At 54.3% G+C, this 121896-nt stretch overlaps 1 protein-coding gene across 5 annotated transcripts; it reads left to right on the plus strand.

Annotated features, from left to right (window-relative positions):
* The first annotated feature begins 15150 nt into the window (after nucleotides 1-15150).
* On the plus strand, nucleotides 15151-121131 carry PTPRS (protein tyrosine phosphatase receptor type S). 5 transcript variants are annotated; one of them, XM_047777407.1, is made up of 34 exons: nucleotides 15151-15281; nucleotides 55873-56058; nucleotides 63415-63560; nucleotides 64061-64202; nucleotides 70180-70368; nucleotides 77284-77394; nucleotides 88241-88510; nucleotides 90241-90822; nucleotides 91849-91982; nucleotides 92182-92326; nucleotides 97677-97982; nucleotides 99263-99456; nucleotides 101848-101965; nucleotides 104140-104748; nucleotides 105185-105282; nucleotides 105643-105896; nucleotides 106782-106875; nucleotides 106981-107196; nucleotides 107964-108121; nucleotides 108623-108634; nucleotides 108812-108924; nucleotides 110706-110753; nucleotides 111945-112042; nucleotides 112122-112245; nucleotides 112797-112972; nucleotides 113052-113171; nucleotides 114722-114876; nucleotides 114957-115242; nucleotides 115447-115625; nucleotides 116332-116458; nucleotides 116538-116663; nucleotides 118859-119013; nucleotides 119128-119263; nucleotides 119848-121131. In XM_047777407.1, exons 2-34 carry the CDS (start codon nucleotides 55968-55970, stop codon nucleotides 119914-119916), a joined length of 5781 nt encoding a protein of 1926 aa, XP_047633363.1. In that variant the 5' UTR covers nucleotides 15151-15281; nucleotides 55873-55967; the 3' UTR covers nucleotides 119917-121131. The 5 variants fall into 5 exon arrangements, with proteins under 5 accessions (XP_047633363.1, XP_047633362.1, XP_047633364.1 ...); XM_047777406.1 differs by lacking the exon at nucleotides 15151-15281 and adding an exon at nucleotides 48545-48673; XM_047777408.1 differs by lacking the exons at nucleotides 15151-15281; nucleotides 110706-110753 and adding an exon at nucleotides 48545-48673.
* Nucleotides 121132-121896: the final 765 nt, after the last annotated feature.

Consider the following 121896-nt stretch of genomic DNA (forward strand, 5'->3'; position numbering starts at 1 on the left):
GCTGAGAGAGTGGACAGAGCAGAGGGATTTGGGCTGGGTCCTGGTGAGACAGTGAGTGGTACTCTGGGGAACCCTAGGGTGCTCTTAAGAAAGGTCAGATTTGGAGCCTATGAGCTATAATCAGGGGACCAATAGAGAGGCAAAACATTCAATTGAGAAACATTTATTGAGCATCCACTGTGTGCCAGACCCTGAGCTGGGTGATCATGATGGAGGATACTGCCGTCTTCTCCTCTTCCTCCCCTCCTCCCCCTCCTCCTTCTCCCCTCCCCTCCTCCTCCCTCCCCCTCTTCCTCCTCTTCCTCCTCCTTCTTCTTCTTTTGGTCTTTTTAGGGCTGCACCCATGGCATATGGAGGTTCCTAGGCTAGGGGTTGAATCAGAGCTGTAGTCACTGGCCATGGCCACGCCAGATCTGAGCCACATCCTCAACCTACACCACAGCTCATGGCAACCCCAGATCCTTAACCCATTAAGCGAGGCCAGGGAAGAAACTGTGCCCTCATGGATGCTAGACAGGTTTGTTTCTGCTGAGCCTCAGCAGGAACTCCTCCTCCTTCTCTTCCTCCTCCTCCTTCTTCTCCTCCTCCTCTGCCCCTCCTTCCCCCTCTTCCTCCTCCTCTTTTTTTTTTCCTTCTCTTTTTTGAGCCATGCCAGGGATCAGATCTGAGCCACAGTTGTAACCTACGTCACAGGTACAGCAACGGCAGATCCTTTAACCCACTGTGCCAGGCTGGGGATTGAACATGCATCCTGGTGCTGCAGAGATGCCCCCATCCTGTTGTGTCACAGCAGGAACTCCTTGCCTTCTTTTTTACAAATGAGAAAAGGGAGGCTCCAAGAGATGACTTGACTCGCCCAGGACCACAGAACTAGCCGAGAGGCAGATGTGTCGAACTCTAACCCCCTGGGATTTGTCTGTTCTCCAACTATGCCTGTTAGAGTGAAAGCTGAAGGGCTGCCTGGAGGGGGAGGAGATGAAGTGGGGAAAGGGAGGGCAGAGGAGGTGGGGGTGAAGGGCACATTTTCTGAGAAGCCTCCAGAGAGCAGGACTGGGACCAAAGGAAGGAGGTTAAAGGAAGAGGATGGATACCAGCTGGATTAAAGGGAAAAACTGCCTGTCAGCATTGCCCCAAACCAAGGCAGCTCTCCCATAAGGGAGTGGTGGTCCCATCACTGGAAGCAGGCAAGACTGGCCTGTGTCAGGGAGGGGGTCCAGCTCTGGGAAATCCACTGACCTTCCAGGGCCCTCACCTCTCCAAGAGCCTTCGATGCAAGTGCCGGGGAGACCCCTCCCCCGAGACCCCAGGGTAGCCTTGGCTTGGCTTGACTCAGTGGAGCCTGGGCTGTCCTCAGCCTCTCTATGCCTCCCCTGTAAAGTCAAGGCAGTGTCAGTGCCCACCTCCCAGGGCTGCGGAGGGTCACCAGAAAGCACCAGCAACAGAGTCTGGAACAGAGAGTGTGCTCCGGAAATGCCATTTGTTTGTTTGTTTCTTTCTTTCTTTCTTTCTTTCTTTCTTCTTTCTTCTTTCTTTCTTTCTTTCTTTCCTTCCTTCCTTCCTTCCTTCCTTCCTTCCTTCCTTCCTTCCTTCCTTCTTCTTTCTTCTTTCTTTCTTTCTTTCTTTCTTTCTTTCTTTCTTTCTTTCTTTCAGGGCTGCATGTGCAGAAGTTCTCAGGTTAGGGGTTGAATCAGAACTGCAGATGCTGGCCTACGCCACAGCCATGGCAACTTGAGATCCAAGCTGTATCCGTGACCTACACCACAGCTCATGGCTCATGGCAATGCCAGATCCTTAACTCACTAAGTGAGGCCAGGGACCAAACCTGCATCCTCAAGGATACTAGTTGGGTTCATTACTTCTGAGCCACAACAGGAACTCCCAGGAAATGCCATTTCTGGTGATGCTTCCAGCCCTGGTCACTGGGAGGGATGTGGTCATCACTGCAGCCTTGGCAGGGTCTGGCATCACTGGGCGTGGTTGGCAGCAGACAGAGTCATTGGTGATGTCATTGGTGTCTCCAACTCAGTCCTCTGGGGATTCCTGCTCAGGGTGGAGTGGGTGCCTGTTTACCGTGGCTTGGGGGTACAGGCTGCCCTGCTTGGGCTTGTGGGTCTCCTCCCCCTCAACCTTGTCACACAACACCTGGGGCAGCAGCTGTAGGAGCCAGGACTCAGGGCTGCGGGCACCACCCCTGACAGGTGTAGGCAGCCACAGCCTTGCTAGGCCTCCATTATCTGGGTTCATGATGTGAATGTGCCCTCATGCGGTCCCTGCAGCTGTCCAGGTCCAAGAAAGACTGAAAGAGAGGTGTGGCCGAGGGTTACTCTAACTCCCAAGTCTGTCCCCTGTCTGGCCACTTCCCTCCTTAAGCTGCCTGCACTCTGGTCTGGCCTGCCACCATGAGTCACTTCCCTAAGGTCCCCCAGCTCCCTCCCACCTCCTCCACAGTCTGTTCTCCCTGCAACAGCCAGAGGGCACCAGTGAGCCCCCGAGTCAGGTCCTGCCTCTCCTCTGCCCACAGCCCTGCAGGGCTCCCACATCCCTCTGGTAAAAACCCAGGTCCTTCCCTGTGGCCCACAAGGCCCTGCACAACCAGCTCCTGTCCCCTCCCTGCCCCAACCCCCTCCCTCTCCCCACTTTGCTCACTCTGCTCCAGATACATGGGCCTCCTTACTGTTCCTCCAACACACCAGGCATGGTCCTGCCCCAGGGCCTTTGCACAAGCTGTGCCTGCTGCCTGGGGTGTGCTTTGTCCAATGCCCTTAGATCTTTGTTCATCATGCCATGGCCTTCCCTTACTACCCACTTTAAATTGGCACCCCCAACCCTTCCTCGCTCCTGCTTCCTTTTTTCCCCTAGCACTTCCCACCATAGATTTATTTATCTGGTTTCATATCCATCTCTTCTGTTAAAAAGTCAGCCCCGGACTGTTGCCTATTTTGTCCCCTGCTGTGTCCCCCAGTGCCTGGCACATAGTAGGGGCCCAGTAGGTATCTCTCAGATGCATGAGTTGAGTCAAGCCTGGGGCCCTAAACCCAGCCCTGCCTGTCCCAAGGTAAATGAATGTCGGTATATCCCTTTTCTCTTTGAGCCTCAATTTGCTCCGCTGTGAAATGGGCGGAGATGATTCATGCCGCTCAGCGACATGGGAAGCTTTCAGTCCAGAGCCCAGCACATAGCAGGCACTCAGCAGATGGATTGTGTTATCCTGTGTCCGTGACCCTCCCCTTTCCCTGGGCATGTAGCCTGCTCCCAGCTCAGAAATGGCCCAATACTTTGGTTTCTTTCAGTTAAGAAAATTCACAACAATACTGGGGGGCAAGGGCAGTGGACACAGCCTGGGGGACCCATGGGCAGTGTCTGAAATGCCGCAGCCACCCTGAGTCTCATGGGCATGGGAAAAGCATCCCCCTCCAGGGCCCCAGAGTGCCAGGCACCAGGAGAGGAGCTCCACGGGTAACTGGGACGCCAGGCGAACAGATTTATTTAGCACTTCCCGTTTTATCCTGCGCCACATCTCCGCTGCCAGGACCATCCCACTCGTGGTCGGGTGGGAGCCAGCAAGGGTGGCAGGGAGAGGGCTAAGCTCCACCCTGCTGGGACATCCATACCTGCTGTGTGTCCTGCCCACTGGGTGTCCTGGCTAAGCCTCATCCTCTCTCCAAAGCCTGGCTGCCTTTTGAGGTGTGGGGGAAAACAACAACAACAACAACACTGTGATATCTATTAAGTGCCTACTATGCATGTGACTCAAGTCAAAGCACAGTGGTTAACCCAGCCTGGACTGAATTGCTCCACTGCTTACATCTTTGGAGCAATGTAGTGTATGTCCAAACTGCAGGTAGGCAGACTGGGGACAGCTCCTGGGAGGGTCAACCCACCTCTGAATGCCTGCACCTCTGACTGGTTCACTGCAGAGAAGGGATATCACTCTGACTGACCCCACCCCAGCAGTTAGGGTCATCTGTGCCTCACTCCTGCCCATACCTCCAGCTCAGATGCTTCTAGCTCTGCCCAGAAGAATCTCTATCCCTTTAATCCACCTTTATCAGTGCTCCAGGACCACTCCTCTAAGCCCATGCAGCAGTGCCGCAGTCTATTCCCAAAATGCATCAGGGTATGGTAAGCAAATAAAGTGAGTTAACCCTTTCCACACACAGGGAAGGTCCCACACTCTCTGCAGGTATTCGGCAAGCCCCAGGGTGGGCTTCGCTCTGTGAGATGGGTTGATGACACCTGGGCTCCCAGGTCACCTTTCAGAGTGACTTGAGACCAAGCGTTGGAGGCTGGAAAAGTCAGGAGGGCCTCTTGCAGGTGGTGGGCAAGAGTTGGCAAAATGTGCAGTGGCAAAAAAAAAAAAGAAGAAGAAAGAAAAAAAAAAGAAAAGGTGGGAACAGCCTGGGAAACATCCGGAGGGAGGACTGTTGGGGAAGGAAAGAGTATAGCTTCTGTAGTCAGGTTGGATTTTTGTTCCACACTTGACTCTGATTGATATCACCTTCTGGAGCCTCAGTTTCCTCATCTGTATAATGGGTCTCATGGAGACCCACACTGCTCAGCCATCACCAAGTTTCACTGAGATGATAAAACCTGCCCTTAACTTCAGTCCTCCTCAGACATCGGGGGCCTGGTCAAGCCTGATCATTTGTTATTTAATATTTTCTTTGTGTTCACTTATTTGTTTCTAGGTAATGAAAAACAGAAACTTCAGGAGTCCCTGCTATGGTGCAGTGGGTTAAGAATCTGACTGCAGCTGCCCAATCGCATTGCAGCTTCTCGGGTCCCTGGCCTGGTGCAGTGGGTTAAAGGATCCAGCATTGCCGTGGCGTAGGTCGCAGCTGCAGCTCAGATTCTCTCCATATGCTTTGGGTGTGGCCATTAAAAAAAAAAAAGGGAAAAAGAAACTTTAGGTCACACCTCTCTAGGGTAAATGGAATGAAAACACAAAGGCAAGTAAAAGTAACAAGTCCAATGAATAAGTAAAGCCAAAGTTTACAGAGAAAATAATGAAGACCCAGTCACGAAATAAACCAAATTAAGGGCAATTATCCAATCTCAGCTATGACCACTGTTCTTGGGCACAGACTCCAAGCCAGGCCAGCTTTCTCCTTCTTGGCAAAAGTGTTGAGGGAATGTGAGCAGGCAGGCGTTCATGACTCAGCTAGCACCACCCAAGTCTTTCTCCTGGAAAGAAAATCGAGAAGTGAATAGCTTTGGCCCACAGCGATGCCATGGTGTTTCATGCTCTGGATATAGAACTTAAAAATCACTCTGGTGCCTCTGAGGTATCCAGGTGCTACACTTGGGGGCCTGAGGTGATGGTGGTAGGAGGCCTCTGTGTTGGTGAGGCTGTGGCTAGGGGTCTGGATGGCAACACCAGGCATATCTCTTGGACCTTGGATTCAAAACCCAGCAAACCCCCATCTGGTAGAATATCCAGGTCTCTCTCCCTGAAAATGGGTTTGACAAGGGGCTCCATTAATACCAGAGAGGAAATAATGGAGGCCAGCTTTGAAGATTGGCATTGGGTCCCAAGGCAAGTGGTGTGATAAAGCCCCTTGACCTTCCCATGGGCTGGGCAGACCCTGGAGCTGACCTGAGCCATGACATTCCCAGCCTCCCCAAAGCCTACATCTTATTGCCATCGGCAAATGGTGCTCCTGATGTACAGGCCAGGGTCTAATGTCTCTAGTCGTATGTCTTGGATATGCCAAGCCCCTCAATTACCCAGGAGCTGCTGAAGACCTAAATGGATTTCAGCTGAGTCACCTCCTGGGCGAGGCTATTCTGGATGGAATTCTGTCCCCCTAAAAGAGATGTTGGACTCCTAACCATTAAGACCTTCAAAAGGGAATTTATATGGAGATAGGGCCTTCCCAGAGGTGATCAAGTTAAAATGTGATCATCAACTTTGGTCCTAATCCTTACATAAGGGGGAAATGACTGGTGTCATCACAAAAAAGGGGACATGTGGACACAGAGACAGACATACACAGACAGAAGGTGATCTGAAGCAATATGGAGGAAGATAGGCATCTATAAGCCAAGGAGAAAGGTCTGGAACAGAGGCTTCCCCTTACCACTCTCAGAAGGAACCAGTCCTGCCAACACCTTGATTTGGGACTTCCAACCTCCAGAATTGGGAGACAATAGAATCCCTTTGTTTAAACCACTGAGTTTGTGATGCTTTGTTACAGCAGCCCTAGAAAACTAATATAGGTTCAAAGGGCCAGGGAAGTAGAGCGGTCCAGACATAGATGCCTGGGCTCCACCCCATATAGGCCCCTGTTCTCTTTGGGAAGCCACATCTGCGGCATGCGGAAGTTCCTGGGTCAGAGATCAAACCCAAGCCACAGTGGTGACATCATTGGATCCTTAATCCAAGGAGTCGCTGGGGAACTCTAATGCCCCCTAGTCTTCATGCTCCAAAGATTTAGGGCTGCCTGCATTTCTTCTTCCTGTCTATGAGAAATTTTTTTGTTATAATTGATTTACAACATTCTGTCAGTTTCTGCTGCACAGCAAAGGGACCCAGTTGTACATATATTTACATTCTTTTTCTCACATTATCCTCCATCATGTCCCATCTACAAGTGACTAGATATAGTTCTCTGTGCTGTACAGTAGACCTCATTGTTTATCCACTCCAAATGCTATAGTTTGCATCTACTAACCCCAAACTCCCAGCCCATCCCATTCCCTCCCCATCTCCCTTGGCAACCACAAGTCTGTTCTCCATGTCCATAAGTTTGTTTCTTTTCTTTAGATAGGTTCATCTGTGCCATATATTAGATTCCAGATATACATGATATCATATAGTATTTGTCTTTCTCTTTCTGACTTCACTTAGTATGAGACTCTCCGATTCCATCCATGTTGCTGCAAATGGCATTATTTTGTTCTTTTTTTATGGCTGAGTAGTATTCCATTGTGTATCCGTACCATGTCTTCTTAATCCATTCACCTGCTGATAGGCATTTAGGTGGTTTCCATGTCTTGGTTATTGTGAATAGTGCTTCAATGAACATACTGGTGCATGTATCTTTTTTAAGGAAAGTTTTGTCCAGATAGATGCCCAGGAGTGGGATTGCTGGATCATATGCTGGCTCTATTTTTAGTTTTCTGAGGAACCTCCATATTGTTTTCCATAGTGCTTGTACAAATTTACATTCTCACCAACAGCGCAGGAGGGTTCTCTTTTCTCTACACCCTCTCCAGCATTTGCTATTTGTAGTCTTTTTGATGATGGCCATTCTGACTGATGTGAAGTGGTACCTCATTGCAGTTTTGATTTTCATTTATCTAATAGTTAGTGATGTTAAGCATTTTTTCATGTGCCTGTTGGCCATCTGTATGTCTTCTTTGGAGAAATGTCTATTCAGGTCTTCTGCCCATTTTTCAATTGGGTCGTTTGGGTTTTTTGTTGTTGATGAGTTGTTTGAGTTGTTTGTATATTCTGGAGATTAAGCCCTTGTCGATTGTATCATTTGCAACTATTTTCTCTCATTCCATAGTTTGTCCTTTTTTTTATGGTTTCCTTTGCTATGCAGAAGCTTGTAAGTTTGATTGGGTCCTGTTGGTTTATTTTTGTTTTTATTTCTATTGCTTTGGAAGACTGACCTAAGAAAAACTTTGTATGGTTGATGTCAGAGAATGTTTTGGCTGCGTTCTCTTCTAGGAGTTTGATGTTGTCTTGTCTTATGTTTAAGTCTTTAAGCCATTTTGAGTTTATTTTGGTGCATGGTGTGAGGGTGTGTTCTAGTTTCAGTGATTTACATGCAGCTGTCTAGTTTTCCCAGCATCACTTGCTGAAGAGACTTTTCCACATTTTATATGCTTGAAGGATATAAAAGGTATTGTTTTTATTTGTTTGTTTGTTTGTTTAGGGCTGTACCCAAAGCAGATGGAGGTTCCCAGGCTAGGGGTAGAATAGGAGCTATAGCTGCTGGCCTATGCCACAGCTACAGCAATGCGGGATCTGAGCCTCATCTGTGACCTACACCACAGCTCACAGCAATACTGGATCCTTAACCCACTGAGCTGGGCCAGGGTTTGAACCCTTATCCTCAAGGATACTAGTCAGGTTCGTTAACCACTTAGCCACAATGGGAAATCCAGATATTGTATTTTTACATTCCTTTTCTCATATTTCTTTGTTAGTATACAGAAATGCAAGTTCTGAATGTTAATCTTGTACCATGCTACTTTGCTGAATTCATTGATCAGTTCTAGTAGTTTTGTGCAGAGTCCTTAGGGTTTTCTATATACAGTATAAATCATCAGAAAGAGTGACAATTTTACCTCTTATCAAGGGGGAGGAAGAAGGAAGGAAGGAGGGAGGGATGGAGAGAGAGAGGGAGGAGGGAGGAAGGAAGGAGAAGGGAGGGAGGGAGGGAGAAGAGAGAGGGAAAGAGAGGAAGGAGGGAGGAGGCGACAGAGGGAGGGGGAGGGGCAGGGGAGGCGGGAGGGACGGGAGGGAGGGAGGGAGGGAGGGAGGAGGTGCGGGAGGGAGGGAGGGAGGAGGGAGGGAGTGAGGGAGGGAGGGAGGGAGGGGAGTGGGGGAGTGCGGGAGGAGGGAGGGGGGAGAGGAGGGAAAGAGAGGAACCTGCCGGGAGGTAATGAATGAGTGATGGTCGTTCGGAGCGAGGTCCTCTGAGGGATAGCACGAGAGTGAAGGAGTACGGAATGTACGTCAAGACGTTAGAGGAGTTCGTGCTTTCTTTCTTTCTTGCTTTCTTACTTCTTTCGTTATCTCTATCTCGTTATCGCTATCTCTCTTCTGTCTTTACACATTCCTTCCTTCCTTCCTTCCCTCCCTCCTTCCTTTTCTTTCTGTCTGTCTGTCTTTTTAGGGCTGCACCTGAGGTATATGGAGGTTCCCAGGCTAGAGGTCCAATCAGAGCTATAGCAGCCGGCCTACACCACAGCCACAGCAATGCACCATCCACACTGTGTCTGCAACCTACACCACAGCTCACAGCAACGTGGGATCCTTAACCCAATGAGTGAGGCCAGGGATCGAACCTGTGTCATCATGGATACTGATCAGACTCATTTCTGCTGAGCCACAACACGAACTCCTAGATACCTTTTATTTCTTTTGTTTGTCTGATTGCTGTGGCTAGAACTTCCGATACTATGTTGGATAAAAGTGAGAGTGGGCATCCTTGTCTTGTTCCAGATTTTAGTGGGAAGACTTTCATCTTTTCTCCATTGAGGATTTTATTGGCTGTGGGTTTGTCATAAATGACTTTTATTATGTTAAGTTATGTTCCCTCTATACCCAGTTTGGTAAGAGTTTTTATCGTGAATGGATGTTGGATTTTGTCAAATGCTTTTTCTGCATCTATTGAGACGATCTCCATAAGACATTAAATGGGGAAGGGATGGGTTTGATGGAGAGTTAGGGAAAGCAGCTTGCGTGGATGGGTGAGAATCCAAATGTTTTGCATAGTGCTGTCCATGGGCACCCTAAATGGTAAGCAACACCCACACCCAGCCTAGCCATAGGGAGCAGACAGAACACACATATCACAAAGTGCTTCTCCACCTCCCAATATGCTCCATGAAAAGCACTTTATTTTGAAATGGTTATAGATTTACATGGAGATAGGTCTGTGTACACTTCACCCAGCTTCCCCAGTGGTCACAGCTTCTATGATCATAGAACATTGTCAAAATCAGAAAACTGACATTCTATGATCCACTGATCTCTTCCAGACTTTTCAGGTTTACATGCATTCCTGTATATGTGTCTGTATGTGTGTGTCGTATGCATGTAGTTCTTTACCGTTTTATCACAGGTTCAGGTTTGTGTAACCACAACCACAATCAAGATTCAGAACTACTCTGTCACCATACAGAGAAAGATGTCATTTTAAGAGAATTATTTGAATGGGCCATCCACCCCACCCCTTGTTTAATTGGGATGGTAGTGGTGACCTGGGTTTATATATATGCAAATATATGCATTTGCACATATTAAAATAAGGAAGGATAAGCCGTAAACTTAGATAGCAGGTGCATGATGATTAAGACTCTCCACTTGCATTTTGTCACAAACTAACAAATTATCCTGGAGAGTCTTCCTTAAGGGCCCATGCTACTAATCCTTTTTCATAGTCGTATACTATTCCCCAGTGGGGCTATACCTGGTTAATTTGTGCTTGTTCCCTTCTCTTGGATACTTGGATTCAAGCATTTCTTTACATTTCCCAAAATAAATGGCTCATTTGACCCTCACAAAAAGCCTGAGTGGCGTAGGTCTAATTATACCTGATTTCTGAGCAAAGAAAATGAGAACAACAGGAGACACAATGGCTTGCTCAGTCATATAATACAGAAATGGCATAGAAAAAAATTTTTTAATGTCAAATTTATTGAGATATAATCCACACTCCATAAATTTCACCCATTTTAAGTGCATATTTCAATAGTTTTTAGTGTATTTACAAACCACCATAATCATCACCAATCACATTCAACCTTATTTTAGAATATTTTCAATACCCCCAAATAATCCATTGTCAAAAATCATGAAGATTTGTGCCCAAGCATTTTTACAGTCGTAAAATTTTTACAGTCGTAAAATCCTAGACCTCTCATAATTAGGTCTAGGATCCATTTTGAGTTCATTTTTACATATGGTGTGAGGTAGGAGTCCAAATTCATTCTTTTGCATGCAGATACACTATTTTACAAGTGTCACTTGTTAAAAAGCTCATTCTTTCCCCCACTGAATGAACAACCTTGTGAAAATCAACCAATCAGAGATGGGCTGGTATATTTTGGACTCTCAATTCTACTCCATTGATCATCTATTCTTATGCCAGGATCACACTGTCTTGATGGCCGCAGCTTTGCAATAAGTTTTGAAATTGGGACGTGTGAGCCCCTCAACTTTGTTCTCCTCCAAGATTGTTTTGACTATTCTGTTTCCCTTTAATTCCCATATGAATTTTAGAATCAGCTTATCAATTTCTGCAAAGAAGCCAATTGGGATTTTGATAAGGATTGGGTTGAACTTGCAGATCAATTTGGGGCACATTGCCTTCTTAACAATATTATCTTCCAATCCATGAACATAGGATGTCTTTCCATTAATTTAGGTCTTTAATTTCTTTCAGCAATGTCTTATTGGTTTCATAGTATAAGTTTTGCTTTTCTCAGAAAATGTATCCTTAAGTATTTTATTCTTTTCGATCATTTGCAAGGGGAATTGCTTTCTTAACGTCATTTTATTTGTTTATTGCCACTGCTTAGGAAATACAATGGATTTTTATGTATTGTTCTTGTATCCTGCAGCCTTGCTGGAATTGTTTACTAGTTTTAATAGGGTTTTTTTTTTTCAGTTGATTCCTTATGATTTTCTGTCTATATACAAATAGAGATAGTTTACTTCTTCATTTGCAGTCTGGATGCCTTTTATTTCATTTTCTTGCCTAATTTCCTAGCTATAACCTCCAGCACAACGTTGAATAGGTCATGTCTTGTCCTTGATCTTAGAGGGACAATATCTCATCTTTCACCATTAAGTATGATGTTAGCTGTATATGCCCTTTATCAGGTTGAGGAAGTACCCTCTATGTTTTCTGAGTGTTTTATCATGAAGGGCTGTTGAACTTTGTTAAGTCTCACAGCCAGGATATGAAACCATGTCTTTCTGACTCTAGAACACCAGTGCTTACCTGATAAACTAAATCAGGGGACCCCAAAGGAGCCCAACATTGAATCCAGTAAAGAGCAGACGGTCAGCAAATGGGTATTTCCATCTGCCTTTTCTCTTTGGCATTTGAAATTAACTTAGGGAGAGAGAAAGAGAGAGAGAGGGAAATGTTTAATTTGAAGGAATATACAAAGATAGCAGATTCTCTGGCATAGGGCAAAGTTTTTGACTTAGCTTGCAAGAATTTAAGGCTGGGTTCTGTGTAGAAAATCCTGAACTTGGCATGAGGAGTCCTGTTTATACACCATGATGGGCAGTTCCTCTGGTGCTGTCTAAACAGAAACACAATGAAGCTAATTACTGGGTTCTGGGTGATGCTGGGGTGGAGGTTGGACTGGCAGGGAGGGAGGAGGAGTGTGGAGGGCAGAGAAAGCCCACCCTTCTCCTGCAAAAGGTAGAAATGTTCATTGACTGAACTTTTCACCCAACAAACAATGAGTCACGTCCACAGCTTGCCAGTCCCTGTGGTTGGCAGACACAAAAAGAGACCCAGAGCCCACCACGCCCTGCCTCCCAACTCTATTATTTTCCACTGTGTGGATCTTTGAGGCTTAAGCCATGCCCCCAGGGAGAACATTCCCTCCTCTTTTCTCTTCAAGTTTCAGCTTGCAGGAAGTCTTGGTTTGGTGTTACAGAATCCCTAATGCCTTTCTGACACTTGTCAACTCTTTGGGGTTGGCCAGAGGCGGCAACAATAGGAGACTAGAATGTTCTGTTCTCCTTGTATTGATTTTTTATGATCATCTGGCTAGCCATCCTGGTTTCCCCAATGACAGTGGTCACATTTATCAAGCAGTCTCTTCTAGAGTCCACCACACCCCTCGATGATGCAACTCATTTCACCCTCCCAACAACTCTAGGAGATGGAGACTTTACTACCCACCCCGCCTGGCAGCTGGGAAAACAGAGGCACAGATAAAGTGGGGAGGCAGGCAGAAAATGAGTAAACTGTTCCCAATATAAACCACTCCAAATTGTAATAAGTAATCTGGAACTGAGATGAAGATGAACTCTGGCAGGATGGAGGTGGTGGTGGTCAGTGGGGGTGCGGGGGCAGTCTCATAGATTTGAAGGATGAGGAAAATCTGGCCTTGGGAAGAGCAGGAGGAATAGCACCTGAGGCAGAGGGGATAGCCAGTGCAAAGACCCCAAGGCTGGGCTATGCTTGAGGTTTGCAAGCAATAGTGAAGAGACTGGTATGGGTGGAGTGGAGTGAGTAAGGGGGACAGGTGGAGGAGGTAAGGGCCAGGAGGTGATGGTGGCAGGCGGTGCCACACCTTGTAGGCTGAAAGGACTTGGATTTTCACCCTGAGTGAGATACTGTCTATTTCCTCCACTGGACTCAATTCTCAGCGGACAGGAATTTTTTGTTTATTTCTGTGTCCCAGCCCTTAAAACAGCCTGTCACAGACTGATGGCCTGAATGATGGGTTTCCTGAGCACACACTGCACACACTGCACTGTATTTTACATTTGTTTTCCTTTACCACCCACAAGAACTCCCTGAGGTAGATGTGGTTGTACCCTCTCCACAGATGGTAACAGCGAGACTCAGAGTGACTTGTTTCAGGTCCCTCTCCTAATAGGTGGCAGGGCTGAGTGTGGCTTATGCCACAGCCAGCCCCTCCAGAGCCAGCAGTTTCATTTCACTCTGCCTCAATCAAGCATGCAAGGCTTGAACACCTCCTGTGAACCTCAAATCACCTAAGCCTCCGATTTGACCCTTCGAGATGAGGTTGTGTCCCCATTGCCTGGGTCACATTGTCAATGGCTAGGTTAGGGTCACACAGGCAGGAAGGAGGACAGAACAAGCTCTGCAAACCTGGCCGCTGCACTGGCCACTGGGAAACTCCGAGCTTAATTTAGGTTTCTTGTTTAATTATTCATCCTTTCCTCTCTCTTCTCCTATTTATGACTTCCGCCTTCTCATTTTGTTCCCTGGGTTAATGCCTTTTGTTTATATCTGCATCTTTGGCCGGGAATGAATGAATCAAAGATTTTGGAGGAAAAAACCCCAAATGTTAAACAAGTCCTTCTGTGCATGTGAGGCCCTCTCCAAACATATACCTTGAAGAAATAAAACACTTCCAATACGTTCAGAACATACCCATTTGATGAGCAATCTTGTTTGGTGTCTTTGAGCCTTTCCATCCTCCGTGGTAATCCTTCCCTTTTATTTTTCTATCTCTTTTTTTCTCATTATCCCCCTCACCCCCCTTTTTTTTAATGGCTGAACCCATGGCATATGGAAATTCCCAGGGTAAGGACTGAATCCGGGCCACAGCTGAGATCTATGCAGCAGCTGTGGCAACGCCAGACCCTTTAACCCAGTACACTGGGAAGGGATTGAACCAGTGCTGCCACAGAGACAAGCTAGATCATTAACCCACTGTGTCACAGCGGAAACTCCTCATCCCATCTTCAAGCACCAACTACAGGCCATGCAGGCACAGTATCACACTTTGTTCTTACACTGTCTTGTGAGCAGCGGCCACCTTGCCCCATTTCACAGATGAGAAACTGAGAACCAGAGAGGCAAATCCATTTTGTAAGTGGGAAGGCTGAGGCAGAGCCCCATACAGCAAATCAGTGTCTGAGTAGGGATTCCTGCTGTGGTTTGTCCTGACTCAAGGGTAGCAGGTGATGGCAATTAGGCAAGATGTTTGTAAAGTGCTTACTCTTCAGGAAATGCTCCTCGCCTATTCCCTCATCATGGCAACCAATACACAGGGATCTCAGGCTCTACAGGGTCACATCTTAACACGACCAGAATAAAATCAGGATGATGAGAGAATGGCGTGTGGTGGTCAAGGAAAGCTTCTCCCGGGAGCTGCTGGTTGAGCTGAGACGGGAAAGATCTTGGGGAAGACTATTCCAAGTGAAGGAACAGTGGGGGCAAGGGCCCTGGGTCAGGAGTGAGCAGACTGTTAGGACTGTAAGAAGCCAGCTTAGCTGGAGTATGGACACCTGGAGGCAGAGTGGTGGGTGCGAAAGCAGAAGGGTGGACCTCACAGAGGAGTCTGGATTTTCTACGAAGGGCACTAGGGAGCCACGGCAGAGTTTAGAGCAGGGCATGGCAGGAACCGTGGCCTTAGTGCCAAGCGCCCTGGGGCTAGCGGGTGGCTAGAGGCCAGATGGCCCCCAGCGCTGACGCCGCTACCCACGTGTCCCGCGAAGCTCCACGCCCCACGTGCTCCCGCAGCCCTTTAAACTCTCCGGGCCACGTGACCCCCGCCTAGCAGCTTCATTGGCGGGGGGCGTGGCAACTGCGCGGCTGCGCAGTGACGCGCGCGGGCCAGCCCCGCCCCGGCCCCGCCCCCAGCCGGCGGCGCCGGCGGCGCTGGCGGAAGGGATGACGTCACCGGCTGGGGGGGCGCGCGAGCCGGCGCGAGGGGAGCGCGAGCCGCAGTGAGTGTCCTCGCGCCGCCCGCCCGGCAGCCCGGCCGGCGCGCGCACGCCGCGAGCCGCTGGCGCTCGGGCTCTGCTCGGATCCCATGTAACAGTCAGGATGTGAAGCGGAGCAGAGCCGGGGGAGCCCAGCCCAGCCAGCCTCCAGGTAAAGGGAGAGGGGGAAATTATGAATTCGATTTAAAAAAATGCAGGCGCTCCAGTGGGGGTCTCGGAGGCAGTGGAGTGGGCAGCGCGCCCGCTTTGTGCCGGGGAAGCCTGCACGGCCATTGTGCTCGGAGGATGCTCCGCTGCAGCCGGCTGCACGCCCAGCCACTGCGCCCGGCTAGCGGCTTCCGAACAATGCCCCGAGGGGCTGGGCCGGGGCGGGCTGGGGCCGCCGGGAGGGCTTGGAGGGCGGGGTTGGGGGCTTCACCGCGGCGGGGGAGGGGGCTGGGCTGGACTCGCCCGGAGCGCGGCGTTGGAAGCTGCCCAGCGCCGCCGGCTGCACCACCCCGGGCTGCGGGCGGGGCAAAGGCGCTGAGGGAGGACGCGCTTGTGTGTGTGGAGGGGGAGCTGGCCCCGGCGGCGCCTGGCCAGGCTCCCCGGGCAGGTCCTGGAGGCAGGGGGCGCTGTGCTGGGGGTGGGGGGCGCGCAGGCGCCCCGGAGTGGAAACCAGCCTGGGACAGGTGGCTCCAGGTGGGAGCGAGGGGGGACTGACTGGATGGTGCGCCCAGGGCAGCTGTTGAGCCTGCCGCCTTTGCTTTCCAGTCCCCCTCCCCAGAGACCCCCTATTCAATGCCATCTCCCCCTAGTGCCCGTCCAGCTTCGTCTGTCCTTTGGGGGAACCCTCTGCTACCTTGGCCTTGCCCCACCCTTCTGCGGCCCCAGCGCCCCTTCCCAGCCCCCCAGGTGGGGCAAGGCTCAGCCCTCAGCCCCAGGGGACTGGCGGACGGGCGGGTGCACGTTCCCGGCGCCTGACCTCCCTTCGGCGCTGGGGGCCCCTTGGGGATCCCGGGAGAGGGGAAGCCGCCCCTGGAGCTGCCGGCCTCATGGGTTCCGCACGCCCCGGGAGCCCCCTCGGGGGCTGGGGCGGGGGGAGGTGCAGTGACGTCATCCCGGGGGCGGAGCCGTTGGAACCGGGTTGAAGGGGGCGCCGTGCCCTGAGGGGAGCCCCCCGAGTTGGAGCGCCGGTACTCTCAGCGCTAGGGTTTCGGCCAGGCTGCAGCCAAGTTCACTGCTCCTTATGGAAACCTCTCCCAAATTTAGGATCCTCCCTACAAAATCCTGGACACTAACCCCATGAAATTACCCCTAAATCAGAGAACTCCCCTTAGGCTGCTTTCTCTCCAAAATTCTCAAATCAGAGAACCTCTCCCCCCTGTCTGGAATCTTATTTTCAGCCACCCCCTCCCAAATCTGGTACCTTAGTGATCCTTTCCCCCGGATTTCAAAATGTCTAGTGGACACCTAAACATGCAGTTTTTGAGAGTACCCTTTCCTCGGCAACCCTTCCTCAAATTTAGCCACTCCCAGGTGTCCTAATGCTCCAAATTAACAAACCTCTCCAGCGCCTCCATCAGAGGGGTGGCGGGCTCAACTGGGATTCCCCTGTCCCCCCATCTCCATCTGAGAGAGTCCTCGTTCTGAGCGCGGGGCCCTTCTGCCTCTGGCTAAACCCCTGAAAAACCAGCCTGGCCATCAACTGGTGAAGGGGGGTGTCTGAGGCATCCAGGCTGGGCATTAGGACTCTGAGTAGTGGGGACAAAGCCGCAGGGTCCCCAGGGGTCCCAAGGACAGGGACCCACCCACTCTGGGCCCGTGTAGTTTCCCCCCATCCCAGCCTTTGGCTGCTGAGGGTCTGGGCTTCCCTTGATGTTCCCCATTGTTGCTGTTCCTGAGGTGCCAGGGGCCAGGGTCCCTTTTGTTTGGGGGACCCTGCTTCCTCTTCTGAGCCGCCTTCCACCAGTGCGAAGAGAGAGCCAGCCCGCGCCTCTACTCCTGTGATACCAGCTGCTGCTGGAGCTTTTATTAATGGCCAAGGGACTCAGACGATTCTGCCATTTGCATAGCTTCCCTCCCCCTCCCAGGGTCTCCTTCCTTTGTGCCCCCCTCCCCCTGCCAATCTCGCCTGCCTTCTGTCCCTCAGTTTTCTTCTTCCTCTGCCAGCTGATACTTTGGCTGTCGAAGGCAGGCAGCTGGGGCTGGGGGCGGCTGCTTCCCACCCCCAGATCCCAGAGCCCACCCACTTGGGCCTGGGTCTCTGCCTGGCTCCCCCTCCCCACCCGCCCCCCGTGGTGCCCACGGAGGGAGCATCTCTTGATGCCTGCTCTCGGCTCTCCGACCTTCCCCTCCAGAAAGCTGCACCTTGCCCTGTGCCTGGGCCCGGGGGGGGGGCACCTTCACCATGACGGTGCACTTCTGCATGGGGCCTGGGCCCCCCCAGCCCCCTGGGAGCAGCCACCCGCCATACGGCGATTGCCCTGAGAGTTGGTATAATTGGGCTCAGGGAAACAAAACGTCGCGGGAGACCCGGTCCTGCCTGGTGAGCTCATGTGCTTTTCTATTCCTGCCACCCAGCCGATGACATCGGGCCCCCCAGGGGGTGATGGGGGGGCTGGTACTGTCATGTCAGTGACTGTCCTGAGAGGAGAGGCCATGCCTGGCCCACTCCCCGCCCTCTGTAGGAGACTGGGGGTGGGGCGGGGGGGGGGTCACTCTGGTGTGGCCGGGTGTGGCATTGGAGGGCGCTGCTGGGGTGCAGGCTGGGCTCCTTGGGAGAACCGTCCTCCCCCAGGGTCCCTTGCGGTGTGGTGGGCACAGAGAAGGGGCCCCTGCAAGGCAGGTGCCTGCCTGCTGCCCACACAGGATCCGTCGCCTACTGACCATGCTTCTGTTTGTATCCCTTTGGAGCATTACAAGCGCTCTGCTTTTCTCCTGCTTCCCCGGGGACCCCTGGGCATCTTCATATGTCTGAGCCCCACTCAGAGACAGGAGGTATTTTTCTGCCAGTACCAGGGCTGTTGGCCCTGGGCTGATGTGTCAGAAGCAGGTGGAAGAGCAGAAGCTCCCTGTGTGTTGGGGATTTAATGGTGGCATCTGGGGGCACAATTCTGGAGCCGTCCTTCTCCACCCATTTTCTTCTTCGTTGGGCCACAAGGAGCATGGGGCTCTAGCTGGCTTTCCTTAAACCCAGGACCTGTTGGGGAGGCAGGGCCTTCCCTTCAGCAAACGGCTTTCCTGGGCTGACTCGGTTTCCCCTCCTGCCACCTAGGTGATCACTGAACAGCATGTGACAGGTGTTGGAGCACAGCGCACCTCCAACTGCTGCTTCCCGGAGCCAGGCGCCGGGAAACCTGTGGCTTTGCTGATGACTCCAGCCTGAATGATGGTCAGCGAGGTGGCTGGGGACGGATGGGCAGGGACAACGTGGCTCCGAGGCGCTCTGAGTTCACCTGCTTCCCATGACTTTAGTGCAACCGCTGCCTGTGGGGAGGGTTGGGGGGAGCACAGAGTTCAGGACAGGGAAGAAAATGCTAAAAATAAAGATGGATATTTATAAACCCCGCAGGTTTGGGGGATAATTGACAAAGCTTAACATTTTCAGCTGAAAGTGATCCCTTCCCCCATCCCCCACTGCATTAGACTCCATTTGTAGACTCATCCGGAGCCAGCGGAAGGTTCTTTGGAAGTGCAGCGGGCTTGGCCGGCACGTTGCGGACCATGGCTCCCTTTGAGGGGTGGCTTGTGCGTCTGGAGGGAGGCAGGGTCACTGAGACACCACCCAGCTTTCCTCTGCATTCAGGACAGCCTCCTGGCACACCCTCTGTGGGTGGGCGTCCTGTTTCCCAGAATTTGCAAGGAGGAGGTGCCCCTCTTGGCAAAGCTGGTACACGTTGCCCTTGCGCTGTCCTTCCCCACCGGGAAAGGTGCCTGGCCAGGGATATGTGGGGAGACCCCAGCTGCCCATCAGGCAGGGTGGCTCAGCCTCCAGTGGGGACAGGAAAGGGCCCTATTCAGGCGTAACCACCAGGCCCATACAGGATTGAGGTGCCAAGCCGACAAAACCCTGCATGGGTCTGTGGCCAGAGTCCCATCGCTGCGCTGGAGAGAACGAGGGCTTTTCAGTTGGTTTTTAAATTTGGTCTTACTCTCATCTGAATTCAGCCTGGAATCAGAAGGCTCCTGGCTTGTACCGGAGAGGATGGGGAGCTGAAAGGGACTGAATTTCAAATGCATGTGACCCTGTCACCAGGAGGACGGACAGCCCTTGAAATGCACAGGAAGTGGTGACACCTGGGTCTCCCCACCCTAGGGTCCAATTTATTACCCCCTCTGGCCTTTTAAAAGCTCCTGGGTTTTGAGTGTAGTATGAAGGTTTTTTTTTTTTTTTTTGCCCTTCTCTCGTTTTTCTTTAAGGAAAGAAAAGACACTCAAAAAAAAAAAAAAAAAAAGAATCCCGACAAACCATTTCTGTCTTGTCTCTGGCTGATATTTCAGAAGCGTCGGGGGGGGGGGGGGGGGTTGGGGTTGTGCGTGGGGAACATGAAAAATCAATTGGCTTACACTTCTGCAAAGGCGAAAATTAACGAGCGGGTGGGAGTGACTCACGGACAGGCCCCGACTTTCTTGTCGCTTTATTTTTGTCTCTCTTCTCCCTCCCCTCCTCCATTGAGCTGCTGGTCCCCCTCGCCCCTCCCCCGGGCCTGGCCAAGCTGGACCTGGGGGTTGGTGCTATTCTGGGCTGGCTGTGGAATCCCTCTTGTGTTCCGTGGAATAGAGGCATCCCTCCCAGTCCAAAAGGATTCCAGTACCTGAAAATACACCCAGGTTTTTGTCCGAGATCCCTGTTCTCATTCCCATGGATTCCACCCTGGTGGGGGGCTTGGAACTTGAGTGTCTGGGTCATGGTGACCCCACTCTCATAAATGTCCCTTTTTGAAGGGGCAGGTTTTGTCCAGATCTCCCTGGGTGGTCCCTGCGGCTTTGGAGTTTTTTTGTTCTTTTTGAAGTCTTTGTTGTTTTGTGTCTCCTCCTAGGAAAACCGAAGATCTCAATTCTGCCCCTACCCCCCTTCTCTCCTTCCTCTCTCCCTCTCTGTGTGCCGTCGCTCTGCCCCTTAACCTCTCTGTGTGGTAGCTTCCTTGCTTGCAGAATGAGATTACTCCTCTGGCTTAGGGGGTCCTAACTTCCAGTACCTACCCTACCGGAGCTGTGCACATTTGAGCTGGTTGGTCCACCTCTCTGTGCTCCTTCATCTCTAAAATCAGAGCCATCACACAGCCTGCTTCATGGCGAGCCAGGCCAGGAGATGCCGCAGGTTAAGCGCCTCCCTCAGCTCTCTGTCGCCTACTGCATCTGTCCTGTACGCCTGGCCCCCCTGAAAGTGTGTAGCCACCGAAGCCCCAGAGGCCTGGGACCCTCGGATGGAGGTGGATAGAGGCGGGGCTGCTGGAGAGGGGCCGGGGAAATGCTCTCTTGCCGTGCTGTCGGGTGGGTAATTGAGTGTTGGTGGAAATTCAGGGGTTCTGGGGAAGGGAGGTTGACGTGTCTGTGTGTGTATAATTTAATGCTGCTTATAATTAACCCCGTGATCAGCAAATGAGGGGATGTCGGGGGATAATAATAGCTGCTTCGACTTATTTGGAGTCGGTGCCCATGCCAGTAAGCTGAGTAAGCACCTTGGGAGCATCCTTCTCGCCTTTTAACCTTCATCCCTCCTGTTAGCGCAGTTTCTTGGAAGCCCATTCGGCAGACAGGGAAACTGAGGCACAGAGAGAGGTCTTCACTGGCCCGAGATCACACAGCCCACAAGTGACAGAACTGGAAATCTTACCCAGGACCAGCGGCTGCCAGAACCTCAAAGGTCTTAGCCTCTGAGAAGGAGTGAGGGCTCTGCCCACTTGTTACAGAAGTGGCTTTGATGACCACTCACCTGCTGGGACACTTGAGAGTCACTGTGGAAACTCTAGGGCTCCCAGATGTCTTCCTCAGAAGGTAAGAGTGGGGATGCTAGTCCGAGGTTGCTTGGGTTCAAATACTGGCTCTGCCACTCACTGGCTGTGTGACCTGGGGCAAGTTGCTCAACCTCTCTGTGCAATTCATTTTCACATCTGTAAAATGGAGAGTGATGCTGTCTACCTTGTAGTGTTGTTGAGAGGATAAATGAGTGAATGCATGTAAAGTGATGCCTTAAGTAGCCAGACCTGCCCTGTGGGGGCTCCCCAGTACCCCCTTCCCCCAATGCCCACAACCCTCAACCCTTCACGGGGTCCAGCATGGGAAAAATGTCAGGATGACTCAGCCACTGCAAACTGGGGCGTTCCCCGTCACTGGCTGCCTAATCAAGGCCGCCCCACTTCTGCGGCAGGACCGGGCCCAGGCGCCTGGCAGGATCTGAACCACGGGAGGCCAGGCCAGGGAGGCCAGGCCAGGCGGGCGGAAGGGCAAGTGGCTGCCTAGGGAGGCTCCAGGCGGGAGGCTCCAGGAGCTCCTGAGACCCTCAGTGGTGCCCCCTCCCCCTCCTTCCAGAGTCTGTGGTGGATCTGAGTGAACCCCTGGTGAGGAGGTCGGTGAGCATACAGGGCTGTGCGGTCTCAGCTTTGTGCTCAGGAAAAGCGGTCAGTTTATAAGCTTGGTGTGTGAGCGCTCACTCACTCATTTGCCAATTCATTCATTCAGTCAATTGGTATTTGTTTAATACCGGCTGCCAGAGAACTCGAGAGCCAGACTCTGGATTCAAAACCCAGCTCTGCTACGCACAGGCTGCTGGCCCTTGGACTAGTTATGCAGTTCAGCCATGGAGCCTTGGACTAGTTACCTGTCTGCCCTGTGCCTCAGTTTCCTCATCTTTAAAACGGGTGCTTTGACTTTGCTTCCTTCATTATAGAGGTATTATGAAGGATATATGCCAGGTAGACAGAAAGCGTGGGGGTTTTGGGGTTTTTTTCCCCCTTTTCTTTTTATTTATTTAGCCATGCCTGTGCTGTGTAAAAGTTCCTGGGTCAGGGGTCTAACCCAAGCCACAGTAAATAGTTTTGGTTTGTTTTTAGTGAAAGCAAATGAAAATGGAATTCTAGGGAGACAGCAGTAAACAAGGCAGCCTCCTTCCTCCATCCCTTGGACCCTGCAGCCTATTGGGGGAGGAGGTGAGTACATAAATAAGAAAGAAAAATACCAACTGCAGTAGGGGTTTGCAGGAGACTAGGAATCCAGTGGCCCCCCAGCAGGTCACCAGGCCACTATTTTGTCTAGGAGGGATGGAGAGGCAGAGGGGGCTTTCTGAGTTGAACTTGGGAACAGTAAGTGCAAAGCTGAGAGGGGGCACCTGCAGCTCTGGCAGGAGGTGAGGGAAGCAGAAGTCAGAGGCAGGTGACCATGTGGGGTGGGGTGCCGACCCCGAAAATTGCATCTCCCACACTTGCTGCTAGAGTTTGCTGAAAGCCCCCAGAGCTTAGGTGCAAAAATTGTTGCTAGCAGAGTCCTGGGAGCTTGGGAAACACCTCTGGGAATGGCTGTCAGGCTGAAGCCCAGAGAGGGAGAGGAACTTGGTCAAAGCCACCCAGCCAGGCCTGCCTGCCTGCCTCTGCCTGCGTGCTGGGCCAGGCTTCTCACTGCAAGGTGGGCTGGATCCCGGCACATCATTCCAGAAGGAAAACCGAGGCGGGGAGACGTGGCAGGAAAACCAGCCATAAATCCCAGTGCCCATCAGGGCTGGGCACGTAATACCTCGGGGTGGTGGGCCCCGGCCAGGCTCCTCCAGCCTCCTGGGCAGCAGCCCTCAAGTGGCCCCACTGCCAGATCTGCCTGTTTTTCCAAGAAAAATCAGAAATCTAGATTTTTCCGCAAAATGGCCCTGTTTTCCATCCTTGGATTGTCCTTTTCCATAAAACGCCTCTGGGAGTTCCCGTCGTGGCGCAGTGGTTAACGAATCCGACTAGGAACCATGAGGTTGCAGGTTCGGTCCCTGCCCTTGCTCAGTGGGTTAACGATCTGGCGTTGCCGTGAGCTGTGGTGTAGGTCACAAACGCGGCTCAGATCCTGCGTTGCTGTGGCTCTGGCATAGGCTGGCAGCTATAGCTCCGATTCGACCCCTAGCCTGGGAACCTCCATATGCTGTGAGAGCAGCCCACGAAATAGCAAAAAAAAAAAAAAAAACCCAAAAAAAACCAAAAAACAAAAAAAACGCCTCTGTTTGTCTATTGAATCACTTGGGCACCTCATCTGCTGTCACCAAGCCTCAGTTTCCTGGGCTGTAAAATGGGTTTACGAATCACAGCCACCTCGAGGGGGTTCGTTGGAGGCAGTGGTGCGATAACTCACGGGGAGGGCTGAGAACAGGGCCTGGGCCAGTGGCCGCGCTCGATAAACGTTGGCTCTGATTATATTAATATTGGTCATAATGATAAACTTGACTTAAATTAAATGCTGTGCAGAAGGAAGCCGCTCGTCCCGCGGGGCAGGGCAGTGAATTATCTTCTGGCTGCAGGACCCGTTCCTCGCCTCTTGGATTTTCTGGAACGTACCTGTTTGCTCGCGTGGCTAGGGCACCCGGTCACCTGCATTATCTGTAGAGTTTATTGCAGCGGTTCTCAACTGGGGGCGATTTTGCTCCCTGGGGAACACGGGGCGATGTCTGGGGACATTTGTGGCCCACATGATGGCGGTGGGGGGGAACCTCTTGGCATCGAACGAGTAGCTGGGGATGCAGCTCAACATCCTACCGTGCCCAGGATGGCCTCCCCCACAGAGAAATGTAATGCTGAGCTTTCGAAAACCCTATGCATGCCCCAGACCCCAGGCAGCGAGAGAAATCAGGCGGAAGGTCCACCTCCCTCGCTCTACACTGTCCTGCTGGACTCAAATGCTGACATTCCTAACTGGTTCCTGCTGCACCGTTGTCCTGGCCCCACTGCCCAGTTGATTATCAGAAGTGGGTAACTCCCCCTGACGCATGGATTCTGGAAACATGAAGGGCTGGGGTTTCTGGTGACAAGGCTGGATCTGGGACATGGAAGAGCTGCCACATCTGGGTCCTTCCCCTTTTTTCCCACCTGGCTTTTGGAGGCCTGAGCACTAAGTTTGAATCCTAACTTAAGTTCTCCTCGGCTATAGGAGGCAACCCCTCCGTCTCTCCCCTGAGCCTCGCTCTTCATGTCTGTAAAATGGGAACATATCTTGCCTGCTGCGTCACTCAGAGTTAAATGCGGTCACATTGATACTGGGCCAGGCACTCAGGGGCAACAAGCAGGGGCTAAATGACTATGTGTTCCCCTTCACCCCCAGTCCTCATGAGTAATTTAGGGGGGACAACGATGGGGCCCAACCCCCACAATTTCCCAAACGACTGCAACGGAGGGGCAATAACCCAGCAAGGCCTTGAGTCCCTTGTTGTGGAGCCTACACTGTGTGTCTGGCCCTGGGCTCCAGCTTCACTTGAATTTTTATCCTTAGAACAGCACTGACAAGTGGCAACTGTCACTCCATCTGGCAGATGGGGAAACCGAGGCACAGAATGAGGGTGAGAAACTGTTACACTGCAGCCTTTTCCCATGGCCACCTGTGCGCCCACAGCTGAACTGAGGTGGCATTTCTGTGCTAGTGGACGTCCAGAGGTCTGCCCTTGGTTGAGTGATCTGCTAGTGCTTTCTTGAAATACTTCATAATTTTTGCACAGAGAGGCTCAGCAGTTGCTCTTTTTTGTGCGCATGTGCTTTTCAGGGCCGTGCCCGCCCTAAAATGGAAGTTCCCAGGCTAGGGGTCAGATCGGAGCTATAGCTGCCAGCCTCCACCACAGCCACAGCAACATCGGATTCTGCGACCTACACCACAGCTCATGGCAACACCCAGTCCTTAACCCACTGAGCAAGGCCAGGGATCGAACCTGCAGCCTCATGGATCCTAGTCAGATTTGTTTCCACTGCGCCACAACGGGAACTCCCTCAGCGGTTGCATTTTGCAGATCTGGATGATGTAGCAGTTATGTAGCCAGCAAAGGGGGGTCACAGAGAGGGACATTGTTGGCTGGTCTGGGTTCGAGATCTGTTTTTGCCTCTTAGGAGCTGTGTGACTTTAGGGAAGTGTCTTTGCCTCTCTGGGTGGCACACCCAAATCTTTCTGGCCAGCCAAGCCCCTACCGGCTTCTCCACCCACTCCCTCCTCACTGGTTCTGCACCAGTCACACTGACCTTCCTTCTGCTGCCACCGCTAGGCCTTTGTCCTTGCTGTTTCCTCTGCCAGGAGCTCCGTTTCTGGCCACGCCAACCCCATCCGGCCAGTGTTCCCCGGCACTCTTTTGATTGTGCTTCCTCAGTTGCTGTTTTACAATCCGCCCCCCTCCTCCCTTCCCAGGACAGCAGCTCCATCAGGCTCCCTTTCCATAGACCAGCCTGCCTGGCTTTTGAGAGCCGCCGCCCTCCCGCGCTGGAAGCATGTCTAATTGTCCAGATCAGGCAGGTCATGGCCGGGAAAGCCGCACATCGGCAGCTCAAAGGCCCTGGCTCAGCTCCCTCTGCCCTGGGCAGGGAGGCCAGGAGACCAAGTCCCCAGTAGAGGTGCTGTGTGACCTCAGTCACTCACTTGCCCTCTCTGAGTCTCTGCCTGTCTGAGTTGTCTGGTGCAGCAAGCTCTATGACAAATGGCTTTTGAGAACCACGGGCCCTGAGGATGGTGTCATGGGGTCAGTCCATGGGGTCAGTCCATGGCCTCTTGAGCAGCATGACCCTGGACCAGAAGAATCTCCTGCCTGGGCCTCAGTCTCCCAGTCTGTACAATGGGAGCGAGACTGTCTCTGGGATGATGAGAGGGGCCTGTACCGAGCTGGCGTGGCAAAGATGTATGTAGTGGCTGAACATCACACAAGATAGTGTGATGATCACACTATCCCCAGTCTCCTGGGGAGCAGAGGAGAAGCCCAAAGGAGCAGGGCACCTCCAGAGGGCATCGTGGCTGGGCCGGGGGATTTTAAGACTCAACTAGTCCCAATGTTCATGTGACACCCCGTGTCTCTGGCCAGATAAGTGGAGAAGCCACCGAGGAGCCCCTAGGAACGGGCTAGGCTTTCTTTGGGGGCTAACACTTGGCATTTGAAGAACCTGCGTTTGAATCTTGGCCTCTTGAGCAGCATGACCCTGGACCAGAAGAATCTCCTGCCTGGGCCTCAGTCTCCCAGTCTGTACAATGGGAGCGAGACTGTCTCTGGGATGATGAGAGGGGCCTGTACCGAGCTGGCGTGGCAAAGATGTATGTAGTGGCTGAACATCACACAAGATAGTGTGATGATCAGCGCCCTCTGGAGGCAAATTAACAGGCCTGTATACAGTGTTTGGGGGGACAAAGGGTTTGGGGATCCTGGGAGCAAGTTGGACCCAAGGCTGGCTTCTCTCAGGGGTGTTGTCTCCCAGCCCCAGGCAGACAAAACCACAGGCCATACCAGCGCCGTGATCCACTCTGGCAAGAGGCCTGCCCCAAGGGCCATCTGGGCCACAGGGGGGAAACTGAGTCATGCCTGAGTGGCCAGAGCCCTTGGCTGGTGTGTGGCGGGGTCAGTCCTGACCTTCTGCTTCTGTGCCAAGGTCGCCCTGCAGGCCTCATCCCTGTCCAGTGCTTGGCCTGACACCGCCCACATTACAGTCACGTGGTATGACCTGTGACTTTCGCCCTACCTTCCTGGTCCTCCTCATGACTTGGTCATTTTCTTTTTTGGGTGGGGGTGCCCACACCCACAGCATATGGAGGTTCCCAGGCTAGGGGTCCAATCAGAGCTGCTGCTGCTGGCCTACACCACAGCCACAGCCACACCAGATCCGAGATCATAGCAGTGCCAGATCCTTAGCCCACTGAGCAGAGCCAGGAATCGAACCCGTGTCCTCCTGGATACTAATTGGGTTTGTTACCGCTGGGCCACACCGGGAACTCCAGACTTGGTAGTTTTCTTGAAACCCATTTTCTTCGACAACTTTAAGGAGAAAATTTTGTCTTCTTCCCATGAAGGGGCAGTCTGGTACGTCCTTGACCTCTGCAGGCAGAACCTTTAAAATCAATGTCATGAGAGCACAAAAAGAGGGAAGAAATGACATTAAATCATCCTGCTGCCACCACAGGCTTAGCGCAGAAGCAAAGGGCTACTGAGGCGTTAAAGCCGAGTTAACACCCACCAGAGACTTCCAATCTACAAAGGCTGGAAAAAGTCGGAAAGGGGTTGGGCCCCCTTGCTGGTCGGGACTGCGTGGCTGAACGAAACCAAGACTGTGCGGGGGTCTCTACCTTCAGACTGGGTGCTCGGACTTCCTCGTGTGTGTCTGAGTTTTCCTTCTCAGCAGCCTGGGGAGAAGGTTATTTCTCCCTGAATTCAATTAATGAGCCTATTAAAAACTATTTATTTTCCCTGACAGTTGTTTACTGAGGAGAAGGAGATGAATGGGCCTGGCATCCTCACCAGGCAGGCACGAGGTGGCGAGGGGCGTGCCTTGGGCCCCGGGGGGCTTATCAGGTGCAGATCACCCGCTTCCTGCCTTCAGCCCCCACCCTCCCACCATGCACAGCCTGAACCTAGGCCATGGGCTGGCCACCGTTTCTGACCTTGGGGTCTTTGGTGGAGGCAGAGCCTGGGATGAGTGAAAAGCATCCAGTGCCCAGAGGCCGGGGACTGGCCCCGATGGCATCCGTCCCCTCTGCCCAGGTCAAAGTCTCCGATACACGGGTTTGAAACCAAGACCCAACCCCAGTGGACTAGGTGGTTGTGGTGGAGTCTCCCAATATCCCTGCTTTCTCCTCCTCAGCTGTTGAACCCTTTGACTTATCTGGGCACATGGCTCTCTGCCGAAAAAAGCCCCTAAACACTCCCCCGTGTACCTTGCAGCTGCCTGTGTCACAGTTCTGACCAGTGGGATACATGAACAGAATGTCCTGGAAATGCTTTCAAAGGCAAGTAGTGCGTGCTTCCTTCTACCCGCCCCCCCAGTTGGAATACGGAGGTGATGGTTCACACCCAGGCAGCCACTTTGGACCATGAAGCAGGTGTCATGGTTAAGAATAAGGGATCAAAGAGATGGAAGGTGCCTGGACCCTGTTGATGATGGAGTGGGCAAAATAGCCCTGATAGGCCAACCTGGGGCTTCTTTTACGTGAAGAGAGAAATTACGCTCCTCTTGTGCCCTTTTTGGCATCCGCAGCCCAACTTGATCCTAATTGAGGCAGTAGGTCAGCCTCAGGACACAGTTGCTGTACTTCCCTCCTCAAGGCTCTGCTCATTTTAAAGTGAGGCTTCCCCTGATCTCCCTTTTCAGATCCACAACATCGTTATTTGCAAAATGATTTGTAAAACTGTTATTTGCAAAACCAGCCTCTCCACCTGGCTCCCCTTCTTCCCCATTCCTGCTCTGCTGTTCCTGGAAGCCCTTGTCACCACCTCCCCGTCGTCCGCATCTTATCCTCTGCCTCCTTTTTGCCGCCTCTGCCGTGTCCACAGCAGCATCCGTACACAGTTGGGCTCCATGCATGTTTTGCACACACAAAGATCTCCACTCACAGGGCAAGAAATGAGGCTCAGACGCCCGAGGTCTCCCAGCTGGCTGCTGGCCGTGCCCGCATGTGCACTAAGCAGGTGGCTCCTGAGTTCTTCCTTTTCACTGCCCCTCCCCGCAGCCGGCCAGTTCGGGCCGCCGAGTCAGTCCCAGCGGCTGCTCCTGCTCCTTCCTCTCGCCCCCGTGTTCTCACCTCAGCCTCCAGAAATAGCCCCTTTAAAATAGCCGCATCCCTGCGTTTTGGGGCCTCTGCCCGCCCACGGATGTGACGCTGTGCTGACGGGCCGGCCTCCTTATTGATGTGGGATTTTTTAAAAATACAGTTGGTGTTAGGTGTCCTGTTCCCCACCCCACCCACCGCCCGCCCCGCCCAGCCACCCACAAGGCTGCTTCCATCCCGACATTTGTCATTTGGGGTTTCATGCTGTGGGTCCCCACGGATATTCCATCATGTCTTGGCCGTCTGGTTTGCAGCACTGAGAGCTTCTGCTGCAGGCTCATGCAGCTGTGCTGTCACTCACAGTTCTGATTCTGGTTGGAGAGCCCTGGGTTCGAGTCCCAGTGCTGCCTCTTGCTGGCTGCATGGCTTTGGGCATGTGGGGGGACCTTGCTGAGCCTTGGTTCACCAGGCTGTGAAATGGGGACATTGCGGGACTTGGGCAAATGGCTGAAGTTTTCTGAACCTGTTTACCCACCTGGAACTGAGACCCCGTGAGAGTTTTCCACTCAGGGCCCAGCCCAGCCGGTGTCCTCGAGCTGGGAGCTGACTTCGTTGCAGCCCTCAGCCCCCTCTGAAATGGCCACCATCCCCCATCCTGGGGAAGGATGGAGTGAATTTGGTGCCAACTCTGGCCACTGCTGCTTCTGGGAACCTTTAGGAAATCATTTCCTCCTTCAGGGACTCAGTTTTCCTCATCCTTAGAATGGGCCCACGTCACCAGATCGTTGGCAGGTGGCCAGATGAGGCACATCTGCTGTTTTCTGCTCCACCCAGCCTGAGGACACAGCAAATGCTCCTTAGATGTGGAGACGTTTTCCTGTTGTTTTTTATGCTTGTGTTCACTGAGGCCACATAGATTAGTGGTTAAGAACCAGACCCTGGGACCAGAAAGCCTGGGTTCGAGTCCCAGCTCCGTTTCCTCATCTGTTGTGATATCATTTGGCCTCTATGTCCCTATCTGTTAAATAGGGAAAATGATGACCCCGCCCTCCGGGTCCCATGAGTTAGTAAGGGTAAAGCCTTACTGCTGGACTCAGAGTGGGTGACCTGGTGCCCGTAAATAATACGTCTATTCATGGAGTCCCTTCTGGCACAGTGGGTTAAGGATCTGATGTTGTCACTGCAGCAGCTGGGTTTGCTACTATGGTGTGGGTTCGATCCCTGGCCTGGGAACTTCCACGTGCCCCAGGTGTGGCCAAAATAAATAATAACAACAACAACAACAGTAATACTTCTGCTCACTAAAGAGTCATCAGGCACTTTCCAGAGTGCCGACTCTTCGTGGGAGGGGTATCAGGGAGACAGAGTTGATCTGTTTGTTTGGCTGGGAGGTCCTGGCTCAGCCTCTGGCCCCTCCCTCCCACTGAGGCTGGGATTAAACTGCCCGGAGGAACGTGGAGGAACGTGCCCAGCCCCGGCCACAGGCCCCCGGAGGCTGCCCCTGCTTCCTGCCTTGGCTCAGCAGGTGTTGGCTAGAGGCTCAGGAAAGGGGGCAGAGGGCAGAGGGCAGAATCCAGGGATGGCGCTGCAATGGGGACAGGAAAGGCCCCCTGGAGGAGGCGTGGATGCTTCCGCTGCCAGTCCATGGCTAGTTTAGCTGCGGCCACTGCCGCCGCCCCCACATCTGTGCCTTCTGTCATCTGGGCACCTACTGTGTGCTGAGCTCTCTACTGGGACCCAGCGGGGGAGGGAGTGTGTGCCTTTGTGGGGCTCACATTCTGATCAGAAAGAGATGACAAGCAACATATGTGTGATGTTAGGTGGTGATAAGAGAACACAGTGAAGGAGAAAAAGGATACGTGAGTGGAGAGATGAGGGCTGTATTTTATTTTATTTTATTTTTTGCTTTTTAGGGCTGCACCCGCAGCATATGGAGGTTCCCAGGTTAAGGGTCCAATCAGCTGCGGCTGCTGGCCTACGCCAAAGCCACCGCAAAGTGGGATCTGAGCCCCATCTGTGACCTACACCACAACTCACAGCAATGCTGTATCCTTAACCCACTGAGCAAGGCCAGGGATCAAAGCCACATCCTCATGGATACGAGTTGGGTACTTAACCTGCTGAGCCACCAGAGGGAATTCTATTTTCTTTTATTTATTTTTTAGTGCTGTCATTTTATTTTTTATTTCTTTGCTCTTGAGGGCCACACCAGCGGCATATGGAGGTTCCCTGACCTGGGGTCTAATCGGAGCTGCTGCTGCCGGCCTACACCACAGCCACAGCAACGCCAGATCCGAGCCGCATCTGCGACCTACACCACAGCTCACGGCAACATCGGATCCTGAACCCACTGAGTGAGGCCAGGGATCGGACCTGCAACCTCATGTTTCCTAGTCGGATCCATTTCTGCTGTGCCATGACCGGAACTTCAGTGCTGTTATTTTAGTGGCTTTTTATTGAGGAGTTGACAATTTGAGTAAAGCCAAGATGGATGTGAGGGAGGGAGCCGAGTGGATATGTGGGGAAAGAATGTTCTGGGCAGTGACCACAGCATGTGTAAAGGCCCTGGGGCAGGACCGTGCCTGGGATGTTGGAAGAACAGTGAGGAGGCTCATGTGGCAGGAGTGAGTGAGGGGGAGAGAGGGAGGAGGGGGACAGGGGTGGAGGCAAGTTGTATAGGACCTTGTGGGCCCGGGAGGACCGGGCTTTTGATGGGTCCCTCAGATGCTCACAGGAGCCCTCTGGCCACTGCAGGGAGGACAGACTGGGAGTGGCGGTGGGGAGCAGGCAGAGGAGACTGGACTGGTCCGGGCAGGATGATGGGGTGACCAGATGGAGACAGAAGACCAGGGAGAAGTGGGCAGATTTGGGATAGAGTTTGGAGGCAGAGTTTTCATAGGCTTAATCTTCATGGGAGCTCCATGAGGTTGGGACTCATACCCATTTGGCAGGTGGGGAAACTGAGGCCCAGAGAGGTTGAGTCATCTGCCCAGCCACACAGTGGCAGAGTGGCCGGCCGGGCTGACCCGCTGCTGGACCTGGCTGGTGTGCAGCTTGCTCCCTAAGCATTTAACAGCCATCACTTCTTCCTAATTTATATAGAGATTGACTACATGCATTTAAAGGCTTGTGTGAGCTTGAGTTCTCTTCATCAGGAGGTTGGCTTGGATCCCTGCTCTGCCCCATTTTAGGAAAATATGTTATAAATGCTGGAGGCAGGTAGACCAGGGCAAAGCTGCGGATCCTGGATTTGAACTTGCGCCCACCTCTTACGTAGCTGTATGACTTTATGGCTTTTGTCCAACTTCTCTGAACTCTCGTTTCCTGTGAAATCAGGCTCAGCTATTTGCTTGTCATCCCAGTAATATTTTCTGAGCTCCAGTTATGCACCAGGCAGTTTTAGGCAGATTGGCTGTTCCCGTCCTGACCAATGTGACCCCCAAAATGTCAGTTGACAAAGCACAGTGCTCGGGCCACGTGAGAGTGGATGGGAGCCTTCCGTGGATTGTCACTACTTTCCGTGGGTTCCGTAGTGTATTAGAGGCTTGGGGGGAAATCCTGGGGCAGCTGCCGGTGGGAAATGCTAGGTGCCTGGGGCCTGGCAGCACAGCAACCAGTGTCATGTGCGAAACCCCAAATCAACAGCTCTGGGGCCAAAAGCAATTCAGAAGAGCTGGGTTTGGATCACAGAAGAGTTTTAGGAAAACTTCAACTGTATATTTCACTTCCACTTTCCATTTCTGTGCAGGAGAGAAAGGTGATCAAAATCTATGTCCAAAGAAGTTGTGAAAAGCTCTTTCAGTAGTGGTCGTAGTAGATAATTCTGTGTGATGAGGAAGTCGTGTCCAATTTAACTGGCAGCTCTTTTTCTTTTGTTACTGACACATAAAATAGTGATGCATCCTGAACTCAATGAAATACAGGAATCATCAGATGTGGAGCTGGGACGGGGAGAGGAGGAGGGCTCCAAGCGCGAATGATGGGAGGGGAGGTCAGGGAAGGCTTCCTGGAGGGGCTGGCACCTGATCTAAGATGGGACAGTGGAGTAAGAGCTATCTGGGCAGAGAGGAGGGAATGGGGTTCCAGGCAGAGGGAATAGCATGGGCAAAGACATCCGACACAGAGTCACTGTGAGCTGTCCAGGTGCAGTAATGAAGTCTTGTGTCTTGCACAAGGCCCAGCACATAGTAGGTGCTCACTGAATGGATCATGTGAGATCGTAGACAATGGGTCCATAATAGACAGCCAGTGAATGGGTATGAGGCAGGTGCTCAGTAAATGGGCACTGCCCTCAGTCCCAGACCCAGATGCCACGAGGGTGTTGCTTTCCACCATCTGCATTCTGAAAGACCTGAGACCCAGAGGTTCGGGTCTGTTTCAAGTCCCTCCGCAGGTTGGCTGTTGAGCAGAGATAGCCTTGAAGGTTATCCTCGGCTCCCTGCCCTGCTACTAAGAAGGGTCCATCCTCAGGCGAAGAGTGGGCATGCAGGTTGAAAGGAGGAGAAACCCCAATCAAACTGACTTTATTTTTTTCTTTGTATTTATTTATTTTTTAAAAGATAAAGTGATTGAGTCTTTTAACTGAGAAGGCTGATGTTGGGACAGATTTAGCTTCAGGCATGACTTGATCCAGGAGCTTAGACAAGGAGCCTTTAACTCCTTGTTAAAGATAAAGAGACATCGACCCAGATCACTTACACTGCTTGCCCAAGGCCACTCAGCTAGAAGGAGGTTAAGCCACAATGCAAACTGGGGTTGTTCCGAATCTAAAGCCCGTGGCTTGGGAATGTCGTCCCGAGCTGGGGCTGATGATTTCACTTCACAGATGGGGAAACCGAGGTTATATAGAAGGGAAAGGACTCCTTAAGGTCACAGGGTAAGCAATGAGTAGAGCTTGGGATCAAACACACGTCAAACCCGTGGTCTTGGACCTCATACCATATAGTTCTCTGTCAATACAAGTTGAATGGTGAGTTAGTCCCACTGAGGCAAAGTGGAGGAAAGGTTTGCCAGAAGCCACCGTGACCTTGGGCCAGGCTCTCCCCTCCATTCATACCTCCTCCTGCCACCCACCATGGATGGTTATGACGTTGCCCTTGCTCTTGATGAACACATCAGGGATGACAGGTGGGGAGGTCCCCGCTGGCCCTGGCTTTGTGCCAGGCATGGGTCCCGGCCAGGCCTGCCCATCTCTGTCACAGGAGGAAGTGAGATTGGCAGCCAATTGTTCTTTTCCGAGCCAGCCGCCTCGCTCCCCAATGCCGAGTTTCCAACATGTTTGCATTGATTGCTCAAGCCCTCATCCCTTCTCCCCAGCAGACGTTGGACCCACTGCTCAGGAACTCCTGCCCTTTCTACCCGAGCATAGTCCTGCCTCTGCTCACTTTGCCTTGGGACATCTCTGCAGCATTTGGGGGGCACTTACTGTGTACCAGGTATTGAGATTGAGGCTGCCAGTGAGCTTTGTCACCTCATCCCAGGTCAGGCTCTGGGACTGGGTGACCTATACTCTTATTTCCGACCTGCCATCTCCAAGCTGTGTGACTTCGGGCAAGTGGCCTGACCTCTCTGAGGCTCAGTTTTGTCTTGCGTAAAATGGAGAGAATTGTGTGAAATAAGGGTCTAGCATGTAATCCATGGTCTTAAAATATTAGCATGTATTGTTGTTATTGCTGTTATTATTTCAGCATTAGCAAATATAGGTCTCTTGGTCCCTTCCCCCTTTATCCATACATCCGACACCCACTGTTGCATGCCTTGCTCTTCCACAAACAGACTCAGTATGTACAGAGCCTTCATCGCCTTTTGGGGGGCTGCATACTGTGCCATTGACATGCCCAGCCTCCTCCTGATGGTCATGTCCATCCATCTCTCTGTCTCAGGTTCCCATGAGATGAGCTGCAGTGTTTGTTCACACACAGGTGTCTTTGTGGAATGCATGTTTTAGCATGTGCTGGATCTCACCTGGTCACCCTGCAGAGTGTCTGTAATTTCTGCTTCATCCATCTGAGTGCAGGCTTCCCCTTGACAGTTTAGGGGGATAGGATTGTTTTTTTTCTTTGACTGCTCCCACTGGGCCAGTTGCAAGAGTCTACCTTGCCCACCTTGGTTTCAGATCTAAAATTTTCTTTCAAACACTAAGAGTGTTGAGATAGCAATTAAAGTGCTTCTTCGGGGCCTGGGACCCTGCTGGGGGTTTTAGAGATTCATCCGTAGATATTTACTGAGCCTCCGCTGTATGCTAGGCCCTGACCCGGGTGCTGGGAATAGAGTGGTGAAGAAGACAGAGGAAAAGAAGAACAACTAAATAGATTAAATATTTATTAAGGGGATACTAGATGCCTTTAAGAAAAACGAAGCCAGGGAAAGGGGTAGGTGATAAGGAGGTGCTGTTTTAGCTACAGAATCAAGGCAGGCCTCTTTGAGGAGGTGACATTTCAGTAAAGACCAGCAGGAGGTGAGAGAGTGACTTAAGTGGTGGTCTGAGGGAACAGCGTTCCTGAGGTGGGGAAAAGAGTTGTGCAAAGGCCCTGGGGCAGGGGCGTGCTTGGTATGTTGGAGGAGCAGTGAGGAGGCCCATGTGTCTGGAGCAGTGGCAAGGGAGGGAGCAAGTGAGGGCAAGGAGGGGACGGGGCAGGTTGTGCAGGGCCTCATGGGTGGCAGGAGGACTTGAGTTTTTGCCCCAGGGAGTAAAAGGGAGCCATGGGCAGAGCAGAAGCAGGACCTGACTCCAATCCTCACAGGTGCCCTTTTGCCACTGAAGTAGGGCAGACCGTGAGGGTGAGGGCAGGAGCCAAGGACCAGGGTTGGGGGTGACTGTACCTGTCCAGGTGAGTGATGATGAGGCTGGTCTAGGTGGAGGCAGAGGGAGGAGAAGTAGGTGGCACAATGGGTGCCAGGTGGGGTTGTGAGGAATCAAGGATAACTCCTAGGTCTCTGGCTTGAGAACCTATAAGGACGGAGGAACCGGCATGGGGAGCCCCCAGGTTACAGACATCCACCAAGTTTCCCAGAAGGGAAAAGGACTGCGTCTCTCTACAGGTGCTGGAAGGGGCCTCCTGAAGCTGGTGGCTCCTAAGTTAGCCCTTGGATATGATCTGGAGCTGGTATTTCATGGTGCAGATAAGTCAGTGGCCTCTGCCTGAGGCACATCCCTTTCTCAGCCTCAGTTTCCCCATCTGTATCGTGGAGATGATAACGGAAGGCAACAAAATGAGTTAATATGTACAAAGCACTTAGAACACAGCCAGCTACACATTTGGGTTTGGATGGGACTGGGGCCAGAGTTTTGTCAACGCCAAGCTCCACTGGGGCTCTTGGGGCAGAAATTCTGAGATTTGCTACAAGTCTCCAGTTCAGGATATGGAGGAGGCCCAGTTTGTAGACCAGGAGGTTGAGGCCCAGAGAGGTTAGGGCACTCATCTCAGACCACACAGCATGTGTGGCACAGCTCTTATGGGCCCACACACCCTCCCCACGTTGCTCCTCTCTCTTCTTCTCTGTGTGTTTTCCACCCCCAGGGCTGCCAGCTTTAGTTCTCGGTGGTTTCCAGGCTCCCCTTGACTCCAGCTTGGCACTCACCTCCCACCTCCACACACTCTGGACCCAGGGTTTGGTGCCAGGTGGGCTCGAGGGCTGGGGGTCTTGACGAGCACCCTCTGCTTTACACTCAGGGTTCCCTCTGCCCCCACCAGCCCCTCCCCCAAGCCTCCCACTAATGATGGAAGTGGGACAGGAGGGAGAGAGTGAAATTATATACACATGAACATACAAAAATTAGTTTAGGATCTGGGCCAAGAACCACTTGCGCTTGGCTGGGCATTGTGGGTAATTCATCGCCGATTACCATAAAAGCCAGAGCCTGGCTGACAGGCGGCCGCGGGGCTTTTGTTTAAGATTCTGATGAATATATAATCTCTCTCTTGCCGGGGAGCCTGAGGTTCTCCCCACCCTGCCCGTACCCCCTCTGCTCAGCATAGCCCCCAGGAAGGATGTCCACAGGATCCTGCCCAAGGGGCTGGCAGTTGTGGCCTGCTCAGGAGCCAGGCCGGCCATGGTCCTTTGGTGAGCCTGCCTGGAAGAAACCGGGCTTAGCATTCGATGCTCACGGCTTTCTCCAAGGACCCCAGGCTTTGTAACGCAGCGCCATCCCTGGGCCCAAGTCCCTCAGGCCTGCATTCATCCACCCAACACACGTTTATTGGGCTCCCAACTGTTTGTTTGGCCCCCCGCGGGTGCTGAGATGCTGCGGTGATTGAGATGGATGGGGTCCCTGCCTTTTCAGAGTCTGGGGGCTGATGGATGAGTAGACAGACAAGCATTTATCCATATTTAAAGATTCCCTAAGTCTGGCCCAGGAGATGCAAATTGAAACAACAAGATCCATTTCTTGCTCATCCGCTTGGCAAAAATGTCTGAAGCTTGATGATATCCAGAGTGGTAATGGGAGAGAGACCTCTGGGCGTCACCAGCAGGAGAATAAATCAGCTTCGCCACTTTGCAACATCTTTTTATTTTTAATTTCCTTTTCTGGCCAGATAACACATACATGTGGGAAGCACTTGAGGATATACGGAAGAATACACAGTGGAGAGCCTTTCTACCCCTACTTCCCTCACATCCTCAGTCTCCCTCCCCTCTTCTTCCCCAGAAGCAGCCACCAGCCTCCTTCTAGGACCGCGGTTTTTTTTCTGGAAAGGGCCAGACTGTAAGTCTTTTCAGCCCTGCCGGACAGCGGTCTCTCTCAATACTATTCAGCATGCCGCCCTTGTAGCGTGAAAACAGCCAGAGACTTCCATGAATGAAGGGCTGTGGTCGAGTGCCAATAAAGCTTTATTGACACAAACAGCCAGCAGGCCAGCTTTGGCCCATGTGTTGTAGTTTGCTGGCCCCTTCTCTGTATCAGTGCTGTCCAGCAGAACTTCGGTTTGATGTTAGAAACACGCTGTACCCATGCTTTCTAATAAAATAGCCTCTAGCCACATGTGCTGTTGAGCATTGGCAATGTAGCTAGTGCAAATGAGGACTCACATTTTAAATTTTATTCCATTTTATTGCATTCGAATGTAAATGGCCTTGCATGGCTCGTGGCCACCGTTTCGGGCAGCGCAGTTATCTAGACATCTTCAGTGAACATTCAGTAGGCAGCTAGGTGTGTATTTCTTTGTTTACGCAAAATGATAGCATCTTTTAAAAGCTGTTCTGTACTTTGGTGGTTTTTCTTTCCCCCTCTTGAAAATGTAGTATCTTAAAAGGTAATTTCATAATTATGCATCTGGTTTTTCCCTTTCACAGCTGTGATACTGGTCTCATAATACTAAAAGATACTAATCTTTTGTGGCAGTATTTGGTCCCTTACACTGGTATGCATTTATCAGTCCTCTGCTGTTGGGCACTTAGGTTGCTTCAAGTCTTTGGCCAGGTGGACTTTCTATATGCCTCATTTCATGAGACTGCTTCTTTCATATTTCCTAGAGGTGATGTTAGGCCCAAAGGGAAGGTGGAGATGCCCCAGCTGCACACCTCTCAGCATTGAGATGTGGCGGGTGTGGACACAGAGGTTCACAGGCATGGGTGGAGACTGAGAGAGAGGGAAAAAAAGGAGCTAACCTAAGTGTTCATCAACAGGGGATTGTGATAACCTGGTACGGCATTGTAGCAGAAGATTATATTCAGCAGGCAAATGTGTGTGCTCAGTAGATACAATGTCAGTGAAAGAATGCAAGTTGGGAAATGATACAAACAAGATGATACAGTTTCATGGGTGGAAAAAAACCCTCTCAGTATTTTTTTTTTTTTTTTTGCTTTTTAGGGCGGCACTTGCGGCATATGGAGGTTCCCAGGCTAGGGGTCAAATGAGAGCTATAGCTGCTGGCCTGTGCCACAGCCACACCATATCCAAGCTGCATCTGCAACCTACACCACACACAGCTCATGGCAACGCTGGATCCTTAACCTGCTGATTGAGGCCAGGGATCGAACCCACAACCTCATGGTTCCTAGTCAGATTCGTTTCCCCTGCACCATGTCGGCAACTCCTCCTTTTTTTTTCCTTTTTAATTTTATTTTTTCCATTATAGTTGGTTTACAGTGTTCTGTCAATTTCTACTGTACATCAGTGTGACCCTGTCACACGTATATATATACGTTCTTTTTCTCACATTATTCTCCATCATGTTCCATTATAAGTGACTAGATACAGTTTCCCTGTGTTGTACAGCAGGATCTCATTGCTTATCCACTCCAAATGCAATAGTTTGCATCTATTAACCCCAGATTCCCAGTCCATCCCACTCCCTCCCCCTCCCCCTCCCCCTTGGCAATCACAAGTCTGTTCTCCAAGTCCCTTCCCGTGTGGCTCCCACTCAGTATTCTAGCCTTACCTTTGGTCTGTAACTGCTTGGGAAAGATATGCAAAGATTGACACAAACCAGCAACAGAGGTTGCTTCTTGGGGCAGATAAGAGCGACTCTCCCTTCTGCAAATGTTTGGATCTGCTATGTACCAGCTGCTCCCTGTTCTCGGCAGGAAGAATTTGAAAGAACAAAACCCCTGCCCTCTTGCAGCTAGCACTCCAGTTGGGGAGTTGGAGAATAAACAAAGCACAGGAAAAAAAAAAAAAACCCCACATCAAATGTCAGAAAGTGGTATGTTGCTCAAGGAGAAAAAAAAAAAAAAAGAATCAGAGAAAGGGTCTGGGGAGCACTCAGAGTGGGAGGCAAAATTTTCAAGATGATGTCCCAAGAAGACCTCACTGAAAAGGTGACATTTGAACAGAGGTGGTGAGGGAGGGAGCCAGGTAGATTTCAGAGGGAAGAGTGTGCATAGCAGAGGGACAAGAGAGTGTGAAGGCCAGGGATTGAGACTTCCCGGGACAGTTGCTGATCCCAGACCACTGTGCTTACCCAAAACCATGCCTCTTCTGTCATTTCAATGAGCACTGCTTACTGGGGGCCACTTCTGGGAAATAATTCATAAGTAGTCATAGTAGCTAATAGACTTGGGAGCCAGTGGTCCATCCTCGTGCCTCCAAGTGGAAGCCAGCCCCAGCCCATGTATAGACCTCAAAATCACAGATGGGCTAGGTTTAAAATGTTGCAAATTCCACAACTGGGTGACCTCCAGTTAGGCAGGAGGGCAGAGGTTAGGGAGGGGAAGCCAGGGCTTGGATGAGTGGTGGTGGTGGTGGTGGGGAGTTGAGAACCAGCCTGGGTTCATGTCCCAGCTCTGCCACTGACTAGCGGTGAGAATTTGGGCCCACCTCCGGGCCTCAGTTTTCCCCATTGAAAAATGGGGAGAATAATCTCATCAGTCTTTGAGGAGGTTAACTGAGCTGCTTTTTGGATGCCTGGCCCATAGGGAGAGCAATTGTAGTAGCAGTGTACAAACTGAGCACCTACTGTGTGCCTGGCTTTGTTTGGAGCACTTTGCTCCCCACCCCCATCTTCCGCCTCTCAGGGTAGGTGGGATTTGGGTCCAGGTCCAAACCCGGGTCCAGAGATGTCACCTTCTCTCTGTTCACCCAGGGCTTGAGAGCTCGGGGAGCTGCCCAGAGAGGACAGGCCCACACCTGAGCTCACACAGCAGGTTCAGGCCAAGCAGGGAACCTGGCTCTGCCATCCCATCCCCCTCAGCAGCCCCCTGGTCCCTAAGTCTTCTCACCCACGAGATGCACTTGGCCCAAGGTTCCTATTCTCGCCTCTCTCCTTTGGTCCAGCACCACTTAGGTTTTCTCTCCCAGTCGCCCGTTTTTTCACATCTTAGATACTACCTCCTCCCAGAAGCCTGCCCCACCCCTGTGCCAGGCGCATCCCCCATCACACCTCTGGTCCTTAATTGCTAGAGCCCCTGTCTGCCTCCCTACAGCCCATGAACTCCCTAATTCTGGGCCAGGTCTGCCTGGGTCATCCTGTGTCCCAGCCTGGAGCCTGGTATACAGCAGGCGCTCTATAGATGCAAGTGTGTGTGTGAAAAGAGAATTGTTGCAGAAGTGTGGTAATCGTTCGTGTGTCAATATATTCATTCCTCAAATGACATCCTCTCTTGCACCCTCTAGTCCCATCTCTCTCTTGTTCCCTAGAACTTAGTGTGTCTGTTCCTACCTCAGGACCTTTGCATGTGCTGTGCCCTCTGCCTAGAATTCCTTCCTCCCCATCTTTGCATGGCTGCCTTCATCTGTCCCAGTCCCTCCCTAGAAGAGAAGCCCTGGGAGGTTGTCTGCCCTGTTTCTTTTCTTTCTTTTTTCTTTTTCTTTGTTTTTTTTTTTTTAGGGCTGCACCCACAGCATATGGAGGTTCCCAGGCTAGAGGTCAAGTGGGAGCCACAGCTGCTGCCCTACACCACGGCATCACCAGATCCAAGCCATGTCTGCGACCTACACCACAGCTCACAGCAACACTGAATCCTTAACCCACTGAGCAAGGTCAGGGATCAAACCCACAGCCTTATGGTTCCTAGTCGGATTTGTTAACTGCTGCACCACAACGGAAACTCCTGCCCTGTTTCTTCTGTGTCCCCAGAACTCAGGTAGCGACTGGACAGGAGAGATGCTGAAATTCTAGCTGTGACCGCCCTGCTAAGGCAAGTCAGTCAAGAGCCCCGTGAAGCCTGGCCTTGGGGAACTCTCTGGCCAGTGCCTCAATTTCCCTATCTTTAAAGGCCTTGAACCCACAAAAATCAGCTTGCAGGCACCAAAAAACCCAATCCTCCTGTGCACAGGGGAGGAAATGAAGGCCCAGAGAGGGACAGGGACTTGCTCAGGGCCAAACAGCTTCCTGGGGACAGAGCTGGGAAGAGATTCTAGGCCTCCTACTTCTTCTGAGCCATGAGTCCTAAAGTGGGGGACCCGCCCCCAGGGTGAGGTTGTTTTGGGGTGACCTGTGGGGGAGGCATCTGGCAGCACAGACCTACACAGACCAGCGACAACCCTGTTCTCTGGTCTGTAACATGTCCAGGAGAAAGCCTCAGCCGGGTGCAGGGGGAGCTTGAACACCAGTACCTGCCAATCTCTTCTCTAACCAAATCCCATGCTGCTGCTGGCTTTAGCAACAGTATCCAGGGAAAATGGAAGAACTCAGTACATGGTTTCATTGTAATAATTTTTCTGGTGACTTTCAAGGCTCGGCAGTTAGAGCCGTGCATTATAGAGTTAGTTTCTAAAGTAAATTAGTTTAAGAGAACGGCGTGAGCCAGTTGAATGAAAGATTTAATGAGGGTTATTGGGATGTGGCAGAAGTCGGGAACAAGGAGGGGAGGATTTTGGGGGAATGCCACGCACATCCCCACTGGGAACCTGGCAAGCGCAGAGGCATCTTACAGAGAGGATGTGGCCAGATCCATTAAAGTGGCCACAGCTAGCTCAAGGTGGGAGATGCAGGGGTGGGGGGCTGGTGAGGGCCCTGCCTGGAGGATTGCTCCTGGCCTGGCACTGCCCCTCCCACCCTGTGCCTCTGGCTGAGTCAGCAAGTTGTTGCTGGGCTGCAGAGCCAAGTCTGGCTGTGGTCGGGGCAGCTTTTTACAAATTTCTGCCCTTGGGGCCGGAGTAGCAGCCCCCAGCGGGTGCCTGGGATGGAAGCCAGGTAGACTCAGGTTCAGATCTCAGCTGTGTGGGCTTGTGGCTGCAGATGATGCCTGCCGACCTCTGTCCAGTCCTGCAAACCAGCCCCTTCAGACTTCGCAAGGCCTCTTAGCCATTTGTTCCTTCCTTCATTTACAAAGTGTTTATAGAGTATCTACCATATAACCAGGCCCTAGGACCCAGCAGAGGCTGAAACTGACCAGGCCCCACCCCTCTCGAGCTCCCACAGCCTCCAGCAGAGCTGTCCACAGAACTTTCTGCGCTGATAGAAATATGCTCTCTCCGTGCCATTTCCGTGGCCATGAGCCACACCAGAAACACGGCCGCTGTGATGGAGGAACTGAATTTTGAATTGTGTTTAGTTTTACTTCGTTTTAATTTTGTCACGTGTAGCTAGCGGCTCTCCTATTGGACAGCACAGATCGAGACAGTAAACGAGAAGTAGATCATTTCAGATGAAAATATGTGCCAAAAAAGAAAAAAAAAAAAGCTGGAGAAAGAATGAGTGATAAAGGCTGATGGAGGTGCTGCCTGAGCTAGGGTGATTAGCCATGGCTTCTCTGAACAGGTGATGTTTGAGGGAGATCTGAATGGAGAGAAAGAAACTGCCATGAAAAGATGGGGGAAAGGTGTTTCAAGCAGAGGGAACCAGCATATGCAAAGGTCCTGAAGCAGGGCTGTGCCTGGGGAGTTGGAGGAACAAGCAGGAGAAGTTCTGTGTGGCTGGAGCAGAGTGAGCAATGGGGGAGGGGGAGGGAGCAGGGGCAGTTTGGTGACAGGGGCCTATCATTTGGGGCCTTGTGGGGGGCAGAGATGACTTGGATTTTTACGGGAGGAAAGTGGGGGCCCTGGAGGGCTGTGGGCAGAGGAGGTAAGGTGGGGTCTGACTCAGGTGCTCACAGATATCCTCTAGCTACTGTGGGGTGGGCAGATCATGGGGACCAGGGCGGAGGTGATAATAGGGGCTAGACAGGATGGGAAGGGCAGGCGTATGGAGAGCGATGAACAAATTCAAGAGAAATTTAGGAGCGAAACTTGAGAGTATTTCCAGACTGGCAGCATGTGGGGGTGAGGGAAGAAGAGGAGTCAGGACCAGCCCCCAAGTTCTAGCCTGAGCTTCTGAAAGCACGGAGCTGCCTTCAGCTGAGCAGGGGAGGACAGAGGGAAGAGCAGGTCTGCTGGATCCAGCTGCACCTGAAAGCATCCTAGATTTGTCCAGAAGGAGAGGATGGTAGCTGGGCTTGGGGGGACCCGAAGGTGAACAAGGCAGGCGAGGGGCTGGTGCGTGCCTGTGGTGTGCCTGCTGCGGTGTGGCTGGCAGGCAGACACAACACCACAGCTCTGATGAGTGTGGGCGAGGCGGGCTCCTGGCTGGTCTGCACATGCTTGCTGCCCCAGGGCATGAATGCCAAGCAGGGTGGGGAGGGGGTCCTATTGGGTAACCTGGGGCCCTGGAGCCCTGGAGCCTGAGGAAGGAGGAAGTTGCCCGACCAGTTTCTCTCTTGCTTCCAAAACCAAGGGTGTGGAGTTTGGTGGTTGCCTTTCAATGAAATTTTCAGGGATTTTGTTCCTAAATGTGTGGTCAGCAGAGGGAGGGGAGTAGGGGTCTTGCCCAGGGATGCTGTTTTACCTACGGGAGCCACATCAGTGCAGGTTGCAGAGGTTTGTCTGTCCCAGCGGAGTCCCCCTTTGCTTGGAAATGATGGGTCACAGCTTTGTCTGAGGACCTCCTTCTGTTATTTATACTGGAGATCAAGGGGGGACCCACTGAACTCTCTGGGATGGACCCTGGTGAGCCATCTCATCATGGTGATCTCTGTTTTTAAAAGTACCCGCTTACACACATCCAAGAAAGACTGGGAAGGAAGCAGTCAGCTTCAGGGCCTCTGTACTTACTGTTCCACCTGCCTGAAACTCTGTTCCCATAGGAGTTTGTCCTGCTGATTTGCTCACTTCATGGTCTTCTGAGAGATCCGCTCAGACCCTTCTGTGCTTCTAGAGCCTCACAGTTCATTTTGTTTTTACTTTCCCATCTCTGGGTACTTCCCAGCCTTAAGTTATTGACAGTGTCTGTTTCTCGGTGGGTGTCTGTCTCTTCCAGTGTGAGGCCTGGGTGGGGGCAGGGGCGCTTATTGTCCCACCACTGTGTCCCTTGTGGCCCAGCACTTAGTAGGTGCTCAGTAAGTGTTTCTGGAAAAGAATGAAAATGACCCATATGAACAGTTTCCCCCCAGGAGCAGGGTGCATTGTGGGCAATTTTTATTTTCTCCTTTATGCTGATTTTCCCTAATTTTCTGCTGCACGCGCCTATTTTATAATTAGAAGAAAAGTTATTTTGAAAAAAAAAATTACCTCCCAAATGTCCCAGCTGCGGGAGCTGACGTGATCTAGCCCCAGGCTCCATCCCAAGGGCAGCCGCCTCCTGGGTATATACAGAGGACATAGCAGCCAAACGTTGGGGCAGGGGGGTCTCTAGGGTCAGCCCTCAGGGACACAGGGTGGGCAGAGCAGTCAGGGAGGGCTTCCTGGAGGTGGCAGCTCTAACCTTCACGATGCTCGGGCCGGAGTGCTCCAGTTGCTCTTCCTGAATCCCCTCTTTAACCTGCATCCTGCAACCAGTTCTTTAGAAAATTCCCTTGCTTCTGCCTTTATCATCTGTCCAGAATGTGCCCTCTTCTGCCCGCTTCCTTGCTTCTGCCTATTCTGTCCCCTTATTACTTGCCTGAAGCAGTGCAGTCACCTCGGCCCAGGTCCCCTGGCTCCCACCCCTGCCCTGCCCCCCATTTGTCCTCCCCAAAGGGCACCTGCGAGCATCTGAGCATCAAGTCCCATCCCTTCTCTGCCCACAACCCTCTATGGCTCCCACATCCCTGGGGGTAAAAGCTCAAGTCTTCCTCGAAGCCCCCAAAGCCCTGCACAATCAGTCCTGTCCCCTCCTTGGCCTCTTCTTCTCCATCTCTCCCCCTTACTTACTCTGCTCCAGCCCCACAGCCCTCCTGGCTGTCCCTCCACCATGTCAGGCATTGTCCTGCCTCAGGACCTTTGCATAGGCTGTGCCCTATGTGTGAATTGCTCCTCCCAAACATCCGCACTTCCTCAGCTCTTAGCTCAAATATCACCTCCCCTCTCCTTGACCCTCCTGTTTAATGTTGCATCCCACCCCATGGGTCCCCTCCTCCCCTGCTTTGTCCTTCTTCACAGCACTTAGCACCAGCTGCCCCTGGGTGTATTTTCTTGCTTTTGTTGCCTATCTGTTGCCTGCACTGGCATCAGTGTCTTGAAGGCAGGGATCTTTGTCAGTCTCAGTTACTGCTCTGTCTCCAGTGCCTCAAGCCAGGCCTGGCACACATTAGGTGCTAAGAAATGTGTGTTTTAAAAAAATGGCTAGTTGGCGTTCCCGTTTGCGGCTCGCTCGCTTAAGAACCTGACAAGTGTGTGTCCGTGAGGATGCAGGTTTGATCCCCGGCCTTGCTCAGTGGCTTAAGGATCTACTGTTGCTGCAGCTTAGATCCCGTGTTGCTGTGGCTGTGGTATAGGCTGGCAGCTGCAGCTCCAATTCAACCCCTAGCCTGGGAACTTCCATATGCCTTGGGTGCGGCCTTAAAAAGAAAAAAGATAAAGACACCTGCTTTGTGACCAGGGCACCGCACAGTGTGGCCTCTTGGGGAGAATAAAGTTGGAGAGGGCCCTCCTGGGTGAGGACTGGCCCGGCTGTTATGGAAATGTTTGCTGAGAACCTACTGGGTGCTGTGCGCTGGGCACTTGACTCTGGTTAAGACAGAGACAAACTTCGCCTGGCCTGCCAAGGTCCCAGTCTGGTGGGAGAGGCAGACCTGGAACCAGAGAGTTCACATGCGGGGTGATCAGAGCCATGATGGTGGCGGGGGCGTGGCACTTCAGGCCATTTAGTAGATGGGGCCAACCAGTTAGGGGCGGCCAGATGCAGGCCACGTTCAGCTCCAGATCTCTGCCTCCCCTCTACCATGGGAGTGGCTGTGTTCCCAGTGTACTGCGGTCACTTCCATCGCCTGGAAGCAGGAGGTCACTTCCACGAAGACACAGGCAAGAGGCCCAGACAGGGCAGGGCCAGTCTGGGAGGGGGTGGCAATTCCTCAGCCACAGTCTTCTGGGTCTCAGGCAACCTAGAACCAGGCGTTTCTGCCCCAGGTCGCACAGCCCTGGTTGTCAGGATGATGTGGGTTCATGGAGTGCCTGTTCTGTATTTCAGCCGGGGAGACTGAGGCCCCTAAAAGGGCAGGTTCTTGTTTGAGGTAATGTGGGTGGACCTGGCCTCAAACCCCAATCTGGATGAGCCCTTGGCCTGGGCCATCATCCTGCAGGTGCAAGCACAGCACCTACTACGCTCCTGGGGACATTTTCTGAGGGCCCACTGTGTGCTCTGCTGTGCTGTTGCAGGGGGAGTTTCCGCAGCTCAATCTCACCCCCATGTTGACACAGAGCACCTCCTGTGTGCTGCCCACGTGGTGTTGGGGCACCAGAGGGCCTCCATGAAACATCCACCGTGGGCCTCCCAAGGTTAGGGCTCAGGGCCCTGTGGGGGAGGGGAAGTGTCAGAGGTCTCCTGCTTAACAGCACCTACTGTGTGCTCCAAGTAAAAGGGGTAGGTGGTGAGTCTGCATGCAGACATTCACAGAGCACTTACTGTGTCCCTGGTGCTTTGAGACCTCCCTGGTGCTGGGGGAGGTAGGATTTTATGTTCTGTTTTGCAAATGGGGGGACTGAGGTGTGGGACAGGAAAGGGGCAGATCACCCAGGAGGAGGGCCTGGGAGGGTGCCTTGGATGCTGGGGAGAGGTGGGGGTTGGTTGGACCTGCCAAAGCATGGGTGGGCCACCTTGGGAAGTGAGTTGTCCTTGTCCCTTTTTGCCGCCCCCCCCCCCCCACGCCCATGTTCTTTGTCCCATCAGGTGGTGAGCTTCTAGAGGCTGGGGCTTGTCTGTCTCCAGCACTGATTTTTCCCCCTGGGCTTTACCTTTAGAGTGGTTTTGTCGTTTTCTGGCCCCAGGCCTCCTGTATCTTTATGGGTCAGGGCGCTGAGTCTCTGGACCCAAACTTGAGTTTGAATCCCAGCTTTTCCTGACCTTGGTAATTTCTCTCTTCTCTCTCTTTCTCCCTAACCGCTTTGGAAAACGGGGGCGACTGATGGTGGGTGATGGGAGCGGTAGCAGCGTTTGGAATACAAGGCTATGTTGGCTCTGGGAGTCTTCCCTGTGCACGGACGGTGGAACTGATCCCAATTCACGAGGGATGGGATTAGATGGGGGAATCACACCACCCCCGCCCCACTGCGGAGGCCCTTGGGTCTCCGCTGGGGGTCCCTGCCCCTCCCTCACCGCCTTCCCCAGCTCCCCAGAGCTGCTGGGCCTCCGCGTTCCCTGCCTCTCCCTTGGAGTTTTCAAACCCGCACGGGGCAGCAGCGCCGGCCGGGATTGGCTGCCTGGGTGGGGCCGCCCCTCCTTCTCCCCCCTCCCTTAAGCCCCCCTCGGATCGGGTGTCTCTGGGCCTGGCACGGTGGCCCCATCTGTTTCCAATCTGACCCTGCGCTCTCTGCCCCCTCCTCACGGTTGTGGCTAGGGTGTGGGCCTCTGCCACGGTGTCCCCGTTCATCACCCCCGCAGACCTCTACTGGACTCCCAGCAGGAGGGAGGCCTCTTTGTGTCCGTGCCCCTCCCCCACCCTCTGGGTTTCTGTGAGTGTAGGGGGCGCGGCCTCTGCCATCCAACCCAGACTGGGAGGGGATCTTCTGCCCCTTCTCCGACCTCCTGTATTTGGGTGTGTTTGGGGAGCTCTCTGCCGCTCTGTCCAGCATCCAGCCCCTTCATCCGTTGCCATGGCCACAATCCGTGCCTAGAAGAGAAGGGGCTGTCTCAGGCATCAGGCTTCCAAAGGGAGGGTCTTGGGCTGTGCCTCTTCGGCTGCCCCCTCATATATGTGCACACATACGGGAGGCACAGAACCCCCCTTGGAGGCCTCCCAGGCACGGGACCCCCATCCATGTAGGCTTCCAGTGCCCGCCGATTTGGCTCCCCTCTGTCCCGCCCGCCCCACTTCCGGCGGGCCCTCCCCCGAGGCTCACTCTGGTGCCCCCTCCCCGGGCCCGCCCCCTGGCCGCACCGCCCCTTGCCCCGCCCCCGGGCCGGCCCCCAGGCCGAGCTCGCTGGGCCTCGGCCTCGCCTCTCCGAGTCCTCGTTGCGCGCAGCGCTCCGGGCGGACCCAGGGACAGGCTGCAGCGGGCCCTGCCGAGGCAGCGCGGGGCTTGGGCCCCGACCTCTGAGCCGCAGGGTGAGTGCGTTGGGACCCCTTCCACCTCAAGGCCCAGCATGCGTGGGGCTTTGTCCCTCTCCCCCCCGCGCCAGGCTTCCAGGAAGGGGGTCCCCAGGTTCCCCCCACACTCCCGCCCCGCTCGCGGCCTGGCCCAGTGGCCCTGCAGAGACAGCTCAAGCCTGCCACTGCCCTGCGCTACCCCCCGCCCCCCATTCGGGCTAGTCGCTTGCACTTTGGAAAACTCCAGACCGTTATGCTCCGTGGGGTCCCCTCCCCCGCCTGGCCCCCAGCCTGACCTCCTCCCCCACCTCCTGGGGGCGGAGCCAGGTTGGGGCAGCCTTCTCTGCCATCCCCGGGGTGCTCTGGTAGCAGGTTTCTGATAGGGGGCTTGGGCATTCTCCCGCTGGGGACACACGCTTTGCAGAAGAGGTGGCAGGACTGTGGGGGTGGGGTGGGAGTTGGGGATAAGTGGCTGGCATCCCTGCGTTTAGCCACTCCCCCAAACTCACTGGAAGTTTTCCTCTATTTGTCTCTTAGCCCCTCAGCCTTATGGACCTCAGATGGATGCTGTGCCTCGTGGGGGCTTTAATAAATTAGAGGGTTGGGGAAAGCATATCAGCGTCCACCTTCGCTCTTCCCATTCCTGTCCCTAGACACCAAACCTGCGTACCCTCCTTTATTGCCTGGAGAGTCCTGCTTCCTGGGATTCCTACTCAGAGTCCTGGGCCATCTCAAAGGGGCTTCCTGTGACCCTTGGGTTGGCGCTGAGCCTCCTAAGTCCTGCCTGCTCCTCCTTGAGTCTCCCCTCCATCCCTTAAGGCTTGAGCAGACCTCCCTCTACCCAAGAGTAAATGTAAGTTGCAGCTGGAGGCCGCGCCCAGGTTGGCCTTCCCTGCCTGCGGTGGCTCCTTCTGGCCTCAGTTTCCCCCTCTGAAATGGATGTGATGACAAGAATGATGTGGATAAAGCGCTAAGTGGGGCCAGGCATGAAGTAGGTGTCTAATAAATGCCTGTTCCTCAGGTGGGAAGAAGACTCTCCTGGAGAATGATAGGTTTATGAGGGGAGCAGACCTGTGATGGGAGATACTGGTGCTGGGGAAGCTCAGAGGGGGCCCTGATCCAGCCTGGGGCATCCAGGAGGGCTTCTTGGAGGAGGTGATGGCTCAGCTGCGACCCAAGGATGAGTGAGAAGGCTGAGGTTTGATGGCAGTCAAGGAAGGGTGTGTGGTGTGGACAAACCCCGTGCACAGATATCCCCAAGGGAGCCAGAAGGCAGTGAGTGGGGCACCCACAAGGCAAGCAAGGCGCTTAGGGTGCAGCATGATAGGGTGGGCAGTTCTGGAGGCTGACGTTAGGGGTCTAGATTTTAATGGACTTTGATGGAAGCCATGGAAGGTTTTTAGCACAGAGGAGGAGTAAAGTCGAACACAGCTACTCCCAGCCTCTGGGTAGGGGGTCAGGGCTGGGCAGAGGAGGGTCCCGGGGCCAGGGGAAGAGTCTATAGAGGGAGTGATGACCTGTGGCTGCAGCTTGAAGGATGAGCAGGTAGGTGGGTCCGTTGGAAGGAGGACCTGTGTACACAGAGGCCCAAGGTGGACGGGTGCATGCCGAGAACTGTGATGACCTATGGGAAGAGGCAGGGCAGGTGCAGGACACCACACAGAGGCACTGGGGGAGCCCTGGCAGGTGTGAGCAGGGTAAGAGCGCACCTGGATCTTGGTGTCTGGGGCTCCCCGGCCTGGGGGACGTGCTGCTGGCAGGGAGCATGGACCCCGGGCTTGATTGAGAGCTGCTCTCTGGCCTCACATAGTAACCCAGCCCAGCCCCTCCATGCTGGGTGACCCTCGATGTGCCAGCTAGCCTTCTCTGAGCCTCAATTTCCTCCTCTGTCAAACAGAGGGAAGCACAAGTAGCATTTAAGAGGGCTCGGCACATGGAGAGGAGGGCACCCAGCTGGCATTAACCCATCATGCCCTCTGAGGCTGCGCCTCCTGGCTCCCCAACTGCCCTGCCCATCACTTGTGGCCGTGGGGACCCTTGGGGACAGCGTGCAATACAAATCGATAGTCAATTAAAGGTGGATCCCTCGGCCCTGGTCCTAGCCCTTTCTGGGAAGGTGGCCCCACCCTGAACCCATTTCTTGTTTGGGGGGGACATTGACAGCCCAAGAGGGAGAGGGGCTTGGCTAGAGCCACATAGAGCCCACCAGGGGTTCCAGAGCTCAAGCTTAGTTCCTGCTTTACAAAAACTTTGGGGGATACAGCAACCCAGGGAGGCTGGAGGCCCGGGTCCTGCCCTCAATGGGCTCTGGGGCCCTGGGAAGGGGTTCCAGGCAGCAGGAAAGTCCCTGGGCCCAGAGGGAGGCAGTGGGGCTGGAGAGGTGTTGCGGAGTGGAGAGGCTGTGCATCACCAGGGGCTTTTCTGTAAGCCTGGCTGCCACTCTTGCCAGCCTCCAGCCCTGGGAAGTCCCTGAGGGTCAAGGTTGTACTGATAAGCCCCTGGCCCCGCAGGACAGACCAAACCTCGAGGTGGGGCAGGGAGAGGCAGTGGGGACTCCTCTGGCCCCAGGAGAATCAGCCTCGTGCCAGTGACACAGAGCCTATTTGCTGCCCAGTCCTGGGTCATAATCACCCTTTTATGCTCCCTGCGCCGCGTGGGCACACTAGGCTGGCTCCAGGATCACGTGACCTGTGCCCTGGTGCCCGACTGGAATGGGTGCCCACTCACCCCCTTGAGCGTGGCCTGGAAGCCCCCAGAGGCTATCCAGCAGGCCTCACCGGGCCCAGAGAGGGCCGTCCACTTTCCTGAGATCACGTGGACTCTAGGACCAAGCCCCCACCCAGCTGGGGGCCTTGGCAGAGTCCCTGCTCATTTGTGGGTCTCAGTTTCCCCATCTGTGCAAGGCAGGCACCCACCTCTGCTCGGCTGCTAGGAGGCAGGTGGTATGGCTCAGCGCCTGACACCCAGGTGGGTGGGGACCTTTTCTGGGCCCTGGGTTCCAGGTCTGTCTGGAGGCCACTCCTTTCCCTCCTCCTTATGCCCTGCCCAGCCCCATTTGCCACCCAGGCTATTTCCTTTGACTCCCAGGGGTGGCCGTTCCTCTCTTAATGGCCACGCCATCCTTCAGACACTTACGGATTGCTGTGTTGTGCAATCCCAGGGCGCCTACCTTACTTTCCTTTTCTGAGCCATGGTGAGGCTGGTGGCCCAGGCTGCTTTACTGCAGGAGGGCCAGGGAAAAGGCTTGGCCTGGCCATGCCCCTCACTGCTCAGAGCTGCCTAGGGCCCCTTACCTTGCGGGCTTGGTCCATATCTCCCACTCTGCTCTAATCTCTTCCCAGCTCATCCCCAGGACCCTTCCTCATGCTGTTCCTTCTGTGGAGACAACCCTTATCCCTTCCCATTCATCCTTTAATTCTCAACCAAGTAATAATATTGACATTAAATCTGGAGGCAGGAGTTCCTGTTGTGGCTCAGTGGTTAACGAATCCAACTAAGAACCATGAGGTTGTGGGTTCGATCCCTGGCCTCACTCAGTGGGTTAAGGAGCCAGCATTGCCATGAGCTGTGGTGTAGGTTGCAGACGGGGCTCGGATCCCACGTTGCTGTGGGCTGTGGCATAGGCTGGCGGCTACAGCTCCAGTTAGACCCGTAGCTTGGGAACTTCCATGTGCTGCAGGTGTGGCCCTAGAAAATACAAAAAAAAAAAAAAATCTAAATCTGGAGGCAGAAAGATCAAGGCAGTGGGCACCAGTGCACGCCTGGTGTCTTGGAGGAACAGCCAGGAGACCTGAATAGCTGGGGCAGAGTGAGCCAGGGGGAGAGGGAGGAGGTGGGGGCAGGGAGGGGACCAGGCAGGTTGTGAAGGGTCAGGTCAGAGGAGTTGGGCTTTTACCCACAGAGGAGGAGGGATGGGCCCCGACTTAGGTGCTCACCGGCGCCCTCTGGCTTTGGGGGGAGGACACACCAGCCAGGGATGGAGGTGGCATGGCAGGAGGTGACTCCTTGGGTCCAGGTGAGTCATGAGGGGGCTGGACCAGGTAGAGACAGAAGAAGGGGCAAGAAGTAGATTCAGGCTAAATTTTGACGGCAGAGCTGACAGAATCTGCATATGTTCTCTGCCGATCCCTAGCTGGAGACCCCACACCCAGGTCCTGCAGGAAGCCAGAGGAGGCCGGAGGGCCTTGGACTTTGCAGGGTCCTCCCTCAGCCAAGTTCCTTCAGGGAGGACCTCTCTTCCCTGAGTCTGTCCTACGCCTGCCACCCCCACTCCTGCCCCAGGAGCAGCCCCCGAGGCCGTGTCCTGCTCCAACCCAGCTGGCTCGGCGTCTCTGGGGGAGTCAGGAGCTTGAGGCTGGGCCCTGCCTGAGCCTGGATCAGCCCTATCCTGCCCAGTCACTGAGAAGGCATGGGCTCAGCAAGGCCGGGGATGCAGGAGCCAAGGGGTAATTAGGGGCCTCCCTGTTTAGAAGGCAGGGAGCGGGGGAGGCATTGTGGCCAGGGCCCGTACATGCATCAACTTCATCCGGGCCTTCAAGCAGGTGACCCCCGCCCAGGCCAGCTGGTGTTATGGGTGAGGAGACCAAGACTGAATTAGGGAGGTCATACCCTCCGCACCAGGGGGGCCTGGCAGCCCTGGGTTTGAGGCCTTCTGTGTTGCCGTGCTGCCTTGGTTTCCCCAGAGGCTGTCTGAGGGGGGACCTGGCCAGCCCATCCAAGTGGTCTGAGCCAGAGCCCCCTTCCCCAGATGTGGCCAAGCCCCTGTGCATCTATGGGTGGGGCCACCTGCCCTGGGGGCTGTTCCCCCGAGGTGGGGCCTTCCCCTTCCTCACTGGCCACTTTTGCTCTTAAAGGGCCCAGAGTGGAAGCACAGGGCAAGGAGGCGGCTCTAGGCTTCCGGTTGTGTCCCAGTGTCTATTTGTGGTCTGACTATGCGTGTGCCTATCTCTACTCGCACGTGTGGGTGAAGGGTTCTGACTTTGCGTGTCTGTGTATGTGGTTGGACTGGGTGCACCTGTGGCCTGCTCTGTAGCCCCACTGTGTGTGGGCATGCGAATCTCTGGGCTGTGTGTTTTTCAGCTGCCGTGCCTCATGGATCTCTGATCTACAGCCCAATTGTTTATATGTATTGCCTGCCTGACCGTGACCTTGTGTGGATGTTTCCTCTTGCTGTATACCCGTGTGTGTCTCTGGTCTGCCTGTGCTTGTGGTCTGACTGCACGCGCATTGTCTGCCCCACTGTGACCCTGTGTCTTTATCTTGAGTGACTCTGTCTGGGGTCTATTTTGTGCCTGTCCATGTAAGTTTCTTTAGCCTGATTACGTGTATGGACCTCTCTCATTGCCTGCCTGTACATCTGTGACTCTGTCTGATCTCCCTGTTTGTCTCTCTGCGGTTTGACTGCGGGTCTGGGTCTGTCTGTGGCCTGACTGTATGCAAGCATCCTTCTCTGTCCGGCCTGACTGTGTGCCTCTTGAGACCTCTCCCCCACACTCCCACCTTCTTCATCTCGGCTTCCCCACTCTTCACCCTGGGCCATGACCCGGCCACCACCAGCCCAGCCTTCCCCTGGGGCCACTTTGAGGCTGGGCGAGGTGACCGCAGCTGGGTATTTTGGGAGCCAGAATCACAGGGGCTGCCCCATCATTACATGGCACCCATCCTTTTGGCCATAGCCTGGACCCGCCCTGGGCACTGCCTGCGGTGATTGTGGGGCCGACCCAACCACCAGGGCCTCATCCTTGGGCCTCTCCCTTCCGCCTGGCTCTGGCTAAAGTGGAAACTGGGGAGGGGGCCGTCCCAGGGATTGGCCCCCGCGAGGGACCCTTCTGTCCCGGAGGAGTTTGGATCCTCGTGGGAGCAACAGACGCTGAGTGATTAGCATTCGCACTTGATTTGCAAAGTGGGGTAAATGCCATGGAGGATGATCTTAGTCATTTCTGGAGCCGTGGGATGTGGAATGGGGGTGGGGGCTGACCTTCGAGGGGCAGGGAGGGCTTCCGGAGGAAGTGGCAGGGGAGCTGAGACGTGTCACGCGGGAGCGAGGGGACAGCATTCCCGGCAGAGAGCACAGCGAGGTCAGAGGCTTGGAGGTGGGACTGAGCTGGGGCCATGTGGCTGCACCTCCCACGAGAGGGGGGCCGAGGTCAAGAGTGGCTTCCTCTGGGGGTGACAGGAGCCATGGGTGGTGGCCGGGCAGGGATGGGGGGAAGATCCATCTGGTGGCCAAATGGGCCGGGTTGTGGGGACAGCTGGCCGTGTGAGCTGGGTTCTTGTCCTTCGGGAGCCCTAGCTCGGGAGGGGGAGAAATTGGATGTTCAGGAGTTCCCATTGTGGCAGCAGTAGCAAGCCCAACTCATAGCTATGAGGATGCAGGTTCGATCCCCGGCCTCACTCAGGGGGTTAAGGATTCGGTATTGACCTGAGCTGTGGTGTAGGTCGCAGATGCAGCTTGGATCCCGTGTGGCTGTGGCTGTGGTGTAGGTGGCGGCTCTGGCTCCAGCTCTGATTAGACCCCTAGCATGGGAACGTCCGTATGCTGTAGGTGCAGCCCTAAAAAAGAAAAAGAAAAAGAAATTGGATGCGCAGAACAGCTTTGAGAGCCGGGCCCTGTTTGGGGTTGAGCCTGGGGTCAGGGCTGAGGTCTGGGCTTCATCACAGTCGGGGCTGAGCTGGGATTGGGGGGTGGGGACTGGCTCAGTCAGTTCGGGCTGACATTACAGAATACCATAGACTGTGGGCTTGTAAACAACACACATATCTCACGGTTCCAGAGGCCAGAAGTCCAAGATCAAGGCGCTGGCAGATTGGGCATCTGGTGAGGCCGACTTCCTGGTTCACAGCTATCTTCTTGCTGTGTCCTCACATGGCGGAGGGAGGGAGCGAGGGAGCCTTCTGAGTCCCTTTATAAGGGCACTAATCCCACTCACGAGGGTGCCACCACATGACCTAACCACCTCCCAAGGCCCCACCTGATCGTACCATCACCCTGAGGGTTAGGTCTCCACATAATTTTGGAGCCATGCATTCAATCTATAGTTGGGGCTCAGCACTTCCTGCCCTTTCTTCACCCTGTGACTCTCCCCCTGGGCCTTTAACCCTCTCCCTCCCATCCCCCGGTTCTCCTCTACCCCTCTGCCTCCCTCCTGCCACCTCCCTCATGAAGGCCCCCCGGATTCCCCTGCTCCCCTCTCACGGCCCCTCCATTGTCTCTGCAGACGCTGCCCCGTCTGACGCTTGGCTCGAGGCCTCTCTGTGAGGGACTGGGGGGCCATCCCCGCTCCAGAGCGGAGGTCGCAGGTCGCTGCTGAGCATGGCGCCTGCCTGGGGCCATGGCGTGGCAACTGTGGTTGGTCCCGTGGGCCTCCTCGTGGTCCTGCTGATCGGAGGCTGTACTGCAGAAGGTAAGCATGGGCATCTGGCTTTGTGTGTGCTCGTGGGGACACATGTCCCCACCTCCTCCCAGGGGCCCCCGGTTTTGCCGAATGGAGCCTCTGTGCTCCATGAAAGAGGCCAAGTAGAGTGCTTGCTGGGCACTGGGTCCTGAGATTCAGAGGTAAATAATAAGGCTGGTATTAAAAAGCAGTCCTAGTAACGCTGACGATGATGTCTGTTTCCCCAGCATCATCTCTGCACCAAGTCCGGTGCTAAACACACACATTACCTGCTCTGTCTCCCTCTGCCTCACAGAACCCAGCGTGCTGGTTGCATTACTCCACATTTTTCAGTGAGAGAAACCGAGGCTCAGAGGGGGCAGGGACTTACCTGAAGTCACTCCTGAGGGAGCCAGAGAATTTGCCTTCCCTTACCACAGGTAGAAACCCCAGTGCCCAGTTGGTAGACCCACAGGCAATCAAACCTTCCCAGGTAGAGCCAGGGAAGGCTGCTAGGGAGAAAGGGCATTGGAGCTGGGGTTTTGTGGGTGTATAGGAGTTTGCTGATGGAAAGGGCATTACCAGTGAAGGAGTTAACTCATGGGAAGACCTGGAGGTGAAGAAAGAGGTTGGTATAGTTTGGGGATTGGCAAGGCTGCGTTTCCGGCAGAAACATGGAAGAGGATGGGGGTCAGTCCTGGGCCGATAATGCCACGGTTTATCCCACCATGAGGGGCTTAGAGGAGGTGTCATTTAGGGCCATAGGGATCCCAAAGGTCAGGCCAACAGGGAAAGAAACTGGGGTCTGCTGTTAGGCTGAGTTTGAATCCTGATTGCTGCTAACCTGCTGTATGACCTTGGGCTAGTGATTGAACCTCTCTCAGCAGCTATTTCCACTCTGAATGAAACTCAGTATCATTCCCCCTCCCAGTATTCCTGGGACAAGGACACATGATAAGCCCTTGCATGCTGCTTGCACATAGTGGGCCCACAATACAAAGTTAACCACATGCATAATAATTCCTGCCGCTGGAGGAGACATGCACCTGCCTTGTCCATCTTTGCTTTTTGTTTTCATATTGTTTTTAATTTTTTATTTATTTTATTTTTTTGTCTTTTTGTCTTTTTAGGGCCCCACCCGCAGCATATGGAGGTTCCCAGGCTAGGGGTCGAATTGGAGCTGTAGCCTCTGGCCTACACCAGAGCCACAGCAACGCCAGATGCGAGCCACGTCTGCGACCTACGCCACAGCTCACGGCAACACTGGATCCTTAACCCACTGAGCAAGGCCAGGGATTGAACCCGCAACCTCAAGGTTCCTAGTCGGATTCATTTCCGCAGTGCCACAACGAAACTCCTGTTTTCATATTGTTTTTAGTACATGCCTAACACATTCGGATAGACCACCACAACCTGATGAGAAGAAGGCTATTATCACCACCCCTATTGTACAAATGGGAAAACTGAGGCACACAGTGAGGTTACATTATAGACAGGAAGTAGCCAGGCTGTCTGGTGCCAGAGCCCCAGTTGCTAACCAGCAGCCAGGCATGACTGGACCATGATCCATCCAGTCACCTGCCAGGGCCTGGGTCTTCTGGGCTGTGTTCCCCACCGTGGAATGGCAGCCAGAGGGTGCTGAGCATTTGTAGTTTTTCATTTATTTAATACCCCACCCTTGACACTTAACATGGGGGCTAGATCATTCCCTGTGGGGGACTGTCCTGGGCACTGTGGGGTGTGAAGCAGCTTCCCTGGCCCCACCCCCTCGATGGCATCCCCAGACCAAAACCACTGATGATTTAATTAATACCCGGATGGAATAAATAATATATTTTCTATTTTGACATCTTGCTCTAGTGATGATTATCAGCCTTGGGCAGGATAGAGCTGGGATTTTTCCCATTTTACAGGTGAGGAAACTGAGGCTGCAGAGAGACCATTGTGATGCAGGGATGGAGATCACAGAGTTTGGAGACTGTCCTGGTCTGGTCAGATCCTGGCTCTGTGGTGTGACTGTGGGTGGCTCTGTGCTCTTCTTCATTCAGTGGGTTTTTAATTTTTGTTTTGTTCGGCACAGCAGCTCGTTGTAGGATCTCAGTTCCCAGACCAGGGCTTAAACCTGGGCCGCAGCAGTGAAAGCACCAATTCCTAACCACTAGACCACCAGGGAACTCCCCTGTGGGTTTTAAATAAGCACCTACCGTGCACCAGGCACTGGTTTATACCTGGGGGACAAAACAGATATCCTGCCCCCTTGTGGAGTTGATAATCTCCGGAGGGAGAGACACCGAGCATGCCCAGGAGCAAGATAAGCAAGAAGGGAGATGAGGGCGAAAGGGGGAGGGTTGGGGGCTGCATTTTAAATAGGTCTGTTAGACATCGGAGAAGGTCACAGCCAGGAGGTGGCAACTGAGCAGAGAGCTAAAGGAGCTGAGGAGGGCAACCCGCGGGTGTCGGGTCGGAGAGGAGGTATCCTAGGCAGAAGGCACAGCCCGTGCAAAGGACCTGGGGCAGGACCATGCCTTGTATGTTGGAAGAACAAGGAAGCCCGAGTAGTTGGAGCAGAGTGAGCGAGGGGGAGAGAGGGAGGAGGGAGGACAAGAAGGGGACAGGTCTGGTTGTGCAGGGTCTTGTGGGCTACAGGGAAGGACTTGGTCTTTTACCCCTAGGGAGGTGAGAGCCCTTTAGGGCGGTAGGCAGAGGAGGGGTGGGACCCAATTTGGGTGCTCACGGGTGCCCTCTGGCTGCGAGAGAGGACAGACTTGTAGAGGGGGACAGAGCCAGGGCAGAGGGGACTGCACTGGTCCAGGTGAGCCGTGGGAGGGCTGGGGGGCAACCCAGGTATCAGCACCGGGCATGTAACTGGAGCTATCTCGGCCGGTCCCCTACAGTAAGCCCTGTCATTGTTTTTACTGTATTCCTTTAGATGTTGGTCGTGGCCTAGACTCAAACCCAAGTCTCCATCTCCACAGCTGGGGCACCTTGACCCCAGTAGATGGTCTGTTTAGCAGGACCCCTGGCACGTGGGGGCCAGCGGGGGGGGAGGGGCTGTGGGCACCGTGGTTGGCACTGCCAGCTTCAAGGAGTAGCCCACGTCCTCAGGGAGCTTTTCAGGTGGGGGCTGTCGGGCCATAGGGAGCCTGGGGACGGCCGCTGAAGTGTCCACCAGCCAGAACTGGGAGGAGTGTTTTCTGTCCTAGAAACAGCTTCGGTCCTATGGGGCCTTCCCGGAGTGCTGTGCGGCCGGCCCAGACTGGATTGGAGGGGACGGGTGGGTGGGTCTCCAGCTCTGGCACCAGATCCTTTCCCGCAGAATCTGAAGTGGAAAAACCGAAATGGGGCCAAGCCCCTCCCAGCCTCCGAGCTGTTGGCCTCACCACTCTGAACCCCAGTCTCTTCATCTAAGCAATGGGAACACCCCAGGTGCTCTCAGTCACTGAAAAACCCACCACCCTGTTTGCCAAGGGTACCATTTGCAGGGCCTTGGGAGCCAGATGCGACTGGGGTGGAATCTTAGCTCTTGACCATCGCAAGCTGGGTGACTAGAGGCTGGTCACCTACCCTTTCTGAGCCTCAGAATGGTGCCAAGTGTGAGAAGAGACCCAGCACAAAAAGCGCGCTTGCTTGCCACAAGCTGCAGCCATACCCCAGTGTGTATTTCTCCCGTCCAGGGCCCCTTTGCCAAGAAGAGGAGGGGAAAGTTTGTCCAAATGAGAGAGAATCCAAGGATTTATAATAAATATTCTAATGGGGGTTGCAGCCGGCTGAGAAAGCTCTTTGGGGCCAGCTGGGCTCTCAGAGCTGCCTGGAGGTGGGCTGAGAGCTGTCTGCCCTGCAGAGCGGTGGGGGGACCCAGGGAAGCAGTGGGCAGCTTCTTTGGACCTGCCGTCCAACAGACATCGAGGTTTAGAGCCCCATTTTCTCAAGGGTCACGGGGCATGGAGAGGAGGTGTAATGGGGTCCCGGGGAGTGGGGTCTGTCCCACCCCCAGCCTGCCGGGTGGCACCAGTATTTCAGCCCAGTGCCATCAGGGCTGTGATGGGGGACGCCCAGGGAAGGATGGGAACCGAGAGGGTCCCGACCCTGCCAGAGGTCATCCGAGAAGGCTCCCCAGGGGAGGTGCTGGCCCAACTGAGGTTGCAGCTGCCAGATGAAGGGAGGAGGAACAGCACGGGCTCCCATCATGTCTTGTTCCCTGGATTGCAGGGTGCTCAGGGTGTGTCCCCAGCTCTAAGCCATAAACAGGCAGCTGGATGCTGCTCACTCCCCACAGCCTGCTTCTGCCCTTCCTTCCAGCGACTCCTGAGGGAGGGTATTCCCAGAAGCAAGATTCCTGACCCGGCTGCAGTGGCTTCCCCCCCATGAACTTGGCTGAGGACCCGTATGGCTCCTGTCACCATTCTTGGAAGAGGAATAACCCAGGGAGGCAGGCCCAGCCCCCAGTCCCAGCGTGGAGCAAAAACATGTAAATCAAGCTCAAGGCAGATAGGATAGGAGTTCCCATCATGGCTCAGTGGTTAATGAACCCGACTAATATCCATGAGGACACAGGATCCCTGGCCTCGCTCAGTGGGTTAAGGATCTGGCATTGCCGTGAGCTGTGGTGTAGGTTGCAGACGTGGCTCAGATCCCGCGTTGCTGTGGCTGTGGTGTAGGCCGGCGGCTACAGCTGCGATTGGATCTCTAGCCTAGGAACTTCCATATGCCGCAGGTACAGCCCTAAAAAGACAAAAAAAAAAAAATGGCTGATAGCATAAAACATGGGCTTGGGGACGTTAGATCCAGTTAGATCCAGGTTCGAATCCTGGTGCTCTCCTTTCTGCCCTGCATACCCCATGCAAGCTCATTAACCTCCTTGAACCTGTACTGTCCCATCTGTACAGTGAGATTAATCATCACTGCCTCAGTAGGATACACAGGAGTTGAATGAGGCTACACATGCCTGCACAACACAGTAGGTCTACTGATTTTCCAGAGAGATGGCTAGTGTAGACTGAGATGGTCATATCAATGGGAGCATAGCCTTGGAGGAGGGAGGTGAGGCCAGTCAAGCCACTGGGATGGGGACTCTGTTTTGTTCAAAGTCCACCATGAGCCATGGATGGGAGAAATTGGGGTCTCTGGGCACCCAGACTGGGAACCTGAGGCCTCTTTAAACTTCTCAGTGCTCCTGAGCACCCAGAACTCTCAAGGTGAACTCTTGCATGGCCCAGCTTTCAGAGACCTGGCATTGCTCAAGCATAAGTTGTACATCCTCTGTCTGCCTCTCCCCAGACCCCAAACTTTTACTTACTTAATATTTTTCTTTAGTCAGCTTACCTTTCTGTTGAAACCTTAAAAAATTATAATTTTGGGAGTTCCCGTTGTAGATCAGGAGAAACGAACCCAGCTAGTATCCATGAGGATGCAGGTTCGATTCCTGGCCCCTCTCAGTGGGTTAAGGATCCAGCATTGCCATGAGCTGTGGTGTAGGTCACAGACATGGCTCAGAGCTGGCGCTTTGTGGCTGTGGCGTAGGCCGGCAGCTGTAGCTCCAATTCACCGCTAGCCTGGGAACTTCCATATGCTGCACCTGCAGCCCTGGAAAAAAAAATGTAATTTCAATTTAATTTTACATTTTTTAAAAAAAAATGTAATTTCAGATAGTTCTAAATCTAAACAGGTACCAAGATATGGAGTTCCCGTCATGGCACAGCAGAAACGAATCCTACTAGGAACCATGAGGTTGTGGATTCGATCCCTGGGTTAAGGTCTGGCATTGCTGTGGCTGTGGTGTAGACCGGTGGCTACAGCTCTGATTAGACCCTTGGCCTGGGAACCTCCATGTGCCATGGAGTGCGGTCCTAAAAAAAGCCAAAAAATAAAAAAGAGGTACCAAGATATGAAGCCTCCATCTCCCTGTGTCCAGCCGCCTGATTTCTCTTCCCAGAGATAGCTGTTGTTTACACACACACACACTTTCCCCATTTCCATTTTTCCCATCCCACAAACAGGAGCGTTTGCTATACTTTCCTACCCTTCACTTTTTGTCCATTTCACAGTGTATCTTTCTAGTCCTTCTCTAGCAGTTCATAACAAAAGCATCCTTGTCCCTTTTTACAGTTGCATAGTATTCCACTTCATTGGTGGCCCAGTATTCATTTAATTATCCCCTTTTGTTGGATAGGTTGTTTCACTCAGGACCTTGTATGTATGTCGCAGCTCTTGAGTTTATGGGTAAAACTCTCAGAAGTAACTGAATTCATTTTACAGGCTAATTGTAGCATTGCTGTGGATGGCAATCCAGCATCCCTTTGGGTGATTCAAAGGTTACTGTGAAAAGTCAATAAAAAAGAAAACAATGTTAATAAACTCTCACCGGGTCCTATAGTTGTCCAAGGCGCAGAGTTGAGACTGTCTAGCTGTTAAAGACATAGTAGCTCCCCCTTAGACTTTCCTGGGAAGACTTAACATATCAGATCATCGGGAGGGACAAGGATGTGGGCACAGGAGCCAGCCCGGGTCAGATCCCTGCTCAGCCACTGGCCAGTTGTGTGTTGAAGCAAATGCCTTGTCTGGTCTGTGCCTCCGTGTGCCCATGTGTGAACGTGTGCCCATGGTCCTGACCCTCAGCCTTGTCAGAAGTGTATACCTTCTGCATGCACTTGGCATTCACTAGGCACTCATTCTAAGTTTGGTCCTCCAGCTCTGCCCCACTGCGTTTGGACACCCCTCATGGATTAAAGAGGCTGGAGCCCTGGGTTTGAATCTGGCTCTGACTTCAGGTCCCTTGGTCACCCCCTGTTCCCTGTTTGATGCCTCAGTCTCCCCATGTGTGCCACCAGGGCTTTTGACCAAGTTATCACCTCCCACATCTTTTTAGGGCCAAGGACTCAAGGGTTTGGCTGATCACTACTGAGGGCCTCCGGGTGCTGAATTTGAGGACCCTTGAGTGTCAGGGATCTCCCCTCCTGCCATCCCCTGTGGCACTGGGCCTGAGTAGGTGTGCCCATGTGAGGCTGCATCCCTGTGTGGGTGGTGTGGCTCTAGTCCCCAGGGGGTAGGGGTGGGAGTGAGGGTGCTGGGCAGGCCCTGGAATACCCACAAGTGCCAGTAAGGGGGCATCCAGTGGTAGCATTTCTCTCTTTTTTTTGGCCACATCCATGGCATGTGGAAGGTCCCTTGTCAGGGATTGAACCCCACGCCACAGCAGTGACAGCGACGGATCCTTAACTACTAGGCCATCACGGAACCCCACATTTCTCTTTCCTTCTCTCTAACCTTCCTGTTGGGTCCTTCTTGTACCTCTCTGGGCAGACAGGAGATCGTGTTTGCGTGGCCCGTGGGGTCCTGGTCACATGCCCCGGCCCACCAGAGCCCCTCCTCTTCCTGCTTTTTCCCCAGAGCCCCCCAGGTTCATCAAAGAACCCAAGGACCAGATTGGTGTGTCAGGGGGCGTGGCCTCCTTCGTCTGTCAGGCCACAGGTGATCCCAAGCCACGCGTGACCTGGAATAAGAAAGGCAAGAAGGTCAATTCGCAGCGCTTCGAGGTGAGTTGGGGGGATGGGGGAGGAGAGACAGCCCAGGCTCAGCCCCACCCCCTGGACGGAGCCACGGAAACTTGAAAACTTTCCCCAGACGGCGCATGGGCAGCCAGGGCTGGGCATCCCGTCTAGGCGGCCCCCTTCCCCTCCTGCACCCTCCCTGCCTGCTCCATGAGGGCCCCGCCAGGTTCAGCTGTTCTCCCACCCTTGTGCTGTGTGGCCTCAAGCAATGCCCTGCCCTCTCTGAATCTTATCTCACCCCTTCACACAGAAGGGAATTCCCTACTCTGTGCACATTTCCATATCCAGTACACCTTTGCACACCTGTCACACACTTCCGTGTGCATGTCACACACCCACTCACACACAGTACCCTCTGTTTGTGCAGACCCAGTTTTCTGCCTCCACTGCATTGACAGACGTATACACACAGGCGAGGCAGCTCCCAGCTCATCTCCTGGTCACCCCTGGGACCCCAGCCTCACCCTGGCCTTTCTCCCAAACAGACGATCGAGTTTGATGGGAGTGCGGGGGCCGTTTTGAGGATCCAGCCACTCCGGACACCCCGGGATGAAAACGTGTACGAGTGCGTGGCCCAGAATTCAGTTGGGGAGATCACTGTCCACGCCAAGCTCACTGTCCTCCGAGGTATGGCACCTCCCAGGATAGGTGGGCAGGACCCGGGCCCTGGACTTTGGGGACAAACACCAAAGGGATCTGTGAAAGTCTCACTTGGGATTTTTTTCTTTAGGGGGGACATCTTCTAGTCCATAATACCACTGGGTCCATGGTCTTCTGGTAGGAATTTATTGAGCCTTTGCAGAAAAGAGGAGTTTTAAGGGCTAGAATCATCCCTGTTTGTCATCTTAACCATGCTCTTGTGATTCCACGAGGTGGATCCAACTCAGACTGAGAATTCATTGGTTCCTGTAATTAAAATGTCTATGGAGTAATTTAGCTTCAGGTTCAGCTGGATCCAGGAGCTGATACAGTGTTCTCAGCGCTCACTTTCTGCCTCCGGGTTTATTTTCTTCCATGTCAACTATACCCTCAGTGAGATTCCCCCCCCCCACCTCCACTTAGCTTCAGCTTCCCAGGCCCCCACTACAAAGAGAGGACTCAGTGACCCAGGACTGCTGTTCATTGGCCTTGTTTGGGTCAGACGACCATCCCTGAGCTGGTCACTATGGCTGGAGGAACAAATAACTCTGATTGGCAGAGTCCTCCCTGGAGTCAAGGGCGTGTCAGCCCACAAAGGGTCAAAAAGGGGTGGTTCCCCCAAAGGAACAAAGGAGGGATAGAGGCTGACTAGGCTGAAACAGCTCACTCCCACCTCCCTGAACATTCACACCCTGGCCTCATTCAGGTGGGCTGGGGCACCAGGAAATTGCTTCCTTATTGTAAACCAGCATCATTCAGTGTTGCCACAAACCTGCCCCACCCCTGGACCCCCACACCTGCTGCTCCTTACTTCCCTCTCCATTGCAAGGTAGTTTTAACCCAGGGGCCTGCAACTTGAGTGTACATCCTGGCGCTGCCACTCTGTAGCTGTGTGACCTTGGGCACCTCTCTGAGCTGCAGTTTCCTCACTTCCAAAGTGGGATGATAATGGTGTTCACCACAAGGGATCATGAACCAGAGAAACAGACATTACAGGTGGGGGACCCTCGTGATGCTCCACGGGGACAAGGATTTGGTTGGTTCTGCCTATCTGATATTATTATGACCATCATTGCTGTTAGTTTGGTTGTAACAAGACAGCTGCCACCGGCCATGCTCCAGCTCTCTGGTGGCTGGGTGGGTCCTGTCTTTCACCTGTAGGGGCACCCTGACCCTCTGTGATCTATAAGTAGGAGCCACAGCCAGCCATTAGGGGGTTGGTGCCCCCCCCGCCATGTGGCTCTGAGGGGGGGAGTGTTCCAGCGTCCCCCCAGGTGGCAGAGCGATGGTCAGCTTGGAGCCCTGGGAGGAGCTGTCACATCGGCTGTGGGGGCACTTCGTGCCAGACCCTGGTGTGTGCTCGCACTCAGAAGGCTCTGTGGTTGCCGCCTGGAAATTCCTAGTAATTTTTTTTAACAAGAGGCCCCATAGTTTCAATTTGCGTGGGTCCTGGAGCCCATCCGGCTGGGGCATGGAGGCAGGAGGAGTGAGGGGAGGAGCCCGCGTGCCCAGCCCGCCTCTTCCCAGCAGATATTTTTGCCCTGACCTCCCGCCGCCCCACCCCCTCCCCGCGCTAGCTCCCATTGTAAGCGCTCAGAGAGTTAAAAGGACAAGCTGTGAATCTATTAAGTGCCTGGTCTCCGGGAGTCTGGGAAAGACACAGCTCCCCTCCCTGCTCCCCATCAAGGCGCCCCGTGTCTCTGTTCTCCGGGTGCATGATGCTGGGGCTGGGCACCCAGCCCAGAGCGATTAACCTGGAGTGTCTGTCCCCTTCTCCACTTAGCCCCAGCCCCAGGGACCCCTGGCTGAGTGGGAAGGTCTGGGCTGCAGGGGAGGGGGGATCTTCCCTTCCACCACCGCCATCTGATTGTGGCCCCCGCTCATGCCTCCCTCACTGTTGTTTTAATTAAATTCCGAGGAACCAGGCACAATGTGGTACTCGATGAACATTTTTGTTGAATTAGGAGCTCTCCATAACATCAGGTGACCACCGCCTCCCCTACCCTGGCTGGCTGCCGTGCACTCAATCCCCCTCTCCCCCCATGGGGCTGCATGCACCCAGGAAGTGCTCACGTGAGGACAAGTGTGGGCTGCGGGTGCATACTTGGGTGAGCACGTGTGCATACAAGTGTACCCATGCACACACACAAACACACATACAGGAAATGGGAGCACAGAGGGACACCAGCAGACCCAGGCCCCCAGCCTGCCTAGGTCAGCTTTGAGCACCAAGAGTTGAGACTCTGCCCTAACCTTTGGTGATGTCATCAGTAACCAATCAGAACCATGTGTGAGGTGGTCCAGGCCTCAGGGGCCTGGGAAGAGCAAACGGGGGCGTGAACCAGCTCAGACAGGATGCAGCCACCCCTCAGACCTGACAGATCCCGGCTGGGCTTGGGGGTTCTGCAGCCGCAAGCTCCTCCCAGCTTTTTCCAGGCTGAGCCCAGCCGGGGTTCAAAGCCCGGTATTGCTGTGTCCCGGCTGTACAACTTAGGGCAGGTGTGTGTCTGTCTGAGCCTCAGTTTCCCCCACTGTGGAATGGATCCCATCGCTGAGGAGGGCACAGGAAGCTGCCTTATAGTGCCTGGTACCTAGTTAGTGCTCAGGACTTAGATGTGCAGCCGGTTTCCTTTACCAAGGGATCCCTGCCTGGGCTGGAGCCACAGCTCTCTTGTTTAACTGGGGACACGGGGTGATGCTACACCCCCATACCCACCTCTACCGCCTCTCCTGTGCCCAGTCTTGGCCTTCTGCCCCTTCCACGCACCTGCAGCTCTGTTCCCTCCCTGCATGGTGGCCTCAGACCTACCTCTTCCCCAGCCCTCCTGTCCATCACCCAACACCCTCGCCATGCCCAGTGCCCCTCCTGGGCATTTATGAGCAAATACCCATGTTTTGTGTCCTTTTAACACAAACGGCAGCGTTGTCTGTACCAGGAGGCAGCAGGTTTCTTCTCTACAATGCCAAAGGGTAAATGCTTTTGAAGCTGCAAGCTGGACAATCTCTGTTGCAACTTCTCAGTTCAGGAAAGCTCTTGTAGGTGATGAGGAAACCAATGGATGCGGCTGGTGTGCCAATAAAACTTTATCCACAAAAACAAGGGGCGGGGCCAGGGTTGGCCCAGAGGCCATAGTTTTCAATCTTTGGTCTATACCATCTCTCACTTTGAACTCTGCCGTTTAGCAACACATCTTGGACTTTGTTCAGATTCGGACTTTGTTCCAAATCTCTCTGTGAGGCGATTCTTTCTGCTTGTTTGGGGGACCTGGTCCATGGACGGCCTGGCCAATATGTAATAAGTCTCTGTTGACAGGTGTCGAGACTGTCACCAGGCTTTTACCATTGCTGTTAGGGCCTCAGGAATACCTCTGCCTTCCTTCTCTAGTGCCAGCTGCTGGGCTGAGGGTGCCGGGGTCTCAGGGCACCAAGTCACCCCTCCTGGTCCTGTTGTACCAATGAGCATCCCTACCGGTTGCAGACAAGTGTGCCTGTTTCTTCTCCATCTTGGCCCTGTGTGTGATCACAGTTTGTCACTTGTCCACCACCAGGGGTGGGGTGGGGACTGTTGGTTTGCAAGGGCTGCTGTGACACAGCTCCACAGTCTGGGCAGCCTGAGTCACATGTGTTCTTTGCATAGGCTGGAGGTCCAAGATCGAGGTGTCAGCAGGCTTGGTTCCTTCTGAGGCCTCTCTCCTTGGCTCATTGTCAACCGTCTTCAGTGTCCACATGGTCTCCCGTCTGTGTGTGTCGGTCCTCATCTCTTCTTATGAGGACATGAGTCCTCTTGGGTCAGGGTCTGCCTAATACCTCCTTTAAGTTAATGTTCATGACCTCTGTAGAGACCCTGTCTCCAAACACAGTCATAGCCGAGGTCTCAGGGATCAGGGATTCCACATAAGAATCGGGGGGAATGGGGTTCCCGTCGTGGTTCAGTGGTTAACGAATCCGACTAGGAACCATGAGGTTGTAGGTTCGATCCCTGGCCTTGCTCAATGGGTTAAGGATCCGGTGTTGTCGTGAGCTGTGGTGTAGGCCAGCAGCTACAGCTCTGATTCGACCCCTAGCCTGGGAACCTCCATATGCCTCGGGAGCAGCCCTAGAAATGGCAACAAGACCAAAAAAAAAAAAAGGAATTGGGGGTAAGGAACACATAACAGGGGGCTAGTGGCTATTTCTGTTTTTTTTTTCTTCTTTTTAGGGCTGCACCTGCAGCATTTGGAACTTCCCGGGCCAGGGGTTGAATTGGAGCTGCAGCTGCAGCCTACACCACAGCCATAGCAAGATGGTTAACCCGCTGAGTGAGGCCAGGGATTGAACCTTCATCCTCATAGAGACAATGTCAGGTCCTTAACCTGCTGAGCCACAATGGGAACTCCCACTAGTGACTCAATTTTAGCTGAGGAAGCCTGCCCCACCCCAGGGGACCCTTTGTCCATTGTGGATTTCAGGCCAGACCAGAGCTGGGGACACTAGAGGTCAGAGCCAAAGGAGCCAGGGGTCCAGGTGCTGGAGGTGGCGGGTGAAGGTGTGGGAGAGGGTAGGGCCTAGTGGGAGACCCTCGAGCTGCATCCCCCTCACTGGCATCAACCCGATAAGTCAGGCCAAGGAGTCCATGATGCCATTTGCAGGGTACACAAACAGAGGCCACCTGCCTCACCACCCCAGCCCAGAACCACATTCTCCATCACTGGATGTGGGGACCAAGAGTCTCCAGGGAGGGATGTTTTTCTCTTTGTATCCCCCCACCCCCCCCACCCCCTTTTATTGGATGCTTGCCAGAGAATGGGGAGCCTGAGGCTGGGAGACATGAGGCTTCTCAAAGGTTGGCAGTAACTAGGGGTGAATCATTTGTGTACTTATTGAGCACCAACTGCATGCCAGGACCTGCATGGGGCAGTGGGGACACAGATAAATCATTTTCTGTGGAGTTCAATGCTCAGATGTTCTGGAGTCTGGGAGGATTTATAAGTTGGGGCCACAAAAAAAAAAAAAAAAAAAGACGTTCCCATTGTGGCTCAGTGGTATCCATGAGGACACAGGTCCAATCCCTGGCCTCACTCAGTGGATTAAGGATCTAGTATTGCTGTGTAGGTCACAGATGCGTCTCAGATCCTATGTTGCTGTGGCTGTGGTGGAGGCCGACAGCTGTAGTTCCGATTTGAACCCCTAGCCTGGGAACTTCCATGTGCCTCAGGTGCAGCCCTAGAAAGCAAAAAAAAAAAAAAAAAAAACAAACTTGGGGCCGTCAGCTAGGCTGAGGTGACATAGACACGTTGCCCAGGGTGTGAGGCAGAAGGGAGCATGATGACATCAGGGAGCAAGGTGGCCAGTGTGGCTAGACAGAGCAAGAAGCAAGCGTGAGGCTGGCTTGTGATGGAGCTGCCGAGGCCGGTGGGGGCCAGCGCTGAGTGGGGAGCCTGGGTTCCTCTGGGGAGTGGTGGGGAGGGCAGGCAGGAGAGGTGTGGTGTGGTCTCATTTACATTTCGAAAAGCTGCCTCTGGGGTTCCCTGGTAGCTGAGGATCTGTCATTGTCACACTGTGTCGCCTCTGCATGGGTGTGCCCCCCCCCCGCCCCCAAAAGTGCCCTCTGGCTGCTGTAAAGCAACTCAAGGGTTTTGTAACCTCGGCCCTGACGGTCCTCTGCAGGGCCATCCTTGGTGCTGTGGGGTGTAGAGCAACAATCCCCATCTACTCGATGTCAGGAGTCCCCTAGTCTTGACAACCACAGATTTCCCCAGACATGGCCCAGTGTCCCCTGGGGGCAGGATCACCCCGGGTCAAAGGCACCGGTCTGGCCTGATGTCTTCCCACCAGTTCCCACACATGAGAGTGATGTTTCCCACGGACCAAGAGGAAACAGGCTACAAATGGTCACACTGCCCAGCGGGGGCTGGACCCAGCGCCCTGGAGGGATGGCCGTGCAGTAATTGGGCCTTGGCTTTGCTTTTGCCATCTCCACCCTCAGAGGACCAGCTGCCCCCCGGGTTCCCCAACATCGACATGGGCCCCCAGCTGAAGGTGGTGGAGCGGACACGCACGGCGACGATGCTCTGTGCTGCCAGCGGCAACCCTGACCCTGAGATCACCTGGTTCAAGGACTTCTTACCCGTGGACCCCAGTGCCAGCAACGGGCGCATCAAGCAGCTGCGATCAGGTGAGTGCAGGTGGCTGGGAAGATGTGGGAGCCACAGAGGACAGCACGGGGAGGGCACCCTCTCCAGCACCCAAGCCCTGGGGGCTAGTGGAAGACAGAAGGGCAGAGCTGACGTGCAGCCTCGGAGGCCGTGGGTGCTGGGGGAGTGTGTCTTCAGCGCTGAACCCATGCGGATGTGATAGGGCGTGACGGGCAGGGGTCATGGGGCGCCATAGTGGGTGGTAGGCAGAGAGTTCTTCAGTGCCTGAGTGGGAACATAACAGACCCAGAAATGCACAGTGATGGCGAGCCACCGAGGCCTCAGGAGCAGTGTCTCCAATACCCAAAGCACTGCTGTCCTCATGAAGCGTAGACAGGCATAGACGGCAGGTGTCCATGGTGCCCCAACAGTGGGGGCCAGACAGGCAGAGGTGATGGGGAGCCACGGAGGGTGGCGGGGGAAGGCTATCTTCAGTGTCTAACCACTGGCTATCTATCGGGGCCCAGTCAAGATAATGGGGAGCCCCGGAAGGTGGCAGAGGGAGGGTTTCTTCTATGCTGAAGCAGGAGATATGTCCAGTGAGGACGTAAGGGGGTCCAGACAGGTAGGAATAGAGGAGAGCACTAGGCCAAGGCAAGTGTTTCCAGTGCTGAAACAGTGGGTGTCTCCAGAGGAGGTAGTGGGCGGAGGCAGCTGAGGCCATGGGGAGCCCCAGAGAGCTGCAGGGAGAGATGGTCTCTGAGCCTGCAGCAATAAGGACACCATGGGGCACCGACAGGCAGTCCAGCCTGTTTGTCCTGGTCCTGGCCAGACTTGGAGGGCGGGGAGGGGGGGTTGGAACAGAGCATAAAACCTTGGCCACCTTGGGCCAGGCACATACACACAACTTCCAGTTGTGTCTCAGCTTAGCACCTCCGTGCCCCCTCCGTGAGTCCGTCCATCTGAGGGGCTGTGTGTGCATTGTGTCGATTGTCCCACCGCCTCACGAACATCTACGTGTGGATCCCCATGTGTCCTGACCTGCTCCCCACCAGTGGGCACACACAGGCCATGCCCTCGGCACACGGGTCACCTTCTCCCTCCCAGAGCGAAGCTTGTCTGTGTGCATCTCAGCCACACATATGTCTGAGTGACAGTCCCTCCCGTGTGCATGTCTGTTCCTTGTGGGTGGACGCATGTGTGGTCAGGATGTGCCCACGGGCACTCACACATGTTTTCGTCCACTTTTGAGTACACGTGTTGGTGCACCCCCTTTTTTCTCTCTCCCCTTCCTATGAGGACTCCCCCACCCCCGCCCCGGAGCCACCCCTACCTGAAGGCCTCTCCATTGTTCTCAGTGCTCCCTGCCCATCCCCACTCACTGCTCAGCCTCGTCCTCTGAGGAGTCTGTCTGCCCATCCTCTGCTTTCTGCTCCTTCTAGCGAAGACCCAGACCCTGAAAAGGGGCAGATGTTAAGCCCAGAATGTCTTCCCTGGAGCGACCCTGGCCCCTGCACCAGGGAGAGAAGTAGCCTTCCCCGTCCCCACCTCTCTGAGGATATTTGCAACTTTGTGGGGGGGTTCAGCTGGAGGAGTGATGGCAGGCTTGGGACTCCAATTTCTTCCTTGATGGTCTCTGCCATCACAACCCCAATATAGCAAAATGATCAAGAGTGTGGACCTCAGAGTTCCCGTCATGGCTCAGTGGTTAATGAATCCGACTAGGAGCCATGAGGTTGCAGGTTCGATCCCTGGCCTTGCTCAGTGGGTCAAGGATCCAGTGTTGCCGTGAGCTGTGGTGTAGGTCGCAGACATGACTCGGATCCCGCGTTGCTGTGGCTCTGGAGTAGTCCGGCAGCTACAGCTGCAACTCAACCCCTAACCTGGGAACCTCCACATGCCTCGGGAATGGCCCTAGAAAAGGCAAAAAGACAAAAAACAAAACAAACAAAAAGAGCGTGGACCTCAGCACCCGACTGTCCAGTGTGCGCCGGGGCATGCCCTCCTCTTGGCATCTCAGTGTCCTCAGAACACGTGCCCCCCCCACCCCCGAGTGTTGTTGCGAGGGGCCCCTGACGGGTGGCCTGGCCCGTCCTCAGTGCTCCAAGAACGGCAGCTGATTTAATCACCATAATCAACCTGATTTGTCTTCTGACCCCTCCCCGTGAGGATACAGGCTTCTGCATAACCACCCGTTAATGTTCCTGTTCTCTTTTCTTGTCCCTCCGTTGTAAACGTTCAGAAACCTTTGGTAAGTTTAATTTCTTCACCACGTCAACCACTAACGCCCCCTCCTCCCCCATGTCGCCCCGCCTCCCAGCCGTCCCCTCCCCTCAGACTAACAGCCACCGTGACAGTAACTGTGACCCACTCTACGTGGCATGTGTACTAACGCCTCCCCCCACCGTCCCCGCCCCCAGCCCCCCAGCCCTCCCCACCCAGGCACCAGGGGGCTGCAGAGAGAGGAGCCCAAACGGAAAAGAGGAACAAAGACCACAAGGGGGCTGGTGGAGCTCCGCATGTAACAGCCACCCCTGCCCCTGCCCCATCCTGGGCCTCGACACAGCTGGAAAATGGTGAAATTACAGAAGTCGGGGGGGGGGGGGGCGGGGGGGGGCTGGATATAAGGGAAGGAGGGGGAGTGTTCCCGCTGGGCTAGTCCTGGGTGTATCTCATTCTTTTCCCCAGCATCTACCCTGAATCCCCTGAAACCAGCTGCTAGGCTCATTCTTACTAAGGTGAGAATGATAATGGCCTATAATGGTCACCTCTCACCTTTAATACCCAAGGCGGTGTGTCCTTTCCTCTCTGTAGAGGGGCCGTGGGCTACTGGGCCATCGTGGGAAGTTCTGCCTCTGGCTTCTCTTAGCATAATAGTTCAATGAACCAGCCTGAGCAGGGGCCGACCTAGATTCCCAGTGACCTGGATTTTTGTTCTCCATGGTACAGCCTTCGGCAAATTCCATTTCCGGCTCATGTGAAGAGGAGGAGTGGCCCCTTTGGGTTGGAGATTTTGTAAGAGATCATACAGGGTCCTCCCAAAGTTCAGGCTAGAAGGGCCCCAGCCTGGGAGGCTGGAGTGCGGGTTAAGGGCCCATCCCTGCCTCTGCCTCATGGTGGGACAAGTCCTTGTGGGCCTCAGTTTGCCCGTCTGCAAAATGGGCCTGAATGCGGAAGGAGCCTTGCTTTCTCAAAGCTTCTCTGCCCTGGCCTTGGGGTGCCCGTGTCCTCAGTTATCAGCTGTGATCAGCACAGGTAGAGGGGGCCCAGATGGCCCCCGGGAGCGTGAGCAGAAGGTGGGCAACTCCAGCCCGGGGCCACCTTTTCTGGTCTCCTGAACTGTCCCTGCCCCCAGGGCCCATCTCAACAGACACAGTCCTCTTCCTCTTTTCCTTTTGGAAGTTAAGGAGGCTGCGGCGCCCTCCCTGTGCCCTCCATCCCCTGTCACTGCCCTCCCCTGTCCCTCCCACTTGGCCTGTCTCTAAAACCTTCCCTTGGCTTTATTAATGCCCGGTCCTGGGGCACTAACCCTTCTCCCCCGTCTCTAACAAGATTCCCAAGACCCATCCCCCTCATTCCCTGTCCCTCCCAAGAAGGAAAAGAGTAGAGGTCATGGACCTCCCTCCCTCCCTCGACCCAGAAGGAGGGCAGCTGACAGGGCCTGGCCAGGCCATGGATCTCCGTGGGGCACCGCCACGCCCCTCAGGCCTGTCCAGAGGGGCTTCTAGACTCAGCCCATCTTTCCCCAGGAGAGTCTCCTCACCTCCTCTAGGAAGCCCTCCGGATTGGCAAGCCCTCAGACCCCACCCTGCTCCTAGGAGCCTGGCCTTCTCTTCCTCAGCAAGCCTGTAAACCCAGGGCTGCCCCTGCCCCATGTCCCCCTCTCCCCCCGGGCAGAGTGGACAGGTCTGGCTGGTGGCCTGGCCCCGCCTCCCTGGGGCCCCCCGGCCCCCCAGGACTGCCTTCTGACATTCACCTGACTCTCTCTGCTTCCCTTACAGAAAGCACTCCGATCCGAGGTAAGAGGCTCTTTCCTCACCCACCCACCCACTCACGCTCTCTCTCACTGCCACCCAGCCTCCCAGGCTTCATGAGGGGCTGCCGCCAGGCCCCCCTCCACATGCCTCCTCCTCGCCACCCTGCCCAGTGTCCGTGCAGTCTCTGTGTCTACGTCACTGTCTGTGGCTAGGGGCCAAGTGTGGCCATGCTGGCCCTTCGGGTCACCTGGCTGCAGTCAGGGGGTTGTGTCCTCTGGAAGGGGCAGTGCCTGCCATCCCCACCCAGAGCTCTGGGGGCCAGGCCCCTGACCAGTGCCCTGTACACAGCCGTCAGCCATCTCTAGCCTCGATTTCCCCATCTGTACAATGAGTGAGCAGAGGGCGCCTCCCAGCTCTAAAGCTCTGATCTGGGCCCTGAGGGTGGTGGTGGGGGATGGGGTCCAGCTTGATGGAGCAGAGAGACAGGCAGTCACAAAGGCAGCCCCATGGTGCTGCCCCAGAGAATGGACTAGAACAGGCCTGGGTGGGAGCCTCAGGGAAGAGTCAATGTCTAGTCCTGACTTTGCTACAAAATGCTGTGTGACCTTGAACAGTCTCCCTGCCCACTCTGGGCCTCCATAGTAATACCTGGCTGCCTGCTCTCCTGGAGCCTTGAGGTTGATGGGAACTGAACCCTAGCGCAGAGGACCCCCCTTCCCTCCCACCCCGCCAGAGAGAACTTCCCAATGTGTGGGTCCCTTTCACTTCCTTGGGACAACCACAAACAAAGCTGGGTGGTGGAGTGGGGTCTGCTTGGGACTCTGGACTGGATTTCTTGGACTCCTGGTGCCAGGGACTCTGATCAAAACCTGTGACTCCAACAAACTTGGAGCTCTCCCCTCACCTCCATTTACTCACATGTACCAAGTGACGGGGTCCAGGCCTGTGATTCTAACATATACCAAGATATTCATGCAGCTTTATTTGCTTAGGAGAATGAGGACTTTGGGCCAGGCCTTTGATTTCAAACCTGCTGTGGCAATCTCTGCCTCATTTTTGTTTGTTCATGGGCACTTGAGTATTTTATCAAGACTCATGATTCAGCCATACTTAGAGATGTTCGCTTGACTTCACCTACTTGTGAAAATGATTCGTTCCAGGCCTGTGGTCCCAGGTATCTTCAGGGAAATCTCAGCCATGTTTTCATTTACTCGTGGGCACTGTAGTGTTTAATCAAGGCTCTGTACTTGCAAACATTCTTAAGAAGTTTCATTCATATTCACATGCTCATGGCAAGTTAAGTCTTTCATCTGAGCCTGTGATTTCAAACATATTGAAGGGATGGGGATCAGCCCTGTTTTCATTTACTCGTGGGCACCAAGACCTTTGACTGGGCCTGTGATTTTTAAATATGCTTGGGAAAATAGACCCCTTCTTTAAATGCTCACTCATGACCAAAAAATTCTTTGATAAAGGCTTGTGATTTCAAACCCACTGGAGGCCTGAGAACCTCAATTATATTTGTGGGTATTTGAGGTCTTCCTTCAGACTGCTGATTTCAAACACTTCTGAAAATTCTCAGAGTTCCCGTTGTAGCTCAGTGGGTTAAGAACCTGACGTAGTGTCCATGAGGATGCCGGTTGGATTCCTGGCCTCACTCAGCAGGTTAAGGATCTGGCTTTGCCGTGAGCTGCAGTACAGGTCACAGATACAGCTGGGATCCCAGTGTTGCTGTGGCCATGGTGTAGGCCAGTAGCTGCAGCTCTGATCCGACCGCTAGCCTGGGAACTTCCATATGCCATAGGTGCAACCTTTAAAAAAAAAAAAAGAAAATTCTCCCCACTAACCTTTGAGCCCCTTGGACTTGGGTCTTCCTTCGTGATTGCAAACACGTTTGAGAAAATTCATTTGGTTACTGGTAAGCACCAGGATCCTGACTCCAGACCTGGTTAAATCCAGACAGACTGACTTAGGTGCCTTTAAATCTCTGGGGCAATTCAGAGTCCCCTTCAGTTTCCGGTACAGAAAGCTTGGATCCAGGCCTTTGATTTCAGACACACTTGACCTGTGTTACTTTCAGCATCCTTTGCCTTCATTCTTCTTCTTCTTCGTTTTTTGTTTTTTTTTTTTTTCCTTTTTAGGGCCACACCCGAGGCATATGGAAGTTCCCCAGCTCAGAGCTGCAGCTGCTGGCCTACGCCACAACCACGGCAATGTTGGATCCGAGCCACATCTGTGACCCATGCCACAGCTCATGGCAATGCTGGATCCTTAACCCACTGAGAGAGAGGCCAGGGATCGAACCCAAGTCCTCACGGATACCAGTCGCGTTTGTTACCCCTGAGCCACACGGGAACTCCCTGCCTTTGTTCTGGCGGAGGGTAACCCAGTCCTGAACTGTAAATGACCTTGAAGAAACACAACCCTGGCTCCGATCACAGACACTGTGGGCCTTGATACTTATGATTTCAAACATAACTTGAGGAACGCAGACCCATGTTCATTTTGACACGTGGGCGCTGGTTGAAACCAGAGAACGACCACCAGCTCCCCAAGATGGCACATCATCTGTGGTGGCCCCTTCAACGCCAGGGTCTTTGCTGTGCATTGGGAATGCCAGCCAACCTGCCCTCCACCCCCCACCAGGGGAGCATTCCTGGGTGATTTCTTGAACACGCCTCTGTTGGCACGCACTTCTCCCAGCCTCGTCGTTCAACTTGGCAGTCGCGTGTGAGGTCCTGGTTGAGGATGGAGGATTTGCAGGGCATGCAGTGTGGTCAGGCTTGCGGTGGGGGGCGCCGCAGGCAGGGAGGCCCCGGTCTAGCAGAGGCTTCTAGGCTGACTCAGCTCTCTCATCTGCCTCTCTGGCCCAGCCCACCCAAGAGACAGGCTGGACAGGGCCCTGGGACAGCCGTCCTGCCTGCCCCCGTTCCCTGGGGCCTCCCCTGACAGGACAGGCCTTGTCCCCTCTTCCCACAGGAGCCCTGCAGATCGAAAGCAGTGAGGAGACTGACCAGGGCAAATACGAATGTGTGGCCACCAACAGCGCCGGCGTGCGCTACTCGTCACCCGCCAACCTCTACGTGCGAGGTAGGGAACACTGCGTCCAGGTCAAAGACAGGGACCCGCCCCACCTGTCTCCCCTCCCTTGGGCTCACAGCCTCCGGGCTCCCCTGTCCCCTGCAGACCCCAGCAGGCAGGCCCTCCCCCGCTGGGGGCCGTGGGACCTTGGGCCAGGCGGTGTATCTCTGGGCCTCAGTTTCCTCGCCTGTAAAATGGGGGCAGCTTCCACCCCCCACCCCCGTGCCTTGTGATGGCCGCCCCATGGGCTGCAGAACTTGGGGGGGGGGCGGCAGGAGGGAACGGGGGCGGGGGTCCGTCAGGGGCCTACAGGGCCGGGGGAGCCTGCAGGCCTCTGCCCCACCCCGCCCGCCCACCCATCCGAGTTGGCTTCTGTGGTGTGTTGTGCGGTGCCTCCCCCTGCTGTGTGCTTGCTTTGCTTCTCCAGACTCGTGGCCTCGTAGCTCCCCCACCCCTTCACCACCCCCTTCAGCGCCCTCAATCTAAGGCTTGGGGAGGGGTCTTCGAGGCTGCCCCCCCCCCCCCGCCGGCCCCACCCCCTTGGCCACCCCAGAGCCCCTGATCTCTCAGTTACCCTCAGAGAGGGATTCCTTTAGGCAGACGCCCTTGGGCTTGGGCTCGGGCTGAGATCCTGCACCCCCCACCCCTACCCCCGGAGGGCCTGGGAAGCAGCTACACAGACTTCCTTCTGAGCCCCTGGGTGTCCTCTCAAAGACGCCAGGTGGGAGGGGGCTGTGCCTGCCCCCAGATACCTCTGTCGCCCCCCCTCTCATCCCCAGGCTGGTCCTCTTTCGCCCTTTCAGAGATTTCAGTCCGCCTCCTCCTCCTCCATCTCCCTGCATCCCCAAGGCTGTTTCTGACCAGCTTCGTGGTAGAAACAGCTTCTGCCTGCCAGGAAACAAGGCCCATTAAACAGCCTCCCCACCACCACCCAATGGGCTGCCGCAATGGGCTCTGTCTACCTGACCCCCTTCCCGCTCTTCGGGCCTCCGTTTCCCCCACTCGACGCACCCAGCCCCTGCTGGGAGGCCAGAAGGCTCCTCCCTCAGGCAGAGACCCTCAGCCCCTCGGTCCTCCCACCAGCCCTGACGCAGCGCCCTAGCTGCGCTTGGGTTCTGCATCTCGTCTCGGTCTCCGAGGAGGAGGAGGCCGCCTGGGGGGGAGGGGACGGGGATGCAGGGGCGTGGGTGGGCAGGGGACACACATCCAATCTGCTGCCATGGCACCTCTGGTGAGTTATAGTGCGTCCACGACTCCCAGCTGACCAGTCTTCGTCTAACTTGCTTATTTCTCTGCCAACACCCAGGATGGGGGGTTGTAAGGCTGGCAGAGCTCAAGTGTGGACAGCAGGCGTGGGGCCGGGCGGGGGCGGGGCCTCTAACCAGGGTGCGACAAGGGAGGGGGGCTTTCTGTGTCCTCAGCACCACCCCCCCGGAGGTGGGGTCCTTTCTTGTGGGGGTCCAGCCTCCCTTTCTTTGCCTGGGTCTCAGACGCTCCAAAATTGAATTTTAAAAAATCGTGGAAGGTGAACGTAGATCTTGTATGTCAAGGAAAGAGCGGAGGAAAGACTAAAAGGTCGTTGCTGTTCTTTTTATTTTTTAATTTTAATTTTTTTTTGGTTTAAAGAAAAAAAATTCAACAAACTATTGCAGCTTGTAGCCTTGGGAAGTCCTCTTTTTACTCTCTGTATCTCCCCTATTTTTTCTCTTCTCCCCATGTCATTGTGTTCTGCATCAAACCCCCTTTACATCCCTCAGAGCTTCGAGAAGGTTGGTGTGTTTTTTTCTTTTTTACTTTCTTTACCCACATTTTTACATTCTGAGTGACACACACACGCACGAAACACATACAGACAGGCACACAGACACATGCAGACATGCACATGGAAAATAATAGCAAAACAAACTTAAAAGAATACATGATGGAATACAAATAACGAGCTCAAAGTGAACAAAACAAAAAAAAAACCGCCAAGCCAGAGCAAAAACCCAGAAAGACACGAAAATCTCAGCCGCGCCCAGCCCGGCCTAGGGCCGGCCGCACACATGCGATGCTTGCATTGTGGTCGCCTCTATGCATCCTTTGGTAATGTTGTTGCTAAGTTTTTTGCACTCCTCGTCGTCATGGTAACTTGGGCCTGATGCATGCTGGGAGAATGTAAAAATTTCTCTGCATGCCACTCTTGTCGGTTCGGTTTGGTGAATTCCCAACGCCTTCTGTTGGAGTGTTTCTCGTCTTCCGTTCTGTTTTTCTCCTTTGGTTTCCTTCGTTTTTTTTTCTTTCTTTCTTCCTTTTATTTACTTATGAATTTCCTGATTTTGTTTCCTTTTGGGGGGAAAAAACCGATGAGTTCGTTTTTTTTTCCCCCTCCCATCCTCCTTCCCCGGCCCCCTCCTCCCCCAAAGCGTTTTGTCTTTGGTTCTGTCTTGTGTTTCCGTGATCTTTGGTTTTGGTTTCTTGGGCTGAGCTGTTGTGTGGTTGTTCTCCAAACGCATTGTGATTTAAAAGCCAGTGTTCCTGTCCCACCTACCATCCAGGAGGGCAGAAGGGGTCCCACAGCTGGGATGCTGGGGCAGAAAGTGACCGCCCAGGCTCAAGGGCACAAGGGAGGTGGTGTAGACAGATGGCGGGAGGTCAGAGCCTGGGTTGGGTGTGTGGGGAGAGCAGCCCAATTTGCCTGGCCAGCTCTCTTTTACCCAGAGCTGATGCCTCAGCTCCATGGGGTGGCCACGATGGAAGGGAGCTTAAGCAGGCCTCAGCATAAGACCATCTCCCACTGTCCCAAACAACCTCCAAACAGGCATTTGAAGCACAGCTGAATGGGCAGGCAGCATTCTGAGAGAAATACATCCAAATATGAGAAGTGGCCACCTTTAAATGGACCATCCTCCCCAGATAATGCATGCTTGGTAATATAGGCAATGCTAAAAACAGTAGCTAGTGTGATGACTTTTTGCATCCTGGCTGGGCACCAATATGGAACTGCCCCTCAGATAATGTAGCATGACAGACTTTGGGAGAAATACTTGACCCATTATTCTACCCTTTAGTGCTATGCCTCTGCCTCTCCAGATGATGTTGGCTGCTTCTCCTACCACCTCATAGGCTCCAGGCCCAGTCACAGGCTATTTTTGTCCAGCAACACAGCACGGTCACTTTCTGAGTACCTGAGCATCAGAACTGTGGAATTCTGGAGAAAACCCTGGGGAACTTTGAACGCAGCCTCTCCCTCTCTCTCTCTCTCTCTCTCTCTCTCTCTCTCTCTCTGCTTCCCCAACTCTCCTTCTGCCTCTCTCTCTCTCTTTCAGCTCTCCTCTGTGTGTCTCTCTCACTCTTGAAACCTTTGGTGATGCTTGCTCCCATCCTCTGTTCCCTCCCTGAGGACAGGCAAGCCCTTGAGAGCCCCATTCCAACCCCAAATAAAAAACAACTCCCAATACCATATCCACTTAGATGTTTAGCCATGAGCCAGCCCCCAGCTTATTACCCAATATAGATGATAGTTGAGGGCAGAGACCAGCCTGTTTGGGGTCACCTTTGTCTCTCTCTTGTCCCTCACCTGCCTTCACTAAACTCCAAACTATTAAGTTCAGGGCCAAGCTGGCAAGAGCACTTGAAATGTGATAATAGGGGATTCATTTTTCCTATCTTCTTTTGAATCCAGAGTGAGAACTGCCAGGCAGAACCTCCCTGAGAGGTGGAGGAGAGCGGTCTTCCAGCTACTCCACCAAAACTGGGTCCCAGTGAATTGGAACTGATGTGACTGGGGGGTCTCTGATAACCACTTGAACTTTGGGGCAGTATAGTTTAGAAGTGAGAACACAGGCTTGGGGCATCCCAGATTCAAATCCTGCCTGTGTCCCTCTCTGGCTGTGTGACCTTGGCTGCTTGGAGTCCCTCTTTCTTCATCTGAACAGCAGGAAGCATCGATATGCCTAGCTCACAGGATAGTTGAGAGAATTCCATAGAACAGATTAACTCTTGTCTAGTACCCTGTGTAGCACACAAGAAATTGCAAGTAAGATTGTTATAAAACAGAGAAATGGAGTTCAAATAAATGGCCTGGGCAAGTCCCTTCCCTTTAGGGACCTCAGTTTCCCCATCACGTATTTCATAGATCTGTTTGAATAAGACGGCTTATGGGAAACTGCTTTGAAAAATAATTGGAGGGAGATATTAATTCGCTTGCTCAGTTTTTTTTTTTTTTAAACTGGTGCTTTATGAGCCAGTCCCATTTTCTCCTGGCTCCAACCCCATTCCCATGAGATTTGGCCTCCCCAGAGGTATGTCTCTCATCTCATTCCCTGTCACTCCCTCAGGAAGTTTTATGGCCAGAGTGGCAAAAGAGGGGGAAAAACAAAAAGCCCAGTTTGGGTGTTAGTCTACCCTTGCAGATAAGTACCAGCCTCGCAGAAGAGATGAGCTACCTAGCATGTTCTGCCCTGCCAGCTGCTCAAACATTTCCATTGTTGCCAGGGCAACCAGTCCTGGGAGTTAGCTGCAAGGAATCCCTACCCTTAACCTAACTCTTCCTTTAGTTCCCAACATCCAGCTTCTGTTGACCCTGGGTGGTCCAGGGGGTGGAGTATTCAGATTTGCCCTTCTCTTGAACTTTATTTCTGAGATCCAAAGGGCCACAGTCAAAACCAAGCCCATTTTTTTAATGCACCTGTCAGCTATACTCCCACAACTCCCCCAGCAAAGATGCAGCTCCAACTTTTGACAAGGTGGGAAGATGATCAGACTATATTCTCCCTGGCTGTTAATTTTCTTTTTTTGTCCCTTTAAAATCATCAGCCTTTAAGGTGCAAATTAGTGGCTGAAGATGGTGTCTTTACCACTTGGTCTAGCAGCATAGCATTACTGAACCATGGTGCACAGGACCCAGTTAAATGGTGTGCCACCTGCCTGATGACATAGGAAACATGCAGGAGGAACTTGGAGCGAGCTGGAGACATGGGAAAGAGCTTTCCACCTTCAGGAGACTTAGGATATTGGTCAGGATTTTGGAGGAGGCCAGATGGGGGATAATTTAAAGTCAGGTCTCCAATGCTGAGCTAAGAGATCAGTATCCAATGCCAGAGGGAGATCTAGATTGCCCCAATTTCCAGGTATTCTTCAGAACCTTTTATCTACAACCCATCCCCAGGCCTCTTCAGATCAATTCATAGCATGGCATTTTATGAGACAACTTGTTTTTAAAATTAAGTTTCTGGTACCCGAGCTGTATAATTGGCAGATATGGCCTCTAGGTGTTCCCCTTCCCTCCTGGCACCCCCAAACAGGAGTGGGTACAGTTATTGGGCCTGGAGCCCCCCCCCACCTCCTGTATCTCCAGAACAACTGCCACTGGGGTATGCTGGCAAGCTCCCCAGTTCCTGCTCATCACATCTGGCCATGCCTCCCACCTCAGCCCCCACCCCCCAAAGCCCCTGACTTGACCCTGGTAGTAGGCAGTGGCAGATCAGGACCCAGCCCTTCTCCTCATCCCACCCTCATCCCGAGGGGAGAGGGGGCTCCATGGGTGGGGAGGCAGGCTTTCCTCTATTCGGGCACAGCGGGTGGGGGTGGGGCCGTTCTGCAGGAACACTGAGCTCTAGACACTTCTCGCCTGCTGCCTGCCTCACACCCTTTGCATTGCTGTTTCCTCTGTTTTTTGGGGGTGAGGGGACCATTAGATTACACCTTGTCATTTGGAAAGCCCCGTGTCTCCGGCGGCCACAGCGAGGGAGCAAGGGGAGTCAGTCAATTGGCAAGATACCATCCCATTTTTCGCTAGAACTGGGGGAGAAAAGTTGGGAGAGAGAGGGTATCCAAAAAAAAAAATAATAATAATAAAGAGTATCTACAGTGCAGCAAAACGTCCAGCCTAAAATGCCAACAGCTTTCCAAGGCCGCTGGTCAGCCTGTGGGCCCAGGTGTCCAGCCAGGTCCCTCCAGGCCTTGCACGCTATCTCGATGGCGGAGGGAGCTGGTGGTGGGATGGAGGAGGCAGGATGGCGGAGAAATGAGAGGGGAAGGAAGGTGCACAGGGTAGACTGTGGGGTGGTTTCCACCCTCACCTCCCTGGGCCACAGGCTGGGTTTCGATGGAGGGGCTGAGAAACGGGCTTTGGAATTAGGCCTTGGACCCCGTCCCTTCCCCTGACAGGTGTAATCTAAGCTTAAGTAAACCCCGTGGAGGCTGCAGAACTTCTTGGCACCTCTCCCCTCCCCTCCCCATCCACATCCTCATTTTGGAGTCTGGAGGAGCACCCCGCAGCTCCTCTCACCCCAAAATGCCCAGCAGAGCCCCACCCCCCCACCCCCCACCTCGGAGCTGCGGCTTGCTGAATCGTTGAGATGTCTGACACTGTTGAGTTCCCTACCTAGTGCTTCAACCAGATCACCTCACTTTGAGTTTCTCCCTCACCCTTTCCCAACCCCTTCTCCCCTGGAAACCCCCTCCCCCTTTTTTGGTTTTTGAGTTTCTGCCTCTTCCTGCCTGGGGGAGGGGTCGTCTCCCAGTTGCTTTGACGGCTTTTGAGTTGTTTTTCCATGTGAATCGGGGTTTGAAGCGACCCAACCCCCCCCAACCCGCCACCCCCCCCACCGCCCACCCTCCTGAATCCCTCACCCATGCGGGTCCCCCCCACTGGGACCCCCCCGGCTACTCGGTGACGAGAAGAGCTGGAAACAAGAGCCAGCTGGAGCGTGCTGAGGACCAAGGCTGGTGTGGTCCCCTTATAACCCGCCTGGACCCTCCATTCAGGTCGGTAATTGGGGGCGGGGGTCCCGCGGGGCCACTCCGTCCCGTGGGTTCCGCGCCCACCTTATTTTCTAACCTGCACCTCAAGCTTGCAGCCAGGGGTGGAAAGATGATGTGGGTGGGAGTCAGCACCAAACTGGGCAGAACACAGCGTCAGCCGCCCGCCCTTGCCAGCTGGGAGGATGCCCAGAGGCCTTATGCGACCCCCCTGCCCCGGGGGTTTTAAGGCACATAGTGCTCATGGGCACGGTCCTCTCCTAACCCGTGGCAAACCAGCCCTCTTCCTGCAGCACACCCAAATGGGATAAGTGAGAAAGCAAGTGGGCAGCATGTCTTGGGTGTCAGCCTTTATAGCATGTTTGGCACATCCATTTAATTGATGGCTACCGGCCACGTTGGGGATTTGCGAGCACCAAAATTACAGTTGTTGATAAATGTCCTCCCACTCTTAACTGACTTATAGTTAACAAGCCTGTACAGCAGCCCTTTTATGTGTTCGAGATGTATGCCTCGTGTCTACTTGTGAAAAGTGTTGGAGATACCTTCCAAATTATGACACTCCTAAAGGAAGATATTTTAAGATCAGATGTGAACAGGGTCTTTGGGACATGATGTTGAGCATTACACAGGGATGAATTGGGCTCTTATTTAATCTTTAAATCCTAAAAAGCTCTTAATCTCTTTGATGTTCCAACAATCCCTTTCAGTAAGAACCTTTACCGATGGCTTTGGGACATGTGTTATGATGGCTGCTGGATATTATTCAACTGATGGTTTCTGGGCATTATTCAGTTGATAGGTATATATAGGTGATGGGCACTTTTGCCTTTGGAATCCCCAGAGGGTAAAGACACACACGTTTGAAAGGGCCAAGAAGAGGCATGGGGTTATAATTCCTGCTAATTACCATGGTGAGAAAAGGCTCACTTTATTCGAGAGGTCGGGATAAGGCATACCTGACTTTGAGTGAGGTCTGGCCTTACCATTTCCTTTTTTTTTTTTTTTGTATTTTCAGCTAGCCCTAGCTCCTCTCTGGACCTCTACTGCCTCATCCACAAAATGGGTATGAGGTCATTGGCCTCTCAAAGTTGTTAGAAGTGATAAATTTGGATTCAATAGAAATTCTTTCTATTCCTTTCAAGACTCTTAATTCATCCCCAGACTCCTTTAACATAGAGTGCCTAGTTGATCTTACCAGCACCCTAGAAGGCCAGAAGGAAACTTCACCAGCCCCATGACCAGGGTGGGCATCTCCTGTGTGCTGAACACTGCCCTCGTCAGTTTAATGGCCTTCTTAACACATCACTGATGGCCTCCATTTCACAAAAGAGGAAACTGAGGCTCTGGGAGGAGGAGGGCCCTTCCCGAGGCCATGGGGCTCATCCGGCCTCAACTGCCCTCCCAACCTCTGCCTCAAAAAGGTTTTCTATGGAATCCTGAGGCCTTGAGGAGTTCACCTTGCTGTGGGTTAAAGGGACTTGGTCTCTGTTCAGCCCTAAATGAGGACCAGAGAGGGTGTTATGGAGAAGAGGGCTGATGGGGCTCCTGTGGGGCTGGGTTGGTTTGCTCCAAAGGTTGGTTCTTTCTCGCTGAGGATCTCACCTCTGTGGCTGCCTCAAGCCTCTGCCAGGGCCCTTGGGTGCTGGGTGGGGAGGCCAGATGCTGTGTTCTGCCAGGGTGGGGGGGGCACCTCCCTGGGGAAGCCACAGCCCTCCTCCTTTCAGACCCCGATTTTCAGCCCCACACCCATTCCATGTTTTGGTTTTCTTTTTTCTTCTTGCTTTTGGGTGTTTTGGAGGGGTTTTTTTGTTTGTTTGTTTGGTTGGTTGGTTGGTTTGGGGATTTTTTTCCCGCCCCCCCCCCCCCCGCTTTGTTTTTTCATTTGTTTCTCCAGGTTTTGTTTTGGACGTCGATGCTGTTTTCTGTCCTTGATTAATTAGCTCCCCCACGCTCATCCCCCATCGTGTTCCATTTCCATGACAACGCAGCGGTTCGGGCATCCCACTCGTGCCTCGCTGTGGATGCCGGTGGCTGGCCTGGACTGCGTCCGCTGGCTGGCCGGACCCCATTCTCCCCTGACTCTCCCTCGCCCTCCACCCAGTCCTGCCAGAAAGCCGCCCCCCATCTCAGCACCCCACCTTGCCCCTCACCCCCAGTCTGTCTGCATGGCCCCTTTGTCTCCCCTCCCTGCCACCCCCACCCCCCCAGCTCCTCCCCTCTGCCGATACCTTCCACTTCATCCTGTCTCCAACGTGACTCTGGACTTTTCGTGGGGCTTCCTTTTCCGAAGGGCTGCCAGCTTTCCTGGCTCAACCTCCCACCTCCATGGAGCTCCCCCTCCTCTGCCTCCAGCAGGAATTATGAAACAGGGATTGAGAGGGAACCAAGCTGCCCTTCTTTGCCCCAGAGCCCTCCTCCTCCAAAGAACAGGCCAGACCCCCTACAACTGCCCTCTTAGGGGCGCAACTGCACCCCCAGTCCCATGTGAAAATTAGAGACAGGTCAGGTTGCTGCAAGTCACTTCATGGTCCTCTTTATGCCAAGCCTTCAATGTGGCATCTTTACAGTTTGAGACAAGGCTCCTTGACCTGCCCAAAGCGGGGGGCGTGTCCACGGAACTTCTCAAAGCCGGGGACAACCTCATTCTGGCTAGGAGGGCTTTTTACCAGCTAACCCAAGTCCTTTCCGTGCCAGTGAGACATCGCCTACGGGGCAGCCATGCCTCTTGACAGTCCCGGTCCATTAGCATCCTCCCCTCCCCTCTAACTGCACTGCCGCCTGCAACCCTGTCCAACTTCCGAAAATGGAGCCCCCGAAATGCATCCTGCTGCCTTCGTGGTCTGTGAGATTGGGACAGAAGGCTGCATCCGCTTCCCCGCTAAGAAATGCACAGAACATGTCCCTGTTTTCTCAACGTTCAAGTTCATTCCCTCGTTTATTATTATTATTATTGTTATTATTATTATTAATATCCTATTATTCTGCCAGGGCTGTGATGTGACAATGTGACATGTCACATTGGGTCGCATCCGCTAGAATTAATACGCAGCATTGAAGTGGGCCCCCTCCCCCCCTTCTCTCTCTTTCTCTGTCCCTCCCTCTCTGTGTTCCTGTTTTCTGTCTTTCTCTCGGCCCATCTGTCTCTTCTCTCTGGTCCCTCCATGATTGTGCACTAAAGGCCCCTGAGATCCAGGCCTCTTCGCATTAACCTCTCTCTTCTTCCTTCCTCCTCTCTCCCTCTCTCTCTCTTTTCTCTCTCTCTCTGTCTCTCTCTCTCAACCAACCTATTTTGCATGCTGTTTGTGATTCTGAGAGCTGCATCTATCAATGGAAACTTGTCAGATCCGACAGAAGCTTTTAGAAGGGTTTCTATACCCCAAAACCACAAAAATTTCATTAGAGTTTCTCATCTTTTCCTTGAGGCCTCCCTGGGAAGTGGGTGGGGCCCCTGGATCCCCAGAGGGGGTGAGCGTGGGGGGGGTCCCAGCCCCCTCTGTCTCCTGGTCCCACTTCTCCCCCTGACCTCCCCAGGCCCCCTTCCAACCTACCCAGAGCACCCCCTCAACTCCTGCAGCCTGAATCTTCCAAAGCTCCCGGTTGGGGGACCAGGCAGAGGGGCTGCCTCCCCAAAGGCACATCTGTCAGCAAAGATGAGAAACAGCTGATAAATTTTTGTGTTCCTAACTGTGCTGTGGACCAGCCACTCTGGTCTCTGAAACCCTGTTGCTATGAAATAATGCTTCATGTCTCTTTTATTATATATCGATATATCTCTCTCTTTATTGTTTGTGAAGTACCTTCCTTTGAAGTTTTGGTTTCTTTGTGTTGGAATTTGGTTTTTTAATTTGGTTTTCTTTTGTTGTTGTTTTCTTTCATTTGGAAGAAAAAAAAAATCAACTGGGGGGAAGGAAACAGCCCTGTTTATATTTAAATTGTTTTCCACTTTTTTTTTCCTTTTTTTCTTTCTTTCCTTCTTTCTTTCTTCCTGCTTTTCTTTCTTTTCTCCTCTGCATTCCGTCTCCCCAACCCCCAAACCCCGTGCATCTCCCTCCCCTCCCCCTTTACCCTCCCTCACCACCCCCCCACATCTCCCCCCCACCCTCCCCAGTCCGCCGGGTGGCTCCACGATTCTCCATCTTGCCCATGAGCCACGAGATCATGCCAGGTGGCAACGTGAACATCACCTGCGTGGCCGTGGGCTCGCCCATGCCATACGTCAAGTGGATGCAGGGGGCCGAGGACCTGACGCCTGAGGATGACATGCCCGTGGGCCGGAATGTGCTGGAACTCACTGATGTCAAGGACTCTGCTAACTACACATGTGTGGCCATGTCCAGCCTGGGTGTCATTGAGGCGGTGGCCCAGATCACTGTGAAATGTAAGCAGGGGCTGTGGGCCGTGGCAGAGGCAATTTGCCCCCTGACCTCACTGTAGGTGGGGTGTACAGGTGGAAAACCTCTGAGTAACTCTTCTGTCAACAGCTATTTGTTGGTGATTAATTATTCTGAGCCTGTACCCGTGGAATGAGACCCAGTCTTGCTCTGTTGAGTTCAGAGTCCAAAGTGGGAGATGCCACAGAGCCTGGCAGCTGTGATGCAGGCTGATTACAGCAGTGATGGGGGCCATGTACCCCACTCAGACCTTCGCAATAAAGGTTCCAGCTCCCAGGAAGGCTCAATCAGGGAAAGATAAAAGATGAACAGGAATGAGCCACAGAAAGGCGGGAAACAAGTCTAAGAAAAGGAAACAGCCTGCGTGAAGACTCGGGGAGATAAAGCATGGGGGTGGGGTGGAGAGGGACGTCTCAAGTTTGTGGTGAGATTCAGAGAAGGGTGCCCCCAAATATTTTTCCTAGCTTTAGAACAGGGGCCAGCCAACCACAAGCCATGGGCTGAATCCAGCCCTCCACTTGTTCTTATAAATAAAGTTTTATTGACACATGCCCATTTGTTCATGCCTGGCTTGCAGCAGCTTTTGGACCACAGTGGCAGAGCTGAATAATTCTCAGCAAAGGCCACCTGGCCTGCAAAGCTGAAAATATTTATTGTGTGGCCCTTTGCAGGAAAAGTTTGCCAAGCCTGCCCAAGGGCTCTAGAAAGTGCCAGCATTAGCTGGCATGTTTGTCATTTTGCTGAGGGATTGAACTGCTTCCTGGGGCCCGTGTAGCGTAAGGTCTTGGGGCAAGTGGGAGAGAAAGTCATGATCATCCAGGTGTGAGGACATGGCATAAACCAAACTCAATCCCTGCTGGTGGGGAAAGCACACATACCTGAAAATGAAATGATGTCAGGCAGTGATAAGAACTAGGCAAGGGCACCTCTAGCCAGGAGGGCCTTAGGAGTGGTTTTAGAAGGAGCCAGCCATCTGGCTGTCTTAGCATTCCAGGTACAGGGAACAGTAGGTGTGAAGTGGGAACAGACAGAAGGGCTCAGTGGCTGAGCAGAGTGAAGCGGAGTAAACCCCAGAGAGAGCTATAGCCCAGGGGCTGTCAGTGTTTCCTTCAGAAATAAACATTTGTCTTTTCTTTTCTTCTTCTTCTTCTTTTTTTTTTCTCTTTCTGTCTTTTTAGGGCCACACCTGAGGCATATGGATATTCCCAGGCTAGGGGTTGAATTGGAGCTGTAACCAGCAGCCTCTACCACAGCCACAGCAACGCTAGATCTGAGCCGCATCTGTGAGCTACAGCACAGTTCACAGCAATGCTGGATCCTTAACCCACTGCGCGAGGCCAGGGATCAAACATGTGTCCTCATGGATGCTAGTCAGATTCGTTTCTCCTGAGCCACAAGGGGAACTCCAGTATTTTTCTTACTGGCCACTTAGTCTCTGCTGCAGCTGTTCAACTCTTGTCATCACAGTGTAAAAGCAGCCATCAGCAATGTGTAAGCAGGGCCAAGTGCTGATAAAACCTTATTTATAAAAACAGGTGCCAGCCCTCAGGCTGGAGTTTGCGAACACCTGCTGTAGATGATGGGATGGGGACATTAAACCAGCGGTCGCCACCAAGGAAATGAAGGCTCAGAGAGGGCAGTTGTGTGATAGAAAGTCACACAGCCTTCAGGATCTGCAGCCAGGGTGCCTGTGTGTGACCTTGCCTCCTGCCCACAGCTCTCCCTAAAGCCCCCGGGACTCCTGTGGTGACAGAAAACACAGCCACCAGCATCACCATCACGTGGGACTCGGGGAACCCAGACCCTGTGTCCTACTACGTCATCGAATATAAATCCAAGAGCCAGGATGGGCCATATCAGATCAAAGAGGACATCACCACAACGCGGTACAGCATCGGTGGCCTGAGCCCCAACTCGGAGTACGAGATCTGGGTGTCAGCCGTCAACTCCATTGGCCAGGGTCCACCCAGCGAGTCCGTGGTCACCCGCACAGGCGAGCAGGCCCCTGCCAGTGCACCGCGGAATGTGCAGGCCCGCATGCTCAGCGCCACCACCATGATCATCCAGTGGGAGGAGCCCGTGGAACCCAATGGCCTGATCCGGGGCTACCGGATCTATTACACCATGGAGCCCGAGCACCCCGTGGGCAACTGGCAGAAGCACAACGTGGACGACAGCCTGCTGACCACTGTGGGTAGCCTTCTGGAGGACGAGACATACACTGTGCGCGTGCTGGCCTTCACGTCTGTGGGTGACGGGCCCCTTTCGGACCCCATCCAGGTCAAGACACAGCAAGGAGGTGAGATGCCTGTGGGAGGTACTGTTTCCAGGGCGGGGCAGTAGGATTCGGCTCATCTCACAAGAGGGAAGGAGGAAGCGGTGGAAGGATGTGTCCCCTGCGTGTGCAGCGGGCTGATCTTACCTGGATTTATTTGGCCTGTATGGTGCTTTCAGATATTTTCCTGCCAGCGTTGCAAAGCAGGAAGTTGTCCTAGAAAACCCAGATTTCTGGCTACCCTTGGAAAGTCCGATGTGGCAAGCCCACAGGGCCACCGTCAGTCATCCGGGCATATGCAGATAGATGCGGGTGGCTGTCTGAGTAGAGGGGCATGGTTCCCCCTCACCTCCTTCTGTGTTAATTGCCCAGCCCCCATCAACATCTGAGTTTGAGAACCCCTCTTAAGGGAGGGATCCATGCCACTTGTTTTGAAATAATAGCCATCCACCCAAGGGCAGCAGGCTGGTCTCCTGCCTGCTGGGGGTGGGGGGACTGAAGGACTGGAGGTGGGGGGGTGCGTGGCACTTAGGTATATGGGGTTCCAGCTCTCTATGGGCTTCTGGGCTTTTTCTCACCAGCTCAGGCTTCCAGAACCTCAAATCAAGGAAGACTCAGGCAGCTGCCCAAGTAAAGGGACAAGAGGTTTGGAACTCTGCTATAGTAAAGCAGACACCGGCTGGAGATCCATATTTCATATGATGGTCTCCAATTTTCTGTTTAATTTGGTGGGGGGGCAGGGCACTGGGGTGTGTTAAAAGGGGGTTTTTAAATGTTTTGCCACTGGCAGCAGAGAGGATGGAGGAATTGAAGTGGACAACTGGCAACAAGGGGCAGTAGGGGGGTCCCTGTAAATAAGAGAAATAAGAACAGTGGAGAACATTCCGGAAGCATCCAGAGCCGAACAACTCTTCCTTTCAGGGTAGTGCTGAGCTTCACGGGGCTCTTTTTGGGAGAATGGGGACCTGGTGGGTCCCTATGCAGGTGGACCCCCATCCCACCTTCCCCCACCATGGCCATTCCTCTCCCCCCCACCCCGCTTCCCCACAGTGCCAGGCCAGCCCATGAACTTCCGGGCCGAGGCCAAGTCAGAGACGAGCATTGGGCTCTCCTGGAGCCCCCCGCGGCAAGAGAGCATCATCAAGTACGAGCTCCTGTACCGGGAAGGCGACCACGGCAGGGAGGTGCGTTGGTGGGGTAGGCGGCGCTGGCTCTCACCCCTGGTACCCTCTCAGGGTGGCCGGCTCTGTGCCAAAATGCCTGTCTCCCCTTCTCTTTGCCCCTGTTCATTGCTGATTTGTCCGCCTCTCACGCCTTCTGCTCTGTCCATTTCCATGTGTCTGTGTCTCTCCATCTCTGTCTCTCTCCCCTCCCCGCCCCCAGGTCGGGAGGACCTTCGACCCGGCCACAGCCTTCGTGGTGGATGACCTCAAGCCCAACACGGAGTACGCCTTCCGCCTGGCGGCGCGCTCCCCGCAGGGTCTGGGCGCCTTCACCTCGGTGGTGCGGCAGCGCACGCTGCAGTCCAGTAGGTGTCTCGCCGACCCCGCCCTGACCTGCGGGGGGGACCCGGCCAGCGCAGGCGTCCTGCGCACTGACCAGGGCGGGGCCTGCGTGGGGGTGGGGGTGGGGGTGGGGGCGCCGCTGCTGGTCCCGCCTCGCTCCTCCGCCCCTGACGCGAGCACCCGTGCTGCACCTCAGTTCTCCTGCCAGTGCAGTGAGGGGCTGCCCGCGGGGACCCGCAGGTTCCCCATCTCTCTGGGACACAGCCGTGGCCAAGATTTCACCCCTGGTTGGGGAGTGGAGGTTGAGGGTACTTTTGCTCTCCTCTCTCTCTCCCGGATTTGGGGCCAGTGGAATGGCCCATTTCATAGGCTTGTGGAGGGGTCCGTGAGGCCATCACAGCTCACAACCCATCCCTCCCAGAGAGCAGAGGGCGCAGAGATAATCGCACCTCCCTAAACGGCCTTTTTGCCCCCAAGACAGGGTCCTCATTGCCGAGGGCCAGGGCGGGGGGAAATTGGAGCTGATGCCAGATTCTGGGGGGAGAGCAGGGCCTCCAAAAGTCAGGGCTCTCGAATTGCTGGAGTTCTTCGCTGTGCCCGCCCGGCCTCCCTGTCACAAAAAGGTCACCTTTTGGCCAGAACACCGCAGCCGGCTCTGGGCCACTCCGTGCTCTGAGCTCAGGGCCTGCACAGGCCCCTCCTCCCGCTGCCTCCCCTGCCTCCTCCTCCTCTCTCTGCTCCCTCCTCTCTGCTCAGCCTGGCCCGTGTGACCACCGCCATGGACCCCCTGTCCTCCCCTCCCCCTGTTCAGTCAGTCAATCGGGTAGTCACCCCAGACCTTGCTCTGGAAGCCGCCGGTGTTCAAACCTTCAAGCCCCTCCCTGGGTGTGTGCACACAGGGGGTCACGGGTTAGTTGAGAGTGACAGCAACTTGGGCTGGAGAGTCTGGGCTGCTGGGTTGAGGGGCCTTGGAGACGCAGCACCCCCATCACCCCCAGCCCCTTACCCTCCTCCCTACCCTACTGGGGCCGAGCCAAGCCAAGCGCTCCACAGCTCACAGGCGTGTTTGTGCGTGAGGCGATCAGTGAGGGTGTCCTGTGGCTTGGGTGGCCACGTGAGAGCCCGGCACAGGTGCCGCGAAGGTGAGTACACGCTGGTCTCCAGCGGGTTCACAAAAACGGCCCACCCTGCGTGCCCCCTAGCCTGTACCCCATGTGCACCAGCAGCCCTGGGCTGTGCAGATGGTCCAGAGCCCAAATTCAGTCCCCTCAAACTCTCCACCCCACTGCCAAGAGGCACAGCTGCCCAGAAACTGGGAATCCGGAACCACACCCATTCACACATGCGCGCATCTGTGTGCACATCCATGTACCCCGCCCCCTCCTGAGATGTCACGCAGGTTGGGCTGGATTGTGAAGGAGGTGGCCTCCAAGGTCTGCAAGAAAGTGACTTTGGCCTAGCCATGTGAACCTCCGGGGCGGCCCAGGACAGGGAGTGGGGAAGAAGGGACTCCCCACTTCGCACCCCGAGATGGGTGGGGCCTGAGAGAACTGGCAGCCAAGACTCAGGGCCAGGCGTATACCCCCCACCCCACCCCAGGGAGTGCGGGCTTCTTAGGCTGAACTCAAGGGTAGGTGGAGGCCAGACCACTCAGCCGTGGGTCTCCCCAGACACCGTCCCACGTTCCCGCCTCATCCGCGCCAGCTGGGAACTGCAGCGTGCCCGCACTAGGGCCAGAGCAGGGCTGCGAGCCCACTCACATCCGGAGACCCACCCAGAGCTCGGTCTGGCCTTGTAGCTCAGCACTCCGCCATTCCTTCCCTCGTAAGAAAGTCTTTTAAGTTAGCAGTTGAAGAGTGGAAGGTAGGTAACCAGACTGGGAGTTTTCTGGAAGGCGTCTTTCTTTTATTATGGTTTTTCTCATCATCATCACCATCATCGTTGTTTCTTCTTTTATTATGATTTTGGTTTTATTTTTCCTCCCCTTTTCTCAGCAAATCCATTCCTTTTTGGCACATTCCTCAGTTGGTTTTTCCCTCCTGCCCAAATCCTCTGGGGCACTTTGGTTGGGGTGGCTGGTCAAGAAATGAGGGAAGGGACCCCCAAGTGTCTAGTTTCAGAGGAAGGAACTCCCGTGTTTCACTCTAAGCAAGGCCAGAGAGCCATTCTGGCTGCAGTAAGCCATTGGCGTGGCCTCCAGGGTCTCTGGTAGCCTGATATCTTTGAGGATGGGGCCTCTGATTCATCTTTGGGTCCCAGACCCTGGAATGGGGTGTGCTCATAGTAACTACTTTATAGACACACTCAAACAAATAGGACTGGCGTGATGGTGACAGTTCTATCTGCCTTGACTTCAAGCAAGGCTGGTGACCTCTCTGAGCCTCCCTCTAGAGGCAAGTCAGACTCTAGGGTCATGGCCAGTGGGGGAAAGGGTGGCTGAGTGGCACCAGCCACCATCAACTGGCCTGAACCAATAAAGGCACAGGCTGAGATCTGAATCCCCAGCCTCAACCAAGACAGCCCGTGGACAGCAGCTGAGCCTGGCTTCAAGTCCTGGCTCTTGTCATGTGCCCTTATTTACACCATTTGCCTTTTCTGGGTCTCAGGTTCCTCACCTCTAAAATGGGAGGTGAGCACCCAGAATGGGTGGGGCCTTGCACCCAGTAGGTCCACAACCAATGATGAAAGAATGCCAGGCAAACCAGGTGGGCTTTGAAACTCATTTCCCCAGCTGGAACACTGGGTGGGGGTGGAGGGTGTTAGTTCTGGCTACCTAAGGGGTGAGGAGAATTACTGAGGCTCAGTCAGCGGGCTGCATTTTGAGTCTATAAAGGGCCTTGGGTGCTGGGCATGCAGAAGTTGCATAGAACATAAGGTTTATTATCAGCAATGCCCTAACACAGAGCCTGGCCCATAGTAGGAGACTATTACTGGTATTCCATAAAGCCCTTCACATGCGCAGTAAGTGCTTGGCGTGTACAAAGTATCACTGTTACTTAACAAAGCCTTCAGCATGCTGCCTGGCACACAGTAGGTACTCCGTAAATGGAGCTGCTATTTTCAGTCTAAACTTGGATGGTCAGGGGCCTGGGCACATAGTTGGCGCTCCATGAATGGAAGCTATTAGTAGTTTGTAACAAGCCTGACCTAGTGCCAGGCACACAGTAGGTCCCTGAAACATAGACACTATGATTATTGCTCTGCAAAACCCGTGGCACAGTGTCTGGCATACAGTAAATACTCAATAAGTGGTGCTTTAAAGAGGTTGGCCTGATGCTAAGCACATAGTAGGTGCTCATAGTAGGATGGGAGCCACCATCCATCTAAAAGGGCCTAGCATGCTTTCTGGCGTAGTTTTTGTTTGGAATTATTTGCCAGGTTCTTGGCACTGTGTGTAAATAGTAAGTGCTCAATAAGTACGAGCTCTTACCATTTTTTAAAAATATAAGGCTATTAGCACAGTGTTTGACACATAGTAGGTGCTTAATATGTGGGGGCTACTGTTATTCAGTGAAGACCTTAGCACAGTGTTTGACACATAGTAGATACTTAATATGTAGGAAGTACTACTATTATCCAGTAATAACAAAGCCTGGCACATAGTAGGTGCTTAATACATGAGGATGACTACTGTTATCCAATAAAGCTCTTAGTACAGTGTTTGATACCTAGTAGGTCTTAAGAAATAACTTAGTGTTCTACAGGACCGTTAGTACAGTACCTAGCACGTACTTAGTATGTGGGAACTGTTACTCTTTTTCAATAAAGCCCCTAGACAATGGCTGGCACACAGGTGCTATTATGTGGGGACTGTTACTATTAATCTGATAAAGGCCTTAGCACAGTGTCTGGCCTGCAGTAGGCACTGCATAAATGGCAACTGCTGTGTTTATCTTCAGAGATAAAATGACCAGCCCATAGTAGTGCTCAACAAGTGAGACTTGATATTGATCTGTAATGGGCTAAGTGTGGCATCAGGTGCACAGTAGGGTCTCAAAAGAGAAGTATGATCTTTAAAAACTTTGGCACACGATAGGTGCTAAATATGGGCTGGGTTACATGTAAAACCTTGGCCTAGTGCCATCACAGTAGGTGTCCAGTACACAGGGACTTTTATCATTACTCTGTACAGCCCTTGACATGCTAAATGGCACATAGTAGGTGCTCAGTATATGGGCATTATTTTCTTTGGAGAAGCCAAGAGGATGGTCCTGGTTGAAGTAACCATTGGAATGCCCTCTGGGGTCCCTGGCAGTAAATAGAGTTTTTATTGCTTTTGCACTTGGCTAGTGGCTGGCACATAGTAAGTGCCCAATAGTTGAGAGTCTTATTGCTGTTCCTTTTGCACAGTGCCTGGCACACAGTAGGTATGCAATAAATTTTTCACTCTAATTCTGTGAAGCCCTTAAATGGGGCTTTTATGGCTTTTACACTAGGCATAGTCGCTGGCACAAAATAAGTGCTTCAACAAGTGACGGTTTTATTGCTAGTCCTCTGGCACAGTGCCTGGTGCACAGTAGGTGTTCAGCAAATAAGTACACTTACTGTTACTCTGCGTAGCCCTTGGCACGTAGTGAGTGCCCCCAATTTTGGGGGTTTTATTGCTATTCTCTGGCACAGTGCCTAGCACCAGTAGGTGTTCAATAGATAAGTATATTTACTATCATTCCATTCCTGGTGCTATACATGGCACACAGTAGGTGTTCAGTAAATGAGTACATTTACTGTTATTTTTGCGAAGCCCTTGGCACCATGCCTGCCATACAGTAGGTGCCCCATAAACAGGGCTTTTATTGCTATTTCATTGATTGCCATGCTTGGCACATAGTAAGTGACCAGTAAATGGGGCTTTTCCTGCTATTCCACTTGGCACAGTGCCTGGCACATAGTAGGTGCCAGTAAGTGGGGCTTTTATGACTGCGCTACTTGGCACAGTGCCTGGCACGTAATAGGTGTTCAATAAATGGGGATTTTAACTGCTATTCCATTTGTCACCATGCCTGGCACATGGTGCTGGAAAATAGGGCTTTTACTGCTATGCCATTTGGCACAGTGCCTGGCACCCACATGCGCTCCATGAGGACTGTGACTACCCTCTACCCAAGACCTACTGTGTGCCAAGTGCCCCTCCTGGTGAGTGCAGCGTTCTTGGCCAGCCCTCCCAGCCCCCATCCCCGCCCACCTGCCCACCCACCCATCTCACCTTTGGTTGACACCCGCTTCTTTTGGGTTCGACTTCTCTTTGGTTTGGTTCTGTTTTGTTTGTTATCATCTTCTTTTTTATTTTCTCTTTCCCATCTTTTGTTTCCCCACCCCCTTCCCTGCCCATCCCGCCTCCCTTCCCCACCCCCACGTTCTCCCCCCCTCCAATAGAACCGTCAGCCCCCCCTCAAGACGTTAAATGTGTCAGCACGCGCTCCACGGCCATTTTGGTAAGTTGGCGCCCGCCGCCGCCGGAAACGCACAACGGGGCCCTGGTGAGCTATAGCGTCCGCTACCGACCGCTGGGCTCAGAGGACCCGCAACCCAAGGAGGTGAACGGCATCCCCCCGACCACCACTCAGATCCTGCTGGAGGCCTTGGACAAGTGGACTGAGTACCGCATCACGGCTGTCGCTCACACAGAGGTGGGACCAGGGCCCGAGAGCTCGCCCGTGGTCGTCCGCACCGACGAGGACGGTAAGCACCGGCCCCGGGCCCAGGACCCCACAGGCCCCAGCCTGGGCCCCCCTCCCCAGCTTTGGAGCCTTCCGTCCCTGGAAAACTGGGCTGGCTGGTGGTCAGAAGGTAGAAGCCACAATCAGGAGAGGGAGACATGCAGCTGTCAGCCTCCCCAAGCCATTCCGGGTCCTTGATCTTGGAGTTATCTATTTGGACCTTCGGGGCTGCATATTCTCTCTGATCCTTGGGCCTGGAAAGTTAAGCTGGCAGCCTTGTATTTTGGTCCAGTGGTGGAAACCTTGGAAACGGAGTGTAAGAAACAGCAAGCAGCATGTGCAACAAAATTAGGGTCCCTGAGCCCAGAAAACCCAGGTTTTAGACTCTTGCGATGACCTGAGATTTGGAGCCCCTTGGGTCTGAGCCACCCTAGCTAGAAAGTCAGATTACGTGCTGATTTTGGTTAACAGCCAGCTCTCTGGGAGACAGAGACAGAGACTGATTTGTAGTGCTGGCCGGTTTCTCTGGTGTAAATATTCCTGCTGTAGCCGTTTTAAGGCACTGGCCATGCAGTAGAAGCTGAGACCCTGGGGAGAAATGGAGCAAGCAGCCTCCCAAACAAAACTTCAGCCCCTTGGTCCCAGCAGCCTAGGTCAGTTTTTTTTCCTGAGCCATTGGCCTAGAAGGTTCGGTTGGCGACCCCACATTTTTCCCTAAGCGTGGTGCAGAAATGAAGCCATTCTTCACGTTAGACCTTGGGGTGGGGGTGGAGAGGGCTCTTCACTGGGGGCTGGCTAGAAAGAGTCCCAGCTCAGAGTGGGCTGGCTGCATCCTGGAGTGTATAGGACCATGCAGCTGGACTGCCTGGGTTCAGATCCCGGCTTTGCCTCTTGATAACCCCGAGGTCTCGGAATCAATTCTCTGTGCCTCAGCTTCCCTGTCTGTAAAGTGCGTTTGTATAAGAGCCCCTGTGTGGAAGGGTTGCAGTTAAGACGGAGGCAGTGTGGGTAAAGTGCTTAGAATGGGGCATGCACGGCCTGCTTATGTCTGTGGCCCTGGGCAGGTGGCCTAGGCTCTGGGGGACCTCTGTTGCCCGTCTGTAAATGGGGTGCACCGTCAGGGACCCCTCCCTGGGCTATGAGAGGCCTGCAGGAGGTATTCCCTCCTCACCAGTGGTGAGCACTCAAGAGCTCCCAGTTAATCGACAGTCACCCTGGCATCGGGCAGTGGCGTTGCCCGGGGCAGGGCTGGACGCCCCAGTAACGGCCCCGCCCGCCCCTCCCCTCCCCTTCCCCTGCCAGTGCCCAGCGCGCCTCCGCGGAAGGTGGAGGCGGAGGCGCTCAACGCCACGGCCATCCGCGTGCTGTGGCGCTCGCCCGCGCCCGGCCGGCAGCACGGCCAGATCCGAGGCTACCAGGTCCACTACGTGCGCATGGAGGGCGCTGAGGCCCGAGGGCCACCGCGCATCAAGGACGTCATGCTGGCTGATGCCCAGGTGGGCAGGGCTCCCGGGCGGGGCCTGGGAGCGGGGCGGGGCCCGGGCCCCTGCGCTCCTGCCCTTTCGCTGTTCCTCTGTCCCTCTCTCCGGCTACTCTGCTCACCTACTCCTCTTTCCCCTGCCGCCTCCTCCCGCGCTCAGTGGGAGATGGATGACACCGCTGAATATGTAAGTAGTGCCTTCCAGCCATGGCCAGGGCTCTTCCCGCGGGCCGTGAGGTGCTGTGATCCCACCCCAGCCCTGCACGCCCCTGTAAAAGGGTCTCCTCCCCTGGGCCCCCGCTGCATATCTAATTACCTCTTGGAGCTTGCAGCCTTGATTTTGCATCAGACAAATGGCACCTGCTAGGGTCCCCAGGAGGATCCATTAGCCCTTCTTACCTGAATGGCCCTGGACTCTGCCGGCTTCATGCCTCCATATTTCCCTGCCTCGGCCCTGCTGCCCGCTGCTATCTTCACCCTCACAGCTTTGCTCGAGCTGTCCCACAGCCTGGAAAGCCTTTCCCACAGCATTAACTACTGCCCCCACCCCTGTAGGACCCAGGCCTGGCAGATCAGAACTGGGTCACTTTCCAGGCGAACCTGACTCTTTTGTCACCTGGCTTTTCCCTCACTGCCCTTGAAACTTCTCTGTCTGGCCACATGCCTTCTTCATTCTAGCCATGGCATGAGAGGGGTCAGTGGGCCCTCTCACTGTTGGACCCAGGCCTGGCAGATCAGAACTGGGTCACTTTCCAGGCGAACCTGACCCTTTTGTCACCTGGCTTTTCCCTCACTGCCCTTGAAACTTCTCTGTCTGGCCACATGCCTTCTTCATTCTAGCCATGGCATGAGAGGGGTCAGTGGGCCCCGGCTGGGAAAGGAGGCCAGCAGGACCCCTGTTTCGACCCCTCCAAGCTTTCTCAGGAGGCCCTTAACCAGGGTTGGGACTGCCTCTCACTGGACTGTCTTTCTGGCCCTAAGATGGGTCCACAGGCTCTCCTGAGAGAGACATGACCCTGCCCACTCAGTCACTCTGCTTCCTTCCACTCCCAACCCTGGGGCGGGGGGCAGATTCCCTAGCGGCTCCAGCTTAGCCCTTCCTACCCATCAAGACCCCAGAGGGACTGAATGTGAGGCTCAGGGGCAGGAGACCCTCTGTTCGTGCATCCTGTGCCCCCTCCTCATGCCCCTGACCTACCCCACAGCTCCCAGGCATGCCAGAGGTGTTCGTGGGAGTGCATGCATTGGGACATGGGCACACGTGTGACCGTGTGAGGGTTAAGCTGCTCTGTCATTCACTCAACAAGCAGTGATTTACTGAGCACCTATGGTATGTAGATCTTGTGCTAGGTGCTTGTGGGCCTGATAGAAACCAAGACCTGAGCCTGCCTCCTCTGGGGTCATGGTCCTGGGAAGACAGATGTTAATCAGAACGAAGCACAAATATGTATCTAGTTACAACTCTGGCAGGGATGGAGAGTAGACAGTGGTGTAAATGCTTGAATAGTCAGCTGGGTGGGTGCAGTCCTCACTGGTAGCATTTGCCCTTTTCCATGGTTGTAAATACTCCCACCATGTCAATTTCAAGCTACCTACCAGATGTGTGGTAGCTTGTCACAGTGTGGTATTTCTGTCACACAGGTACAAGAGACAGACTAGAATAACCTCGAAAACATAGATAACAGTAAACACAGCAAAAGATTTAGGGAGGGGTGGGTTTCAGTACTTATTACCTTTGTTTTACCATTACTTACTTGATCGTATGTTTATATAATTTAGTTTTTAGTAATGACTGTGTTTAATAACTGGCTTGCACATTTTCTGCAATTTTGACTATCGGCTTTTGAGAGCTGGTACGAGGAACCTCCAGCACACCATTGGGTGTAGTTGAGGCAGAGACAGCCAGTGCAAAGGCCCCGGGGTAGGACCGTGTCTGGTGTGTAGGAGGAATAGCGAGGAGGCCTATGTGGCTGGAGCAGAGTGAGTGAGGAAGGGGATGGGGGCAGGTAGTGCAGGGCCTTGTGGGCAGAGGGTGGGGAGGACTTAGGCTTTAGCCCCCAGGGAGGTGGGTGGCAGCCCTGCAGGGCTGTGGGCAGAAAAGGGTTGGGACCTGACTCAGGTGCTCACTGGTGCCCTCTGGGTGCTGCTGCAGGGAGGACAGATGGGGGCAAAAGTGGTAGCCGGGGACCAGAGGGGTGGGGACTGCCCTGTTCCAGGTGGGCCATGACAGGTGTCAGGCCACGTGTGCCCATCTCAGCATGAATGTGCTACGTGTTGGGGTCTGTGCATGAGGTCGGGTGCACGTCTCTGCCCGCAGACTGGGCCCCGTGTCCGCCTGGCTTGTCCCAGCATGGGGAGGAGGGCGGGCAGCCCTGGTGGCATCACTGATCCCTACCCTTGCCCACAGGAGATGATCATCACAAACCTGCAGCCTGAGACCGCCTACTCTATCACGGTAGCCGCCTACACCATGAAAGGCGATGGCGCTCGCAGCAAACCCAAGGTGGTGGTGACCAAGGGAGCAGGTAGGAGACCCCCTCTAGGGCCCCTGTGCCTCCAGAGCGTCCCTAGGGAGTTTTTGAGCCCATGCAGGGGGAGGGTATACCAGGCAGGAAGAGCAAAGAGAACAGAGGTGTGTGTGGGCCGGGGAGAGGGCACTCAGAGCCAGCGTGGTCCAGCCCTGCTCAGCTCCAGCCAGATGGAGACCTTTAACCGCCAGCTGTAACTCTTCATCCTCTGCTCAGACACCCTTCTCCAGCCTGACTGTCTCCTGCTCCTTTGGGTCTTTGTTTAATCTGCACCTCCTCGGGGAGCCCTCCCCATCCCGCACCCCGACCCCACCGTCTTGGTCAGAAATCCCCTCTGCACCCCTCCCACCTGCCGGCACCCTGTGCCGCCCCCATCCCAGGTCTGATCACCCCAGGGGGGCTGTCCTTTCAGAGTGGTGTGTCCGTCTCCCCTGCTGCACCATGAAGCCTCCTCTCTTGGCAGCCCTGCCTCAGTTTCCCCTTCTGGCCCCTTCAGGGACCTCGCCTCAGTCCCCAGAGACTGTTTTTTTCACCAGGCAAAATTAGCCGAGTGAGAGAAAGGCAACGGTAAATATCTAAGGGGGAGGGTGTTCCAGCCAAAAGGCACAGCCTGAGCAAAGCCTCAGAGAGGAGAATAAGTTTGGTGCGTTCAAGGGATGAAGGGCCCCTATGGCCTCCATCCCACCTCCCACACCCTCCTTTCAGCACCTCTGAGCATGCCTCTGATGTTCAAGTCCTCGCAGCTGGACACAACACCCCTCCACCCTACCGCCAGGGTGCTCCTTCTGTTCCCTTCACCTGCCTAGTCTCTGTGTCCTCCAGCACCCATGTAACCTCCTCCAGGAAGCTTCCCATGATCTCTCCCTCCTCTCTCAGGGATGTTGCATTAGAGCTATGCTTGCTAAGCAGAACCCACTGCATACACTGACTGTTTATGCCACAGTCCATTAAAGGTCCTGATAAGTCCTGCAGTAGAAAAGCCTGGTTTCAAGTGTAGAGCTTCTGCACTGCAAGAGTTCTCAGGACCTTGACACATTGATTACTACCCAGATTGAGAACTGTGGGGCAAGGGCAGGGTCTTGGACACCCCTGCGTTCCATGGGTATTAATCATGTGCCAGCAGGAGTCATTGGGCAAATAAATGAGGCAAGAGATGAGTGACATATTAACCAAAGGAGAAAGTACAAAGACAAGGACCTGCCCTGACATCCGTAGATGTTTTCCCTTATCGGGTCTTCTGAGTCCACTACTTCCTCACTGTTCCTTGCACTCTCTCAGCACGATCTGAGCTCAGGGTCTTTGCACTGGCTGCTCCTTCTGACTGAACTGTTCCCTGCAGACCTCCCTGCGGCTCCGTTCCTCAGCTCCTTCAAGTCTTTATTCTGAATGAGGCCTTCCCAAGACTGCTTTTAAAAATTGCAACCTTAGGAGATCGTTTTGTGACTCAGCAGTAATGAACCCAGTTGCTATCCATGAGGACATGGGTTCAACCCCTGGCCTCTCCCAGTAGGTTAAGGATCCAGCATTGCCGTGAGCTGTGGCGTAGGTCACAGATGTGGCTCGGATCTAGCATTGCTGTGGCTGTGGTGTAGGCCGGTGGCTACAGCTCTGATTTGACCCCTAGCCTGGGAACCTCCATATGCTGCAGGTGCGGCCCTAATAAGACAAAAAAAAAAAAAAAAGAGTTCCCCTTGTGGCTCAGCAGTAATGAACCTAACTGGTGTCCATGAGGATGAAGGTTTGATCCCTGGCCTCCATTAGTGGGTTAAGGATGTGGCGTTGCCATGAGCTATGGTGTAGGACAAGGCATGGATCCCAAGTTTCTGTGGCTGTGGCGTGAGCCGACAACTGCAGTTCCAATTTGATCCCTAACTTGGGAACTTCCAGATGCCGCCAGTGCAGCCCTAAAGAAGATCAAAAAAAAAAAATTTTTTTTCAACTCTAGGAATTCCCTGGTGGTTTAGTGGTTAGGACTCAGCACTTTCACTTCTGGAGCTGGAGTTCCATGCCTGGTCTGGGAACTGATATCCCACATCATGCCACTGCATGCCACAGCCAAGAAAAAAATTAAAATTAAATTAAAAATAGGTTAAAAATTGCAACCCCACCCCGTGCTCCCTGGCTGAGGTGTTGGTCACATGGCCCTGACTCCTGCCCCATGTCCCCCACAGTGCTGGGCCGCCCCACCCTGTCGGTGCAGCAGACCCCCGAGGGCAGCCTGCTGGCACGCTGGGAGCCCCCGGCCAGCACCGCCGAGGACCAGGTGCTGGGCTACCGCCTGCAGTTCGGCCGCGAGGACTCATCACCCCTGGCCACACTGGAGTTCCCGCCCACCGAGGACCACTACACGGCGTCAGGCGTGCACAAGGGGGCCACGTACGTGTTCCGGCTGGCGGCCCGGAGCCGAGGTGGCCTGGGCGAGGAGGCGGCTGAGGTCCTGAGCATCCCTGAGGACACGCCCCGCGGCCACCCGCAGATCCTCGAGGCGGCCGGCAACGCCTCAGCCGGCACCGTCCTGCTCCGCTGGCTGCCGCCTGTGCCTGCCGAGCGCAACGGGGCCATTGTCAAGTACACGGTGGCCGTGAGGGAGGCCGGCGCCCTGGGCCCTGCCCGAGAGACTGAGCTGCCGGCGGCGGCCGAGCCGGGCGCCGAGAACGTGCTCACGCTGCGGGGCCTCAAGCCCGACACAGCCTATGACCTCCAAGTGCGGGCCCACACGCGCCGGGGCCCCGGCCCCTACAGCCCCCCCGTCCGCTACCGGACATTCCTGCGGGACCAAGGTAGGCGCGCGGTGACCCCCGCACCAGAGCCGGACCGGGCCTCGCGCCCACCCCCACCCCAGCCCCCTCCCTCTCCCCCGCCCAGGTAAGTGGTCACTTTTCTGCTTCCTCGTGGACGCTCAAGGCGAGTCCGGACCCCGAGGCTCTGGCGTTGGCAAAGGTGGGACGTGCCTAGGTGGCACCGCCGACCCCACCGCCGCCCCCCACCCTTCCCCACCCGCTCCGCCTTCTCTCTGCAGCTGCGTCGTCTCCCGCAGCAGGGACTTGGGACAGGGCCAGGCAGGGCCGGGCCAGGGCCAGACAGGAAGGCCACGGGCACGGGCACAGCGGACGACAGGGAGCGCCTGGGCCGCCCCACCCCATCCGATCCTGCCCGACCCCCAGCACTCACAGAGCCTCTCCTCTGCTCTCTCCCACTCGCTGCTCCCTGGCACAGTCTCGCCCAAGAACTTCAAGGTGAAGATGATCATGAAGACATCAGTCTTGCTCAGCTGGGAGTTCCCCGACAACTACAACTCACCCACACCCTACAAGGTGACTTCTCCCGCCACGTCAGGGGCCGAGGCTCAGTCTGGGGTCGGGACCTGGTCCAGGGTTAGGGGTCAGCTGGATCCAGAGCCGAGAGGGATCCGGTTTTGGCTGGAATTTCAGATCCAGGCAGGATTGGGACTCAGTTGGGACTCAGCAGGGGGTTGAGATTGAGTCTGGGTTTGGGGTTCAGTAGGGGACTAGGGCTCCATCAGAGCTGGGACTCAGCCTGGGGTCAGGGCTCAGCTGGGATTGAGGGCTAGTCTGGGTTCACGGTTGGTGGGGTCAGGGCTAAGCCTGGGATGGAGGCTCAGTCAGGATCAGGGGCTCAGCCCAGAGCCCCACTGAGCCGGCCCTGGCCCACAGATCCAGTACAACGGGCTCACACTGGACGTGGATGGCCGAACCACCAAGAAACTCATTACGCACCTCAAGCCCAACACCTTCTACAACTTCGTGCTGACCAACCGCGGCAGCAGCCTGGGCGGCCTCCAGCAGACCGTCACTGCCTGGACTGCCTTCAACCTGCTCAGCTCCAAGCCCAGCGTGACCCCCAAGCCTGACTCCGACGGCTTCATCGTGGTGTATCTGCCCGATGGCCAGAGCCCTGTGCCCGTCCAGTACGCTCAACCCACCCGTCCTCAGGGATTTCGCACCCCTCCGTTAGCCAGCTGGGGCCAGCCGCCTGACCTCTTTGGCCTCAGTTTCCTCGCCTGTCTGTAAAACAGAGATCACATCAGCCCTGTCCCACGTGGTTGCCCTGAAGGTCCAGTGCTTCTCACAGATGTTGTCACTAAATGTGGCCTTGTGTCTGCTCCTCCAGCATTCCCTGACACCCCCATATGCCTAACCTTCTGCTGGTTCTGGGTTCCCAGACTGGTGGGGAGACAGAACTACGACACAGACACTCTCAGGCCCGTGGTATGGCAGTGAGAGGCACCGGGGCTGAGAGTCCTCAGAGAGGAGAGGAGGACTCTGGGAAGCAGAGGAAAAATCAAGGGTTACAAGAATATGTGGGCATGAGAGCTGAGGCTTTGAAGGATGTATAGACGTTCAAGAACTATCCAGTTGACCCTTGAATAGCACAGGTTTGAGCTGCCTGTGTGGCTCTATGTGGATGTTTTTCAACAAATGCATACTACAGTACCACCCAGTCCACAGATGGATTGGTTGACTCCACAGATGGAGAACCACATATACAAGGGGTGACTGTACTTATATGTGGATTTTTGACTGCACAGAGGCTCAGCACCCCTAACCCCCATATTGTTGAAGGGACAACTGTATGTAATTGCATGGGGTGGGCTTTTCAGGCCAAAAGTACAGCATAATCAAAAGCCTGGAGGCTTGAATCAGAAAGTGTAGTTGTATGTGACTAGGGCTGTATACCCATTGTATGAGCAGAAGGGAAGATTCAGAGAGGGGTGACTCCCCCACTCAGCCCCAGGTCACATCCCTTGGCCATGCCTGTAGACAGCCTCCTCGTGACTTTTGTCTCCTAACAGGAACTACTACATCGTGATGGTGCCACTGCGCAAATCTCGTGGCGGCCAGTTCCTGACCCCACTGGGGAGTCCAGAGGACATGGACCTGGAGGAGGTAAGGGCTGGAGGACCAGCCAGTGGGGCTCAGACATGTCCCAGCTTTCATGAGCCCAGTTACTCCCAGCCAGGCTCTGAGCGGCCCACACCTCTGTTCCCACAGCTGATCCAGGACATTGCACGGCTGCAGAGGCGCAGCCTGCGGCACTCGCGCCAGCTGGAGGTGCCCCGGCCCTACATTGCTGCTCGCTTCTCAGTGTTGCCACCCACCTTCCATCCTGGTGACCAGAAGCAGTATGGTGGCTTTGACAACAGGGGCCTGGAGCCTGGCCACAGATATGTTCTCTTTGTGCTTGCTGTGCTGCAGAAGAGCGAGCCTGTGAGTCCTGAATTGTGTCTGCCCGCATCCAGCCATACCCATTGAGTGAGGCAGGCCCCAGTGTGGCCTCAGCTCCCAGGGCCCTGACCTCAGAGCCAGATACAGATCCTCCCAGCTCCCTGTGGTCAGGGCTGGGTAGAGGGAAGGATTCGAGGTTGAGGGAATCCCCAGAGGAAGGTTTTTTGGCAGAAGGGACTTTGGAACTGAGGCTTTGATGGATGTGTAGGAGTTCAATAAAGAAAAGGCATCCCTTGAACTTCCTGTTGTGGCTCAGTGGGTTAAGAACTCGACTGGTATCCATGAGGATGTGGGTTCAATTCCTGGCCTCGTTCAGTGGGGTTAAAGGATCTGGCATTGCCATGATCCTTGGTGTAGGTTGCAGACACAGCTTGGATCCAGTGTTGCTATGGCTCTGACATAGGCCAGCAGCTACAGCTTAGATTTGACCCCTAGCCTGGGAACCTCCACATGGCGGAAGTGCGGCCCTAAAAAGATTAAAAAAGAAAGAAAGGGCAGCCCAGGATGTACAAGTGCAAAGGTCTGTAGTGCAAGAGGAATAAAAAGGATCACAGAGAGGCTGAAACAGAGTGAGGGATGGGGCGAGTGACAATTGGGCCAGGCTACGCAGGCCACCAGGGTCAGGGTTCTTGGGAGCCATAAAAGGGTTTTGAGTAGGGGATGGACACACATCTGTGCCCGCTTGGCCCATCTGCCCCTGTGAGGAGGATGGGCACTGATGGGGGTCTCCCCCCACCCTGTTCCTGCAGACATTTGCGGCCAGCCCATTCTCAGACCCCTTCCAGCTGGATAACCCAGACCCTCAGCCCATCGTGGACGGCGAGGAGGGGCTCATCTGGGTGATTGGGCCCGTGCTAGCTGTCGTCTTTATCATCTGCATCGTTATTGCCATCTTGCTCTACAAGAAGTGAGCTCCCTGCAATCCCCCACTTGACAGGAGGGAGGCTTCCTCGAAAAGGGGGGTGGGGTCTGGAAAGGTCCAAGGAAGGGTGGTCTCAGAGGAGGGTCCCGGAAGCCCTCTATGCTACAGACAGGGAACCCAGTGCTCAGAGGAGTTAAGCCACTTGCTCACAGTCACACATCCTGGGAAATAGGAGCCCAGCCAATGACTCCTGTTAAGCCCCACACGCCATTCGGCAGGGTTTGGGATGGAGGCTGCCTCTGTCCAGTTGCGTGAGGATAGTCGTTGTAGTGGCCACAGGGGACACGTCCCAGCTTAGAAAGGGAGGGCTAGCACACTCCTCCTTGTGGTGGAGGACCCAAGCAGGATTAGCCTCATTTTCTGGAGGAGACCAAAGCTCAGGGAAAGCAAGCCACCCACAGTCACAGAAGGGGCCCCTGATGGCCAGCACGCCCTCACCTGTCATCTTTTCCCCTCCTCCTCGCCTGGGTCTACTTTCGGGAGCAGTAAGCCTGACAGGTAAGGACTGGTCCTGCCCATTGGAGGCTGAGGAGGGGATCTGGGGTGGTGCTGCTTCCGTGGGGTGAGGGGGTGCCCGGCTGCGCCAACATTGTACACATGTCTGTGCATGGTCCTGGGGACCCCGGCTGCATGCGGCTGGGTCACGTGTTTGTACGTCTGCTTGCTCCCACAAAGTAAACGCAAGGACTCGGAGCCCCGCACCAAATGTCTCCTGAACAATGCTGACCTTGCTCCCCACCACCCCAAGGACCCCGTGGAAATGCGGCGCATTAACTTCCAGACGCCAGGTATGTGCTTATCCCAGGTGCCAGGGGTGACACCGATGGGGAAGATAGCATGGGACGGAAAGCTTGGTGGACCCCCATCTGCTCCCACTGAACTGTGCTGGGTGCAGTTAAATTCCTGATTCCCAAATTCCTCTGTGGCTCTCGGGGGACTGTCGTGGGTTGATTCTGCCTGCAACCAAGGGAGGCTTTCGAAAAGTGGCATTTCATTGTGGTTGCTGTCTTCTCCGGGAGGTTCAAGGACACCTAAAAACAAAGACAAAAGCAAAAAAAATTCTAAATCTTGGGAGTTCCCGTCGTGGCGCAGTGGTTAACGAATCCGACTAGGAACCATGAGGTTGCGGGTTCGGTCCCTGCCCTTGCTCAGTGGGTTAACGATCCAGCATTGCCGTGAGCTGTGGTGTAGGTTGCAGACGCGGCTCGGATCCTGCGTTGCTGTGGCTCTGGCGTAGGCCGGTGGCTACAGCTCCGATTCAACCCCTGGCCTGGGAACCTCCATATGCCGCAGGAGCGGCCCAAGAAATAGCAACAACAACAACAAAAAAAAAGACAAAAAGAAAAAAAAAATTCTAAATCCTCATTTCTTCTGACAGAAAGTGATCGGCTTCTGCTCACACTTCTAGTCTTAAGGCCACCCAGTGATGGGTGTTAGGGTTTTTTCCGTACTCCCCTGGGATGTACCCTTACCAAGGCACGGAAACTCCCCCGCTTCTGCCATGCTGCGTCTCTCTCCCCTCCACGGCCACAGATGCTCATGTTCGCCTTGCCTCTTGATAGTTCCCTGTCGATTAATAGGATTCAGCCAAGTCCCCTGCCATGCCTGGTGGGAGAACTGAATCAGGGTCTTGCCCTTGATCTTCATGTACAGTGATCCTCTCATTCCCCCATCTCCTCCCTCTTTAATGGGCTCGTGCCAGCTGCTTCTAACCAAATAAGGAATTTTTAATTTAACTGGTGGCTGCTGTTCTCCTTATGAGCTCTAAGCATGCTGCCATCTGTTCCGTACCTACACCCTGCTCTCCATGTCCTGTCTCTGAACTTGTTCATATTAACTCTGTTTCCAACCAAATGGAGATTTTTAACATTTATATTTAATTGATGGCTGCAGTCCTCCTGAAGGGTTTCATGCATAGGCTTGCATGCTGTTCCTAACATTTCTTTCTCTTTTCTACTACTGGACTGTCTCATGTCAGTTCCATAACATCCAAATGAGGGTTTTGATCATTTATATTTAACTGACACATTCCTCCATAAGAGCTCATGGCAGCCCTTAACGTAGTAGTCCCTTCTCTTTTCTGTCTCTGGACTGACTAGCTTATGTCAATTCTGTTTCCATGCAAATGAGGATTTTAAACCTGTGGGTTTAACTGATGGCTGCTGTCCTTCTTGAAGCTCCTGTCATGGGACCACATGTCCTTCCCTTGCCCCCAAGTTTCACCTTCATCATCCTGCATCTCCTTCCAAAATCCCCTCTGCAGACCCCAGTAGGGGACCCCAAGGCCAGGTTGGTTTCAGGGGACATGTTTATAGAGGAACCTAAAGCTCTGAGATCTTTCCAGAGTCACAGCCAAAAACCAGGACTGGCTGGTGTCCAGTCAGAGGGATGCACAGCAACTGCCATAGGTTCTCTGGTTGGGGCCCAGGCGGCTGCGTGTCCCTCACTGTTGAAATGTCCCTGCCCTCTGCGTCTGTCCACCAGCTGCTGTACGTGCACCCAGCAAGGGATTGGGGGGAGGTGGGCTCCCCACGGGTTTTCATTTATTTATTGTTTGCTGTTTCTGCAGATTCAGGCCTCAGCAGCCCCCTCAGGGAGCCGGGGTTTCACTTTGAAAGTTAGTTTCTGTGTCTCTCTGTTCTTGGCTTTCTTTCGCCCCTGTTTGTTTTCATCCTTGGTTTCTCCATCCCGCCTCCTCTCTCTGCCCACCTGTCCTGCGCTGGCTTCTCAAGGCGGGTGGGAGTCTGGTCCACCGGGCCCTTAGATCATGGGTTGTGACTGCGTGCGTGTGTGGAGCAGGGAGGGGTTGGGGGCGGGATAGAGGCAAGAGAGTACATACATGAGAACAGCCAACCCGTGTGACTGGCAGGGGGACCCATCCGTCAAATGGACACTAGCCTCATGCCCTTAGAGGTGGGCTCTGGAGGAGCACCAGGGGTGGTGGGGAGCATGCAGGGACCCAGAACATCAGCTCTTTACCAATCGGCTTAGCAAATCCTTTGCTTTCACGTTGGTACGTGGATGCTGGCGCATAGCTCTCCATCTCAGTAGCTGCAGAGTGAATGTGGGAGCACATGTGTGGCCACCAGGCTCCAGGAGAGGAGAGGGGTCTGGCAGGCTCAGATATTGGGGAGAAAGAGCAAAGTCCCCCATCTCAGTACCTCTAGCCACCCCCCTGGGGCCTCCAAAGATAAGAGAAGTCACCATTTCATGCACCAGATGAGAACATGAACCCTGAGAGGTCAGGGGCAGGTGCACAGACAGATGGGGGCTCCACCATCCAACACACACGTACCCCATGTCTCCTTCCCCAGGCCCTCAGCTCCACCCGGCAGAGGACTGCTTCAGTCCCTCTGATCCGCGGGGGCCAGAAAGGGGTGTTGGCCTCCTGCCCTACCTGCCTCCCCAGGGCAATATTTTTGAAAGTCCAGCCAGCTGCATCTGCTTCTTCATTTCTGTGTCACTTGCCTGCTTCTTGCCACGAGGCACTAGGAGCTTGGAATCCTGCAGGGCGACCCTTCCCCAGCCCCTGCACCCTCAGCTGGTTGGGGGGGACGGAGGAGGGTGGTCACCGGGAGCCAGGGCTCAGCCAGGAGCTGCAGCCTCAGTGCCCCTCCCCCAGCCCTGCAGGCCTGTGGTCCTGGGCCCCTACAGGTGCCCACCCTGAACCTTCCCCTTCCCCGCCACTCCCTCTAACTGCAGCTCGTCCATCGCAGACTGACACTGTAGAGCACCCCCCGCCCTCTCCCCGGCCCATGGGCTGGCCTCCCAAGTGACCACCCGGCCGGCGGGTCTGCTCTCCCCGCAGGCATGCTCAGCCACCCGCCCATCCCCATCGCGGACATGGCAGAGCACACGGAACGCCTCAAAGCCAATGACAGCCTCAAGCTCTCCCAGGAGTACGAGGTGAGCGGGCCCCTGCCTCCCACCCTCCTGGGGCCCACAGATGCCCACCCTGACACCTTCCGCCTCCCCTTCCCCTCAGTCCATCGACCCGGGCCAGCAGTTCACGTGGGAGCACTCCAACCTGGAAGTGAACAAGCCCAAGAACCGCTATGCCAACGTTATCGCCTACGACCACTCTCGCGTCATCCTCCAGCCTATTGAAGGTATAGCACGTGGGGGCCCCAGGTTCCAGCTCACCCTTCCTCTTGGCCACGGGGCAAGGCCAGAGTGGACCCTCTGGGGGACTGGTGGGGAAACTGAGGCCTGATTCTGGTCACAGGCCTGGTCCACCAATAGCCAGAAACCACTGGGGAAGTTTTAGTATTTAGCGGATGGCTGCTATCCATTACACACTTCCAATGATTCCTCTGTATCCGTGGTTCTCAGTCAGGGAACACTTGACCACTCAGGACATCTGGCAACATCTGGGGATACTTTTGTTGTCACAGCCTGGAAGAGGGAGTGTTAGTGACATCTAGAGAGTAGAGGCCAGAGGTGCTGCTCAATTACCCGCGGAGCCCGGGACAGCCCCCACCATGATCTGGCCCCAAATGGCAGTAATGCTGAGATTGAGGAACCGTGAAGGATATGCCCCCGCTTTCCTTGGAGAGAGGTTGGGGCAATCCAGGAGGGTTTCCAGGTAGTGGTGGGCCAGGAGCAGCCAGCCTAAAAGGACAGAGGGCCCCCACTGACCTCTGGCTTGCCTTGGTCATAGGCATCGTGGGCAGCGATTATATCAACGCCAACTATGTGGATGGCTACCGGCGGCAGAATGCATACATTGCCACGCAGGGGCCACTGCCTGAGACCTTTGGTGACTTCTGGCGTATGGTGTGGGAGCAGCGCTCCGCTACCATCGTTATGATGACGCGGCTAGAGGAGAAGTCACGGGTGAGGCCTGGACCCTGTGGCCCCCAAGCCCTTAGCCAGCCCCAGCCCACACTCACCTCTGTTCTCTTACCTGGTACAGATCAAATGTGATCAGTATTGGCCCAACAGGGGCACGGAGACCTATGGCTTTATCCAGGTCACGCTGCTGGACACCATTGAGCTGGCCACATTCTGTGTGCGGACATTCTCCTTGCACAAGGTAGGGCCCAGGGAGCTCCCCACGGGACAAAGGAAAAACCAAATGTGTTGACCAAGGCGGACCACGTTCTCATGGACAGGGACACTGAGACTCAGGGGAATCGCTCTTGTCTCCAGCCATAGCAGGAAGACAAGTCAGCAGACTCCAACTTAGCCATGAACCTGTTGTCCCCTTGCTGTCAATCACTCCCAGCTCTTCCTTGTCCTCTGGCTTCACCCAGCCTAGGTTTATGACAGGGTCCTGGCAGGGTCTCAGCCATGCACTCAAGGGGCCTCCAGTTTCAGATATGCACACAGTGGGCATTTGGGACAGGGGCAGAGAGAATCTTTAGATTTGCATTTAACCAATGGCCTCTGTCCATAACATGTTTCCATGTGTTCTTCTGCATCAGTGGTTCTCAGTTGGGGCATTTTGGCATCCAGGGGACGCTTTTCAATGTCTGGGGACACTTTTTATTGTCATGATGGTGAAGGGAGATGTTTTTGGCACCACAGTGTTCCCCTGGCAGCCAGCCAGGTCCTCTCAACATTAGGGATACACCTGGCCCAGGTGCCAGAAAACTGAGTAGATGGACAAGAGGGAGTGAGAATTTTCAGTTCATTCACACATTGAGCACACCCTGTATCAGCCCCTGACCTGGGCACCAGGACACAGCAGGAACCAAGAAAGACAAAATATCTGGCTCTTGTGGGGCTTACAGTCTAGCGGACAGGACAGAAACAATAAACATATAAAATGACTTGACATCTTACACGTAAAAGTAAAGCAGGGGAAAATAAAGTGCGTAGCGAAGGGCCTGGAGTTGGTGGGGAAGGGAGGTATGAGCCGATCCGAGGGAACAGCATTCTAGGCAGAGGGCACAGCCCGTACAAAGGCCCAGGGCTGGACTGTGCCTGGGATGTTTTAGGAACAGTGAGGAGTCCTGTGTGGCTGGAGCTGAGTGAGGGCAGAGAGAGGCCAGGGGTAGGTTGTACAGGACTTTGGGGCCTTCAGGAGAGACTTGGGCTTTTCATTCAGGGAGGGCTGGTTGGTAGGGGTGCAGGGGGACAGGGACTGCTGACTCCGGTGCTCACTAGCACCCTCTGCTTGCCCCTAGGGGAATAGACTGTGGTGGGGGAGGGCTGGAGCCCTGCCCCCGGGGTGGAGGGGACTGCTCCGGTCTGGATGGGTGATGAAGGGGCCAGACCAGAGTGGTCGCTATGGAGGGGGCGAGTGAGAAATGGGCGGGCTTAGGATGGACGTTGAAGGCAGAGCTGATGGTGCTGACGGATGTCTTGGATGTGGGAAGGCAGGGGAGGGGAGTCAAGGGTCACCCCTAAATTCTGGCCAGAGCCCGAAGGCAGGGAGGAGGATTGGGAGAATGTGGGGGCATAGTGTTGGTCGCATTAAACGTGAGACGCTGGTGAAACTCCCACATGGAGACACGCCTGTGCCCAGGGGCAGCCTGGCCCCAAGTCAGGTGCTCGGGGACGTGGTCAGGAGGTGTCAACTCAGACCCCAGCCCATGAGTGGGGGGCCGCGATGATACGCGGTGTCCCTGTGGCCCCCAGAATGGCTCCAGCGAGAAGCGTGAGGTCCGCCAGTTCCAGTTCACAGCGTGGCCGGACCATGGGGTGCCTGAGTACCCGACACCGTTCCTGGCCTTCCTGCGGAGAGTCAAGACCTGCAACCCACCGGACGCGGGCCCCATTGTGGTCCACTGCAGGTACCCCTGTCCCCCATCCTCCGCTCCTGGCTCCCCTCTGCACCTCGGGGCACACCTGATGGTCCTGCCTGTCTCCGCAGTGCCGGCGTGGGCCGCACGGGCTGCTTCATCGTCATCGACGCCATGCTGGAGCGGATCAAGCCAGAGAAGACGGTGGACGTGTACGGCCACGTGACGCTCATGCGGTCCCAGCGCAACTACATGGTGCAGACAGAGGACCAGTACAGCTTCATCCACGAGGCCCTGCTGGAGGCCGTGGGCTGCGGCAACACGGAGGTGCCTGCCCGTAGCCTCTACGCCTACATCCAGAAGTTGACCCAGGTGGAGCCTGGCGAGCATGTCACCGGCATGGAGCTCGAGTTCAAGGTGGGAGTCGGCCAGAGGATGATGTGGGCAGGATGGGGGAGGAACAGAGCAGGAGACCAGAGGGTGGGGATTGGTGTTCCCCCGCCTGCCGTTCCACTGTCCAGGCTCTGGCTGAAAACACACAGCCCTCCCCATCCCTGGGGAGAGCAGGTCCCCAGCTGGAGACTGTCCTGATGGCGGCGCCCCATCTCTTGGTCCCCACAGCGGCTGGCCAACTCCAAAGCCCACACATCCCGCTTCATCAGTGCCAATCTGCCTTGTAACAAGTTCAAGAACCGCCTGGTCAACATCATGCCCTACGAGAGCACACGGGTCTGTCTGCAGCCCATCCGGGGCGTGGAGGGCTCTGACTACATTAACGCCAGCTTCATCGATGGCTACAGGTACCTTCCCCTGGCCACTGTGGGGCCCCGGTCTTTGCTGGGCAATGCTGGGCCTCCACAGAGGTCCCAGCCTTGCCTTCAGGGGGCCTCCAGTGTTGCATGAGAGAGAGCTAGACAGACATTGCCAGCCCAGTACAGTTATAGCTGAGGTGGTGGGAATCTTTAGATGTGTATTTAACAGATGGCTGCTGTCCATAATATGGTTGCATCTGTCCTTCTCCATCAGAGGTCCTCAACGTGGGCAGTTCTGCCACCCGGGGGAGATTTGACAATGCCTTGGGTCATTTTTGATTGTTAAAATGGGAGGGAGGGAGGAAGACTTCTGCTGGCATCTGGTGGGTCGTGGCCAGGGAGGCTAGGCTGCTCAGTGCCCCATAGTGCCCAGAATAGTGTGCCATCAATGAACGCTCCAGCCCCAAATGACAGGCGTGCTGAGGTTGAGAAACCCTCACCATGGGAGGGTGTTCCAGGAAGAGGGTGCTGTCCTTGCAAACAATAGAACTGCGTTTAATAGCACTTGGTGGAGGAGGAAGGCAAGAGAGGTCAGTGGACGGTCCTGCAGCCTCCTCGAGGAGCTGGCGTGTATTCTGAGGCTGATGGTTTCTCCATGTACAAAATGGGAACATTTGGAGGGTTGAACAAGACAGGGAAGGAGACAGTCCCTGAGTCTCCCTGCGGTCCTGGACTCACACACCCCGCCCTGCAGGCAGCAGAAGGCCTACATTGCCACGCAGGGGCCGCTGGCAGAAACCACGGAGGACTTTTGGCGCATGCTCTGGGAGAACAACTCAACCATCGTGGTGATGCTGACCAAGCTGCGGGAGATGGGCCGGGTGAGCGGGGCACCATGGAGGGTGGGGCGGGGGCCAGGCCAGGGGCCAGGCTGACCACAGTGGCCATCTCCCCCAACAGGAAAAATGTCACCAGTACTGGCCAGCCGAGCGCTCTGCCCGCTACCAGTACTTCGTGGTAGATCCCATGGCAGAATATAACATGCCTCAGTACATCCTGCGGGAGTTCAAGGTCACAGACGCCCGGGTAAGCTTGGGGGATGGGTCGCTGGGAAGGATCAGAACCCAGGCTGGACCCTGTAGGCTGCTCAGTGTTCCCCTAGTGATCTGGAGACGGCTTCCCTAGCTGGGGATAGAAGCAAAGACCCAGGAGCTGGAATAAGCATTGGTGGCTGGGTGGAAGAGGAGTTAGTTGGCCAATTGTACCATCACTCCCACCACCAAGTGGGTAGCAGGGAGGGCCACGTCTATGTACTGACCCCATTGGAATGTGTGTAATGCTACTCACTAAGGAACATGGCACACAGGGCAATCATGTAAAAGGGAGGGAGTTGTGTTCTTCTGGAATTAGCAACCCACAGAGGATAGTACTAGAAGGCCGAAAGCATGGTGGGGGAGGTTTGATGGACTGATGGTGCCAGGTGGGGGAAACTGGAGCTGTAGATGTGGAAAAAAGAGTGGTGCACGGTGGGGGTCAGATGGTAGGAATTGGCACCATCACGTAGAGAGAGAAGGAGATGGAGAGTGGACGGTGTTGGCTGGTAAAGACACAACGGAGGAAGGTAGTGTTGGGTGATGACAGAAGGGAGGGTACTCAGTGGGGACTGATAAAGACTATAGAAGGTGCCCTTGTTGGGTGAGAGAGGATTAAAGTTAGAGGTGGGAGAGGGGATCGGAGAACTCATGGGTGGGATAATGGTGTGTGGGGGGATATCAGTCAAGATGTTGCCAGTGGATGGTGAAGCCCAATAGACAAACAGCATCATTGATCATTGTGCATGGGTAGTGCAAGATGGTGTCATTGGGTTGTTGGAACGTGGGATTGGAGAATCAGCAGAAGATGTTTCTGTTGGAGGTAGAAAAGTGTGGTAAACAAGGATGGTGTTGGATAGGGGGAAGATGGGATTGGAGATTAGAATGTGTGGAAAACAGGACAGAGAATGCCAGTAGAACATGATACTACTATAGGTTGGTAAAGGGTGATGTGTTATCAGCACTGGATAGTGGAAGATGAGATTGGCGAGGGCAAATGTTTGCCAGTGGCAGATGGAGAAGATCAATGGGAGATGACTTGGAACAGAAAAGAATGATGCACATTCAGTGGTCAGTGGTAGATAGTGCTGTTGATGGTACAGGGCAGAGGAAGGTGGGATTGGAGAAAGGAGGTGTTAGGTGGTGGGGGATGGAGACCATCAGGATAAGATGGCATCACTGGATGGCACCATTTTGCTGTAGAGAGTGTGACTGGTGAAAGGTAGACGATGAGTGAAGGAGGGTGGAAAATGTCAGTGGAAGATGGCCCTTAGATGGTGAAGAGGGACGAATTACTAGGGACAAATTGTGGAAAGTGGTACACCACAGGGTCATGATAAGTGGAAAATGGCAGAAAGCAATGATGTTGGATGTTGGGTAGTGGGAACATAGGACTGGAGAGAAGGATGGTTGAGTGATAGAGATGGAGAAAGTCGGGGGTAGGTGCTATCATTGGATGGTCAAGGCTCATGAGTTCCTAGAAGCAGATGGTGAGAGATAGAAGGTAATGGTGTTGAGTAGCACTGGTAGAAGATGATGAGTTTCCAGTGGTGGCTGGTAGAAGATGGTGCCCTTGGGCGGTGAAGGATAGAAGATGATGGCGCTGGTGGATGATCAAAGATGATGACTAGTCATTGGAATGGAAGATGGCACTGTTGGATGGTGAAGGACGGAAGGGGATGGCGTGGGGTAATGCTGTATTCTGAGGTGATGCGGAGTGAAGGATGACAGGATTACAGAGCTGGAGATTGGGACCAAGAAGGACAGATGCTGGGTGCATTCTGGGATGGGGAAGGAGTGGAGGATGGCAAACAACAGTGGTCTTGGCCGTCACTTTGATTGTGGTGGATGGGATTGGAGAGGTGGAGAGAAGACCAGCTAGGTGGTGGGGGGTGGACATTGGCCACATAAGATGGTGTCTCTGGACGGCCAAGTTAGAGGATAGTGAGAGGGTGCTCTTGGCATCCTTGGATGGTAAAGATGAACTTGGAGCATCTCAGTGAAAGACAGTGCCCTTAGATGGTGAAGGGTAAGGAGTCATCAGGGGATGGTGGAAAAGGGGGCTGAGGGTAGGAAAGAACAGGGAGTGGTGTTGGCGATGGAGGCTGGGACTAGAGGTTGGTGGGGGTGGGAAACCACCATGACTGCCGCTAACCTCCAGAGCAAGACTGGGCACTCTCTCCCTTCTAGGACGGCCAGTCCCGGACTGTCCGGCAGTTCCAGTTCACGGACTGGCCGGAACAGGGCGTGCCAAAGTCAGGGGAGGGCTTCATTGACTTCATTGGCCAAGTACACAAGACCAAGGAACAGTTCGGCCAGGACGGCCCCATCTCTGTCCACTGCAGGTGAGCTGCTCCTTGGGCCCTCCAGTTTGGGCTCTTTTCATCCCCGAAGAATCGGGCAGTCCATTGGGGTTCCCCCCAAGCACTCACCTCTTACTGCCATGCTCACCTCAACAGCGCCGGTGTGGGCAGGACGGGTGTCTTCATCACGCTCAGCATCGTGCTGGAGCGGATGCGGTACGAAGGCGTGGTGGACATCTTCCAGACCGTGAAGATGCTGCGGACCCAGAGGCCAGCCATGGTGCAGACGGAGGTGAGGACGGGGCGGGAGGCAGTGGCCCCAACTCGCGCCTCTGCTGCCCTGAGCCACCGCTTCCTGCTCTGTGGGACAGACGCAGCCACCCTCTACTCTCTGGGTTGTTGGGGGTGAAGGCACTCAGCCGCCGCGGCTTTGGGCTGAGAAAAAGCTGAAATCCAGAGCTGAGAGGTGGGCAGAGATGGGTCCATCCCGGGCCCAGAGTCAAAACAAATTCAGGCTCAGCTAGGACCCTGGCACGGACCACAGATCCTGAAGTGAGGCCCAGAGCCAGAAGGGACTTGGTGCCATCACATTCACATTGGGGTATTTTAACAAAGTCCTCCAAACTCTCCCAACTCCAGGGAGGGAGACAAAGCTGGCGTGGCAGCCTCATAGCCCCAGGGGAACATTGCAGGCGTCAGGGATGGCCAATGTCAGGGATGGCCAATCCTGAATAATGAGTAGGACCTCCTGAATAATGAGTAGCAGATAGGGGCGGGGAGAGCACCGCTGAGGGGCGTGGCTTCTGGGCGGAGGGGGCCCAGAGAGGCTTCAGGCGCCAGAGGCACTGACAGAGCCCCGCCCCTCTCCATCCCCAGGATGAGTACCAGTTCTGCTACCAGGCGGCGCTGGAGTACCTCGGGAGCTTTGACCACTATGCAACCTAGAGCCAAGTCGGCCCGGCCGGACTCCGCCGGCCCCGACGCCTCCCGTGCCGGGTGGGCCCCGAGGTCTGGACCCAGGCAGCCAGGGCAGGAGGCGGCGGCCAAGTTTCCGCCGGGTCTCCAGGAACGCCGCGGCCCCTCGAGCCCCCCACGCGGCCCCAGCCACCTCCCTGGACGGGCCGCCGCCTTTGATACTTGGCACATTCCTCATTTCCTTCTGATTCCAAAACCGAGAGATTCCGGGGTGGGGGGTGGGGGGACGGTTAACAAACAGGGGTTCTCCCCAGAACCAGAGGAGGGCGGGGGCTGTAAACTTGGCCCCTCATCCTCCCTCTCGGAGCCTTCCCGCCCCACAGCCTGGGGCAGGCTGGGGCAGCAGGGAGCAGGGGGCCGGATCCCGCTTTCTTTCAGACTCGGTGTAACTGTATCCAGTGACATTTCCTTTTTTTTTAAATAGCGTATTTTTTTTTCCATTTTTTTTTAAAGAAGAAACAAACAGGAAAAAAAAAAAAAGTCAACAAACTTAAAAAGAAAAACTTGGCTTATTCCTATTCTGTTCGCCGACAGTCTATTTTTTCACTGTAGCATACCTTCTTGTGTGATGGCTGTATTCCCAGGCACGCTCGGGCTTAGGCTGCCCCTGTGGCTTGCTTTTTTTTTTTTTTTTTCCTACCATCTGAAGGTGTGCCTCGCTCAAGACTAGGACCTTTTTGCTCCTGATTTCTTTTCTTCCTTTTTTTAATTTCTATTTTAAATTCAATTCTCAGACATATCAAGGACTGTTCTGAGGGGGGAGGGGCAGTGGGGGGAGGGACTCGGGCCCACCAGCGTAGGGTTTCGAGCCCACGGGGTAGGGACTGCCACAGAGGAGCTGGCAGTGATCCCCCCGTAGCCCGAACCCCACCCCCCACCCCGGCTCCCACCCCGAGGAGAAAGACTGAACAAAACAGGAGGTTCCCACTTCGGGGAGAGAGAGGCTATGTGCTGCTCTGGATCAGGGACCCTTTCCCCCACTGGGACCATGGGGCAGTTTTGGGGCAAAAGCAGAAGGATGGGATCCCGCCAACCCCTGAGCAAGTGAGTTTTTCTCTTTGTATGAGAGCAAATCTGCCATTGCTTTCAACACTGTTTATTCAAACGGAAGCAGCCGGGTGGTTTTCCCACCCCTGTGTATGTAGATATATCAACTTTGTATTAAAGGAAGATTGTCCGACCCCGGCCAGTGGTGGAGTCTTTGTCACGCCCCTATCTTATTTCTTGTCCCTGGTGGTGGGGGTGAGGACAAGAGAGGTGGTATCGCTTATCCAACATCACACAGCATCTAAGGGGCCACATGGAATTGGAACCCAGAACCCAAGCTTTGGCCCTGCAGGGAGTGCCTCATTGATAATAGTTACCTATTGATAAGTGTGACCACCACCGAGCCTCTACCATGGACCAGCCCTTTAAGATAGGAATCAACTCAATTTATAGATGCAGAAACTGAGGCTCAGAGAGGGGCAGCCCCCAATGCAAAGTTTGACCCTGGGGGATGGAAGGTGAACCATTCTGTATCTACACCCCTGCCTGGGTCCCTACTCCCTCTGGCTTAAGACCCAGAGATGGGATGAGAGACTCCCCCTACCCTCACAGAGCTGCTCCAGCGATGAGAAGAGGGTCTTAGGGCAGGGGCACAGTCTAGGAAGGAGTGACGTTATCCTACTTAGAAGCTGTCAGACCAGTAGTAAGCAAATAAATAGATTACCACCATTAATAATCTTACTCAAATAGATATATCAAATCCTACATCCCCCATGCCTGAAATTTTCAAATACATATAGAACATTTATAAAAATTAGCATTTATAAAAAACATCTGTGGAGATCTTCATAAATTTTAAGAAACGAATATTAGATAAGATAACCTGATCTTGGCCCCAGGAGTAGTTTCTGTAATAGCCTCCCATAAAAAAGGCCAACAATGAGAAATTTTGAAACACGTTTT

Source organism: Phacochoerus africanus, chromosome 4 (assembly GCF_016906955.1).
Source record: "Phacochoerus africanus isolate WHEZ1 chromosome 4, ROS_Pafr_v1, whole genome shotgun sequence".
Lineage (NCBI taxonomy): Eukaryota > Metazoa > Chordata > Mammalia > Artiodactyla > Suidae > Phacochoerus > Phacochoerus africanus.

Coding starts and splice junctions, on each gene's coding strand:
- PTPRS (XM_047777407.1), top strand. CDS start 55,968: ATGGCGCCTGCCTGGGGCCATGGCGTGGCAACTGTGGTTGGTCCCGTG. Junction 115,626..116,331: donor AGCTTCATCGATGGCTACAG/GTACCTTCCCCT, acceptor CCCGCCCTGCAG/GCAGCAGAAGGCCTACATTG. Junction 119,264..119,847: donor CAGCCATGGTGCAGACGGAG/GTGAGGACGGGG, acceptor CTCCATCCCCAG/GATGAGTACCAGTTCTGCTA.